Raw genomic sequence first — 121,297 nt, 5'->3', positions numbered from 1 at the left:
ATACTTGTGGAGATGGAGAAGTGAGCTGCTACGGGTGTATAAGACACAAATAGTCATCCGTACCTATCAGCATCTTAGATAACAATATGAAACTTAAGTATTGACTTAAAATATCAACTTATTCAGCATCTTAAGCAACATACCAGAAGGACACAAAGCAAAACCAAATGTTGTCTTTACAAAACGATGCAGTGTTTAAGTTTCAACTAGTCTGGGACAACTCATCAAATCTAATAGTTTCAAGAGGAATATCAACTGTTGTCATATACAACAAGAAGAACCATCGGCCTACTCTTTTGTCCTCGAAATACGAAAAACTTAAAGTTCGGCGCAGCACTGAGTGGATCATAAGACACGTGAAAATCCGGGGTAGAATAGGTCTTCAGCAACCCATGCTTGTCGTAAGAGGCGACTAACGGTATCGGGTGGTCATGCTCGCTTTCTTGGTTGATGCATGTCATTGTATCACAATTTAATTGATCGATGTTCATAATATCCATCACTGGATTGTCTGGTCCAGATTCGATTATTTACAGACCGCCGTCATATAGCTGGAATATTGCTGAGTGCGGAGTTAAACAACAAACAAACAAAACAAAGTAGATCCTGTAATCACAAAAGTAATACGCGGGGGAAGACTTAGAACCCTGGAACAGACGAGCAAGGGCTTTGTCATCTTGGCTATGCCGTCGCTTCAGGCTTGAGGAGAACCCTAACACTTGATTACACTTCTATATCACTATTATATTTCACAAAGTAGCATTATGAATGCGCAGATCTAGCGAGAAAAGAGTTGGTCCCGTTGTTTCCATGACGATGCATCAGCTTGAATAAGCCTGTGTATTCACTGTATTTAATTTACATGACTTATACATGACGCGAATAATACGGACCACAAACTACAGTAACACATCTCTGCAACAAACCGGCGACCTGTAGTTTTCTACCAACAACTCGACCTGGACAAGTCAGTGTGTGTTTAAGGCCCATAGTGCACATGTCGCTGCAACCTATACAAAATCTGACTTAACGTGAAAGCATCATACACAGCCTGTTACATGTGATCACCAGCTTTCGCCATTTTACTTGGCACTTACCACAATTGCAGGCTACTGTTTACTTATTCTACCGTGGAATCCCCCATAGACAGAATTAAAACTTAATTAGGGTAGCATGATTAGATCTACGATAAAACCTTGCCACAAAACAGTATTATTGACCGACATAAGTATCACTCTCTTCGACGCCATTTGACCATGTGACCGCGATAATGTATTCGCCCACATTGGCTTGTGCCATGCTGTATGTCATGTACTCTTACATGCAGTTCATTAATTCCCTGGTATGGACGTGTTCATGTCTTGTATTTATAATATTACAGGATACTATTACCTTCATCTATTTTATTATACACAGTAAAGGTTAGAACGACAATGCTACACTCCTAAAACTATCACAGCGAATCAGTCGCACTGATAAATATTTCTCAGACTTGCCATGACGCAAGACTGACGTTTTTACACTGCCTGTCTCACAAACAGAACTCGATGACCTTCCCGTAAAAAATATGTTTTTAGCAATTCATAACTGTCGGCTGGCATTTCCACGTATACACGAGATACAAATGTATTCAACAGGTGTTGGATAATATTTATGGAAAAAAATTAGGATAAAATTACTTTGATAACTTCGGTCATGGTGAACGTTATACTTGTCGAGCAGACATGCTTCGAGTTGATCAGGTCCACGTGATATCACAGACACGCTCTCTGACTCCATGTTCCAAGGGAGGTAACTCCACGTAATGTCTCAGCCGCTTCACTCCAGGCTGAGCGTTCTGGCGTCTGATTATCTCTCATATCCTTGAACGAAGGAAGACGATATGAATATACTTTTTCGGTAAAGTCATGCTCCTTATTGTGTTTATATGGGTTTAGTCAGGTTTAACGACGCGTTCCAAGTTTATCAGTTCACTCACGCACTGTCAGTTTGATAATGGGGCAAGGTGAAAGTTTGTTTGTTTGTTTGTTGTTTGATGCCGCACTCTGCAATATTCCAGCTACATGACGGCGGTCTGTAAATAATCGAGTCTTACCAGACAGTCCGGTGATTGACATCACGAGCATCGATCCACGCAACTGGGATACGATGGCATGCATCAACCAATTCATCGAGCCTGACCACCCGATCCCGTTAGTCGCCTTTAACGACAAGCATGGGTTGCTGAACACCTACTCTAACCCGGATCTTCACGGAGAGACAAGCATGGGTTGCTGAACACCTACTCTAACCCGGATCTTCACGGAGAGACAAGCATGGGTTGCTGAACACCTACTCTAACCCGGATCTTCACGGAGAGACAAGCATGGGTTGCTGAACACCTACTCTAACCCGGATCTTCACGGAGAGACAAGCATGGGTTGCTGAACACCTACTCTAACCCGGATCTTCACGGAGAGACAAGCATGGGTTGCTGAACACCTACTCTAACCCGGATCTTCACGGAGAGACAAGCATGGGTTGCTGAACACCTACTCTAACCCGGATCTTCACGGAGAGACAAGCATGGGTTGCTGAACACCTACTCTAACCCGGATCTTCACGGAGAGACAAGCATGGGTTGCTGAACACCTACTCTAACCCGGATCTTCACGGGTTCACTGGTGAGTGGCTGACAACACAAGCACAATACTCGGAGTCAATCTTTGATCGAATTCAAATGAATGACAACTGGACACGACTCTGGACCAATTAGCCTTGGAATGAAAACCATTCTATTGATTCGTGGTCGGACATATGATATTAATAGTTCATTTTGTAATATACATGTCCCAAACTTGTGTTTCCATACTGTTCCCGGAGCCATAACTCACCAAGTCAGCCTGATATGCTATTTACTGTCTTTGACCCTCCACTTCTTGTCTTCATGATGGCATCCAGCACCATTTGGCACAGATACTGTATCTTTGTTCAGTTTGCAGTAAGTGCAACAACACCACATGGTTCCACTGTCCACACTGGTTTCAGGAAATACATGATAATAATACTTTAAACGGGAATATATGTTCTATGGCTGATGACATATGCTTTCTGAAACGTGTGGTTCATGATTTAATGTAATTCTAAATGAAATAAATAATATCATATGCTGAAAGTGTCCACAGTGTTACCATATGACCAGTATGGGCAGTCTTTTCAGATAAAATAATGTGCTACGATTATGTGCTTATTTGCATAATTACATACTTGGGATATGTTAAATTCATATGCGTGTGTGTGTGTGTGGCTGCTTGTACTAGTCCGGACTAATGCCGATCTATAGTGCTAGCCCACTGAGATACCATGCCGCAGTGTAACATGAATACCCCACTCAGACACAGTATACTGACTCGAAGCCGACCAGACCTTGTTTTAGCCCATTAATGTCGAGCGCCGGGCAGGGCAACAAGTACCATCTTTTAACGTGGACACAATTTTATGGATAACAACTTCTTATCCATAAACTTGTGTCTACCTTGTCATCCGTCAACTTCTAAGTAATGCCAATCAAACAAATCATCTTTTAACGTCTTTTAGTATGATGCGGGCGGGAATGGGCGCTCTACCACTGAACCACGGAGGCAGTCGCTCAGACATTCTCTCGCATGTGGGTGTAGCGGTATTCGAATTGAACTCAAAACGAAGCAATGGCAGCACAGACCGAATACGAATTCTTATCTCGTTCATCTAGCCCGGTATACACCCTTGCTATGACATATACTGAGCTGGATAAACGAGAATTATGCTTCGTATTTGGTCAGTGCTGCATTGATCTCGTCTGAACTTTGTTTGGTTGCCTTATGTCACAAACATCTACACAATGAAAAGCTCTTTTGCTTAAAACAGATAGGGTATTATCATAGAACATACGCTGTGAATGATGTTGCTATGGCGAGAGCTGTCGTGAATATATCCATTGATTGGTTTCAGAATCTCTTTGCATGACATTAAGAGTACATGACATATTAATGAACATAGTTATTCGAGCATTATTACTATTCCTGGCTGAGCATAACGAAGCGACGACTCTCAGTGGGTTGCCACGATCGAATATCCACATACTCAGCAGTATGACTATATAGCTGTCATGTCATCAAATAGGTCAATGAGCGTGGAATAGGGCTGCTGATATGTACGTATACAATTACATTATTATCAACCATAGTCTCTGTATACGTAAATACGCCAGAATAAAATGAATCTAGTCTTTCACATAGTGATGCTTAAGGGTTGGATAAAATGAATATAGCTCCAGCGTTTTCAGTTGAGAGCTTTGGAGCTTACAATCCAAACACTTACATTTCCTTGAAATGACAGTAGGTTGTTTTACGCACCATTAGTTAGATTTATTGCTTGTTCTTTGGCGTTGCGAGATCACTGGTGGCTGAGTCATCGAAGGCGCCGCCATTTGCTGGCAAGAGTTGCGTCCCTCAGGTGTGTCAGGAACTTATGATTCGCCGGTTCAGCATGATTATGTTCGTCAGCGCCATACCCGTGCTCGTGGATTTTGCCAAAGTGATAAACACCCGTATCACCTGCATCACTTCGCGCTTTCCTCCCACAACAAACTGATACGCTGAGATATTACTGAAACAGTGTTGAAGCGGCGTTAACGCAAACCTGCTACCAGACACTCAGTCAGCAAACCTCAACATAAAGGTTTAGATATTATTACAGTGTGGCCAAATTAATATACACAAAGAAAAACGTTAAGCACACCCCTATTTCTGACAAATGGCAAAAATCATGGCATTGGATGACTGACCACAGGAGCTGGGCGATACCAATGAAATCGGATAGAATCGTATAACCGCCACGTGCCCGGATGACGCATTCCACCCAACGTCTCATGCCTCCAGTCAGACGTTGGATCTGTTGATGGGTCAACAACAACAACTCCTGATGCAATGCTGCTTGTACAGGTGGATCTCGTGCCTGTATGCGCCGCCCCAGAATATCCCAAACATGTTTAAGGGGGTTCAAATCTGGGCTCATTGCTGGCCAGGGTATAGTCGTTATTGCAACGGCCCTCGTGTAATCCACGACTGCATGCGAGGTCTGGCATTGTCATCCATGTACTGAGGTCGAGTAGCAAGAAGGTGGTTGTGAAAATTAGGAGGTGAGGTGAGGTGAAATGGGGTTTAACGTCGAGTCCAAGATTATAGCACTCATATAGCAACGTGCATGTACGTGTGCGTGTTTGTGTGGCTGCTTGTACTAGTCCGGATTGATGCCGATTTATAGTGCTAGCCCACTGAGATACCACGCCGCAGTGTAACATGAATACCCCACTCAGACACAGGATACTGACTTCGTGCCGACCAGTTCTTGTTTTAGCCCCTTAAAGCCGAGCGCCACACAGGGTAACAACAAGTACCATCTTTTAACGTCTTTTTGGTATGACGCGGCCGGGAATCAAACCCCGGACCTTCCGCTCTCCGGGCGGACGCTCTACCACTAGACTACGGAGGCGGCCCGTCAAAATGAGGAACGACGACCGACCTCAAAACGTTCCGGATGTACTGAGCCCCGGTTAAGTTGCCCCTAATGGTGACCAAATCCAACCTGCAATCATGAGATATACACCCCCAAACCATTACCCAGCCCAAGCCGCATGCAACAGTTAGTTTAATGTTCCTGGGGGTATAGGCCGTGTTCCGGTGCCTCCAAACTCTCGTCCTTTCATCAGTGACGTGGAGCAGAAATTCGCCAGACCAATGAATCCGTCTCCAAGGTCTCAGATTCCAGTTCGCGCAGTACACAATGCTAAACGAGCAGCTTTTGGTGATCTCTCAACAAGGGACGCTTTATGACTCGTCTAGCCCTCAGTCCTGCTGCTTTCAGCCGGTTACTGACGGTTCTGGTGCTGAAACGACGATTGGGCAACAACAGCTGTCTCAGACGAGTACTTGTTATAAAGGGCTCTCGGCGTATGGGACGGAGAAGGCCCCTGTCTTCACGATGTGTCGTCACAGGAGGTCTTCCGGATCTGGGACGATCCTGTACATCACCGGTCTGAGCATCTTGTGGCGTTTGATAATCGCCTTCGTGGCATGGTCACACAACGTCATGGAATAAGTGTTTAAAACCGAGCTTAAGAAAGCAATTTTAACGATTGGATATACTGCTTTTAGAGATACTCGAGGGTAGCATGCTGCACGGAAATACCATGCATGGCACGTGAGTTTTCGTTACGCATGACTGATTACATCATCTCGAAAAAACATAATTCTTCCCGTAATAATATCCTTTATGACTATTACAAATATTAGGACCAAACAATAATGAAATATAATGAACCAAATTAAAAACTTCACAATCTTAAAATTTTAACATTTTGACCAGTTATCATTGTGGGCCCTTATTGTGTATTTAGACAGTAATGGCCACGTATTGTCTTCAGATAACACCCGTTTTTGTGCAGGTAAATCGATCAAAATCATGTGCACAGCACTATAGTGGCAAAAGTGGTTTTTTACGTGCAACTGGTCACGTGGCCATAATACCGCACGTGTTTTCAGCCATATTTGTTAGCAGTCATTAAAAAAAAACACACACAAGAAAACAAAAGTCTTTACGGCCATTTGTCATGCCACGCCTTTCAAATGAGCAACGTGAACGTGCCATCGGCATCTTGCAGACGGGAACGTCCGTAGCTGAAGTCGCAAGGACGATGGGTTGTAGTCGACGGACTGTTTATGATTTACAGACGCGTCTACAGCAAACGGATACCACCGCTGATCGCCCTCGGCCAGGTCGACCACGTGTGACGTCACATGCAGAGGATCGTCAGATTGTCTTACGTCACCTCCGTAACCGATTTTTGACGGCTACATCAACCAGAAATGAACTGATTGGAGGTAGACTGAGTGCGCAAACTGTTCAAGCTTCAAGCACGACGGCCATACTGCGGGCCGATTCTGACTCAATTACACAAACGTCAACGTCAATTGTGGGCACAGCGACACTTACGATGGACTCAGAGGAATAGGAATCAAGTCGTCTTCAGTGATGAATTCCGATTTGCTGATGGTAGGACGAGCGTGTGGAGGCGCCGTCATGAACGTTACGCCCAGTGTTGTGTACAGGAAGTTGACAGATTTCGAGGCGGAAGTGTCATGGTGTGGGGTGCTTTCTGTGGCAATGCACGTTCCGGGCTTCTTGTAATCCGTGGCAACCTCAACGCTGCTGCTTACCGCGACCAGGTACTGGCACCAGAACTTCGGCCTTTTATGGCAGCACATGGACCCGGTTTGATCTTCCAACACGACAATGCCAGACCCCACACAGCAATTTTGACAAGGAATTTCCTTCAGAATGCGGGAGTCAACGTCATGGACTGGCCGTTAAGGTCTCCCGACCTCAATCCCATCGAACACGTCTGGGATGCTCTTGGCAGAAGTCTGCGCACTCTCCAGAACCAACCACAGAATTTGCAAGATCTTGGCACCATTTTGCAGCAACAATGGCGTCGTCTTCCCAATCATGAGTTCACAAGCATAACAAGGTCCATGCGGAGGCGTTGTGTGGCAGTTTTCAACGCACATGGTGGCCATACACGCTACTGAACTTGTGTGCCATCAGATTCTCGTGCTTGGGACTTATGATTTAAACTGTTGATGTTATTACCGAATACCGTAGGTGCTTGGAACAAATTATGGTTACCACCGTTAAGTAAAATCCTTCTCTGGACATTAATGATTAAAAATTACCTTCTCTGATACATTTGTCCGTTGTATATCATATATGGGATTACTTTTAAGAATGTGAAGTTTTTAATTTGACTCAGTATATGTAAGGGTGTGCTTAACTTATTTCTTTATGTATATTGTCTTTTATTAATGTTTCTTTAGAATCGTAACAACCCGCACGTTCAACACGTTTCACTTCACAGGCTTGTGAACAAAAGTATTGATGCTCATCTCCAGTGAACAGCTCGCCATAACCTACTACTCCCCCGATTAAAGCTGACACGGCGTGGGATGATTGTACAATGCGGTGTTAAGCAAACTCACTAACTCGTTGGACAAGACTTCTGCTGTGTAACCAGTAATGTTCCCTAGTGGTGTTCCTATGTCTATATAATACACAAACTGTGTATTCACTGAATTTGATTCGACAGTCACACGCACTCGACTTCACTGAAATCCACGATCACCACCCAGGTGTTGACAAACCAAGAGGGTCATAATTGTGGCAAACTGTCAGCACTGTATCTCGAAATACGGCGCCAGTTTGATTCAACATTTCACACTTCTATAAATGTTGAATCAAACTGGCGTCTTATTTCGAGGTACAGTGCTGACAGTTTGCCACAGTCCCCCCCACCACCACCATAACTCGCCATATATACGCCGTCAAGGGATTGCAAACGAAAAGGCACCATAGGCATACGATATTCATTCATTGGTGAATCGAGCCTGAAACGTAACCTGGTTGAAAGGAGATTCTAAAGTAAATTCAGACAAGAAATAGGAATACCGTCATCTATTTCTTCAGGTATTATTTACATAACTCTTAAAATCTACTTTCGTGTTTACATATTGTTTTTATTTATGTATGACATTGGAAAATAAATACTAAATTCGATCCGAAGCAAAACGATGGCATTTAATATATTCTTTAAAAAGTCATCGAAATAATTCAACTGTAACAGTGCTGAACAAAAACTAATTTCAAAGGCTTCAAGACAGCGCGTGACAATATTGTTATGTTCTACACGAAGAACGATATTATTACTGTGGGTAGCTTAAGATGTTCTCTCATAAAATAATGACATCACTATCAGTGGCGCGCACCAATGAATCCTGACGCATTTGCCTTTGTCCAATATGGGAAGGGACTTTCGCAATAGGTTATTTATTCCTGATATTTGGATGCTGACTGTCACGTTGGCTACAGCCAGACACAGTAGGCGGGTGTCGTGTCTAAATCTGCACTCAGAAATAACAGGAATAATCAAACCGTTTTTAGCTCACCTTGCTGGAGGGGTATGCAATAGGTTATCGCATTGCGCGTTCACGATGTCGGTCGTTTACACCACACAGTAGGAACCTTCCCATAAAAAAAAAAAAACATGTTCCTTTGTGTCATACATGTTGAATAACGATCAACACTGAATCCAAGAAACCATGTATATCACAAAATGTAATATATTTGATACCAACGATTAAGAATTAATGTATTTCTCTGGGTACGTTTTGAGGACTTTTGAAATCTATTAGAACTCTAACAGCTGTAGCAGAGGACACAGAACGAATGTATTTATATATATTTCACTGTCTAAGTAAGGATAAGATATATTGTTATATTAACACCATTATCAAGCAAGTGCTTGCTTGATAACGGTGTTAGAACCTACACCGAAACGTCGCTCCTAATTGTAATAAAGAAGTTGTTCATCCCTATATCTTATGCATACTTAGTACTCCAACTTGTAAATGCCTCTCATGGTCATTGTTATAGGCCAGAGTAAAGTCCTACCAGAGTAGGAAACGCGGAAACAAACTCACGTTTGTTGTGCATGTTCCACAAATCTTGCAAGTGAAATGGAGAAGATATTGATGGAAATTAAACAGAACAATAACATTTACAGACACAATAATTTGATGCATTGTTTCAAATATGTTGACAGATTTTGTTATCTATTTCCATAAATATATGTATGATTGTTTCATCTGCCCAGTGGGCACGCCAGAAACCTATGATTGTGGGTTCGAATCCTGGTTCGCCCCGATTATGTTTCTAGGTCTGTCAGCACCATACCCGTGCTCGTGGGTTTCGCCGAAGTGGTAAATGTCTGAGACCTGCATCACCTTGGGCTTTCCACATTAAGCTGACACGGCGTGACATAACTGGAATACTGTTAAAATCGGCGTTAAACCCAACTCACTCACTCACTTATCTGCCAACTATGCATATGATATGTATTTTTATTTTCATGTATGGACCAATTCAAATAGAGTGGGGTTGTTCAACGTACCTCAGAAACGAGTGAATTTACTCATTTTACGCTGCTTCTATCACTTTTCTTTCATTTCACCTCAACCTTTTTGTCTTTCAACCTCGCCTTTCATGAAGCGAAACACTCGCCACACTAAAAGATTGAGGTGAAGTACGCTGATATACATTGTGTATGACAGTATGTGCGTTATGCATCTCCATTTATTTAGCGTTGTGCGCCTCGAGTGAGTGAGTGAGTGAATCTGTGAGTTATAAAAAGTGTTCCCCCGGCATTATAAAAAATATGTCATCATAATTATACACAAAAATGGTCTTCTTGGTGGTGTCAGAGATGTCAAAAAATGGAGAAGCAGTTTATGGGATACGCGTTATAGTCAGAGGTCAGAGGTAAAGGTATGCCAAACAGAAGTATGAACATAACCTGTGTCATTGCGTACACCATACGTCGGATGAACTCTAAGACACCGTTATGAAAGTTATCAGCTCTCTTCATCGGAATGAGAACAAGACTGGTTTCTTTTCAACAAAAAATAAAGAACGAGGTTTCAAAGGTGTCAGCAAATTGCTGGCGGGTCTTGGTATTTTATATTTGAAGTATCCATGGGGACTCAACCGGAGACATGTTTCACAATACAAGCCCAAGAGAGACAGGGCATGTGTTTCTGTAGCCTGTCAATGAGTGAGTGAGTGGCTTGCGCCAGCTCTCGTTGAGAAACGTGTTGCAGCGAGTCAGGCCCCAGAAAATCCATACAAACAGGTGTGGTTTGACACACCAAGGACAATAATGACATCCTTACTTATTTTTATCTGCCGCCCTAAAAAAATGTGTTTGTGTTTAGTCCTGAATTATCCGCCGTCCGAGTGTATTTGTTTGCCGCTTCTTGAAAAAAGAATCAACTTTCCCAATGGCTTAAATACCACGCTCATCTTATAACTGATAGTAGGCGTATTTAAAGCGAACTGTTGAAACTTGGAATGGAAGCAGCTCGTTGCTACTTTGTTTGTGTGTTGCGATATAGGACTTGCCTCCACTATAATTCATATATTAAGCGTGGAACTGTGTTGATGTTTGAGAAAGTACATGGCATGAAAACCTGCGACAATTGCAATTACACGGACGGGCATCTCTCGTTTGATTTGTGAAGTACAGAGTTGGTGCAACCTTGGTCGTTAAAGTAGACATAAGTTACTACTACTACTACTACTACTTAAGAAAACCTCCTGACTACTACCTTCGGTGGTTCTCTCAGCGATAAGAGAGTTAAAGTGACTGTGTACCAAAACTAGCTTGACTCCCACCAACATAGCCTGTTCAAGCTTCCATACATCAACCTCACGCCTGGTTCACTTGCAGTGAGCCAATTTACAGTGATTCCATCTATTCGTACGTATATTTTGTCATTTCATACTTCATACAAATATATACGAAACCGACAGGGTAGCCAAAATATACCGGTCAGTTACCACTAGAAACAATACACACCAGTGTGATCTACGGTCTTATTTCAAGAAGATTCAAGACATTCTAATTCATAAGTTTAATCAATGCATAGATCTTTTTCCACAATGTGGGGTTCAGCTTGCTCTCAGTGTGTTTAAATTGTCAAATATTTGGTTTGTGTCGTCTAAACCTTGAATAGGTATTCTGTAATAAGACCTTATTTTCCGACCGACCGACCGCCCCCATAGGGGAAACCTTGTCCTCTGCACATTACTTGTCATAAAAAAAATACTGTGACGTCAAGTTTTGATCTGTTGTGATGTGGGTTTATGCCAAAATGTTTTTCGGATAAATCGGTAACTATATGATATTCACTGTGCCACAATGATATTCTGAAAGATTGACCATAATAAAAATTATAACATTATTACTATTATTATTATTATTATTATTATTATTATTATTATTATTATGTCAAATTAGTTGAAACAAGGCATCAGACGCTTAGGATATTTCCGGTAGGTCGGTTTTTGTGTAACATAAAATGTCATAGCATGGTCCTCATAGACATACTTAGATAACGAACAATGAATCAAGGTAGATGTGAAGAAACATTGTAAAGACGGCATTGAAAGATTACCCCGCCAGTACTGAGTTGTGAAGGTGCAATCAATGCAGTTGATGGGCTAAAGTACAGTTACTTCCCTTTGACCACAAATGGAATAGAATCGATTCAATTGTCTACCTTTGACCGTGACATAAACGTCGTCACGTCGCAGATTGTAGACCAACATCAGGTCCATCTGTCCTTCAAATTTAATAAATTGAAAACATATTTTAGAAACTATCTAGATCTAAACCTGATTCGAACCTGTGCTTTATGTTTTATGACTTGAAATAGGTCAATGGTAAGAATCTTAGTGAGTAGGGATAAGAATTTATGGATGAACAACTTCTTTATTTCAATTAAGAGCGACGTTTCGATGTAGGTTCAAACACCGTTATCAAGCGAGTTACACCGAAACGTCGCTCTTAATTGTAATAAAGAAGTTGTTCACCCATAAATTCGTATCCTTACTGAGTACTTCAACATCTAAATGCCTATCAAAGAAGGTAAGAATCTTGTTAATTACAATAAGATTTTATGGTGAAGATTTGTTTTTTATCCACATGTGCTTTCCTCCCAGCAACTATTCTACAATGTGTTTAAATTTCGGGTCAGCCTGCCCTCAATAGGCCACCACAGTCAACGGACATGTTTAAATTGTAAAATATTTGGTATTGATCGGCAATAAGGAGCCGTATTTTCCTTAAGTTTTTTTTTTCCCGCCCACTTTCCCAAGGTTAGTGTGTTAGACAAGTGAGGGCCCGGTTCGGCAATGGTGGACACTGTACTTTTACACCAGTCAGTTAACTCACTTGCCCGGGAAGATGTTTTCCAACCAAACTGTTGGCTGTGTTAAATAAAACAAACTTTTGAAATAGAACACAAATTAATGTAATAAATCCACTGTTATTAAACATCAGTCCAAATGTAAAAAAATGTTCACGCATTCATAAAGGGATTCCCATTCATCCAACAGCAAGTAAAGAAAATACAGGTTGGTTAAGTCATCTATAAATATTGAGAATTATCCTACATATTTTAAAAACAAAGCTCATAGGTCACATTTCTTAAAACTTCGTTTAAGTTATCACAAACTAAAAATTGAAACTGGTAGATATACAAAAATACCGACCCCACTGGAACAACGTCTCTGTGAAACATGTGATGTCTTAGAAGATGAGCAACACTTTGTACTGTCTTGTATAAAATACAACCAAGAAAGAGACTCTCTTCTACAAATAATCTTCAATCATGATAAAGAATTTGGTACACTCTGTTAAAAGGAACAATTCTTTTTAATTTTACAAACAGTCATCCAGAAACAATTTCCAATTTGAGTTTTGCCACATTCTCATATTGTTTCCATGTCATTATAATACATTTGTTTTACAATACAGTTATAATGTACCCCTTTGTATGTTGAATGTACCTTGTGTTTTGCACTTACTGTGCATATATTTTGTAGTTTGTGATTGTGTAATATTGCCACTGTTTCTTCATGGAATGTTACGCAATTAATATCTTTTCTAAAACATCTTTGTTGTTTGATAGTTTGTTACAGTTGTGTACGGGGGCACAGTTGGCCCAATTACCTGAGGCGCTGCAATTCGCAATGCAGAGTTGTGTCCCTTGGGGACGCCAGACGCCAGTGTGTCAGCACCATACCCGTGCTCGTGGGTTTCACCAAATTGGTGAACGTCTAAGACCTGCTTCACTTCGGGCTTTCCTCCCACATCAAGCTGACACGCCGTGATATAAATGGAATACTATTCAAAGCGGCCTTAAACCCAACTCACTCACTCACTCTTGTGTACGGTTCCGTTTAGTTAGCTGGATTTCTGTTGTGATTCCTGCCGGTGGTTTTGAACTGAAGTATGTTTAGAAGAATGGTACTATGTTCAACCCAGACATCGTGAAGATATCATGCCACCGAATTATGTTTTAGAAAAATAATTGCAAACTACAGACAAACCTGTTGATCTCCTATGTATCCAGAGGCAAAGAACTTATACGGGTGTATAATCTCTGCCGGAAGTTAAAACAACCGTCGAAACAATAAACCATGCAGAACCGTTAACCGCCGCATGAACGGTATGAATCATACATTACATACAGTGAACTACTTGAAACAATACTGCTCTCAACTATCCCCAGCAAGCACCATACATGTGATTATGAAGACAACTAATTATAAATTTCTCATATCAAACCTCTTGTTTTACATGTGTTGTTTATTGAGTCATACAAGATTGAGTGCGGGCTACACGCTTGTCGTAAGAGGCGACTAACGGGATCGGGTGGTCAGGCTCGCTGACTTGATTGATGCATGGATCGATGCTAATTATGTCAATCGCTGGATTGCCTGGTCCAGACTCGATTATTTACAGACCGCCGTCATATAGCTGGAATATTGCTGAGTGCGCGTTAAACAACAAACAAACAAATACATGCTTGACCTCAATACCCCATGGGGCCTTTGTCACTGGCTGCCTGAATAACATACAAAGATCCGGTTCGATTCCTTACGTAGGCCAAATATGTGTCTTGAGTCCGCCGCAGCGATATTACTGGAATATTGCTACATGCGCCGTAAAATCGTCCTCACCGGCTAACAAAACCGTGTCATTAAAAACCCAGAAAGACAGATATTGAAAATCGTTGTCAGAGAGTATCTAAGGGCAGTTGTTCCAATAAAGTCGATCATAAAGTTAACGCTTTCACAATGCAGGCACCGCTGAACAGGGTTAGGGGTATTCAACATTGGGGATAGGTCATGGCAGCGATTCACTGTCGTTCACCAATTCAGTAAATCATTTGCTCCAACAGTTTGACTTTCTCATTCGAGCTCCTTCTATCAGGGTATTAGCCAACACCTCTCAAGTCTGATACATTGAAATTGTACAGAAGCATTTCTTTGGTCATATTGACTCGAGTAGCACGTAGTTCGCATCACTGGAGTCGGTATCTGCGGCTTTACCACGCTCCAGTTGATTATGTCAACAGTATTGACAATTAGCAATGACATTTACATTATAGATAGAGGTAGCGCTTGGTCGGCCCTAGGCGATGCATGTACAAGTTGCAGTGTCCTGGTAGACCTATTCGATTAGGTGAGAGAGTGACATTATAACACGACTCCGTCACCAACATCCCAGCAGTAACACGGCGGCCTGGAAATAGTGGAATCTGAACTAGGCTCATTCGTCCATGAAACAGAAATAGACATTAAACATTAAACAAGCTGTAAACACAAGCCGGAAGCACATGCCCTACCATAAGCATTGATCTGGAAACAACAGTAGCTGCGTCATGTTTGTTTCAGTACTAATTTAAATGGCAGACTTTTATATTACGTTCAGGTCAAATGTAATTTCATTGACATGTTCTCCTGATCAAAACTAAACAATGGCAATGGCTTATCGAACTGGGTTCCGTCTTGTCGACGTGGAGTAGCCGCATCCAATGCTGCTCTTACGTCGAGTCTTAGAAAGACGGTTTACTCGGGACCTAAAGTCCCCACGTCATTGGATTGTGAATAGCTGTCAGCTGCTTCACTCCAATAATATCACTGGACCGTGACGAATAGACTCCTCGCATTATACCCATGTAGGAAATCGAACGCGGGTCTTTAGCATGGCGAGTGAATCACTAGAGCTTCAACCACTCTCGACTCGAGCCCCTATGGATATTACGCCTTAATTATTTCAGGGCCACATAAAGACCACATCTCAGTTATTTCTCAAGACATTTCCACCAGTAGACACAAGTACACAACATAATTCAGTATCACATATTTTGTTTATTATTTAATCTTTGATAGAATCCAAAATATATTTCCCTATGTCAGCAAACATTCCAGATCCATTTTTCAGTGTTGTCTCGTTGGCATACTCTTCCGGATCTGGGTGAGTAAAGTGTATTGCCAGGGCATCCGTTCTCCAATTGAAAGGTTGGGACTGTTGGAAGTCTTTGTACTGTGGGTGAAATATGGGATGGCACAGGAGTCTAAAGCACATCACCTGCAGTCGTGGTTCTATTTTAACCAAATTCGGATGCCTCTCATATATTTTATATGGAACTTCGATTGGATTATAATAAAAATCATTACTCCTGTACTTTCTGTAAGTCTTTCTCCATATGTCAATAAATTTTGATCTTGGTTTTGAGAGTACGACTCCCATATTGATCGAATCCGGAAACGGTTCACGAGGAAGGTGATCTATATCAACAACTACGTCATATCCGGCGGATATGATGTCATCGACAGGTCTCAACCACAAAGCATCCCAGTCAACATAGATGCCACCGTACTTGTATAAAATATCTCCTCTAAGAACGTCACTTTTGTGGTGTCGGAATAATACTTGGTTTCCGAAGATTTCCTTTGGGACTTCTCTGTAAACCGACCTTACCCTCGGATTGACCTTGACCTTGTCCCAATAAAAACCTTCTAGTGCATTGTTACCGTGAATGAAAACTTTGTCCGCTTTTACGACATATAGTGAACTCATGATGCTCAAGTACATAATAAAAGTCATATTTGCCTTGTTATACCAAACATAATGCACGATTTTTGGAATTGGTGACGAAGGGTCAGTAGATGGGTATATGGGTTCCCTCTGCCCATATGCAACATACCGTAGATCGGCACCAAAAGGACTCTCGAGTGATATTATATGTTTTGGGTATGATTTGCGAACAATGAAGGCACAGTGGGTGGGTTGAGGGAGTTCACTGTCAGAAATGAACAGGACTTTCTGACACGATTTGATAACATTGATGTCAAGTTCAGACTGTTTATAAAATATCGTACTTTTGAAACATGGCAGCCCATTTAACTTGTCATTCCCCGGCGAGCTGATCAGAACTTTTGGAACGTTATTGTCCGCTACATATGCTGATAAGTGTTCCTTTCTAAAATTTGGCAGTGGCTTCAATATAACTGTGTCTTCGGAGACAAAAACACCGCCAATGTCGTGCAACAATTCCCGGCCGAATTCATGCGAATTTTCACAATTCGCCCAATCAGGCATTTTTCTCAGAACAAGATTGGCAATGGAGGATTTAAGTGAATCAAGCCAGTCGTTATATTTATCTTGTTGAGGTGGGGTCTTATAATGAATCTCTAAAAGATCAGGTTCCATATGCGTCCAGACACTGCGTACACTTAAATAGTGAATATACTCGAATGTTCTGTTCCCACACCAAACGTAGAATACAGTATTGGGAACTACCTGTTGCCCGAGGTCGTTAAAACTGCGTGGTGGTAACTCACCAGGCAGATCTATTCTTCTTATTGACATCCTGTCCACTGGTCCACTTTCTTTAACAGATTCATGAAGGGTCGGCAGATTCATCTTTAGAAGCGATCGGTTTTCAATAAGTGATGAGAAGTCTCTGATTAGTGGTTGTTGCACCATCCGGTTGAGATCTCCACTGTGCCGGTGCAGGCGAGAGGCGGCCTCCTTCAGCAGATCGCTGTCGTTGAAATACTGCAGACCCACCACAATGCACAATATAATTGTTACAAACAACCCCACTGTCTTCTTCTTTAACCGAGGCATGTTGATAGGCTTGTCTGAGTGATCAAATACAGAGGTCTTCTAGTCAGCTACTGCAAAATTGATTCCAAATTAGGTACGATTCTTCTTCCATGGGAGGGTCGGTTACCGGACGCTCCACGAATAGACAATAGCAGACGCAGGGGATGGGTCCAAACCTGTGGGACAGAAGGCAATTAGTTAGAATCGGATAATTCCTGTCACGCAAGTCACTATTACAGTGTTGTACAGGACATGAGATCTACAATGTGTTGCCATTTGATGTGAGCTCGGTGAGGGGTGGGGTGGGGTGGGGTGTGGATGGGGGATGGGGTGGGGATGTGTAAGGATAGTGTTCCAGAATAATAAACAAAAAACATATGTTCGCGGGACTGAAATTCTGTTCTCAGCGGCGTCATAACCACTGTACTCACTCCCAAACTACTGATATCGAGATGTCTCAACCGAAGGACGTTGTCCACCAAGAAAAACAGCAGATCCTATTGCGTAATTAGAATATGAGACAGCAAATATATTAAGCGATGGTATGATGTTGAATAACCTGCTCCAACCTAAATTTCTTCGTTATCCAGCTGTTAGTTTGGAATGCGGTTCCTGTGTGTTCGGAATGTGCACCCCATTTGAAGTGTCCAATTACCTCCCTATTGTTAGCGTGGCGTCACGTGTGAGAGAGGCTTACTCCAGATGCGCAATCCACCTGCTGGTCACAGTGTGACACGTGGCAGTTTTCAGTCATATAAGACGTAAACAACTTACAAGCAGCAATGTAATGAATACAATTTTGAATATAATACTACATGGCAGTTTCAACAGACATGTATTTATGACATACTTCAGTTGCGAACAAGTAGCTTTCAAACATGACTCCCCAGCGGAACTTTTCTCAAATTGGAATGTCCTTTTTTTCTTGGCAGGACTGGAGCGGAAAGCGAAGACGTAAAACACATAGGACACACTGAAACCCAATACATCGCAGCTACAATACAGGCAAACAATCTAGGTTGTACGAGCCATTAAACGAAACCCCCGGCTCTATATTTACCACGCTTGGTTAGCCAAGACGATCACAAATGAAATGAACGTAATATCCTCTCACGACAGATCCAAATGTTCAAGCCGTTGTCTAGAGTCACCATCACAGCTCTCTCAAACCCATTGCCATTGACTCTAAAGGAGCAGCGGCTATATTCAGACACTTAGTCGCGTCTGTGGACCGTGTGCGGCGTTTACCGGACAATGCAAGTGACACATTGAGATACTTTACGATGTCCACGAAAGATGAGAAACCGACATATGACTAGGGGCCTGACACCAAACGTGTAACGATAGATGAACTGTTCTGTCCAGTAAACATCAAAACGAACTCCATCACTTCATTTCAGTCACGAGGCAATGTTTTCACAGATGTCAGTCAAAAAGAGTGAGTGAGTGAGTATGGTTTTACGCCGCTTTTAGCAATTTTCCAGCAATATCACGGCGGGGTACACCAGAAATGGGCTTCACACATTGTACCCATGTCGGGAATCGAACCCGAGTCGTCGGCGTGACGGGCGAACGCTTTAACCACTAGGCTACCCGACCGCCCTCAGTCAAAAAGAGAATTCTTAAAGATTATAATTATTTAGTTCGATGCATCACTGTAGGAAAGATAAACCCCATGATATTATATATGTATGTGATGATGAGATTAGAATACTATTCTTCGTAGTCCGGGTAAATATGGGTCAAGCCTATGAACAAACAATACGGCCTTGACAAAATCAACAAACGATCGCATGAATTGTGGTACGCAAATCATAATATATGTGTAAGTAAACAGGAGAGGAATCCTTTCTGCATACACAGTGACACTAATGCTGGACAATCACCATCACAGTGCCCACACCAGCACACTGCCAACCACTGCATGTCTCTAACGTCTCAACGGAGTGAATGTGAGTGATGTTGTTGATCGACATGTCAATGATCAAATCAGGGTCAGTCGAACCAGTGGTTGATAGCATGAGGGACGGGCCACTCCGCCAGGGTGTGATGACAACACGATACACTCACTGGGTTACGAGTATATCATATATATCAGAAGGGTTAGTTTTCTCGAGTTCTTATGTCATGTCAACGATCTGAATACTATTTTCATAACGCCCGCTTCCTTTGAAATTCTTCTATTTCAGAGTCCAGAGAACTAGTGTAACCCGTATTTCACTTGTCCTCGCAGTTTGGAGCTGTTTGTTACTATGTTTACATTTTCTATCTTTTCCAATTTGTAGCCACATACATTCTGGTTCAGGGTCCGTTCCACAAAGCGATGATAGCGAATGGGAGTTACATCACCTTAGCGCTGCGCGTTGTGGGACGGACACCTGAATCATAGCACTGAGGTGCTACTTGTTCGTGAGAACGATCGCCATTCGAGTTTTAGGTGTCCTCAGTACAATTTAGTTGTCTCGGGCTAGCGTCTGTGCACGACGATAAATTGTGAGTATATATATGACTATATACAGTATAGGGCGAAACAGTACTTATATCTGACTGTCAGTCCCAGTAGTCCCGTTAAGTTGCTGAAACCATGCAACGCACAAGTCAACATGAGTTAATCAACTCCAAGAATATCAGCCAATTACACAAACGATACATACATGATCAATAATGAAAACACTGGCTGTTGCCCTGTCGATTACCTGAAAGAAAGACTTACTTCGTCCCTAGTGTCCTCGCCTCACTGACCTGTACGCCCCATAGATTACTGTCGATAATATCCTGTTGAACCCACAACCTGAAACTAGTGAACCTCTAATGATACTGCGTTATCGTCTTAAGCGTCGGAAACCTGTCCGGCTGGTATATGCAATAAAACGTTATTGTATTAGTGTGATCAGTTCAAGGTAAAAGCCACAATGTAGAATGTATGAATTAGTACGCGCTGAGTATTGTTGGGGAAATATTTTCCCCATTGGCAAACGTTGGGCCTCCAATAGCACAGGTGATGTTTGTTCCACCGTGAGTGATTGTACTTTCTGACACATGTGTCAGAGTCTTCTGACACATGTGTCAGAGTCATATATAATGATTACAACCATCGTGGGTAACGCAATACCAATGGACGTTGTTAAAACAAGCAACTTAGAACTTGTGCTAGTAAACACGTCCTTTATCTTTAACACACGGCAATAGATCCAACGCTCGGCAGAACACACCGAGTCTCCAGGATAAACCCACAGAACACTGTACATCGATATTATTCCAAAATCGATAAAACCTCTTAAATCACATATACTAAGGAATGAAAGTAAATTGCGTGCATACACTGGCATACTGATGACGTGGTTGGATGGTGCGGAGATCCCTCTTTCAGGCATCTTACCTGTCAATTAGCACGTGCTTTTATTCACTACACGGCTTGTGTAAAATCTGAACCCCTAACTTTTTTTCAAGCTCGTGGATCCACCTCTGTCACACGTTATATAAACGTCCTTAGAGTGGGAAACTATCAATATAACCAGTGTCAAACTTCCAAACATTTAGTTGTTTAACATGAATATCGGATTACACATTCCGGGTGATAAAACACAAAAACATCGCATGACAACATTAACACGTGTGTAATTCATATTACATATTGTTATTGAACGCTATGGATAGTGCCCTTACCTCGCCTCCTTGTGTTCAGGGTGTGTCACTTCGTGTAGTCCCGGAGCAAGATCAGTGCCCAAAAGCCACTGGGAGAGTAACAGATACAATACGGTGGTATTCACGATTTTATCACCCTACCATTTAAGCTGGTTGGAGTTTCGCCTCTCGCACAAAGTCGGGCTAATACTCATGCGCATTCTTGTGTACTTGAGTGTGTCGGGGAAGTAGAAGCAGACGATCTGACTCGACAGGGCGTTGTATAATAGCCTTGCTTGGGCTTCGGTTTGCTTTTAAGCCAACGGTTACCAACTTTATTAAAAATATGAAAAGGCTCTAAAGATACATGTTCGTGTGTTTACTTACTGACTGGTATTAGCAATTTCAGTTGTTTGCGCTTCAGAAGAATGGTTAGGTTGCGGTGTCTTTTCCCATGTGCTATTTTAGAACGGAAGGAACACGTGATTTCAATTTGTTAGCTAACGCGTATGAGTAATGACCCTAGTTTCGAAACTTCAGCTTGAGCAAGAACCTCAACACATACACACACACCCCTACATCACTCCACCACTCCTTTTCTGTGATATAATTTCTTTTCATCCGTTGTATTCAAGTATGAATATACGATCAATGACTTCCCGCGACTTGGATAATGAATGACATCAAGGCATATTGTACTTATTCTGATATTAACGCCCGCTTCCCTGGGTAAATATATTAAATATAGCCTCCCGGTAGAACAAATGTCGCACAATGAGAGGGGCCTAACTCTGCCTTCAGCAGTATTTCTGTTATATCAGGGGTGACAGTTTGATGGGAGTGGCTTGGTACGGCTATTAGCAGGAGTATGTTTGTTGTTTAACGCCCCGCTCAGTAATATTACCTAAATATACGGCCTGTAAATGGTCGAGTTTGGAATAGACAATCCAGTGATTGATATTGTGAGCAAAGATCAGCGCCGCGGTTTAAGATGACGCACAATCAACCAAGTCACCGAGTCTGAGCGGTCGATTCTTTTGGTCACCTCTTACAACCAGCAGAGGCTGCTTGGGATCTTTCCTGACGCGGAGGCCTTTTCAGGTTTTGTTTTATAATATAATACAGCACTTACAAAGAAGCCCGGGGCTTTATCCGGGCCATTGCATACATCCCACTGAAGCCTAAGCCCTACAGTAGGTGAAGGCAATTTAAGCTGTTTAAGATGACCATCAAAGTTTCCGTTCACTAACTAGTGAGGTAAAGCATGAACACAATGCAGGTTGTGACGATTCTAAAGCACGTCCTCGTACACATGTCCATGAGTTGTTTGCTTTGCTCATATCACCTGCCTCTTAAAGTTTAAAAAACTTTAACACTCGGTGATTTAGTTCGTATGAACACGGTAATCATAACATTTTATGGATGAAAGACAAATATTAATTTTGCCACATTGAATTAATATTTAAACCTATTTGTGTTGAGGGTTCTTGACTGGGGATCTGAGGTCAGGTTTGCGTTACATTCGAAACCACTCATTGTGAGTGAGTGAGTTTGGTTTAACTCCGCCTTGAAGAGTATTTCAGCAATATCTCAGGTGTCAGCCTGATGGTAGAATGACATTTAGTCCCAGAAACAATGTTATCTTATTTAAAATGTATATATGTACAAAATAAAAAACTATAAAATCCAGAGCTAAGGCAAACTAAACATGCCAAATTATTATAGACTTGAGTTGGACCCTATTTTTTATTTATTCTCTAGGGTCTGGACGACAGACTAACTTGATATGGTATGAAATCCCTAAGTGTAGCAGGTCTTATACGAAATCCACGAACACGGGTATAAAGCTGAAAATCACAGAAGGATTATCAGGCCGAACCGGAAGTCGATCCCACCATGACAGATTTCTGGCATGCCTAAGGGACGCAACTCTGCACAGCGAATTTGGTCGCCTTAGAAGATTGGACCACCCGCACCCCACCATTAACGGCGAACAGATAGCAAGGCTATTAGTCGCCTCTGCACTGGTGAACCTATTCGATGTGATGCCCTTGTGATGTGGTGCACTTCTGTGTCATGTGGTCTCCCCTATGCGAGAAGAATGGTTTATAATACTGGTGGGTAACGCCTAAAGAGTGCAAATAAGATGCTACTACGTGCTTCTGCACAGTGAATATATAATGTTTAAAGGGCGTAAGCGCAAATAATTACAGTGACCTAGGATTTCATCCATTTTTTTTAACACACATTTTCCCAAATATTACGTTGCTGTCATCAGTTACAAAAACAAACTAATATGGGAATAGAAATGTCATGCCGAAGGACGTTCGCGGCTTTAAACAATACACTACCCACTATCTGACGTTATGTCCTCAACTTCACAGTCAATTGGCGGGTCAAGGCTTTAAGCAGCGAGTCTTTGTGACTTTTTATATACACCCTGAGGTAAGTACACTACATAAAATGTGTTTAGATCCTTAACACAAACCTAAACTATCCCCATGTCTTTAAGGGTCTAAACGTGTTTCGGATCTAAACATGTTTAGGATTGTGTTTAACCGCCAAACATGTTTAGGGACTAAACGTTGGAAAGACCCGGGGATAGAAGCATGGGGAGGTGGGGGTAACGTAAAAAGGTATCGCAGAACACAGATACACGTTCATTGTCAGCTACCGTGTCCTGCATTATAAAGACACTATGAGTCATACAGCAACAACACATTATGAACTCAACACTTTTAAAAACTCGGCGGGATACGAACCTGCCAACTCTTGATTTGTAGCTCTTCTCGCTACCACCTGCTCTTTTTCCATTTCCCTCCTTACCATTTACCTATCTCGGCTTGTCGCACATTGCTATTGCTACATTGTAAGTTCGCTGTAAGTCCTGGGCCAACTTGCGCAAAACGATCTTTGTGCTAAGACTATTGGAAGCCTATGTTAAAGTATGGGAGTTAAGATCATCTTAGCGCTAAGATCGCTTTGTGCAAGTGGACCCTGGTGGTATATGTGTTTCGCAAGTGCCTGTGAATTTGATTTGCTCATTAAATTTCAATATATATTATACGTCTTATCCATATTTTGCCTCAAACCCCAATGACATGCACTTTATTTAAACATGTTTATAATATTAGGATAATACACACCGGTGTGTATTTTGTCTAAACATGTTTAGATAATGGGGATGTTGTGTATAGGTGGTGTTTAGACTCATTTCGTGTGTTCAGACCCTAAACGTGTTTAGATAGAACACGCCAAATGTTTCCGTTTAGGATTTAAACACATTCCTAAACATATATTTACAATGTAAGTTTAAAATATCTATCTAAATAGCCACAGAGTAGTCAATTCAAACCAGGTAACATCAGCTGGGCTATTATACCATGGGTCAGCTGCCTGTTATTGATGTTAAAGGATGACATTATGGATGAGGTGCGGGATGCAGGTAGACCGATACCTGGCAGTCTGCACAGTGGCTGGCAGTTAAAGTTGTAGATCAGCATAACCCTCTACGAAAACATCCACACAGTCTACACAATACTTTTAACTCCTCTATGCTTTCATGATGCTGTATTCTGTTGGCGACAAGCTGGCTGAACTTGCCTTTTGGGGTTTTGTTTTATAATATAATACAGCACTTACAAAGGAACCCGCTGTTTTATCCCACATTGCATGCATCCCACTGAATCCTTTAAAATAGCCCTACAGTGCGAATCTTGCTTATTTGCATGCACGCAGTATGAAGATTACATAGTTAGAACCATTCATCCGTGTGAAGGGTGTGTTTTTCATACATGACTGCATCACTGTGTTATTGTAAAGGTCGTCTATGAAGTGCAGGTGTGTGTGTTTCGGAAAGAAAAACGACATGATATTTTTGTTACAAATTATTAGTCAGCGTCTCTAGACGTCCATTGTGTCTCCGGAAGAAGGAGCAACACCGCTTTGTATTTCACAGCACCAAGAGTGCCCGATTTTGGACCCACAACTATGTGTTTTTAGTTTCGGCAAATTCTTCGGTAATTATTTTCACCAACCACCACCCCCAAGGACGATAAACGGGTTAAAGTTACTTTAACATATAGACATCTTTCCAGCTTTAATGTAATGTATGCATGGTGTATAGTGTTATACTTTATAGACGAGGGGCGGCTGAAATGTTTTGACCCTAACTATGATTTACTGCAGTAATTGGTTGCTAATTGTGTTTCAACCTAATTCCCCGATTAGAATAATATTCGCCATTAAAGATCTGACACCAAGTAAAATTCTTTTCGATTCCCAGAATAAAAGAGAAGAAGAGACTTTGCTTTTTTCGGAGGAGGAGACGTCAGGTGTTTCTGCTGTTCTGACTGCTGTTTCGTCTCTGGTTGATCGTTGTGAATGAAGACGCATCCATGGTTACAAATCGCTCAACTAGATCAGATGTGTCTGCTTCCAAACGTCTCAAGAGAGATAATTAACCTAAAGCCTTTTTTTTATCAGGAGTACTTGTCATGCCAGTGTCACGTCGTGTCATGTCGTGTCACGCCCACTGTGTTGCAAAACCAACATATTTCTAAAACGTATTCTTCACTAACAACTTACTTACATGCTTACCGTTTTCGCGAACTCCTGGTGTCATCACTGACTGTAAGTGATCCATTCACATTTATTCCACTTCTGCTTTCCCTTATACAATCTGTGTCGGCGGATAACCGAGACTGGTTATTCTCTGGGATTGACGTTTTCCATTCCTCAAAGGACTGAGATATACAGAAATATTACCTATGTGACGTGTGGTGAGTCTTCGATCATCCATAGTCATATCATGTATTTTATCTACATTTTCCTTTGTGGTGACAGTTGAAGGTCTTCCTGGTCTTGGGTTGTCTTCGAGGCTGTTTCTTCCCCTGTTACCTCCGCTGCATACCTCTAAACAGTGACAAAGGAAGGAGCATCACCCCCTAAAGTTGACACTACGTCCGCATTCATGGCGTTTGGAGTAAGTCCTTTCATGGGATACTTGATGACAGCGCGGTACCCGTTTTCAAACAGGTGAGGTGAGGTGAAATTTGGTTTAACGTCGCGTCCAAGATTACTGCACTTATATAGCGACGTGCATGTACGTGTGTGTGTTTGTGTGGCTGCTTGTACTAGTCCGGACTGATGCCGATTTATAGTGCTAGCTCACTGAGATACCATGCCGCAGTTTAACATGAATATCCCACTCAGACACAGTATACTGACTCCGAGCCGACCAGTCCTTGTTTTAGCCCCTTTATGCCGAGCGCCACACAGGGTAACAACAAGTACCATCTTTTAACGTCTTTTGGTATGACGCGGCCGGGGATCCCCGGACCTTCTGCTCTCCGGGCGGACGCTCTACCATTAGACCACGGAGGCGGTCCGTTTTCACCAACAGAGAATACCCAGTCACTTTGCTGCCTTGTTGTGTCTTTGGTTCAGTGCAGCCTGTAAGCATGGTAAGTGTTCTACATAAAATATGTGTGAAGCTCTGGTCTTTACTTTGTAAAGCAAAATGTGAAGAACTTTTGAACTATACGAGGCACCAGAGAAAAGAAACTGATGATTTGTGTGCACAGTTTCGTTAGTTTAAAGTATATATGCATCATTAGGCACCGAAAGAAAATATCATAATGTACACAGTTACTTTTGGTGCTTAGTATATCACAATTTCAGTTTTTGTTTAGGATAATCATTAATATGTCACTGTCAAACATGAATAAACATTGCTTTTCACCACAAGGATTTGACATATTTAATATAGATGGTATTACTTATGCATAGGTAATTCATCTCAGAACAGCTAAATGTCACACCTCACTACACCCAGCCTCAACACCTGACACGTTTTGTTTATATGTAACTGCGTGTGGTGGCAGCATGCATTATATAATGGAAATCAATTTCTGGGCTGCGTTTTGGGAGTTGTGCGTTTTGGGAGTTGTGCGTTTCGGGGTTGAACTTGCGACGTCAAAACAAAATTAGATCCGCAAGATACAGACCAAACTCTTTAAATGGCTGTCGGGTATTTAAGAGAGATTTCAATCAAACAGGCAAAATAGCTTCGTTCAAAGATATACATACCTTACGTATCTTTCTGTTAGAGATAAGATACATCTTATGAATTGATAAATTTGATCTGTACATTTGATTGTACTCAGATTTACCAAGGTCATGTACTGCTTTTTGTTGTATACCAGTATCTGGATGAAGCGATAATATCAGAGATGGATTGAAAAACCTGTTGAAAAAGCTAAGTTTTGACGGACTGTTGATAAATTAATAAGGATCAGTGGGAAGTAGCAACAACATTATATACAGAATAGACACAGTACATTCGATTCATTGAGCGTTAACATTGAGAGGCAGACTTTCATTGCCGAACATCCAGCAAATATGATTAGCTTTCAGTGTGGCTGTGTGTTACTATTACGGGTATACGTCAAGCAAATATTTGTTTATATTGATTTCCGCTTGCTGTTTGTATATATTAACACAACTCAACCAAAATGTTGGGGTGACAGAACGCAGATGAACATATCGCGGGAGCGAGACTCTCGTGCTTGGCTGACTTCCAAATATGTCTGATGTGAATTTCACTACAGATTCAGATGGACGAAAGTCATTAATTTTCATAACCTGTCGAGCAAGTACCCTTGTATTTTTAGACCAGTCTCGCTGTTTTGGGATGAGAACAAGTGCATAAAGTTTACACGCACACACCTTAGGCTTGGGGTCATTGAAATAATGTACCCAATAATGATTCATGATGCAATATTTCAGTCACAGCCGCGAACAGCCGCAGTTTCGCTCCCTTTATGCACTCGGGTGGTTTTCTATTTAATTAATTAACTACAATATATATGAGCTTATTTCCATATTCGGAGAAGAAAACAATGTGAAAATATATTTAAAAAATATATAAATCGGCGGACCCCAAAGAAGTTAAGAAGAGTGACATGGGTTCGAAGCCTCATTTAGACCATTGTACACGTGCTAAATGTGACAAGCGTAGCCACCCAAGCTGCAACCTGTTTAACGTGTTTATTGAATGTGTATGGGTGTACAGTCAATACAGCCTTACTTCTAAGCTGTACACTAATAGATCCTAATAGGATTTGTTAAATAATAGTTTCCTGGCCTGAGCGGTGAAGATGACATTGGTCTATTCACCATGGCGAGGCTTGCCAGCGGGGTCACAATGTTTGTGAATTGGTCATGTCTTGGTGTTGGCACAATGGCTTTTCTTTGTTGAGAGTTCGTATTTCGAGCAGATTACAGTGGGTATTTGCATGCATTCGCCCTAACACTGAATGGCCCTGGTGGTCTCGTGTTTGTGTTTGGTGTGAATGTTCAACCTTTGATAATCCAATTCATGCATGACATCTGTGCCGTACAAACATCAAGTAGGTACAAAAGACGTGTATTATAGCGATGACATTAAATAAACAGTGGAAGGCTCCAGAACATAACGTCTGTGTGACACAGCACGATGTGCATCACCTTCAGCTCCATTCTTGTTAACGGCACTATTTCAATTCGCTGAGAGAAATTCGTTCCTCGCCATTTCTACGACAGCTTCTGTCGTCCTTTATACATGTTGGTATCTGCTAGTAACTGTTCAATGTGTAAATTTCATTCCCACTCCCCTCTGCCATCTGTCAGGATAAAACTGGTTTATAGTTGACATCTGTCAGGATAACACCGATGTATAGTTGACATCTGTCAGTATAACACTGATGTATAGTTGACATCTGTCAGGATAACACTGGTGTATAGTTGACATTTGTCAGTATAAAACTGGTCTATAGTTGACATCTGTCAGTATAAAACTGATGTATAGTTGACATCTGTCAGGATAACACTGGTGTATAGTTGACATCTGTCAGTATAAAACTGGTCTATAGTTGACATCTGTCAGTATAAAACTGGTCTATAGTTGACATCTGTCAGGATAACACTGGTGTATAGTTGACATTTGTCAGTATAAAACTGGTCTATAGTTGACATCTGTCAGTATAACACTGATGTATAGTTGACATCTGTCAGGATAACACTGGTGTATAGTTGACATCTGTCAGTATAAAACTGGTCTATAGATAACATCGGACAGTATAAAACTGGTCTATAGTTGACATCTGTCAGTATAACACTGATGTATAGTTGACATCTGTCAGGATAACACTGGTGTATAGTTGACATCTGTCAGTATAAAACTGGTCTATAGTTGACATCTGTCAGTATAACACCGATGTATAGTTGACATCTGTCAGTATAACACCGATGTATAGTTGACATCTGTCAGGATAACACTGGTGTATAGTTGAAATCTTTCAGTATAAAACTGGTCTATAGTTGACATCTGTCAGTATAAAACTGGTCTATAGTTGACATCTGTCAGTATAACACTGATGTATACTTGACATCTGTCAGTATAACACCGATGTATAGTTGACATCTGTCAGTATAACACCGATGTATAGTTGACATCTGTCAGTAAAAAACTGGTCTATAGATAACATCGGACAGTATAACACTGGTGTATAGTTGACATCTATCAGTATAAAACTGGTCTATAGTTGACATCTGTCAGTATAAAACTGGTCTATAGTTGACATCTGACAGTATAACACTGGTGTATAGTTGGCATCTATCAGTATAAAACTGGTGTATAGTTGACACCTATCAGTATAAAACTGGTGTATAGTTGACATCTGTGAGTATAACACTGGTCTATAGTTGACATCTGACAGTATAACACTTGTGTATAGTTTACATCTGTCAGTATAAAACTGGTCTATAGTTGACATCTGTCAGTATAACACTGATGTATAGTTGACATCTGTCAGGATAACACTGGTCTATAGTTGACATTTGTCAGTATAAAACTGGTCTGTAGTTGACATCTGTCAGTATAAAACTGGTCTTTAGTTGACATCTGTCAGGATAACACTGGTGTATAGTTGACATCTGTCAGTATAAAACTGGTCTATAGTTGACATCTGTCAGTATAAAACTGGTCTATAGCTGACATCTGTCAGTATAAAACTGGTCTATAGTTGACATCTGTCAGTATAAAACTGGTCTATAGTTGACATCTGTCAATATAAAACTGGTCTATAGTTGACATCTCTCAGGATAACACTGGTGTATAGTTGGCATCTGTAAGTATAAAACTGGTTTATAGTTGACATCTGTCAGTATAAAACTGATCTATAGTTGACATCTGTCAGTATGAAACTGATCTATAGTTGACATCTGTAAGTATAAAACTGGTCTATAGTTGCATACTGACAGATTATAGACCTTTTATTTTCTGACATAAGTATCACCCATTGACCTATTCCTCAAAGAAGCTAATTCTGAGTTAAAAACAATAGAACAAGTTTGTCTTGTGATTTTCCAGTTTATTGTCAATGTCATCAGGGTGAAATGCAACAGAGTAACAAATAAATTAAGTATTTATACAACATTGTACAGATTAAGCATTATCTATTTCATATCATGCTGATATCAGCATCAATCAGCTGAGTCACGTTATCTAGTGAATATATAGTGCCATAAATCATTTATTTTCAATTAGGGGCGTATAGCACAAGATTCCAGCATGATATGAACAACTGATATTGACAAGAATACATGCATTATTGATTTCACAGTAGAGTGGAAGTTCCCACCAGTGTAATATACAAGCTTGTGCTTGATATGTACATTATTACAAGTGTGTGTATCGAAGCATGGATATCGGATATAGCAGCAATACTGGGTGAAACAGGATCATCAACAAAGTGCACCAGTGTTACACATATTTTCATCAAATATGTTTCAGGACAGATATTGATCACATTTTCTGCAAACAGAAAAGGTAATTGAGGTTGTCAATAGCATAAGGATTATTTTCATAAGAAATGTCTTATTGGATGTCTATATATAACTGAACATGACAGCATTTGTATTTTTCTCTAGCCAAAAATAATAGTGTCAACTATCTGACATCTGGCATAACTGGAAGCTATGCAACTGTCTTGAGGATCATGTAGAATAAACACAAATACACTCTGAATATAAACACGTACTTCTTATCAAGTAAATGATAACTTACCAAACAAAATCATTAAAATAAATGATAATATATGTCATAGAAACAAACCAAATAAAATAATATGTGGAGCATAGTCCAACCACAAATCAAATGGCATGCATTTTTAGTTAGTCGCTGTTAAAAACCAGCAAGGCAAACAGTGTCCTTAGTTTCTTGTGAAGCTGATAACCCTCACTCAACAGGGTTAACGCTGAAATCATGACCTGGCTGAATGACATGAATCACAATCACTAAAGGAATTCTAAATGAGAAGAAAAAACATCTCAGGGAGCAGTTCAAAAGTTTGATGAAATATTGTAATACCTTAACTTTTGGAGGGAATATGGGAGTGTGGGGTTTTATAAGTTCAGCAAGTTTTCCATCTGACAAAATCAATTTTTCCTGGTTTCATACAGTATAAGTAAATAAATAACAGCTGTAATCATGATATATTTGCCCAGAAAATGAACAATATTACTATGAAAGCTACACAGAATGAAAGTCAATGATAATTGTTTCCATTGAAAAAACAACTTGCAAGATGTTTTAATGTTGGTGGTGCTCCCTAACTTCTGCAATGGTACTATTCTTTACTGTTAGATTGATACTACAGTATAGAGTTTATTGCAGTCTCATCCCTACATGTGAGGACAAGGATGTGCTTCTTGATGTTTTGTGTCATGTCTTAATAAAAGAACCATGCAATGGTACTATGACTTGTGTTTTGGGGTTGGAAAGGTTGGATGGGGGTTAGGTGGGTGCATGTCTAAGAACTATGTAACGGTTATATGACTTGTGTTTTGGGGATGGAAGGGTTGGATGGGGGTTAGGTGGGTGCATGTCTGAGAACTATGTAACGGTTATATGACTTGTGTTTTGGGGATGGAAGGGTTGGATGGGGGTTAGGTGGATGCATGTCTGAGAACTATGTAATGATTATATGACTTCTGTTTTTGGGATGGAAGGGTTGGATGGGGGTTAGGTGGGTGTATGTCTGAGAACTATGTAATTGTTATATGACTTGTGTTTTGGGGATGGAAGGGTTGGATGGGGGTTGGGTGGGTGAATGTCTGAAAACAAACATCAAACTTTCGAACTACTCCCTCAATGAAAGTTCTTTTATCCTGCTTACAGTAAGAGTACAATTGTATCCAACTAGGGTTTGAAGGCATCTCCCCAAGGACAGCATAATAAAAAGCATGCAAATATAAAACAGGTTCCTACCTGCTAAACTAATACATTACAACTTTCCTGTGTATGAGCTAGCATTTTGTTTTTAACAAGTGTTTGTAAGAATTAATTCATATCATTAACAATGGATAGTTACCTTGAAGTGAATTACTTCACATTAATGGAGGAAAGGTACATTTTTGAGAAACATATAGATATATCACCTGAAGTGACTTTCATCTGGCCAGTAATTACAAAAACTTCCTGCCATTACACAATACAGTAATATAAATGAAATGCATCCACATGTTGACCAGATTGAGCCAGTTAGATTCATTTTGAATGAAGACGATGTCTATAAATATCATCAAACTAAGATCATGTATATGAAGACAGTGTCTATTAATATAATCAAACTTAGTTTATGTAATGAGAATATTTCCCACACCTGTATGAATGACCAATGTTTCAGTTCTATCACAACAGGTCAGCTGAAGTGGGAGAAAACTCAAACTGATGCAGGTCCATGACGTTTACCACTTTGGTGAAACCCACAAGCACAGACATGGTGCTGACAAACCAAGGTTCATAATCAGGGGACTCCTGGATATGAATCCATGACCATAGGATCCTAGTGTGTCTAAGGGACATCGCTCTGCACAACAAACTGTGATGCTTAAGATGACCACTAGCGACCCGCTCCCTGGTAGAATAATTGTTTTGAAGAAAATCATCAAAAGAAAACAATAATGAAGATACACCATGCAAACCCATGACTTGCAATTCATATTTCTAACAATAAGAAATTATGCTATCAAGTCTTCGATCATAACATAAAGGAATATCATATCAATAACCAGCATACCATTTACAAACATGTTACACAACATACCATCCATATTTGATCCAGAGAAAGCGTGCATCATCCTGCAATTATCTGCACAGAGAATTCATTTATGCTGTGGAAGACAAACGCATCCAGCACAGGTCTTCCAAACCTTGTAAATTACAAATCCTGCTTACATGACGCTCTGTGAGAGAGACTGTGTTGCTGACATGACAATGTATGGGTGTCCCAAGCTTGTCCCATTGTGCACTATTTAACATTTCAAAGTATACTGCTCAAGCTTCACTGTGTGAGTTTACCCAAGTTTACATGTACACCAAACACATTTATGTGAACGACTTAAGCTTCTGAGTACATCATTTACATTTGTGTGCCATTACATAAGCTTGTGTGTGTACAAAAACATGTATGTGACTTACTAAGGCTTATACATATATCAAAAACATTTCTTCTATTACTCAAGCTTGGGTGTACACCAATGATATGAACAAATCACATACCTATAACAAAATATGTGATACTAATCCAGGCGTATCATTGATTTAAATAATAGTAATAATATTAGTATTGACATATTGACTCAACATAACAATATATCAATCAGTTATCAAACTAATTATTCTGTATGTGTATGGATAAAAATGACCTATGTAGAGCTGGAATTAATATGAACTAGGTTCATCCATGAAATGTTTAAATTTGAATTTTCCATCTTAAATCACAGTAATTGTAATAATTCAATGCCACAGAAATGTTTATATAGGTTAATTTAATATTAATATCAATATTTGTATCGTTACAGCATTGACATTAAAACATAGAGCGACATCACAATAAAAAGACATCCCTACCATGTACATAAGGTGTTGGTGGGATGATTCTCAGTAACAATTATTGGCTTCATATTTTGTAGGATTTCCTCAAACATTTGTCTCAACACTTTTGAAGCCTGCGTGATCTTCCAACATTTGCAGCTATTACCCTAGTACATGGTGTAACAAAGACACATTGTCCTGAGTGGTTGGAACGGTACACCACACTGTCATTATGTAGTACAGGGGGGAGGCTAATTTGTTTAAACCCTGGAATTCAATCAAACACGTTAAACTGTGATTTTCTGTGTTTGTAGTACATAATAAAATAAATTTGTTTCTGCAAAACGTATTCTAAAGTTTCACCCAGTTTTGAAAGATACAATCTGTACAATAGGTCTCTAAAATCAGGAGCAGGTTAGTCAAACAACGTTGTGTCGAAGTTGAAGGGACGTTAAATACTTCGAGTTATCTGAGGATTGACACAACTGAAAAAGATGAACAAAGAAGGAATATGTAGGGACCAATCTTTTACTTCAAGAAAACCTTAAGTTTGACACATCAAAGTTCGACACAACAGTGTTTAACTGCAGTTAGTAGGTTCAGTTGATATAATAATTCTAAAAACATTACAAACTCTCATCTGTTTTTACCCGACTTTGGCAAAACATTTGGTGGAAAGCTGAAACAAATAAGTTGTTGTATCCTTAATAAATGCTATCAGTCCTTGGGGTGGTAAGTATGGTGTGAGCATGTGGTTACACCCTCAAAGCTGATGATACATATCATAAAGGGTCAAGAGTCACAATGAAACACTATGTAATGAATAATATATTAAAGTGAATTCTTTACAATCATCAGAATCTATCAGATATAAGACCTCCACTTGATAGACAGTCCAAGAAGGGTTTAATGACTAGTGTAAAACCACTAAAACACAATCAGTCTAATGTTTATTTTAATGTACCATGAAGTACTGTTTAATGTGAAATAGAGATGTATTGCCTGTTGTAAAAATATGAAAAATAAAAACAGGTGTTTAAAACTGCATTGTTATTTATAACTTAGACACAGTAGTCCATTCAATCTGTTTGGTAAAACACAAATTCCATGAGACATAGCACCATTGAACCTGCACATTACTGCTTACTGATCAATGCCCAGCCCTTGAGGACACTACTGATGGCCAATTTACTCCTGATTTCTAAGCTCACAATTTAATTAACATTGATGACTAATCACAACACAGAAACATCAACTGTCATAGCTATGATGTTTGTTCTGAGATACTGTGGTAGACTTAAGTTTCATTTTTATAAGTAATTGGCCCTTAAAATGTTTATTTAATGTACAAACTCCTGATACAATACCAGATGTTTTCCCTGATGTGTCAAATGAATATTACTTGGCTGATTCCAGAAACAAATAAACTACTTGAGAAATAAAGTAAGTAAGAAAAGCTAAATGCTGAATGCAGATTACTAGGTGATGGAAGATCTGTTAACCATTTCTTAAATGTCTTAATAATACCACATATACCATGTATGCCAACTTGTAATATGACACCCTTTATTCTACCAACAACAAAGGTATTATTACTTTTTTATCAGTTTTTGTGAAAACTGACCCTAAAATTCCAATAATTAGGGATTGTACTTACAGAGCCTGGGTCGAGGTAAGGCTATTACTTATTAGTTTACACTAACAAAGGCACGTCCCACCTCATACAGTAAAGCATAATTCTACAACATCCTGATGTGACATTTTGACACAATGGTCAATCGTTTTACAACATTGACCTCCCTAACCAATCATAACCATTTGTCAAAACAGGACACTGACACAGAACATCACAAACGGATCACTTTCAGCAACTGTATCAAACATACTGACGCAGTTGTCAGAAAGATCTCACCAGACATTCACAAGTTCAGTCTGGGAAACTGTAAATACATGGGTCTGGAAATACATGGTTAGACACTGCCCTTGTCTGCCACTTTGACAAGTAAAAAGTTTGAACACTTGTTTTTCCCCATAAATCTAGTATGTTACATTAACCAAGCTCTGTAATAACCCACGGGCTAGTTCAATGTTAACATCGACATACTCTGAAAGACAGACCATAAAATATATGCCTTTCTAAGAGTCTGATACATCATCTGTAATAAGTCCTGCCACAACCATGATATATAGAATTTCTTTCTATTATAACAATAAATATTGACTATATTTAACGCACTTCAGACGTCTGACAAATCGTAATTACAGTCAGACACCAAACATGTTTTGGAGTAAGCATGGTAAGTACTTTTAGATTAGATATGAATATAATCAATTCAATGCTTAAAATATAAAGCAAAACCAAAGTTGCCAGAAATCTGTAGACAACTTTGAGGTCTGAGTAATACAGAATTTCAATTGTTATTGTTGATCTCCTCTTTGTGGTCGCCATGTTTACTGAATAACCCTTCAAGGTCACACGTCTGCCAAGCAACATTTCATGACATATTACACAATGCACAACGAACCTTCATTATTCCCACCTAAAGAGCCAGCATTAACCAGTGTATCATATCTCTATTCTATTATAATCCATTCCCTGGAAACAATCACCACCAAAGTTTGGTTCAGGAAGTGATGTCACTATCTCCAACTCTATAAGTAACTCAGCACAGAATTTGTCTCGCTCAAGAGTGTAATTTGATTGCATTGCTATTTTTAGTGTTGCATATATTTAGAGTCGAAAACAAAGATATGAGTACATATTTATCATAACAGAATGGAGAGATATAATGTTTGTTTGTTGTTTAATGCTGCACTCAGCAATATTCCAGCTATATGACGGCGGTCTGTAAATAATCGAGTCTGGACCAGACAATCCAGTGATTGACATCATGAGCATCAATCCACGCAATTGGGATTGATGACATGCATCAACCAAGTCAGCGAGCCTGACCACCCAATCCTGTTAGTCACCTCTTTCAAGATATCATGAAAAATGCAGACTCTCAAATGAAACAGCAATATTTGTCTAGCACCAGAAAGACTATGCACTAGTTTGCTTGCACCTTTTGACAAAGAAGGTCCTGATTTGCTTGTGAAGGCAGTAAAAGCATTATGTCAGTATATCCTTATAAAGATGACACCTCTTCTTCACACTCTGAAAAAATAGCCATAAATGCAAATCTCATGAAATGTTGCCATGACTACAGTGTCAGACACTTAGTGGGTCTTGTGTCCTTGAGGTGCTTTGATACAACATCCGAATCTAAGGAGCCATTCTAAACGTGATTAGGACACCTTAACTTTCATCCTTCATTTCAAACACTGGCCAATATCACGATGCATTCATCACAATGTCAAGGTCACACACGGACACTTCCAGTCCAGAACACATTATTTTTCTTTCGCAATTGTCCACAAGGGATCCAGTGAACTTAACGGATCATCAGGTCTGTTCAAATTTTCCTTTATTCCTGCTGGCTTTCCAGCAAAACTTGCCTTCGTTATTTTCTTCTTCTCTGGTGTTGCAGTCCCAAGGGTGAATGTGCTAGGGTTCTGTAAATCGACGAGAGAATTTGGAACAGGTTTGCCTTCGGCCTTATGCTGTGGGGAGCCCTTCAAAGATGTCGTACTGACAGAACTTCCGCTCTTGATGGATGTATTAGAACCTGATCGGCTTCGTACCTGCGGACTGCCACTTCCGCTCGAAATATCTGTCTGTGCCATGCTCTGACCTAGCCCCTGACCTGAAACGCCCACATTTTCATTTCTTGAAGGTTGTTGGATTAAGTCTGGCAAACATCCAATGGAGTTATCCTCCCTTGAAATACTTGCTTCAAAAATTGTCTGCCCTTGTTGTACGTCTCCATTTGAGGAAGCAACATGCACATCACTGCTGTGTTTTTCACCAAGTTTGCCAACATTTTTCTTGATAATTTCAAGATTGACAGATCCCAGAACAATGTCATCTTTGTCCGGGTGGTAGACATGGGAATCTGTTGACTTCTTCCGTCCACTGAAGTGTGGCGTTTTCACCAAAATGTCCTCTGAAAACAAACATTTCTTTATCAACACCAATCACATGACTTTTAACTGACACTGATGTATATGAAACTGCTACATAATATTATATTTGTCAGTATAATGTTAAGTTGCAAGTGTTTACAAACAGCAGCACAAGTTTCAGATTGATTTCATTGCTGCTGGATAAAGGAACCCATTACCAGATTGGTCAGGTATCACAAAAATATTATCGGTGATGAATCTATGTTGGATTTTCATGAGTCAATGGCCCTATGACTATCTCATTAGTTTGTTGTTTAATGCTGCACTCAGCAATATTCCAGGTATATGCCAGTGGCCTGTATGTAAATAAATGAGTCTGGACTAAACAGTAGTGATTGATATCATGAGCAATGATCTCCATTGCTGGGGTACAATAACAACCAGAATAGATACCTGGAGAACAAATTCTTCACTGGAATCTCCACGGAGGACCAATTCTATCCCAGAATCCCCATGGACGATCAATTCTATGACAGATTCCTAAGTGGGGACCAATTGTATCCCAGAATCCCAATGGACGATCAATTCTATGACAGAATCCTTATTGGGGACCAATTCTGTCCCAAAATCCCCACAGGGTACCACTTCTATCATGGAATTCCATGTGGGACTGACTATCAGAAGCTATTTGAAGTACTGCAGAAAGACATTGAACTTACTCTTTCTGAGAAATTCCTCTGCAAAGAAGAGGATGCTGTCATAGGCAAACTTGACCTGCTCCTTGTTTTGTATCATACTCTTACGCTTCTGCAACAGCCGACCTGCCATCACCAGAATGTCAAGTAAACCGTTGCCATGGAGAATCTCCTGCATGCCAGTGTATATAAGCAGGAAGGCACCACTCCGACCAATGCCGTTCCTGAATAGAAAACAATAAAACAGATCAAGAACTCACCAGTCCAAAATATTTGTTTGAGCCCATTACTTTTGGACAGATTATACAATAATTTTTTAATTTGAAGTTAACACGATATACGGCTTTTCCATTGGATGAGAGGTCGGTCACATGACAGCTAAATTGACGTTCATAAGTGTATGAACGACACAATTTGACGTTCATACGTTTTTCACGAGATCGTGTTCTTGAAATGACGTCAACTCTGACGAACTACTTCCACATTCCTGGGGAAACACCTGGGAATTCCCTACCACAAAAACATACATAAGAGTTCTTTCTTATCATTTAGAACCTTTATTCTTGGTCTCAGCGTTTCAGTATACAGTGAGAAATGTCAGAGAGTGTGACTGCATGATTGTTCACGAATATCCTCGCTGCGGCCTATCCTAATGAACAAACGAGGAAATGCATATCTAAACTATCGTAGTATCGACTCAATCTGTGCCTTGGCTGACATTGACCGTCTCCAGCAATCTATGAATTTACCTTAGTGTCTGTTTGACGCATCTTTATTCACCTTTCAATGATCGGCCAGTTGATCAATGATGACTAACACATGTAACCGCCACAGGTTCATTGACAACTTCGGAAATCTCTCCCGTCCAGTTATCGTTTCGGCCATTTTGACGTCTTGTACTTGATGTAAATGTATTACGACGCCCTGTCATTGTGACTGACTTACTGAGGTAGTTCTTTACAGACCTTTCTCATCTAATGAGGATATGATTTGAATACATGTGCTGCGTAAGATGTTTCTGAAGAGCAAGTTGTGCATCTATACGCCCATGTCACCTCTCTTTTTGAGGAACTATTTTACTCTGTGATATAGCTGGTTGTTGTATGGCTGTCAGTGTAAACATGAAGTCACACGTAATAAATAAAATTTTGTTTAGATCTTAGCCTACATCCTTAGAGCAAGCTCCGAGGTTCATACTGTTTGGCCCTCACTCTAAGAAGGTTCATACTCCAATGAACTCACACAAAGTGAAGGTCAACTCTTAAATAGAGACATCAACAGACAGTTAAATATTTCTTGGCAACATGTAACATGCACTAAAACAAATGACCACAATCAAGCACCAAGTTACCTAATCTCTACGAAGTGAAAGAACTTTCATGTCTCATGTTTACTATCTGTACAAAATAGCATATAGTTCTCTGACTGGTCCTTGCTACATCTCTTTTGCGAGATTTAGAAGGGAAACATATTGCGCAGGTTAGCTTTGCCTACAAACAATTGTTTATAATATCATCTGTATTACAAATTCTACTTGTGAAACTTGTAATACGGACATACATAATTGGGGACCAGTAAAGTTGCCTAAACTTACCCACAATGCACCATGACAGGTTTCATTAAGCTCCGTTGTTGTCGGTAGAAACTGTGGACTTCTTCGATGAACTTGACAATGTGTGACACATCATCAGGAAAGCCACTGTAAAACAGGCACAGATGAAGTAGTGACTGTTAAGTATGTGGAAATTGTGACCTGTGCAAAGTCAGAAACTATCACTGATGTGTCAATCATTCTCGACAAGAACAAGTTTTAACTCTGAAAAGTCCTAAGTTCACTCTTTTTCTCAACGTAAGGTGCATGGTAGACTCTCTTCTGATTTGAAAGGAAACCTGACATGAACATGTCTTCCCCTTATCACTGAGGTCCTTCTTTGTTTATGTTTACTTATCTCTAATTTTTAGCAAACATAATTTGGCAGAGACTGATACTACCACTGTGAAGATTGGGTCTAGTACACATATATGCCAGCACACTAATCTACTGAACATACCACCGAAAGACAAGTTGAGGCTAGGACTCCAAACTTTCAAACTGCTATACATTTTGTGATGTTTGAAAGGGTAAGTCTTGAATGGGAACACACACAACAGAAACTGGGACCTGAGAATTTTTTTGAAGTTTTTTAGAAAATCTGTTGCCAATATGTAATCATTATGATGTAATAAGCTGAGCAGTTTGTAGGCACTTCACTAATACACACCAGCACATCAGAGCTCCCAGAAATAACCTAGAACTGAGGCAGGTAGTACCTGGTTATATGCCAGGGCCTATGCATTAGCATTATGACTGTCACAAGTCGATGTGAATGCACAAGTGCTGAGACACTCGTAGCCTTACAATCACTTTCTGAAGTGCCTCAAAATTCACTGAAAACTTTAACTGGGGAGTCACCTTGAATTCTAGGACATTCGATACATTTCTGATTATCTTGAGCTGTTCTACATGATAACACACAGACATAGTACTGCCTCGAGTCACTCACCTGACCGGCCAGTTCTTGTATTGCAGGTGTACCACAGTGCGCCCTTGTTTAGTCTGTGGAGGAACAGCATGTCAGAATGAGATGTACAGTACACACATCATATATTACGTCAGTATGCACAGCACCAACTGTAGAATCACATGCCTATAGTAAGTATAATAATCATAACTGTCTTGTAAGAATTTCTTCACCTGACAACATTTCCCTAAATATTTCAACAAGTTCCTGAACATTTCCAGTGGTATTTTCTGTAATTCAACATTTTTGTTACCAGTGTTGGTTACTATGGTTACTATCATACTAACACCGGCATTTATTCATAGGCATTTATTCCAGGCTGATAATCTCTCACCAGTGTTTGGTGGGGCCTGAGGTCTTTCAGATCTGCTCCCATGGTATTTTCTATGGAAACTTCGATCTCTAACATTCAACATTAGAGGTGTGACAAGGACCCCTTCACTTTCATGTTACATTTCAAACACTGCTCACTCACTAGAACTGATACTCAGTTCAAAAACATGGTTGACACTCACTCTTCACTTAAAACCCATCCACTCGCCCACCTACCCATCCACCCAAACTCACTCACTGAGAACAACTATCCCTCTAAGATGTCGGTCCTACCTCGGAATGTTTGATGTGGATGATTCTCTCAGTCCAGAACTCCCTGTACTTGACGCTCTGCATGTTGAGTATCACATGGCCGTGTTCCACCTGCTTGCCTTTCTCCGTCGGCCAGTAGCAGGGGAATTTCTGAGAAGAGACATAATTCAATATATTCTAAAAGACCCATAGCTACATTCTGAGACATATTTCTTTAAAGTATTCTGGTATTGTGTCTGACACGTCCTATTGTGGTAAAATCTTCTCCTGAAGCAGCTTATAGACCCAAAGCTACATTCTGATATATAGATGTGTAAAGTATTCTGGTATTGTGTCTGACACGTCCTATTGTGGTATAATCTTCTCCTGAAGCAGCTTATAGACCCAAAGCTACATACTGATATATAGATGTGTAAAGTATTCTGGTATTGTGTCTGACACGTCCTATTGTGGTATAATCTTCTCCGAAACAAAGTGTATCAAATTCTACATCACAGCAAATATGGACCTTGGACATCTAATGAGCATACAGGTGATACAATATCCCCACGTGGATTACAGTATCACATGCCTTGTAAGAGCTGCCCGAGGTGTAATGGGGTTTAACGTTGAGTTCAAGATTATTACACTTATATAATGATGTGCATGCACGTACATGTGTGTGTGTGTGTGTGTGTGTGTGTGTGTGTGTGTGTGTGTGTGTGTGCGTATGAGAGAGAGACAGTATACAGACTCTGAGACAACCAGTCCTTGTTTTCGCCCCTTATGCTGAGCACCAGGCAGGGTAACAACAACTACCATCTTTTAACGTGGCCTCAGATGAAATCCTGGATCTTCTGCTCTCCAAGTGGACGCTCTACCACTAAACCACAGAGGTGTTCCAAGAGCTGCCCGAAAATGTTCATGTTGTCAGGCTCTATAGCATTAAGTAGGATAAAGAACAGTTTTGCATTTGTTAATAGCTGACTGAACAAAGGTCCAGTGGTCAGGATCAATGACATCAACTGTCCTGTAGAGTCAAGCATTACAATCAAACAGCTCTGAGCAGCTACCAGTAGGTTAGGACTTAATGACTCACTTTCCCAGTCTCATATTCACTGGTGATCATCACGACGACCTCGATGCCCTGCTCGTACACCATCACCCAGAAGTCATTGACAGTCACTGGAATCGGGGCCTGAGTGGCGATGAACTTGGGACAAGATGGAGCCAGGTCCTTAGAAAAGCCAAGTAAGTTTTGTAATAATGTTAACAATGTGTTCAACAAAAGCAAACACAAGTAGAGATTAACCTTCAAAATAATTTGCACAATGTGGACACCTTCTATGTGAACAACCCTCTGTGAACCACTTACATTAACTATGCAGAGTATTACTGGATACAAAATACACCATCCAATACACATAAAACTTGAGAATGGATGCATTCAATCTGCCCTTTGACCTTTTAGTGATGCGAAAAGGCATGGCTGTTGGAATCATTAAAAGTTATTCAAATGCTAAATTCAATCCATTATAAATTTCAACATTACAAATCTGATAAGAAATATAGCTGAAGTTTAAACTTCCCATTTTTGCTTATCTCCTCTCAATAATCAAGGTTTCTTTCCATCAAGAAAATCACCATGAATAATAAGAACAGGGCCTCGGAGCATGTCCCATGTTATGACATAAATAATTTCTGGAAGTGTACCGAGCCTATAGATGTGAAGTAGGTCACATGGTCATCCCCTGTTCCTGAGAGTCCCAGGACTTACAGATTGACCCAGGGAAATCCCTGGCTGAGTGAATTACAAATAGAATAATGTAAATCTTGAGATTAACGCAAGTGTGAATAAAATGTTAAAAGTGTGAGTGGTCTTTGTTCGCATAAATGAAACTTCACATTTATGTCTCCAAAATGACTATCAGCAATAAGACGGCCTCATTGCACACTTTTGATAGTGGAAATACCAACTTGAATATAAACACAAACACGGTTTATTGAGCAGCAGTTGTAACAAATACATAACAATGACCTTTAAAGAATAGGAATTACACAATAGGCATATGGTGAGTTATCACTGCTGGGGTCAAGAGTTCTACCCATTCATGTCAAATTAGGCATCATTGACCACTCCAATCAGTGAATCAGTTCAATTGTTTTATTGCCTATGAACTTCCATAATGCCAGTTAACAGAATAAACATATAAACTGTGTGTTGTTTTTAGGAAAACACTGTTTATTGTTATTACGGAAGCACTTTCCTCAGTGCTAATAAGCGGTGCTTGCTGTTTGATTGGATTAAGGTAAGGATATGTTTTATTCCACAGGGGATGGGGTTGGGGGAGTCGCATTGACTTGAGTCACATTTTTGTCTGGGGGTCTGCATTGGTATTAAATTGGAGACGCATTAATTTCCAGATTTACAGTATACCATAAAACACTGAAGACCATCGATAATACACAGAGTTATCAAGACTATCCAGTCCAACTCATGCCATTTATGGACTTGGGAGTTGGTACAGGCAGTGTTTTGAAACACAGCATAGAAACTTATTTATCAACAGAAGCAGGACGGGAATCCATGACACCAATGCAAGACTTGTTTGTACACTGTCCATTGTGGACTTACATTCAGCCAGCTGGCGTTTATGTAGTCATCCTTCAGGGTTGAGAGCATCACTCTTGTGTCATCATCTGAAATTAGTGATACTCGGTTACACAAACAGAAGACCCAGATTAAAAGATTAAAGTTTCATGGAAAAAAATCCATGTAAGAGCCCCAACCATTTCAATGTACCTTGATATACAATCAGGGCTCGACAGTAGAAAAAAATCAGATGTTCCCAAGGTCACTGGACTTGTTTTTCAGGTGTGCCTTGTTTATATTACCCAATAATTAAAACAAAAGGAAGGTAATCCATCAGATAAAAAATTTGAATGACATAAATGTTATGTTGTATAGTATGGAGATTCACCTGTTTTTGTGAAACGTGCATATCGAACACGTAAAGTATTTATATTTCACTAGTATTTAAATGTGTTTCAAGTATGGTTGAACTGGTTGACCATTCTCTTTGCAAATATTGCGAAAATCAAATGTTTATCCCTGTCACATATTAACCATGACTTGTACTTTGGAAGAGGCCAGTTATTGGGAATACCTCGCGTTGATGTATTGTTAGGTATTTTGTGGCTTTGGTTCACCTGTACTCTCACACATGTCAGTCATGTCTGCATTCAACTTTCACTCGTCGTCTGCAGTAACGTAAGAAAGCACTAGGCTTGCAGACATAAAAAATAGTGGAGTTTTTTTTTTAGACTGTTTCATTTCGACAAATAGCGATCATCTGTTAGGCTTTTCACAACAGTCATCACGAATAACCACTTCTGTTTTAAAGAAGAAGATGAAAAACACCTTCATGAAAACATTTATAACTGGCAAATTACAGATACAGATCCATGATCATCATCCCAATATAGCCATTTAATGAACGTTATGTTCATAATCTGGAAAATGGTAAAATAACCAATGTGCAGTCTACTGACAGGCCTCTACTTACATGGCATAATATCTGGGTCTCTATTTTTCATGGGGTAACATCGAGCTATTGCGATGGAATGTTTTTTGCCTTCTTGTTCCTGGTGGTCTGACAGCTCCTAAAACATGAGAACACAAAATAATAAATAGAATTCCAGCAGAATTGACAAGAACCTTGACATTGCATAAAGACAAAGCAAGTGTGCATGGCAAAGTGAATGAGAGATAAGGAACTGTCATACATTAAGGATTCACAGGATTATTAAATGATAATAATATACAGTATAAATAAATCAAAGAAACCCTAAACCCAATGACTAAACTATCTTTACAAACAATCAACATGCATAAATTCAGGAATACTGAATTTAATTGATTAATGTGGAGGAAAAGAAAACATTTTGATAAAACAAAATCAGTTACCTTCCATATGGAATCCAGTTTGGTTTGACCCATCACATTTGCCATCGTAAGTTCATCAACAAGTTTTCCAAATGCTTCCACATCCGACACAAACTTATTGAGTTCACAACCAGAAGAATAAGGCTCTTTAGGAGGCTCGAAAATGTCTTTATTTTTCCTAGCTTCTTCCTTCTGCTGCTGAATCTCCTGGGCAGTCAACACTTTGGGAGCAATCACAGGGGCAGGAATAGAGGAGTCTTTGGCACTCTCTGGACTGGACGAGAGGATCTCATCCAGAGATGAGCTCTGTCTGGACAGGTTTGGAGGATTGACTAGACCTTGGTTCTGTTGCTGACCAGGATGGAGGGAAGGAGTTTGAGCAGGAGCACCTTGAGGAGGTTGAGTAGGATGCAGGGGAACAGGATGAGACGTTACAGGAGACTGAGGAGCTGGCTGGGAACTGCCTGCTACTTGATTGGGCAGAACTGCTGCTTGTGTTGGTTGAAGAACAGGCTGGTATTGCATTGGCTGTTGTGGTTGTGCTCTGGACATTTGGTTGGTTTGTCCTGTCTGTGGAATAATCTGTTGGTTGAAGCCTTGAGGAGCTGGTGCTCCCTGGCCCACTGGGTAGGTCATTGGAGGCTGGGTAGCTGGTTGAGTGTAGCCTCCAGAAGGTCTCACTGGTTGTTGCTGAGGGTATGATCCTTGGCTCATCTGTGGAGCTTGTTGCCCAGGTACACCCTGCTGGGAGGAATATGTGTTGGGTAAAGTCTGTCCTTGTTGGTTATACTGATACTGACCAACAGAAGTCTGTGGCTGCTGGAAACGCATCTGTTGATTCATCTGTTGCTGGGGTTGCTGATTTACTGATGGCTGCATTCGGTAGCCTTGACTCTGAGGTTGGACTTGTCCTAATGCAGACTGAGCTGGTTGGACATTTGGGTAGTTGGCTTGAGGCCTAATAGGAACAGGTTGAGGACCTCTTGGTTGAGTTTGGTACTGCTGTGCGGCTTGATTTGTAGACTGAGGATACACCTGTGTCTGTGATGGCATTCTTGTCTGTTGGGTTTGCTGGGTTTGGAATGATGGATTATAAGTGTTCATAGGCTGCTTCTGCTGCTGCTGAGAGTAATACCCAGAAGTGGCTGCAACTCCAGGTTGCTGAGGTGGAACGAATGTTTGTGAACTGGCAATAGTTGGCTGTTGCTGTTGCATGTTGTACCCTGCCTGGGTATAAGGGGTAGAAGCCTGTCCTGGGTAATGTTGATAAATTTGCTGCTGGGCTGCAACAGGTTGCTGTTGCTGTTGCATCTGACCTTGACTCTGTGGCCATTTGGCTTGTGGAGTATTTGGCATCTGTCCAGCATAATTAACATTAGGCTGTGTCTGTGTCTGTGATACAGGTGGTTGGCCTGGTTGGCCCTGCCAAGATTGCACATTACTTTGACCAGGCTGTACATTTGATTGCTGTGGCACACTAGGCATTTGATACTGCTGTGCTAATACTGTTTGTGAAGGTCCAACATTTGCTGGACCTTGTGCCATGGGTGCCTGCATCCCGAGTTGAGAACCAGGCTGGGTTTGATTAACTGGGTATGTTTGGTTTGGAGGAAAGGACTGACCCCCAGGTGTTTGTGAAGTCTGACCACCACTGACTTGGGATCCATAATGAGCCTGGGATGAAGCAGGATACTGCTGACTACCATATCCAGTTTGTGATGGAGCAGCCTGGTTAGTAGGAATGGTCCCTGTTTGACTACGGTTGGCTGTTCCTTGTCCAGGTGTCTGATAGTATTGACTTGCAGCTGGCTGCTGGAACTGTTGATAGCCTTGTTGAAACTGGGTCCCAGGTAGCTGCTGATATTGATATTGTGATGGTGTTTGCAGTGGACCGCTCTGTGGAACTGAGGCTGAATACTGACTAGGCTGAGGAGTAGAGGCTGGGGGTGGCCTCTGTAAAACATTAGGCTGCTGTGGCTGCTGTTGAGGAGCCACAGGCTGTTGAGATTGTTGCTGTGGGAGGCCATGATGCTGTGCCTGATGCTGCATTCCTGGATGTGATTGGGAAACTGGTTGTGCTGTGTTCCTTGATTGACCCACCTGTCCAATATTGTGATGTGACATAGCACTTGGTTCACAGCCAACAGATGGCAACATCTGGTCTGCAGAATACTCACTTTGCAAGTTTCGATTTTGATAGTGTGCTATCATGTGATGGTGAGGCTGTCCTTGAGCTTGTCCTACAGAAAACTCTCCCCCTTGTCCACCATGATGGCTGTGTTGGTGAACATTGGGATCACCTTGTGGGCCTTTTGTAGGGGAGATAACTGGTGTTTCCACGGATGACACAGTGCTAGTGCTATCAAACCTTCTTGTTGGATGCTGGGGAAGCTGAGTCATGTTGGGCAAAGAACCATGATAATTCTGACCCATGTTTCCTGCTGCTCCATACCCAGACACCGGTAGGTGTGGGAGGGAAGAAGGCTGGTTATCACTAACACCTCCAGAACCATGACTGCCCTTCATCTGACTGAAGAACCCTTTAGGAAGCTTGGCCAACTGGGCCTGAATCTCAGGAGGGAGGTTGGGGTCTATGCCAGTATCAGGAACACTGGGGACACTAGGGACACTGGGTTGCTGCTGGCTTCGAAGACCATCAGAAGCATCAATACCACCTCCATCTTTCAGCTTGTTGAAGAAGCCTGCGGGAAGTTTCGATAGCTGGGCCGCCACTTCTGGATGAAGACTGGAGTAGTCTATTCCTGCTGGACCTCCACCAGTAGGAACTTGTCTTGCAGGACTACTCCGAGGAGATCCCCCTCTCTGGTGTACTGGAGATCCGGACAGGCTGGATGGTAGAGATCCACCTGGGACATGATCTCCTGGAGAGTCTGGAGGACCTCGGTCTGTAGATTTGGGTCCAAATGTTGCTGGTTTCATGAATGGGAGATAATCTCGGAGTTTGGGACCTTCAAATGAAGGCAAGGTTGTTTCACCAGGTATTGCTGGGATGGGAGCTGGGCCAGGAGCTTGAGCTGAAGCTGGTTTTGGTGCTGCTGGCCTTGAGGGTGCCTCTGGGAAAGACAACATAGTTTCAAGACACATAAAATATACATCCTAAAAAGAAATATACACTGAATCCTTGTTTTGTCATCAAATGTTGATTTAACTGTAGTTCTAGACAAGTTGAGTGCCAGTATTAGACCATATTGCCAATAACGACTGTAGCAGCTGTTAAATAATCTTTATTGATATATATAAGGGGTTGATACAATTCATAGATATAATGTAAACTCATTCTAAAGATTTATTGTTTCAAAGCCAAACATAATGACTTCTTAACATCTATTGATTCTATATCAATACATTTTCTTTTATATCTGAACCAGGCTACACTACATGCTCATGATCAAATAAAGTGGTCACATTATGAGCATGAATATATATGATAAGTGCACACAGTTGTACTCCACAGACAGCAATACTTCAGCTCCATCTGGGTCTGTGAAACCTTGAGCCAAAGATATGATCCACATCATTTGGGTATGAATACACACACTCCTCATTTGAATGGTTCTTTCAACAAAGACTCATACTACAGACCTTTGGCAGCAAACCTCTTAGTGATCTGATCTCTCTCCTCCTGCTGAACCTTGCACACAGATCGACACCGAGTCAGAATTCGACCGACTGTTTCCTCCAGTTTCTTGTAATACTCCAGACCTTTCTGAGACTTCCCCATCAGATCCTCATACACCTCATAGGACTTGATGAGTTCACTGATCCGGGCATCCCGTCTGTAGAGACAGCATAGGTCATTATGGCCTTAACTGAGGTGCTGGGATGAGTGACTGCCAGTCAGCAGTATGCAATTAGGTGGATTAGATGGAGCTGGGCCCAACACAGCCTTGAACATAATATTAACCATGTCATCACATGTCTGTGGGAAGGACACCCGAAACGATGCATGCTAAAGACAATGATCACTTCAGTGAATGGTGTCTACCAGACAAAGGATCACAACCAATGTTCAGTGGATTTTTGATGGTGGCTTATTTGGTGTCATGATAGACTTACCTGGCAATAGATTCACTAGTGGCCTTCCTGATAGTGGCGTATCTAGCGTTGGTATCGGTGAGGGCTCGGAGGATGTTGTCCTGGGCCCCGAGGTTCTGTTGCATAAGGATCACCAGCTTGTCATGTTTCTTCAACTGCTCCTCAAAGATGCTCTGCAGCAAGAAGCCAGTATTTGATTTTTGCCAGGTATGTATCAGTAGTTTCTTTTTATTCTTCACAATTCCAATCAAATTGTAAGTAGGGAAATAACTTACCCTCTCTTCACTCATTTATACATTATTCCCTTCAGAACTAACACACAGCTACACTGGATCCCTTGCAGTAATAAGAAATAGCACACAGCTACCCTGGAACATTTGTTGTAATCGGAAGTAAAACACAGCTACCCTGGAACCCTTGCAGTAATCAGAACTAACACACAGCTAACCAGGATCCCTTGCAGTAATCAGAACTAACACACAGCTACCCTGGAACACTTGTAGTAATCAGAACTAACACACAGCTAACCAGGATCCCTTGTAGTAATCAGAAATAACACACAGCTAGCCTGGAACACTTGTAGTAATCAGAACTAACATAAAACTACCCTGGAACCCTTGCAGTAATCAGAAATAACACACAGCTACCCTGGAACATTTGTTGTAATCGGAACTAATACACAGCTACCCTGGAACCCTTGCAGTAATCAGAACTAACACACAGCTAACCAGGATCCCTTGCAGTAATCAGAACTAACACACAGCTACCCTGGAACACTTGTAGTAATCAGAACTAACACACAGCTAACCAGGATCCCTTGTAGTAATCAGAAATAACACACAGCTAGCCTGGAACACTTGTAGTAATCAGAACTAACACACAGCTAACCAGGATCCCTTGTAGTAATCAGAAATAACACACAGCTACCCTGGAACACTTGCAGTAATCACAGAACTAACACAAAGCTACCCTGGAACACTTGATGTAATCAGAACTAACATAAAGCTACCCTGGAACACTTGCATCAATCAGAACTAACACAAAGCTACCCTGGAACACTTGATGTAATCAGAACTAACATATAGCTACCCTGGAACACTTGCAGTAATCAGAAATAACACAAAGCTACCCTGGAACACTTGATGTAATCAGAACTAACATAAAGCTACCCTCGAACACTTGCATCAATCAGAACTAACACAAAGCTACCCTGGAACACTTTATGTAATCAGAACTAAGATAAAGCTACCCTGGAACACTTGCAGTAATCAGAACTAACACAAAGCTACCCTGGAACACTTGATGTAATCAGAACTAAAATAAAGCTACCCTGGAACCCTTGCAGTAATCAGAACTAACACACCGCTACCCTGGAACACTTTATGTAATCAGAACTAAAACACAGCTACCCTGGAACACTTGCAGTAATCAGAAATAACATAAAGCTACCCTGGAACACTTGATGTAATCAGAACTAACATAAAGCTACCCTGGAACACTTGCAGCAATCAGAACTAACACACAGCTAACCAGGATCCCATGTAGTAATCAGAACTAACACACAGCTAACCAGGATCCCTTGTAGTAATCAGAAATAACACACAGCTACCCTGGAACACTTGTAGTAATCAGAACTAACACACAGCTAACCAGGATCCCTTGTAGTAATCAGAACTAACACACAGCTAACCAGGATCCCATGTAGTAATCAGAACTAACACACAGCTAACCAGGATCCCTTGTAGTAATCAGAAATAACACACAGCTACCCTGGAACACTTGTAGTAATCAGAACTAACACACAGCTAACCAGGATCCCTTGTAGTAATCAGAAATAACACACAGCTACCCTGGAACACTTGTTGTTATCAGAACTAACACACAGCTAACCAGGATCCCTTGCAGTAATCAGAACTAACACAAAGCTACCCTGGAACACTTGCAGTAATCAGAACTAAAACACAGCTACCCTGGAACACTTGCAGTAATCACAGAACTAACACAAAGCTACCCTGGAACACTTGATGTAATCAGAACTAACATAAAGCTACCCTGGAACACTTGCATCAATCAGAACTAACACAAAGCTACCCTGGAACACTTGATGTAATCAGAACTAACATATAGCTACCCTGGAACACTTGCAGTAATCAGAACTAACACAAAGCTACCCTGGAACACTTGATGTAATCAGAACTAACATAAAGCTACCCTCGAACACTTGCAGCAATCAGAACTAACACAAAGCTACCCTGGAACACTTTATGTAATCAGAACTAAGATAAAGCTACCCTGGAACACTTGCAGTAATCAGAACTAACACAAAGCTACCCTGGAACACTTGATGTAATCAGAACTAAAATAAAGCTACCCTGGAACCCTTGCAGTAATCAGAACTAACACACCGCTACCCTGGAACACTTTATGTAATCAGAACTAAAACACAGCTACCCTGGAACCCTTGCAGTAATCAGAACTAACATAAAGCTACCCTGGAACACTTGATGTAATCAGAACTAACATAAAGCTACCCTGGAACACTTGCAGCAATCAGAACTAACACACAGCTAACCAGGATCCCATGTAGTAATCAGAACTAACACACAGCTAACCAGGATCCCTTGTCGTAATCAGAACTAACACACAGCTAACCAGGATCCCCTGCAGTAATCAGCACCAACCATGTTAACCCATAGCTATCCTGGAGACCCAGAAGTAAAAAGAAGATCAGGCCAGAAAGTAACACATGGCTACCCTATGTTCAAAAACTTACATCTTTACTGCCACTATCTTGAGTGACCAGTACGTTTGTGATGTCATCATTCTGGACCTGTGTACGAAGCTCTTCCATCAAATTCTGACGTTGTTTTTTCATCTCATCAACCTTTGACAGAAGCCGCTGAAGTTCCTGTACAAGGGCTTCATCCTCTGGTGCTGAAACAGGTGATGGATGTTAAGGATGGTTAGCAGGTTTTCACTCATAAGCCATTATTATTAATTCCAACTTCGGATTCCTGTGCCTATGTCTGTTGATCCACATTCTGATCACATCCACAAGTCCAGAAAAGGTGATAAATATCCAAATGGATGAAGCATCGTACTACATCAATAATCCGTATTACGTGAGTGACTGAATATTGTCTTCTGCCACAGTCAGCAATACTTCATGGCGACATGAAATTGACACTTTCAAATGTTGAAATAATGACCCCAAACTAAACTGAATGTTTATGAGATTCCATTGTAACAGAAACATGTCACAGCCTCCATGGACTCACTGCACTTACAGTTGGTCAACTCTTGTTTGGGCAGTGTGGCCTGGAGGTCATCTGGTGCTCCGGCCAGCAGGCGGAGGTTGGCAATGTGGACATTCATGGCCTTGTGGAGGTTTTCATTCGACTGGCTGCCCTGTTTGTGTTTCTCACGCTGCATCTCCGTGTCTTTGCGGATCTCAGACAACACAATATTGGGGGCTCGGCTGCCAAATGTTTTCTGTAACAAAAAGATTATTCTCATCAGAAAACATCTATTTCAGGAAAAGTAATACATGCCTAATATCTAAACTTCTGTGGCATATGTATACAGCATCTTGGTCCCTTGATGCCATCACAACACTGACTGTTATTTAAAAACACTTGACCACAAGACCCGCCTTATCTCACTGATAATTGGAAATCCTGCACCATTTGATATTAATTTTATATTCATAAAGTTTGCAAAGTCATTCGCAAAGGCAATCTATAAAATTTAACAATTGATAGTTTCATGACAAATACTTGATACAGAGAGTAAAATGGTGTTGCCAATGAGAGTTCTAGCCATTAAGTCACATGCGGCTGTCTGTCCATTGATATTTATCGTTTAAAATTAATTCAATATTTCTATAGTAATGCAAACATCATTTGATCTGTAAGTGATTTCTGATTGGTTGTTGAATAGGCCACAGAACTGAGTGCTCACACTGGTTTTATTTCTCTTGCATGATTTGCAAACATTTCTCCATGTCATCCCCCAAGTGGCCACAGATTCTTGAACACTCACCTGGAAGTGTTCATCCTGTTTCCTCTCCTCATCCAACAAACCAAAGATTTCTTTCAAGTTGAGCTCCACCTCAGTAGCAGTACCAGCAACAGCTGCAACACAAGGCACACATCTACACAGTGTTTTATTGTGCTAACAAACTGAGTTACCATGCTGCAGTTTAACATGGACACCCCTCTCAAACACAGTATATGAACACCGAGCTGACCAGTCTTTGTTTTATACCTGTAATGCTAGCAGGGTAACAACAAGTACTATCTTTTAACCTATTTTGGTTTGACGCAGCCAGCGGATCAAACCACCACTCTCCGGGCAGATGTTGCATCCACTAGACCACAGAGGTGGTCCTATTTGTGAAGAGGAGATTATAGTTCACAGATTTCTGGACAAAGTATGACCTAGTCATCATCGTAGCCTGTTGTCTGGATTGCTGTTCATGCTATTGACCAGATGAGCTAATTTACAGACCACCGCGATATAGATTTAATAGTGTGGCATAACCTGACCTGCCATGGACTCTATCAGGCTTTGGATGGCGCCAGTTTTGACACTCATGGCTGCACATTTCTCCAGTAGTTCTTGTGGCAGGGGCTCCATCCTCGGCATCAACTTGTGGGGGTCAAGTTGCAGTGACGACATGTATTGTCTGCAAGAAACCAGCATGCTCATATTATCCTGCACTACCACTCTTAACATGATTAAGCGAGACATTAAAACAATATTTCTAAAAAATCAAATTATACACTAAACAAATAATTCCTGCATGATAATACCCTAAGGTGAGTGCTTGACCAATTAGAGTTTGCAATGTTTTCCAAAGTTTTCTTACTCAAGTTCCATGGATTTCTCCTCCACCTCTCCACTGACCTTCCTCAAAAGTTTCGCCTTCTCCTCACTGAAACACAACAACATGCACAGACTGTTACATCAACGTCAGCCATGTATACCATGTAAAGTATGTATACCAAGACACAACAGTTTAATTCAACATACACAATTACTTTTTCAACTTTCACATACTTATATTATGAGCATGGCGATTGAGTTTGCAAATGTACTTAAGATATAGCTAGTGACATCGGCTGGACTCACTAGGACCTTGGCCTCACAGGCAGGAATCCATAATGACACTGTGACAATCACATGACACAACAAAACCTGGTGGCAGTGGGCAATTTATATAAATATCCAAATTGTTTTCTTCTGTCTTCAAAACAAAGTTTACAGATAATTTCTGTTGAGCTCAGAATAACATGTATTTTAAAGCGGTCATCATATTATGCTATGTTAAAAGATGGTACTTGTTGTTACCCTGCCTGGCACTCGGCATTAAGGGGCTGAAAAAAGGACTGGTAGGCTTGGAGTCAGTATACTGTTCCTGAGTGGGGCATACAGTTAAACTGCAGCATGGTATCTCAGTGAGCTAGCACTATAAAATTGTCATAAGTCCAGACTAGTACCAGCAGACAGACACTGACAGACACAGACAGACACAGACACAGACACAGACACACCGCACCGCACCACACCACACCACACCACACCACACATCGCTACAGGAGTGCAATAATCTTGAATGCAACGTTAAACCCCATTTCATGACACAGACACATCACGCCACGCCACGCCACGCCACGCCACGCCACGCCACGCTACGCCATGCTACACACCACACCACACCACACCACACCACACCAGACATCGCTACTGGAGTGCAATAATCTTGAATGCAACGTTAAACCCCATTTCACCTCACATCACCTATCAAACCGGACTGATCAAAGCAATGGTTGTCACTGTTGTCATGAGGACAGCTGAGAGTTGGTGCTTGTGGCAGTGACACCAAACTACTTTCATACACCGCAGACAATTGTGACCATGCGGATCCCATTTGAGTCAACTCTCAGACTATCTGGGATCTGCTGCAGACACTATACAATTCCATCTGCATTACCTGTACACTGATGATGCTTCATGCGCTTCCATTGGCACAAGTTTTTGGAAAATATCCGGACCAGAAATCTCTGGATCTGTTGGGTTGAATGGGATCCCCTTCACCAGTGACGCCCCTGGAAATATGGAAATTTGGAAACTATGAAGTACCACTGTCTTGAAACTGTACCAAATGTCCTCAAGACAAACAATGCATAGAAACTGTACCAAATGTCCTCAAGACAAACAATGCATAGAAACTGTACCAAATGTCCTCAAGACAAACAATGCATAGAAACTGTACCAAATGTCCTCAAGACAAAAGGTGCATAGAAACTGAATCAAATGTCCTCAAGACAAACGATGCATAAAAACTGTACCAAATGTCCTCAAGACAAACAATGCATAGAAACTGTACCAAATGTCCTCAAGACAAACAATGCATAGAAACTGTACCAAATGTCCTCAAGACAAACAATGCATAGAAACTGTACCAAATGTCCTCTAGACAAAAGATGCATAGAAACTGAATCAAATGTCCTCAAGACAAACGATGCATAAAAACTGTACCAAATGTCCTCAAGACAAACAATGCATAGAAACTGTACCAAATGTCCTCAAGACAAACAATGCATAGAAACTGTACCAAATGTCCTCAAGACAAACAATGCATAGAAACTGTACCAAATGTCCTCAAGACAAAAGATGCATAGAAACTGAACCAAATGTCCTCAAGACAAACGATGCATAAAAACTGTACCAAATGTCCTCAAGACAAACAATGCATAGAAACTGTACCAAATGTCCTCAAGACAAACAATGCATAGAAACTGTACCAAATGTCCTCAAGACAAACAATGCATAGAAACTGTACCAAATGTCCTCAATACAAACAATGCATAGAAACTGTACCAAATGTCCTCAAGACAAACAATGCATAAAAACTGAATCAAATGTCCTCAAGACAAACAATGCATAGAAACTACCAAATGTCCTCAAGACAAACAATGCATAGAAACTGTACCAAATGTCCTCAAGACAAACGATGCATAGAAACTGAATCAAATGTCCTCAAGACAAATGATGCATAGAAACTGAATCAAATGTCCTCAAGACAAATGATGCATAGAAACTGAATCAAATATCCTCAAGACAAAAGATGCATAGAAACTGTACCAAATGTCCTCAAGACAAACAATGCATAGAAACTGTACCAAATGTCCTCAAGACAAACAATGCATAGAAACTGTACCAAATGTCCTCAAGACAAACAATGCATAGAAACTGAATCAAATGTCCTCAAGACAAACAATGCATAGAAACTGTACCAAATGTCCTCAAGACAAACAATGCATAGAAACTGTACCAAATGTCCTCAAGACAAATGATGCATAGAAACTGAATCAAATGTCCTCAAGACAAATGATGCATAGAAACTGAATCAAATGTCCTCAAGACAAATGATGCATAGAAACTGAATCAAATATCCTCAAGACAAATGATGCACAGAAACTGAATCAAATGTCCTCAAGACAAACAATGCATAGAAACTGTACCAAATGTCCTCAAGACAAAAGATGCATAGAAACTGAACCAAATGTCCTCAAGACAAACGATGCATAAAAACTGTACCAAATGTCCTCAAGACAAACAATGCATAGAAACTGTACCAAATGTCCTCAAGACAAACAATGCATAGAAACTGTACCAAATGTCCTCAAGACAAACAATGCATAGAAACTGTACCAAATGTCCTCAATACAAACAATGCATAGAAACTGTACCAAATGTCCTCAAGACAAACAATGCATAAAAACTGAATCAAATGTCCTCAAGACAAACAATGCATAGAAACTACCAAATGTCCTCAAGACAAACAATGCATAGAAACTGTACCAAATGTCCTCAAGACAAACAATGCATAGAAACTGAATCAAATGTCCTCAAGACAAATGATGCATAGAAACTGAATCAAATGTCCTCAAGACAAATGATGCATAGAAACTGAATCAAATATCCTCAAGACAAAAGATGCATAGAAACTGAATCAAATGTCCTCAAGACAAACGATGCATAAAAACTGTACCAAATGTCCTCAAGACAAACAATGCATAGAAACTGTACCAAATGTCCTCAAGACAAACAATGCATAGAAACTGTACCAAATGTCCTCAAGACAAACAATGCATAGAAACTGTACCAAATGTCCTCAAGACAAACAATGCATAGAAACTGAATCAAATGTCCTCAAGACAAACAATGCATAGAAACTGTACCAAATGTCCTCAAGACAAACAATGCATAGAAACTGTACCAAATGTCCTCAAGACAAATGATGCATAGAAACTGAATCAAATGTCCTCAAGACAAATGATGCATAGAAACTGAATCAAATGTCCTCAAGACAAATGATGCATAGAAACTGAATCAAATATCCTCAAGACAAATGATGCACAGAAACTGAATCAAATGTCCTCAAGACAAATGAAGCACAGAAACTGAATCAAATGTCTTAAAGACAAACAATGCATAATCTTGAAATGGAAAACTTTGGTTCTTGAAGCTAATTTTTCATAGCTAAAACAAAATACTTTCAACCATGTTCATTGTGTTGAGGAGCATGTTCCAAACAAAGCCTATTCAACATGTTTACAAACAAATTCACTTACCTTTTATTTCTGGCAGACTGTCTAATGCAGGAACTTTTTCATGGTACACAAAATCATTGTCTTTTTTGGCCGAGTTGAATCTGAAAAGTAGAACAACATCCAATTCACATGTAAATACAGATATATTTTTCTAAATTATGATTGCTTTCCTGATTGGTTTCCTGATCACTAACTGGTCAACTCCTACCCATCAATACATTAACACTGATTGACAAAATTAAAAAACATCCTTGGAACTTTGTTTTGATAATACAGTTCATATTAAATGTTACTCATGGTCAATCCTGTGAGATTGTCCCCATCTTCCAGTTTATAACACAAACCAAAGTCCTGAATCAATTTAATTAGTTGAAATTGGGTTTTAAACACAGCTTTAAACAGAATCTCAGTTATCATAGACAGTTATCACCAAGGTGAGGATGCCAAGCACTGATAAGATGTTTATAACGTTCATAGACAAAGAATTAGGGAAAGACTGTCAATCGTGATTCATCCTGTTGTGTATCCTGGGGCTACTTGGCCACCAAGACCCTCTCTGTGTAGACAATCTCTGTATGTTACTATTGTTACCGGTTACTTACTTTCCTCCAACTACATCTTGAGCAAATTTCAGAGCATCTTGGACTTCAGGAACCTCATTCTGTGAACACAAGGCATCGATATGTCAGCATTAGAAGGTAGTCTTACAAGTACAAGATCAGATATTATATTATAACTACACTATTATCATATACTTCTGATTAGTTTTCCAAGAATATAAACATATAAATAAAAAATAAAAAAGACCACATTCACACCATGTTTTCTAGACTTCAATCAGAGCCATTTACAGTACAAAGATCAAACATTTACACAAATACAGCAAACAGACAAACAATAACACCCAAAGCCAGGACAGAAGGAGTAAATATGATTACCCGTCTTATTTCAATATTTCCACAGCAACTCGTTACTTACACTCAAATGTCAATGTGATAGTGAACAGCTGATGATTGATTTTGTGAAATGAATGATATACGAAAGTATTGGATCTGTGTTGGTGGGCTTAACAACAAAAACATGATTTAATTAACAAACAGGCCGAAAAAAGGAAACTATCAAAAACAGTATGACTGTAACAAAAAAAGAAAACAAACTGTGCAAGATGCACGGTTGTGCGAGTTTGAATGAATGGAGATGAATGTAGATGGCGGGGATTTTGTACAGTTTGCCATAAGTTACAACTGAGAACATAAAACTTGATGAAATTTAACAGGGCAAGTGTAAATATTGCAGGACAAGTACAAATATCATCTACTTGCCCTGCAGGACAAGTTGGTTTTATGAAATTTTTGAAGCCCTCCCATTGTCTACTGACTGTTGTTGGAAGATTTTCAGAATCTTGAATGACCCTGACCTTGGCTAGTTTCATGCTCTCGTTGAGTTTGTCGTGACTGGCCTGGAAGTACGCCAGTCTCTCTCCCATTTTCTGCTGGTCCTCTGACTGCCGCCCCATGTAGTAGAACGTGATGCACTGGTAGAAACACACCTTTAACTCCATACGCTTCCTCCAGTCCTGACAGAGAAACATTCATGGTCAAGATCATCCCAGTCAGTCAGACACAACACACTACAACTCCATACACCAGTCCTGGGACAGAGAAACACTCATGGTCAAGATCATCCCAGTCAGTCAGACACAACACACTACAACTCCATACACCAGTCCTGGGACAGAGAAACACTCATGGTCAAGATCATCCCAGTCAGTCAGACACAACACACTACAACTCCATACACCAGTCCTGGGACAGAGAAACACTCATGGTCAAGATCATCCCAGTCAGCCAGACACAACACACTACAACTCCATACACCAGTCCTGGGACAGAGAAACATTCATGGTCAAGATCATCCCAGTCAGTCAGACACAACACACTACAACTCCATACACCAGTCCTGGGACAGAGAAACACTCATGGTCAAGATCATCCCAGTCAGTCAGACACAACACACTACAACTCCATACACCAGTCCTGGGACAGAGAAACACTCATGGTCAAGATCATCCCAGTCAGTCAGACACAACACACTACAACTCCATACACCAGTCCTGGGACAGAGAAACACTCATGGTCAAGATCATCCCAGTCAGTCAGACACAACACACTAAAACTCCATACACTTTCCCCAGTCCTGGGACAGAGAAACACTCATGGTCAAGATCATCCCAGTCAGTCAGACACAACACACACCAACTCTGATGGAGTATATATGATATACAGTACCCTGAGCCACTGATGGAGTAAACATGATGTACACTACCCTGTCAGACTGCAACTGAGGTCAGAGTAGAGAGATCAAAAGTTTCTTTCCCATCAGACAACTGTGCCCCTGAAGGTCAGCTTGTAACACCCTCAGCTCACCTTGTAGCACCTGGAGCTAACGATGCCCTCTTGGTTGCATGTCTCGAGATTCTTGATGGCTGTCCTGTAGAAGTCTACCACCTGGGCAGACACCTTGGCTGTGATGGTGTTCTTCCGACTGTCAATCATCGACTTCTCCAGAATACATTCTTGACCTTGAGCCTGTAGGTTTTTTAAGATTGTTTAATAAATATGTAAATTTAACTATAGCACAATCCAAAGCAAGGGTGACAACATATTTTGAAAACCTGAAAATTCTTAACTTAAAGAGTCATAAAGTAACACTTGAGAGTCAGACACTTTATCACGCACTGTGACAACGATTTAGCTACTTGTCTGATTGTAAGATTAAAATCAATTGTTTAACTTTCTGAGTTCTGTGAAAGGAGTGCTAGCATGGTTAGTACACAGTTTTGTCCTAATATTATGCACCATATCACAGAAGAAAGCCCTATTTGATTGTGTGTTTCCTAGCCTGGGTGCTAGCTGTGCAGATCCTGGTGTGTTCATCATGACAACTTACCAGCATGAGACTGACATGAAATGTAAGCAGCTCATGTGACATGTCTGTGCTCATTGCCGAACTCCCGAAATAGTCTCGAAGATGTTCAAATGCCCACGCTGCACACTGGAAATGTGTGCATGACACTTTCATACCCTGAAAAGATTTTGATTTGTAAACTTACAAAAAGAAAGCTTTGACAATAAACATGTTAAAAATGTTTCACGTGCTAACAAAAGTATAAAAAGACCACCTCAACATGCTCAAATTATCTGTTCACATAAAGGACTTAGGCATCTCAGTTAATTATATTGGTTTGGGAATGTGAAAGGTTGGTTATGGATCTGGTATGGAATGGGTGGGTTTGGGAATGTGAGGGGTGGGTTTGGGTATGTGACGGATGGGTTTGGGTATGTGAGAGATGGGTTAGGCATGTGAGGGAGGGTTTGGGGAATGTGAGGGAGGGTTTGGGAATGTGAGGGAGGGTTTGGGAATGTGAGAGATGGGTTAGGCATGTGAGGGAGGGTTTGGGAATGTGAGAGATGGGTTAGGCATGTGAGGGAGGGTTTGGGGAATGTGAGGGAGGGTTTGGGGAATGTGAGGGAGGGTTTGGGAATGTGAGAGATGGGTTAGGCATGTGAGGGAGGGTTTGGGAATGTGAGGGGTGGATTTGGGAATGTGAGAGATAGGTTAGGCATGTGAGGGAGGGTTTGGGAATGTGAGGGAGGGTTTGGGAATGTGAGGGAGGGTTGGGGAATGTGAGGGGTGGGTTTGGGTATGTGAGGGATGGGTTAGGCATGTGAGGGAGGGTTTGGGAATGTGAGGGAGGGTTGGGGAATGTGAGGGAGGGTTGGGGAATGTAAGGGGTGGGTTTGGAAATGTGAGGGGAGGGTTAGACATGTGAGGGAGGGTTTGGAAATCCGAGGGGGGGTGGGGTGGGTATGTGAGGGGGGGTTTGGGTATGTGAGGGGGGGTTTGGGAATGTGAGGGGGGGTTTGGGTATGTGAGGGAGGGTTTGGGTATGTGAGGGGGGGTTTGGGAATGTGAGGGGGGGTTTGGGTATGTGAGGGGGGGTTTGGGAATCCGAGGGGGGGTTTGGGTATGTGAGGGGGGTTTTGGGTATGTGAGGGGGTGTTTGGGAATGTGAGGGGGGGGTTGGGAATGTGAGGGGGGTTTGGGTATGTGAGGTGGGGTTTGGGTATGTGAGGGAGGGTTTGGGTATGTGAGGGGGGTTGGGGAATGTGAGGGAGGGTTGGGGAATGTAAGGGGTGGGTTTAGAAATGTGAGGGGAGGGCTAGACATGTGAGGGGGGGTTTGGGAATGTGAGGGGGGTTTGAGTATGTGAGGGGGGGTTTGGGTATGTGAGGGGGGGGTTGGGTATGTGAGGGGGGGTTTGGGTATGTGAGGGGGGGTTGGGGAATGTGAGGGGGGGTTTGGGTATGTGAGGGAGGGTTTGGGTATGTGAGGGGGGGTTTGGGTATGTGAGGGGGGGTTTGGGTATGTGAGGGGGGTTTTGGGTATGTGAGGGAGCTTGGGAATGTGAGGGGGGGTTTGGGAATGTGAGGGGGGGTTTGGGTATGTGAGGGGGGTTTGGGTATGTGAGGGGGGTTTTGGTATGTGAGGGGGGGTTTGGGAATGTGAGGGGGGGTTTGGGAATGTGAGGGGGGGTTTGGGAATGTGAGGGGGGGTTTGGGTATGTGAGGGGGGGGTTGGGTATGTGGGGGGGGGGGGGAATGTGAGGGGGGTTTGGGTATGTGAGGGGGGGTTTGGGTATGTGAGGGGAGGGTTAGAAATGTGAGGGAGGGTTTGGGAATGTGAGGGGTGAGTTTGGGTATGTGAGGGATGGGTTAGGCATGTGAGGGAGGGTCTGGGAATGTGAGGGGGGGTTCGGGAATGTGAGGGGGGGTTTGGGTATGTGAGGGGGGGTTTGGGTATGTGAGGGATGGGTTAGGCATGTGAGGGAGGGTTGGGGAATGTGAGGGAGGGTCTGGGAATGTGAGGGATGGGTTAGGCATGTGAGGGAGGGTTGGGGAATGTGAGGGAGGGTTTGGGAATGTGAGGGGTGGGTTTGGGAATGTGAGGGGGGATTTGGGTATGTGAGGGGGGGTTTGGGTATGTGAGGGGGGGGGTTGGGTATATGAGGGATGGGTTAGGCATGTGAGGGAGGGTTGGGGAATGTGAGGGGTGGGTTTTTTCTGATGAGTTTGCGGAACAATAAATATTAAGGAAATCGTGAAGTGTTGGGATTGTCATGTTATGAAGACATGTTGAAACACCAACCAAACCTTGATACCTTCTTTTCATGATATATATACACCCATGGTGAAAATCCAAATCAATTTCTAATTACAAGGCTGTGTTGTCATAGACTGTTATCGGACTGATCAGCTATTGTCACACGCAAGTAAATATTCAGAACCTCCCATGAGCAACGAAATCTTAGTTTTGAGGTATATTGCACATGCACTAACAAGCTAAGTTGTACACTTCTGTGTATGTTTTTTGGCAAAGTTTCACAAAAAGAACTTGTGCAATCACAAGGATATCCTTTTAACAGTCAACAGTTTTTCAACTTTCTTCGGCGCCATATTCCATATGTGTTGCACATGTTCCATAGCCGGAAGCCATCGCTATGCGGAGAAGCCAAGTTTGAACTATTTCCGAATCTATATAACACAGAGAAAACGACCACTAGCAAAGCCTTCAGAATGCCTTTTTATTCTTTCGGACTGTAGGAGCAGATAACCGAAGCTACCTCCTTTGTAAACAACTGTGAATTGAGATAAGCAAACCAAGTACAATTTATGAAGTTTGAAGACCCGGATTATAACATTTCTTGTGTCCTTCTGGGCAGCCAGATGGGCTGGTATTGCTAATTTGAATGTGCCACTTCATATTTCAGAGCATGTTTGGAGCAAGGGCATGGCCCAAAATGATCCCTGGGGATGGCTGGGTTTGGGTATTCGGTATTAGGGGTGTCTTTGTGTATTTGAGGGAGGTGCGGGTATGGGATGGGTGGGTCAAGTAATTGATGTTGATAGAATTATGAGAATTTTGGTCTCACTACCCAGGTGCAGCCAGATACTATAAAATTGTAGCTGTTAGTTGTGAAGTTTGGTTGTTGCATGATGAGAATGCCATGTGAGGAGAGGGTTTGGGTATGTGGGTTTGGGTATGGAACTGATTGGTTTGGGTATGTGAGGGGTGGGTATGCATTCTTATTAAAACAGATCTTAGTGATCACTACCTCTACATGGGATTGGAGGACATCCCATTACAGGTCGACCTTCGCAAACTTTGACTGATGAACAAAATGGCCAACAGGAAGTCGATATTAGCCAACAAGAAAGTGGCTTTCTCAAGCTTTATGTCAATAGTTTCAAAACAGAGATTTCCATTCCATATATTTTGACAAAGTTCTCGATTCAACTGAACAAAAGAAAATTCTGGAAAGTCTAATAGATGGTCGAGATTGTATGGCAGTAATTCCCAGAGGCTATCATTATGATCATGACTATTGAAAGTCTCTTCTGTTCCAAATGTTTAACCCATTGAAGTGAGAGATTGATGACAATTTTGATGAAATCAGTCGCACAGCCTGGAACTGTTGTTCAGAATGGACCATGTAAGGTTGCATGATCGTGATTTCAAAAGTGAAGCTCTGATTGGTCGGATGGAAGGTTGTTCTGGTGTGACCGAAAATGTGATGTCATCAGATCTTACCTCGGCACTATGCCTTGTATCAACTGCTCCCAGGATGGAATGCAGGGCGCCGATATTGTACAAGATGCAGGCTTGTTCGAACTTAATGTCACCGAGTATATACTCCCTTCCTGTCTGAATGTCCTCCCTGGAACACAGAGGAGGGTTGGAGTCAATCAGTTTGGTACAAGACAGCTACTCATCAAGTGAAGGCTATGGCCGCCTCTCCCCCTTCCCCCATGGGGAATCTACCCTGCAGGAGCTGGTGGTAGTACTACCTCCCCCCTCCATTATACAGACAGCTACTCACCAAGTGAAGGCTATGGCCGCCTCTCCCCCTTCCCCCATGGGGAATCTACCCTGCAGGAGCTGGTGGTAGTACTACCTCCCCCCTCCCCTATACAGACAGCTACTCACCAAGTGAAGGCTATGACTGCCTCTCCCCCTTCCCCCATGGGGAATCTTCCCTGCAGGAGCCGGGGGTAGTACTACCTCCCCCCTACCTAATACAGACAGCTACTCACCAAGTGAAGGCTATGACCGCCCCTCCCCTTTCCCTCATAGAGAATCTACCCTGCAGGAGCTGGGGGTAGTCGTACATCCCCCTCCCTAATACAGACAGCTACTCACCAAGTGAAGGCTATGACTGCCTCTCCCCCTTCCCCCATGGGGAATCTTCCCTGCAGGAGCCGGGGGTAGTACTACCTCCCCCCTACCTAATACAGACAGCTACTCACCAAGTGAAGGCTATGACCGCCCCTCCCCTTTCCCTCATAGAGAATCTACCCTGCAGGAGCTGGGGGTAGTCGTACATCCCCCTCCCTAATACAGACAGCTACTCACCAAGTGAAGGCTATGGCCGCCTCTCCCCCTTCCCCCATGGGGAATCTTCCCTGCAGGAACTGCAGCTGGGCATAGTATTTCTTCAGGGTGCTGCAGCCCATGAAGTCCCGTGTCACGTGGATGGCACCCTGAAATGACATCAAGGCACAAGGTAAACTTTTACAAACCTGTAGAGGTTATGAATTCTCTGATGAAATCCTCCTTGGGGCACTTATTTGCTTATTACATTTTCCTTGCTCAAGAAAATCTACATGACATAGTTGTAACCATTTTCCTTAATAAAAAATGTTACCACACAAAAAACTTCGTTTTTGTATGATATACGACCACCCTTACGGGGCCTCACCCTCCACGGCGCGTCACGCCAGGGGGAGCAACTCTCACCCATATCACTTTCCATATGTCTAATGCTGACGGAATGTGGGGAGGTGGGTGGCCGTGCCCCAAGGAGGATTTCATCAGAGAATTCATAACCTCTACAGGTTTGTAAAATTCTCTTTCTGATTAAATCCTCCTTGGGGCACTTATTGCATCAAGATAGACTCCCAAAGATAATCTAGGAAGTGGCATCCGTCAGAAACAAGCGTAAATAAATACATCGTATTTTGATTATTTCAATGAATAAAAAAGAGTTCAATAAATGGAACCAACCTTATCGTGAGGCACCACCGTCGAAAGGCGGGGGCTAGAGACCATATATTATGATAAAGCCTGTTTTTACGGCTTGTCATAAGTTGAGAACTCAACCCCTCCCCCCCACCCACCCCCCCCGACTGACCAAACCGAGCACGCTCACTTGAGTGTTTGTCGAGTTGGTAATGTTTGATGAACATGCTCAGTTGGATCCATGAGCATGTCTTGCAGTGGTCCCCGACGAAGAAGGCTGTGAAAGAGCAGGTAGCTCAATAGGAGCCGTCACGTGGAAGGCATGTGCGACCTTAGGATGGTAAGAGTCCGGCAGGCGAATACTGACCCTGTCCCGGTGGAAGACAGTAAGTTCGGGATCGGCTGACATTGCATGAATGACGCCTACCCATCTGCCGTCTGCCGGGCGTTACCGCCACAAGGAACGCCGTATGCCAGCTCAACAGCTGAAGAGAGCGAGACGACAGATCCCGAAAGGAAGGACCGGACAGCCAATCAAGAATGATCGACAAGTCCCAAGGGGGACTGATCCGTCAGACAGGCGGTCGGATCCTGTCCACACCTGCTAAAAAGCGCTGCACTAATGGGTGTGCACCCAGAAGTGCCCCGTCGACAGGGACGTGAAAAGCTGCGATAGCTGTAGAGTACCCCTGGACTGTCGATGCGGCCAGGCCGTCATCTAGTCGCGACTGGAGGAATTCAAGCACGGCTACGAGATCTGCAGAAAAGGGATCTGCAATGCCTCTATCGACACACCAGCGCGCATAGCAGGCCCATCTTTCCTCGTACCGAACATTTGTCGAATCCCTCCGCGAAGCCAATATTGTGTCTGCAACTTGTGCAGGAATACCACTCTTCTGGAGGCGATTCCTGACCATGTGGCCAAACCACCCACTGAATCCTGGGATAGGAGGTCCAGTCGTAAAGGTAATAGAACAGGAGGCTGAGCCAGAAACCTGAGTATTACTGGAAACCAACTCTGCACTGACCAAAGAGTCTCAGTTCTAGCACATTGATATGCAGTTTGATCTCATGCTGGGACCATAGTCCCGAGGCAGTGTGATCGTTCAGAACGCCTCCCCAGCCGGAGAGTGACGTGTCTGTTTGAACTGTGAGAGAAGTAACGGCAGTGTCAAGGGGGAGCCCCCGGGACAGATTCTCGACCTCAGTCCACCACTGAAGGTGTGTAATGAGCCACTACGGAGTCTCGAGAGCAGTCTCTAGATCTTCCGAGTTCGCCCAAAGTCGACGGAGTGCTTGTTGAATGGGTCTCATTCTCAAGCGCCAGACCACGTCCACTGTCGCCGCCATGTTGCCAAGTAACTGGAGTCATGTACGAGCAGTGTGACTTGCAGACAGAAGGAACTGGGAAGTAACACTTCTGACTTTGGTAATGCGATCTTGTGACAGAGATACAAGTCCGCTCACCGTGTTGAAATTCACCCCTAGGAAGACAAGATTCTGAGTAGGGCTCAGATCTGACTTCTTGAGATTGACTATCCACCCTAGACTGATCAGAATGTCTATCTTGTGTAGCTATCTGACTCGGGGATTGCGATAGAGCTCTTAGTAACCAGTCGTCGAGGTACGGATGGCAGAACCGACCTTTCGGCCTGGCCATTTGGGCAGGAATCAACATCAGCTTGGCGAACACCATCGGGGCCGAATGGTAGAACCCTGAACTGATAACACCTCCTGTCGAAAGAAAACCTCAGGTATTTCTTGAACTCGGGGTGTATGGGTAAGTGGAGATAGGCGTCTTTTAGGTCTATTGACGTTAGCCATTCTCCGGTCTCGACAGCTGAGATCACTGAGCTCAGTGTCTCCATCCTGAAGGACGGTACCTCTATAAGTTTGTTCAGCCATCTCAGATTGAGAATAGGTCTGAACCCTCCGTCTTTTTTGGTGACTAGGAAATATGTCGAGTAGAAGCCCTCGCTTTCCTGTCCCTCGGGAACCGGTGCGATCGCAGCTTTCATAAGAATTCCGCCTTCTCTCGGGTAGCAGGCACCGGAGTGTGCTTTATCCCGGAGAAGGGGGGCGGATGATGTTTCCACCGAGGCAAATGGCCCTTAGAGTGGACAGGGTCCAGGGATTGGATGTAACTGTCTCCCATTCCTTCAGGAATAGAGCCAGTCGGACGCCTACGGGGACATCCGGCTTGAGGCAGTGGCCCCCGGCTTTCGGCAGTTCGAGAACTTGCGACTGTGGGTTCACTCGGGGCTCTTCGGGCGCTTATGGGAACCCGATGGGTCCCTCGCCCCACGAAAAAGGCTGCTTGCCCCAGCCCCTGCCTCTCTTGCTCCTCCCGGCACCCTTACCTGAGGAGCGGCTACTTCCAAGCAGGTGTGGACTTCTGACCCGGCGCGTCAGCGTAGGAGGAGTCAAATGGAGAGGTCCGCTTACGCAGTTTTTTTTATTTAGATACCGACATCCACAGCCTGCGCATGCCCATAACAGCGCACATCATCTGCGAGGCACAGCTACGAATAGTGTCCCGCGCAAGATGACTGTGAACTTCCGTTAGTTGCGCGGCCAACTCCAAAGAGTCGGCCGGCCCCTCCCCCGCTAACTCCCTCTGTACAGCTGACAGATACGCGGAGTGTACGGACACACGGAGCTGTTGGCAAGCATTATGATATTGCTCCTCAAAGCATATGTAAGCAGCCTTCAACTCCGCACCTCACGCAGAAAGGGGGGCAACTGCCGGCCCTGCTTGACCTTAATCAAGTTGGGGGTCGAAGACCCCCCCAGGGTAACGGAAGTCCAAACGCATTCATCCACCACAGGTACCTCAGAGTCACTATCCTCTGCAAGCGGGTACCGCATAATAAGTTCGGGCAGGTCGAACTTCCTGCGGGCACCCGACAAAAGAGGGTTGATGACTTCATGCACCAGGGATTTGGATCCGACTCTGGCATTGGTGCAGCCACCTGAGGCAGTCCCTGGACAATCCTGTCCCGCACGTGCCTCAACGAGGAAGCAAAGGAAAACGTCCCCAAGGTCTCTGAGTCCTTCCCCTCCCCCCCCTCCTCTTCTCTCGATTCCGAGCCGAAGTTAATCGACTCTTCCCCGAGATATGAAGCAGACAAAGTCGGAAGGGGACGCCCGAAGACCTGGGCCCTCGCATCCTCGGGCTGCACCCGGCCTGAAGCCGAGTCCCGGTCCCGAGGGTTCAAGGGAACCCACCTGGCTCTGGGCTAGGAATCCACTAGAGGAAGCCTCGGCCTCGGAAGAGGTGTCTGGCTCCGCTAGGGAAAATTGTGTGTCGGTAGTGCACAGGCCAGTGCCTGCCACCCCTCCGCTGGGGAGCAACCTCAAGCCGGAGCTGAAGCCTGGTCTCGGATCGTCCCCGAGACCAAGTGGCCTGTCTCGGCCTGTCTCAAAGCCGCGTCCGGCGCCGACAACGGGGAAGGGTCAGCCCGCAGCTCCTGCCGGAGCTGAGACTTCACCTCCCCCATCATCCACTTAAGTAACGCAGAAATGTCTGCCAAAGACAGTGCAGGAGAGGGTGCAGTGCGTACTACGGGGACCCTCAAGCCTTCTCCCCCAGCCCCCGGGGAGGGAGCGGAGGAGACAGTCTCGGCAGCTTTTTTACCCTTTTTACCCTTTTTAGATGGGAGGGGTGGGGAGACTGGTCTTAGCAGATCTGATATCTACCCCCGCCTTTAAGAGACCTTTAAAGTGAAGCAAGTCAACTTGTCTCTTCTTTTGGGCCCGGGGGTAAAGGCAATGCATATCAGGCATGACCCATCGTCATGCCCGTCCTCCGCCAGACATTTCAGGCAGCTTTCGTGCCGGTCTTTGGGGGGAATGGAAGCAGAACAACCCGTACACAGTTTGAAAGTCTGTCAAAAAGACCGTAATTTTTTAGGTGGGTGGGAAGGGTATTAAAGTGTATCAGTGCAATATAAAGATCAGAAAGATACATGCATAAATTGTGAAACTAGAAGCAAAGGCGTAATGTAAAATGCGATTTGTAACGGGATACTAATAGCCAATGTCGTAGTATAATTATAACACCAAAGGGGCGTGTTACGCGCTAAGATGTAAAACCCGTAAAAAAGGTAAGTGTAGTTATAAATTAACGCACCACCTTGGGTTTATGTAAAGGAAAAAATTGTAGTCCAATGCTGTATGTTTCTAATGGCCTTGGTGTTACATGTATCAGACCGCAGGGGTGGAAATTTGCCATTTCCCGACTCCCGGGGCAAGTAGAAATACGAGGTCGGGCAACAAAATCACTTACTTTAACTTGTCCGGAGGAAAGTAATATTTGAAATTACTATCATTGTCTACAGGTCTAACTACTGGTAAATTGGTACAATAAATGAGTTGAGAGAAATTTCGTAATCGCGCTTTCGTAACATCGCCTGGTTTTTTTCCGTAGTTATAACAAGCGATTTCATTGGATTAAAATTGGTTTCTAATGACACTTTCTTGCGGAAATCTGCTACAAGTTTCGTGATTGGTCAATTTTGAGCACGTGACCTCAGGCAGCCAATCAAATTACAGGTGTGATACCAAGCTTGTGTTTGATAAATTTCAGAAGTTGGCGAAAGATTTTTGATAAATCGTGTTATTCTGAACGTTTTGAGCAGGAAATCATGATATACATTAAAAATATGGAACTTTGTGAATGTATCGTGCTAGGTTAGGAGCAGTGACAAAGATTTTTCATGCATATATTTTTGCATTAAACATCGTGTCCGAGCCGAGAATTCAAGGCAACGAAAGCCGAGATGTCATTTGACTTACATTACACGCGATCGCACGAAAAGATGGAAATAGTAACTTAGATGTAAGTTTGATTACTTTTAGATATTTTTTTTTGTTGATTTTATTTATTACTTTTTATAATATATTTAAAGATTTGTTTAAAACGTCTTTATTTTGCTCTTTGACATGTTCGATGTGGACCCGTTGTCGAAATGTGTGTCCGAGAATTTTATTTTCAATAACATTGCGGGAAATAGTGAATAATTTTTTAATTTGTATAAAAAATAATAAATTGAAATGGAATACGTATTTCAGACATTGTGAAATGTGATAGATTTAATAAATGAATGATATTACAGGTAGGTCCATAAAAATATATACTATTTTGACGTGACTACGGCTTGGCCGGAAAACCGGTCTACGGTGTCTTTGGACTCGATGCTTCTTGGCCGGAAAACCGGCCTATGGTGTTGAAAGAGATAAACACATATTGATGATTTGAAGTTTTATTTTGAAATTATTCAGGCAAGTGAAAATGAAATCAGGGCAAGTGAAAATTGTCTTTCAACTTGAAGTTTTTTTTTAAATTTCCACCCCTGGACCGTGGAACTACAATATGGACGCCATTACGGCCATTTGAATTCAAAAGTACCGTACACGTGGCGTATAATTACAACTCTATAACTTTACAATGCGAGGTATTAAGCCTTTGCAATGAAAGAAATGTACCATACATACAGTTTGGTCAGCCATGGTTCTTGTCGAACGATAGTTTTTTATACTCTTTTTGTCTCTTGAAAAAACAGCACGTCTGTCTTATACAGATGACATAAGGAAAGTGATTTGGGTGAGAGTTGCTCCCCCTGGTGTGACGCGCCATGGAGGTTGAGGCCCCGCAAGGGTGGTCGTATATCATACAAAAACGAAGGAAAATGGTTACAACTATGTCATGTAGATTTTCTTGAGCAAGGAAAATGCAATAAGCAATAAGTGACCCAAGTAGGATTTAATCTGAAAGAGAATTCACCAACAGTAAATCTCACTGTGTATATTTCATACAAGAAAACAAGACTCATCTTAAAAGATGCTAAGTTATTTAGGTACAATGGCTACATTATTAATTAATAATTAAAAGAACAATTAAACCAAGCCTTATCAAAAATCATTTGATAAAATTTTAAAAATCCTAATATACTTGTAAAACACATAAAATAATGACTGTTAATATTGTACTCACATGACTTGTATAAATTATCATATTTACTAATTCATAACAGCCAGAATGTTTTTCCAGCCCTTACTAAGGATAATACTCTGCCCCAGTCCTACCTGTCTGAGCTGTTCCAGGTCAGTGCAAGGCTTGTTGTACAGAGCTGGGTCCTCCCCATAGTGCTCTCGAATGTACTGAAAACATCAACATGATAAATATCAAAACTATGAAATGCATTTTAAGAGGGTTTGATTCTATGTAAGGTCAATTGGCCCTTTACCATGGAACCCCAGGTGCTATCACAAGTAACTAGTGCTCATCTACCTTGTGCTCTACACACATTTGTTTGACTCCATCATGTCCATGCGCATGCTCAGTCAGTGTTCCCATTTACTGGTAATTACCAGTTTTTTTACCAGTAACATTAGGCCTGGACTGGTAATTCATGTGATTGTCAGTCTCTATGGACCGACAAATAAAATACCCTATAAATCTTTGTTAAATATTTTTTTTCAATAATCAATGAAGTATATATTTCTAACAAAGTCAGCTTGTCTTAGATCTTCATGGTTTCCGGTTGTCTGGAAGAAAAAAACTTTCACTTTGCTTTGAGGTTAAATATTTATTTTTAGAGACTTAGTCCCAACCCAAAATGAAATGTTGCACATGATATTGAAAGAAATGAAACCTGGTAAATTTCATTTTTTTTAGTTGTTTGTTCAAAGACAAAAATTGGAGGGGACTGGAATTTTTAGAGTGTCAGTGCTATTCAAATGCCAGCAGGAACACTGATCAGTAGCCAACTTTCTCAGTGAAAATTGGAACTTGACCAAGATTACAAGAGTTCAGATAGCTAACTAAGACTCTCAACTAACCCAAAGGATTGTAAATGGGTGTCTAATCCTAAGGATAGAACAGGGGTGTTTGATTGGCAAGGGCTGCCCAACCCAAATTATCATTTAGGGGTGCTTGATCAGAAAGGACATGCAAGGGTTAAGGATAAAGTTGAAGATAACAAAACCAAACATACTCAAACATGAACACAACCAACTTTAAGGATCCAAGAGGCACACTCAGGGAAGAGGGGGCCACAATCGGCAGCCGGGATCCAATTAGCACTATAACCTGAAGTCTTAGCAACAATAGAACTAGGGAGGAGTGCACTTAACTGGGCTCACTCTTTTGCATTTCAATTTAGCGCCACATAGAGGATCATACTCACGTTGCTAGCTTGATGCTAAGCTGGACTAATGAGCATGATGAGTTAATCTATTTTGCCAACACATCACCACAGGTCTATGGGTGCTATCACAAATAATCAGTGTTATTTACCTAATGATCAGATCCTTATTGTTCATCACAATGCATAATGCAGTAGCCATTTCTTCCGCGAAACCAGAATCATGGTAAACGTTGTATGGATTTTCCTCAAATAACAATACATTGGATAAGCTACCCCACACCACACCTCAAAGGGGATCCAAGGGCTAAGGCTAGAGCTGGGGTAACCTTCCATAACCCTAACGAAACTAACTCTAAGGATAAAAAAGTGGTACCTAACCCTAATGATCATTTAGTGTTTGATCGGTAAGAGGATCCAAGGACTAAGAATAGAGTTGTCGGCAACTTACTCCAACCCTAACACAACCAACCCTATGGATTGAAGAGGCACGCACGATCTGTGAAGCAAAAGCCACATCCTGCAGTCTAGAATGCTGAATAATTGGCAGCCGCTGTATTCATGGTATGAGCGGCACCCTGTACCAAAATGTTACCGAGAACTATAGAAAGCATATCCTTGTGTAGGATGGTACGCTATATTATCGCGTTAGTTAATTTACAATGGCTCCTAATGGTGAACACTTACTGACCTATTAAATATTTCATACGCAAAATGGTCCTTGTTCTTTGTTCACCTTTTATGACACATCAGTTAGGATTGATCGATGATGATTTTCTTTACAGAGTTTGGTAGACAAAGTACCTCACTCAACATGCTCAAAGGCGGGCAACTCTTAATTATCGGGGTATCACTATTTTGTGGTGTGTTATACGTGTGGATTATGTGGTTTACATCACTTCCTGTTTTGGATTATGCATAATTGGTATGCACACAACCTAGGTTTCAGTCAAGGGACATCATCAAAATATACTGGTTCTTTACTAACCAATTTCAAATAGAGGTAGGAGTAATTCCACTTCAAAAACGTGTATACCACAACAAGTCCAGTATTCGATCAAGCTATGAAATATCATGCTTAGATTTCCCAAAGTCGACAGTCGACAGGGGTGTGTGGATTACGAGATATATCGATACCGTGATAATGTAGAGCCCGCAATAATATTGGGTCATACTTTACATATCGTCGGATCACAGATTTTTTTTACGTTATATGTTTTCGGACGGCCATGTTTATAGTGATTACTCGTCCATAACATCCATAACGGGTGAAGTAGCATCACATTGACATTTTTTTGTAAATACATGATGGCTTGTTTTTAAGAGAAAATGGTCTTTTAACATGTTTATACGTGAAAGAATCTTTTTACAGTTGTTAACGTGATTAAAGAGAAAACTATTAATGTGTCTTAATCGTCCGAAAACCCATAACACGGGAATACAATCATACTGACATGTGTCATCTACGGTTCTAAAGGTTATTTTATGTCACGTCATCTTCGGGGCCTAAAATAAGTGATCATCTAATCTTTTCAATCCTATTTCATAATGTAAGAACACAACATCACAATTATGTGTAACTAGTGTGGATCACACGATGTCCAAAGTTTCCATATCCAAACAAAAACAGTAACAAAACAAACGTGCGATTGTCAAAATGAATGCGGAAATGTCAATCAGTGTTTTGATTACCAATGCAGGCCGACTGATAAAGTGATCGTGGCACAAATGACAATACATCGAAAAGATATTGTATGCACTGTTTTTTCACAAATGGAAATTTACCTGTTTAAGTGATGGTCCAAATTCTACGTATTCTGGACTATGTTTTAACTCGAAGGATAACATCGGCAGTCTCGGCACTGCCTCCATCTTGATATTCGCTTATACTACTTCCCTTACGCAAACCTTTATATTCCATTCTGCCACTAATTTTTGGGGGTATGACGCTTAGGAAATCAACAACAATACATTTATCTCAAACTGTTCATGTGAGAATTTGTCAATTGAATTGTGATATAACACTGTTATTGTAACAGTTGTGCACTGGTAAATATATGAGTGCAAGTCTAATCAAGATATAGGGGTACACAAATTGATTGGGTGGTGCTGTAAACAGTCAATTTTGGGAGAATTACCTGACAAAAATATATAAAGATACTTATTTTTGGGGTGGATGTCAATAAAGATTTTACTTGTAATTATACACGTATATTTACCAGAGCCGTTATGCAGAATGTACTGTACGATTCTTTGTAATTCATATTTATCTTAATTTACTAGATGTGCCAAGTCATAGTTTCTGTTGATCTCAAATAGAAATCTTTACATGGCGTGCACTTCTCCCCGTTCTATATATACTATTTGTCCAATACTGACAGTTTTTCATATATTGTCAGCAGATGTCACCATGTACAAATTTGATTAGTTGTGTGGAAAATCATATATGAAATCAACAATTTACGAAAGCGCACGTGATTGTCTAACCCGGAAATGTTCTTGCCCAATAATAGGTCAAAGCGGGGAGCAACTCTAGTTTGTTTACATCAGGATCGATTCCTGATCAAATGAGCCAAAATGAAAACTCGAAAACCCGCCATGTATAACAAGCCATGACATCATCACCCATCATTGACCACCACGATATGGCCACGCGGCATATTTTACTGAGGCATAGATCTAGATCTATGACATATTACATGAAAAAAAACTTTGATACGAAATTCATGCACGTTGAAAACTTTCAATAAAACGCATAATCAGCAAATATCATAAATTGTATATTTTGGAGTATCTTAATTTGTCCCACTTCCAGTAATTCAAGTCGCAAAATAACCTAATTTAACCGTCTAGCCTCCGGGATGTGATCGTGTGTTGGAGTATCCACGACCGACGAACATGATGCTGACGTTGTACTCAAAGCGACGCGTTGTGCTTGATGGCTACGGAGAATCTCCCCTTTTCATATATTAATACCGATAACAGCCCTTTTTGCTTGAAGGATCTTAAAGAGTAACACTGAAATTTATGCGTTCGATGATCACATTGTGATTTATAGGACGCTTCGCTCAGTGCCCTGTCTTGGTATTTTTTAAGTTGTGCTTTTCTTGTCAGTTGCATCCATAATTTGTTACTCGAAGTGGTACAGTTTTCTGCATATCGACCTTTCAAACGTCTGACGAAGCCGTGCCATGATTGAGATGCTGATTCCCATACAGTTTTCATGGATGTCATGGCCTTATAAACTGTCGATGAGAACGAAATAACAATTGGGAGAGGATTTTGTTATTGGTTGTGTATAAAATGTGAAGCTTTGAATTGTACTTATCATTAAAAAAATACTACGAGATTTTTTAAATAGTATTATGTAGCCTGTATGATTTACAACACGATGGCCGAGAAAAATAGTGTGAAAATGTAAACTTAGCCCTGTTGTGAAATAGTCGGTTGGCAGGGGTCAAAAACAAGATTATCGTTCCCGCTTATTCCTGTATACCTACAACCTTTTCTATTGGAGGTACCAAAATTTCATTGGGTTGTAAGCTTGCAAGTGTGTGCGAGAGTTTTCATCAGGTCAAACTTGCATAGATAGAAGGACATAATTTGACACAATTCGCTGCAAGTCTTTTAATAGTCATTAAACCATCCAAATTATGTCTTGAATTGCAGGTAATATGTTAGGTTATATGAAATTGGCAACATTTTATTTCATTATTCTAAATCACAGATAATTAATAATATAAAGCGACAAAACCCATTGCGTATCCAATAGAAATCTCTGTTCGATTCCGACTATATCATGAGAATGTGTTTATGAATCACTATCAAATAGTCATGAAACCAGGCCCCGGGAACAGGAAAACAAACTGAGACCAAATTTGGTCTTAATCGGGGATCACGAAGCACAATCTATGAGAATATCTTAGCCTAAGACAAAATTTGATCGTCCTAAGACTGTCCCTGAGTAGACTTAGACAAAATTTGTAGCAAGAAAGATGGCGGAGGTTGTTCGCCTCATGCGTCGCCTGAGGCCTAAAAAGGACAAAATAGCAATTCATCGGACATTTCGAGACCGATTCAACCCTCTTGATCTGTACAACGACGAAGAGCTCTTTGAGAGATATAGATTTCGTCGTTCTTCCATTTTTTTCATCGTTGGTCTAACCGGTGATGAACTGGCATATATTCTACCCCACTCAGCGTTCCCACAGTCTCCCACCTATCATTCAAGTTTTGATATTCCTTCAGTTTGTTGCTACTGGGGCTTTTCACCTTCAGTTGCTCAGTCGTTTTGTGTCAGCCATATTGGATAGTGTTTACAAAATCACGTTATACGTACACCGGTAATGAGACGCAAATACCATCACGTATATTTCAAAATAAGCTGCGATACCTACATCCTTGAATTCCTCATACATTTTAGAATCAAATGCCAAACGGTCTTTGTCACCAATACAAATTGTCTAGATGTAATGAAGCAAAATAAATGAGGTGTGAAAACGAACGTTGAAAAAAGTGCACTTGTTGGAAATGTAAACAAAGCCATTCGTCTATTCGTTGAGTACATTGGCTCAGCATTTTCAGAATATACACGGGAAGAGAATCGTAGGGAGAATTAGGGAATTAACAATATATACATTGCAATGATTTGATATTTTCAACAGAACTTGACGAAGTTCCTGTCCCGTGTGACGCCATGACTGACGCAAAATCACGCACAACGACAACGGTGTTTATCGCAATTTCTGACTATTTCCGTTGGTTTCTATGAAAAATATAACAACAAATAACAGTACACAGATTGTCAGAATGGGTCTGATTACTTACATGTCACATTTATGTATATACGAACCCTGAATCAACGAAAGTCCCCTTGTAATATCCCGCGTACTGTTGACAGTCAACACGCCATTTTGTAAAAGTCGGTCACCGGCAGTGATGTCATACGTCAACATATGTTGTACATATTTGGTAATTTCTTTGAGGTGAAGGTCCTTGAATGAAAATACACACGATTATTGTGTCCTGCTATTTACAGTTTCATATGATGTAGATCGTGCATGTCTTGTGTACATTTTTTCACACATTTAATTTCACTTTGAATATTAATCAATGTTCAATAGGATATCATAAGTAGATATAGGCAACAACATGTATTAACCTTTAATAATATCCTGTTTGTTTGAACAATGTTTACATATGAAATTGATAAGTTTATAGTGTCGCATACGATATTTCTATATTTTGGACAAGTGATACTGCTAGTGATCCAATTATATAGGTGAAACATTAGTCAAATTACACTTGCACAATCAGGAGAATGTTGGAATCTAAGGACTAATTTATGGTTTACATAGGGCCATCCATTTCGCTATCACTCATTTTTTATGAAGTATAATTTCATCATTTCTGATGGGTTTTTTTATGCTTAAACGTATACAGTTTCAATATCGATATTTGTGTTAGAATAGTTTGGTTCCTCGTAAACAAAACACCACGAAAATACATTGTCCTTACCCACAGCTAATTCTCACCAAGTGACCTGAGTTACAATAAACTAGTGCTAAGCATAGCGGAGTTATGCCCCCTTTCCTTTGAACGTTTTCGTCATTTACGGCAGGCTATTTTTTCCATTGAATTTATGTCGTTATACAAATGTGACGCACCAGTAACAAAACTGATTCCAATGCAATTCCTTATTTTGACTTTTGACCATATGGCCCCATGTTTTTTTTCCAGGTGAACACTTGGCTTGCCTTTGTATGTGTTTGTGATGGATGCCACTGGAGGGGCATATGGTCAAAAGTCAAAATAGGGAATTGCATCGGTATCAGTTTTGTTACTGATGCGTCACATTTGGAAATGTCCTCCACATTTCTACCATAAAACGTTTTGAAAGCTTTACTGAGGCCTTGACTGTTGTAACCTTGATCAAACAACCTCTGAAATCTAGGTAGAAAGATTGTATCTCAAAAGTTGTGAAATGTACACCAACGGCTGGAGCTGCAGGAATATTGCTTGGCATGGAGGGAAATATGACTATTGGACAGTTGGAGTCACCCCTCTTGTCATACAGTCTTGTGGAGAGTGGTTTGTCACCCTGAATCCTTATGCATATGAAATATGAAATATGAGGCGGTCTCTCCGATCTTCTATATGTTTAGTTCAGGTGGGTAAATCAGTGGAAAGGTTATTTGATTGTTATTGAACGATATCAGACCAACGATATACCTGAAGCTTAAGTTAAACCTCTTCGCCAAATTACCTTCTTTTGACTTTGCCAATCCGAACAGAAATTCCGATTCCTATGCAGATCAGCAAGAAGGGAGCACAGCTGGTGCTCATGGGGATGTCTAGTTCTTGTCTAAATGTCTTACCCCTAAATTGTACGTAGATGTTATCAATGGGGAAGTCCATCATTTCTGTTTTCTCAGTTAACCTCAGATGGCATTTGCTTTAATTTGTCACAAATTGTCCTGAACCTCTGAATGTAGATACGTAACTGTATCTGTTTACACCACGATTTGTTACATATGCCCCATGGATCAAGGAGTGGAGTTTTTCCTTATGTTTGGAATAGTGGTATACAAAGTTGAAAAATCAGATGTTTTGACGGAATGGAACATGGTTGTTTACTAAATTTTCAAATCCTCTGAGTAGATTAAACAAGAATAATGAATCTGACAAAAACACCACTATAACTGTGTATCAAAGCTGGCCTGGACCATGGGGCTATCCTATACAGAAAACAAAATGTATGACATAGCGGCTGTGATATTGTATATTGACGACAATTTCTTGTTGAGTTATGGTAGTAGAATATGTCATGTTTTGGAAGGGTAGGGTAATTGCAACAATGCTTAAAAACAACAGAATAGTAACATCATAAAGACAAAAGTTTTTGTATGAGCATTTAAATTTCAAGATGGCCACCATTTCGACCTGTTTTCAAAATCAAGATGTAATAACGTTGTTCAACATGGTCATGCACTATATCATATGAAATCTTTTACATGGTCTTGTCAATGATGTACACTATTCACTGACGTCTTTGGAACATTTACCCCTAACAATAAAACAAATTATGTTTTGAAAGCTATTTTTACGGCGACACCAACCTTCCTCCAAAGTCAGATTTCATTACATACACACGCACACACGCACACACGCACGCACGCACGCACGCACACACACACACGCACGCACGCACGCACCCACACACACACATACATAGAGCATAAAATAACATAACTAGGACATGCTTACATTTATGCGAAACAGGATTAAGGGTACTTCAGTTTTACAAAATATCTAAGGTAAAGTTTAATTCCTTATTCTTTTGAGGGCTTCACATATGCGTGGGAGGGCTATTTTGTCATGTAATTCCCGGTCATCAATTTATAGTATCGATAACAATGTCTCCGTACTGTTCCTACATCCCACAAGAATGACTCGTGTATCTGAGATGTTTTTGATTAGCAGTTTATGAAGCAAGCTCAGGAACGAGTGCATGTACAGGTAGAACGCCATAACCGAGATTATTTATACCGGAAGCATGGTCCCTTTTCCGCGTATTGTCAACTCAACATATACACAAGGGTAACGTGTAGAAGGAGGAACATACTGACTCTCTGGACATATCATTAATATGTTGTTTTCAAGACTCTCGCTTAGAGTTTACTATACACCTTTTGTGTTTCCGATGGAACATGACGAGGCGAAGTGCATACACCGTTGATAGTGTGCATGTTATTGAGTTTCCTTAACGCCTGGTGTCGTCATTGTAAATACAATCATGTTTTGAAAGGTTTCATCATTTGTTTCTTCACCTCGGTCTTATGTTCTTCTCACCATTTTCTTCACCCACACAGTGTTTTCTTCTTCTCTACCGCATTCCCCGTCACCTGTTGTACACGTTTAGGACGCCGGGCGACTATCTGGTTCAGCTGAAGGTTTCACGACGACATGTATTCAGTAGTCACGCTTCACCTGCTCATTGAGCCAGTACACGGGGTTACCGCCCCAGAGAGAATCACACCTTGGAAGAGTCTAGTCCAGGGTATACTCGCCTGTCAGGTAATATTAGTTGTCTTTTTCATACTTGCTTATATTTCAGCCAAAATGTGTCCTGTTTAATAGGATTTAAGCTAAGGTGAACAGAAGTATTTCAGGAAACTAGATCAAGTGTCACTGGTTGGTATACCCAGTATACGCAATGGAGTGTGACCAAGGTATATGTGCTTCTCACCTGTTAACTACGCATTAAAGTGACGGGTGAACGTATCGAGCGAGGTGTGTTTCACATGTGTGTTCCGGATCACAGATATGTTATTCTCTTCTTCGTCCCCTCTTGACGTAATTTAGAAGGTATTAAATTGGTACTTAAGAACTAACAAATCGTACCTAGAGCTTACAAGGATTCCAAGGATTTCCTAGGATCGATTGTTTAGTGTACATATTCCTTACTGCCGCCGATCCTTTGTAAATGGATGTAAATGAAATAGTTTTCCAAATCATCAGTGCCCAAATTTATGTCCGATTCAATTCACTATTTTCACTTATATCATATGTTTCCAAGTTTGATCAAGTGAACATTTGACTTGCCTTTGCACGTGTTTGTGACGGTAGCATAGGGAGGGTCAGGATAAGCACGCCTTTTCGCGAACACCTGGTACCATCATTCTTTCATAATGATTCTTGCATAGTGAACACATGCTTACAATATAGTCAGAATAGTACACTGAACTGTACTTTTGGTAAATATGTCTTATGATATATTATTGAATGGGTTGTGTCGCTTTTATTTATTGATAGTTGTCACCAGACGTTATATTCATCCTCATGTAAAGAACAAAAGGACACACAACAATATGAGTATTGATTTTGCAAAATATTCAGGGAACATTGAATGCCATAGCGGTCCGCTGGCTTTTCCCTCTCCCTCGTGTTTACATTTTCGATCAAAACCTGGTGGGCGTGTTTTATGCTTTTCATGCCATCTGAATCATCACTGAAGGTTGCCAACTCGGGTGTGAACTGTTATAATGGCGCTTTGGTACCTGTGTGGCAATGTCCCTGCCTTATATGGAAGATATTCATGGTACAGTGTGACCTTAATGGCATCTATAGAAACATCTGTAAGCCAGTAAGCAATGCTCTCGGTAGTTAATATGTATGTCTTCAAAGCTTTGGTTGTACCTGATTCAGACGTATGAATAACAGTAACCATCAGGCCAGGGTTATAGTTTACTTTTCGAAATGCTAACACTGATTGTACTCATTAAGAGACAGGTGTTATAATACTCAGTTTTACGCTACTGTGTGAATGCTACGCCGAAATAATGGCGCTTTTTGTTCCGTTTACCTGTCACGGACGTTGGAAATCCCAGAAACATCAGTGGAAGGTACAACCTTTGTACTTTTCTGATATTCTGAGCAAATTGAGATGCTTGTTTGGTTTCAAGTCAACAATATGTTCTATGTTTCTATGTGGAAATTCCCGTTAATGCCCCGAAATTGTTGACCCAGTTACGTCCTTACAATCGCTCAGATCATAAGGTGTCCGAATAAACGGGTTTTGGTGTTATGCAGGTTTAAAAAATAACAATAGTTACATAAAAATGAGCCATTGTATTCGTTGATGCATTTGAAGCTTACGGATCTGAAATTAATCCGTAAATTAATTTCTCCCGGTTCTATCAGAGCTAATGATCTCTACAAAAAATAAACAAATATTTTGGCCGTCCAAAATCCATTTAAAAGAAACTACATCGCATATTTTATGAGACTGAACATTCTGCTGAAAATGAGATAAATATTCACCAGGAAGAGTAAATAATTGAAACCTTTACATGAACGTAACACTATGAGACAGGAATAACACGGAGTGCATTTCCTATTATCTTCAACACGATCGTATTCAAATGATCACTAAGGAAAAGCATCACTGATAGAATTATACAAGAACAGGATGTACTACAGTATTCCTAGAGTGTCATTTGAAACATCCATTTCTATACGTAGCAAGGTCAACATCCTGGTGCATACCGTGGGTAATAATGGAGAGCGTGTGAATAGTTGTCATAAATAGCCACCACGGGTTGTTCAGGGCCTTGTTTTGTAAAGAATGACTGTGCTCCCCGCTCTGATACGCGCTGCCACTGTCGGTGTTGTTATCACCGTGTCTCAGGGTGTCGGGCTGGATGATAGACAAACCGGTATCCAGGAATAGCGAATGGTCGACAAACAGCAAATTGCATGCAGTACCGGACGAGACACTGAGGTTATTCGTTACACTTGTCATAACCGCTTTAACTACATCATTTTATTAATTTGTTTATGCCAAAAGTAGGTCGTGAATAGGTTTTGTGTCTTAAATATTTATGTTTGTATCTGTGTTTCTTGTTTTGGCTTGTGTTTTACCAATAATTGCGGTTGACTTTCCTTTGTTGTGGCTTTGTGTTTCGGTAATATGGTTTAGATATCCAATTCAATTTATTTTAGGTATTTTAGATGGTACACTCACCTGTTGGTAAGATTGTCGGGCGGTTAAGGCTGGATTTTAGTCAAAATTGTGCACTTTGGGTTGAAAGCACCAAACTTGGCACACTTATACATTGAAACATTCCGAATATTTCTGGATATGGATCCACTTCAGCACCGCCACCTGGTTGTAGAAAATCGAAGATGGCCGCCAAAATGGTTAAAATCTCTTATGGCGTCAATTCATATTCAATATATCATCATTATTTTGTCAATTCTAGTCATTTATATAAAATTAATTGCGTCAATGTTGTATATAATTCAAATCTAATATGCAGCGCCCACTGGTGGCGAAAAAAATCCAAGATGGCCGTCAAAATGACTTAATCTTCAAAAAATGTCAAATGTTTGTCCACAATATCAGTATCATTTGCTCATTGCAATCATTTCAATCAAATATGGCTTTAAAACATTTCCAAGTAATGCTTTACTGAATGTATAAGCTTTTGGTACTAAAATTCATTCATTTGAAGCAAGATCTGTATTCCGTAAGGCAGATCTGGGGAATATATTTGACTGCATGAACTTGGTTAAAATTCGGTAACTGAACTTGGAATGTGATAAAGGTATTTGACCACCACTGAAACATGCCTTTTTGATTCGCAATCATTAAGGCTAACTAAACGAACAACACTTATCCACAGACGTGATTTAAGGTTGAAACAAACTTTCAGAGGAACATTTCCTTCTGACTGCCATAAACAGTATGTACCTGCCTCTTTGAAATCTCTAGTCAGTATGAAATTTGTAGGACCAGGTATGATAATAACTACGGTAAACTACGGTTATAACGAACTCAAAGGGACCACTTATTTTAGTTCGTTGTAACCGTAGTTATAAACATATATACAGCAAATGTCCTGGACCAAAAAACCAGTTCCGCCAGTTCGTTATAAGCGTCTTCGTTATAAACATAGTTTACTGTATCTCAGAACATCTTGTCTTCAAAGCGTGAAACCTCGGTGCACCAGCTCATCAACACAAAGACACCACTGAGACCGAGAAATACAAGTTCCAGTTTACTTGGTATTAAACAAAAATACGTGATCTTATTGACACATTTCAAAATATGGTGTATTTGTAAAGATATAGCACAGTTTGTGGTGTTTATGAAGACGAAGGTGTGGTATACCCACCAACATTCTCAAAAGATAAAATCTATCATAATTTCTGCTCAGCAACAAATCCACTTCATGGTACCAACATTTCACTATTGCGTTCAACAGCTGAAGAGGAAGGAACATCACATGTTCTTTTGGCTGAAGAAAGCACATAAACAAGGAAAACCATTTTCAAACAGCCCGGTATATACTAAAGTACCCCCATCCTGTTATGTGCCTCAATTAAAATTACCTTTCACCCAGGATGTAGATAGTGTTAACACAATGCCCGACCATGAGTAAAACTGGTCATATCACGTGAAGGAAGTATTGGGAAAACAAGACAAACATAGCCTCCAATAACAACTGCCCATATGCCAATGTTCTAGAATGCAGAATCTTGTAGTCAGGGGTTGGGAGAGGACATGCAGTAATATATAGATACCCAAGTGGACAACACTTGGTCAGGCACAAAGAAGTGTTATAAACTAACACTACACCTGCAAGATGTCTTGCAAACCTTTGTAAACTCTACACTGCCTGCCTGTACAGTGCTATGTGATACTTTGAAGGAAAGTGTCCACTGTAAGTGAATTATAGAACCGTAAACACATACATTGAACCGATATTCCTGGTCCTACTTAAGTAGGAAGTAAGTTAATTTCATAGGTTCATGGCAATAATGTCAATAATACTTTAACATACATTCTTGTTTTTAAGATATGAATCCATTCCTAGATGAATGATTTTGGGGTGATCTAATGTAAACTGGGTGGAACATTTCTCAGTAGACCATTTATAAATTAATATGCCGAGAATAGATCATAGACAATACATATTAATTGATACAATGTCATTTAAAATGTTTCATCATATCAAAACTTATCAACTTATCCTTAGTCCAAAGATATCAAATGATATCTATATCTGCTGTAGAAATAGACAATTTCTGAAAACTAAAACATTTTGCAACCATCTTGGATTTTCGTCATCACCAGGGGGCGCTGCATACCAGTTTGAATTATAGAAAGCATTGTTGCAATTGATCCTGAAAAAGATACTGTGATAAATTGAGTTGACCAGAAAATTTTGATAAATGAGTATAAACTAAAGTCATTAGAGATTTCAACCATGCCGGCGGCCATCTTGGACTTTCATCCCCACCAGGGGTTGCTGCATACTAGGTTTAAATTATATACGGGATTGTTGTGATTACTCCTAAATACATTACAATGATAATTTGTATAAATTGGCCAGATAACTATGATGTGTTGAGTATAGACTGATATCATTAGAGCTTTCAGCCATGCTGGCGGCCATCTTGGATTTTCTACCACCAGGGGGCGCTGCAAACTGTATTTGAATTATATACAGCTCTGCTGCAATTCATTCCGCATGCATTAGTATGGATATATGTATAAATTGATCAGATAAGTATGATATATTGAGTATATATTGATCCCATTAGAGAGTTCAGCCATGTTGGCGGCCATCTTGGATTGTCTACCACCAGGGGGCTCTGCTGAGGTGGATCCATATCCAAAAATGTTCGGAACGGTTCAATGTATAAGTGTGCCAAATTTGGTGCTTTTAACCCAAAGTGCACAATTTGAGCCTTAACTGCCCCACTAATAGAGTGGACCGCGATCATTATCAATCTATTTTATCGATGTTCAGAATACAAAGTGTCTGCAGTAACATGATAACACTGTTGTCGTTTAAGTCTTCACGGAGAAGCTACAGACAACTTGTGTGTAAACCAAATCTTTGCAATTGCTTGATTTTTTATACACCATCACATCTGAGTCGACATAAAAATGTTGTCTTGTACGACTAAATGGGGCACTGAGCCGAGTGATCTGATCACCTGGAATTTATACAAGCGTCGATGTTAAGGTATTTTTGTTTTTCAATTTTCTACGGTTCGTTAATTTCAGCTGACAATGGTTTTCTTTCCAAGCCCGCCAACGCTTCATCTGTTCCTGGTGATGTCTGTCTGCCTGGCTCTCGATGTGGACGGTATTGTTTAACTAAATATATAATATTTAGAAATTGTCTTGGAACAATTGAATTGATGCCAAGCAACCTAGTCTTGTCGTGAGAGGCGGCTTTAATGGCTCTGGCGGCCATGTTCGGGGAGTTGTTGATAGTATGACATACAGGCCACCGTCATACAGCAGGAATATTGATGACAGTGGCGTTAAACAAAAACAACAACAACAACAAACAAAAGACAAAACACTTTGGCAAATACTACACTTTTTCGGGGTAATGTACGGCTACATCGTGTTGTAGTCTCCATGCATGCTTTCCAGCCTCGGACGTCACAAAATGCGCTGTGCAGAGTGGCGTTCATTAAGTGTGCCGGACACCTATGACCGTTGGTTCCCCGAGTCGTCAACACAAACGTTTAATCCCAGCATAACGTCGGGTTTTCCTCTCACATCAAGCTGACACGCCTTGATAGAACTGAAATACTGTTAAAAATGGCGTTAAACCAAACCCACTGACACTCTCGTAAGGAGTGTGTTCGTAAGCGAAGCTAACTTCCGGACTTTCGTGTAGGCAAAACGTTGCTTTTGTCTTCTTCCCTACACCATTGTCATTCCCCATGGGACAACACTATCCAGGAATAATATTTTCTGAAAGAACATTCCAATGAAAAGTTCCACCCTGAAACATATTTTAGGATAAGGTGCAAGCAGATTTGGTTGGTTCGTTGCTGTTAACACCAGTGGAGTAGTATCACAGCGTACCATCTTAATGTGGAAGGAAAGCAGAGTGAAGTAGGTTGTAAACGGTTTAGTGAAACCCACAAGAACGTGTATGGTAATCAAGGCGAATGTTGGATTCTCGGATCCGGGTACAGCTAAGGGGCGCAAATCTACATAGCGTCTTGTGGCTTAAAACTATTTCTACCACACGTTCCACGCAATAAGAACCTACTTCTCCTGCACGCATTGTGACCTTCGACTATTCTTTCCCTATCCTTAGATGATAAGTGTCCCCCGGAATATATTCAGCTACCGCACTACGATAATCGCTGCTTCTACATCGGCACTCCGACTACGTGGACGGACGCCTGGACGAAATGTCATAGTGACCTTGGTGTTTTGTACAGCTTCAATGATCTGCACACGGGGAGACCTTGGGACGCGATATCTGCATACCTAAACACGAATGGTGAGTATGTTAATGTTATTTAAAGGGCCAAATCTTGTTTTTCTTAAAAGTTATGATGTGTTTTATTATGGCAGTAACTGGTTACTCTTAATTCACAAGGACGATGTCACACATGTCACAAAATACAACACCTTGACTTTGTCTGAAATGGGTACCAAAACTTAAAGAATAACACACATACCCTCGTTGACGATTTATGTTTCACTGACCTTCTCTTAACCGGGTACTAAATCCGGCCTTTTATTCAGTGCTAGGTTACACGAAGGCTGATTTAGATTGATGGACTAGGGCGTATTACAGACGGGTTAACCCAGACAGTGTTTGCTAAAAAGGCCAACCTGGACAGCGTGTCGAAGAACAGACTAATGTTGTCAGATGGTCGGGTTGCAGATAAGCTGGTTTAGACAATATCAAATGGATTAAATAAATGCCTAATCAGACATTGCATACATGTGCGACTTTGATAAAAGACATTGCCGATTTATACAGTGGTGTAATTGACATTATTAAAGAGGTTCTCGTTTATAGATGTGGTCTTTAATTAATACACATAGGTGAGGTGGAATGTGGTTTAACGTCGCGTCCAAGATTATTGCACTGATATAGCGACGTGCATGCACGTGTATGTGTGTGTGTGTGTATCTGTCTGCTTGTACTAGTCCGGACTGATGCCGATTTATAGTGCTAGCATACTGAGATACCATTTTTAACAGTTTAACATGAATACCCCACTCAGACACAGTATACTGACTCCGAGCCGACCAGTCCTTGTTTTAGCCCCTTAATGCCGAGCGCCAGACAGGGTAACAACAAGTACCATTTTTTAACGTCTTTTAGTATGACGCGGCTAGGGATCGAACCCCGGACCTTCCGCTCTCCGGGCGGACGCTCTACCATTAGACCACGGCGGCACAAAATTAATACACATAAAACTGAATTACATAAAATTCAATCAACAAATAATGCAGTTTGTTGTTTGCAGGTATCAATCGAACATGGACAGGCATATACATACGTGATGGACTCAGAATGGATACACTTGAGGACCCTTATTTCGTTGAAACGAGGTTTGTAGACGCAATTCATTTTTTTCGATTTGCCTGTAATTTTAACTTCAGAAAATGAAACTCCTTTAAGTAGAGAAACATTAACGTCAATAAATACAACTTGAAAAATGTAACTTTAGTGCTAACATAAATGAATATTAAACATTGTTGTCCCCCTTCTTTTGCATCAGTATACACTGGGCTGAAGGACAGCCGGACGAAGGACAGCCAGGAGACAGACTTCTCTGTTCATCAACACCTTTCCCTGGTACGGATATTCATAAGTCAGCCTCATCATTTGATTCATAATTGACCGATATATATGACCAGTTCATGACTATATAACACATAACATTAGAAGATAAAATCTTCATTTTATAATATTTATTGGAAGATTCAAAGAACAATCTATGAGCGGTTTAGGGACACTGGTAGCCCAGTTATCTAAGCCACTGCAATTCGCTTATGGAGTTGTGTCCCTTAGTGGTGCCAGGAGCCTGTGACCAGGAGTATATTTATGTAACACGAACATTCTGAGTCTAATACGCTCTATATGAAGCTAAATAGTCCAACTTATGCCGACGACGTCGACGCATCTACGGCATCTACACGAGACGCCCAGCCAGGAGCCAATCCTGACATCACAACATCATTGTCGACGTCTCCAGCAGTGCCGACAACAATTGCGGTGGACAACACGGCCCCAGGAAAAGGACTCAGATGTTGGTGATTGATGGAAATTTGAATGTTGCGTTAAAACCAGGAAGGGGTTTCACAAACGGTTGCTTTACCGCTTTTGCAGAGACATTGTAGAACGATAACGCCAGGCCACATGGTCCTGGAGCTGTGCAACACTATCTGACTCTGAACAAAGTTCACATGTGACCTAGATCTGTCACCAGTCGAACATGTTTGTGAGGAAATGGAACGCCATTTGCGACGTCTTTAAAATCCCCCAACAACGTCACAGGATCTCCGGCTTATCTTTCTCAGATAAATATAAATTGTCAATGCAAGAGACTATTCTAGATTACCCACCGAAACAGATTCCATTAGACACAAAAGGCAAATTAGCGGTGAAAATAATATGAATGGACCACTGAAAATGAGTGATGACACGTGGTGCTCGGTAAAAGTGTACGCATGTCCTACCCTACCGGAATGCCAACCCCCAGGCTCTTTTTCAATGTGTTGTGGACTTGGTGAAGCGAACGGGCCAGGCCTGCATCAGTGCACGAGGTGGACACACTCGCTGCGGCTTACCATTGTACCAACTACAGGAAACACTAACTACTACACGAAATAACTACACTGATTATGTAATCCCAACTCTATCTCATAATGGTCTGACTCTGGTGGAGCTACAGGCCATAAGAACTACACCCCAACCCAACTACACAGTACATGTACTTAGGATGGAAATACTATATGCTTAATCCGATTTATTTAGTTATTTATTTATTTCCTCGATGCAGACGTTGTGAATATTGCCTCTGAACTCAACCCCCCCCCCCCCCCCCCCCCCCCCATGGTGACATGACTCATATGCATATGGCAAGAGCGCTCTTCATTTGGAGTTTTGTTCTGCATATTACCTTCATACATTGTGTTTCCGTGTGATTTAATTTCATCCATGGCAGTAATATTATTTGACTAAATCTCTTTATTTTTGGTATGTAACAATTACTGTTTCTCAAAGAAAAAAGTCTGTTTTATCTAAGGGTCCGCAATTTCTTGTCGACGGTTGCGCCCCTTAGTCGTGCCAGGATCCGCTTATCGGATTTAAAATTCTCGGGATGATTTTTTTATATATTCTCTGGATGATGAAGTGTATGCATTGTCCTTATTTCAGGAACACCCAAGCGAGAGAATATTTTTCCTCAAGAATCGGATTATACACCAATATCGCTCACCGACTGTGACGCGGTGCGCCTACCATACGTCTGTGCAACCGAACAACTGTTAAAACCCAATCTTCAGAGAGGTACGGTTTATATGTTTCCACTGAGAGAATTGTGTTACAAATAATCGTCACAGTAAAACGTAAATCATCAATAAAACTAGGGATGTTGACTAGTGGGGTGGGTGGCTGGGTGGCTGGGTGGGGTAGCTTAGGGGTCCCAGTGTTCACTCGTCACGACGCAGGCCCGGGTTCGATTCTCCAGAATCTTTACAATGTGTGAAGCTCATTCTTGGTGTGCACTCAACATGATGATGTTGGAATAATGCTTTAAGCGGGGAAAATCGAACTCACTCATCACACCTGGTTTAGTTTACCGATTAACGTACAGTTGTAAAGTGCCAAAAACAATCGTGTGTCCCGTCTTTATATATTGCTTGAAAACTCACTACAATAAAAACTCAATAAGTATTTACATCCTAAATTTCATCCGAATATTTACCGGTGTATTGATCCGATTTCGATTTCTATCATACTACCTTCGCCTTGAATGAAGTAAAGAGCAACCAAACGAATTCATTCACTAAAAAACGCAGGAATATGGATCAGATATCGATAACGATATCTTGGAAGTATATATGAAAAAGAAAGTGGCAAACAGGTTGTTGATCATCAATAATCAGTGTGGCCATAATTTCCTCATTAAAAGTCACAACATCACTTTTGAGAATATGTTTTTATGTTTTCCGTTTTTTGTTAAAAGGGAAAAAACCCTTTCCCAAGTAATAGCATTGGGTAAGAATTGTGAGATGTCGACTGGTTACGAAAAGGGCAGTCTCGACAGAGCTATCGGTAAAAGAATCGAACTGAAGAAGTTAAACATGTGTAAATACATATTTATATTGCACCGTATCCATCTCCTAAGACACATGCTGCTACACTTTAGCACAATTCGTCATCGTCTCGGCTCGTTCGTAGCGCCACCAGTGGCTAGTACGTGTTATGTCCCGTCTCTTTCCGTCCTGTTGATCAGATTCCACCTATCATATCACTTGCATTTTGCTTCAACCAAAACGCGTCGCTCAGTCAACACTATGTGAGTGATAATAAAGATCTTTATTGTAATAAAACGGGTCTTACCTCGCGAAGTGCATCAATAACTTGAGCTACTTGTAAAATATTTGTTGATGCCCAGTTGACGGTACACAGGTTCTGCAAATCCTGCAATCGACCCAAATCTGTACCGGATGTCGATTTCGTTATACGATTTCGATTGGACTATCCATAGACTTTGTTAGTCCAGCCAAAATATAAGTGAACTCCCTTGCCACGGGAAGATGTTTGATGTAATGCATATAATGTATCTGTACTGTTAACGCTGCTATGTAATGTACGCATATGCTTTTGTTCATCCAGTTTCCACGTGTCCAAGTGGATATTTCGGCTCCCCACGACTTCAGCAATGCTACAAGGAGTCGGGTGTTGCTACGTTTGAGGACGCAGAGAATCTATGCACACAAGGAGGTGGAAAACTGGCCCGAGTAGACTTATTGTTCCATCTGAACGTGGTCTCCCAGGGACTCACACAACTTAGAACTTTCGGTAACACGGGTACCTTTCTTCCTTGTGTAGGGGTATTAACGTGAACGGTGTCTTCGACCATTTTATGTGACATTAAAGTTCCTGGCGTAGTTGGTATATGTTATAGAGCTCTGGCTGCCGGTGCCGCATTGCCAAAGTTCGATCTTGACAGCCAAGATGATCTGTGATCTGTGGCGATCCTGGTCAGGGAGTAGGACGTCCTTTATTAGGGTGCTAATGGCTCGGTTAAAATCATACCGAGAAATTTAAAAACACATACACCTATAAATGCTGTATATTACTAAACATATATTATGCATATATTACTGTATATTACCAGTGATAAATGTCAAGCAAAAGACCTCCGTTCAAATATTGAGAATGAATATACAAACATGCTTAATGCCTAGAATATGAATAAAGTAAACCTCGGTATTCAGAAACTGAATAGGATGTTATCATTCTCAAAGAAAGGACACGAAGCACACTTCCAGATTACACCCGCAACTTATCTAACTCTTGTTCATATGAAGATGGATCTTTCTGTTTTCTTGTTGGAACAAACAAATTCCAAAGGCCAATCTTAACATCATTGCGTGTGCCCCGTGGCACACTTTAAAACAAATACATTTATATCCCTGACGCTGTACCCTATCGCGAAGCCGCAAGACGTTAAGTTTCCCTTGACGAGACCAAGGTCGGTTCGACTTCCAAAAGAGATGCCAAACATTTATTCCACTCGTAAATTGTGGGATGAGGTTAACAAATGAAGTGAAATAGGATTTAACGTTGCGTACAAGATTATTGTACTTATATGACGCAGTTTAACATGAATATCCAACTCAGACACAGTATACTGAGCCAGCCAATGCCCCTTAATGCGCCAGGCAGGGTCACAACAAATACCTTTAACGTATTTTGGTATGACGCTGTCTGGGAACAAATCACGGACCTTCCTCTCACCGGGAAGAAGTGTTAGATCACGGAGGCTGTTCTTGAGTTTAATAGAGTATTTGTAACAATTCATCATCCACTGAATTTAGTACACGTAGTTCATTTTACAAATGTGTATGAATTCTTGTGTTGAAAAAATTAAATGGAAACAAAAAATCGTATACATCGTCTATAGGATATTGATCATCCATACTTACAGAACCGTTTGTTGGTTGATAAATTATTCCATCTTCCATTCTTTATTAGTAGTTGATGACACGAAGTTCTGAAGAATAAAGTCCGTTCCCCCAAATGCTCGAAAAATTCTGGAAGTTTAATTAATGTTTATTTTTTCATGTTTACAAAATGAAATCTCTCTACATGTGAGATAATCTGAAAGTAACGTGTTGGGTAAAAGAAAAAAGCATGTCCACAAAAATGACCACATAATACTACATTTACGGATGATCCTCACCGTGTAACTTTTTGCAGAAGAGACGGAAAACCCAATAAGTGGGCCAACATGGGTAGATGCTGGTACTTCATGCAACGTCATCGACAGCCGCTTGACCGACATGTCTTATCACTGGAACTGCAACGCAACACTGAACTATGTTTGTGAAAAACCGGCTTTATATGAAGGTAACTTACAGAGCACACATCACACACAAGTTTGACATCTTGTTGTCATGTTTTAACTCCTTCCACTACTAATCCCTAAACCGATCGACCACGTTTGGAATCATGACTGGTAGTAAGACAGAAAGAGTGACTATTGTATCACGTCGCCTTGTTCTAGCAGTATCACCACGGCGTGTAAATAAGCAAGTAGTGACCAGGCAGACCAGTGACGGAGAGTGTGACGAGAGATCCACGCAATCCGATCTAACTTCTAGTATGTGACGCGGGAGTTTGGGGGGTGGGGGCATTTCGATGTAAGAAAACGTCACTTTCAACGGCCACATGCAAAAAATATTGTATTTTCTCATTACCTTAAAAATGAGTCTAATCATGTCGAATTTTAAGTTATGATTTTTTTTCGACTTTCAAACAACTCCAAACTTAATTGACAATTTATATAAAATATAATGACATGAATAAGTTTTATAAGTGCAAAGCCCGTGACATCCTGGTTAGTATAGGTCTTCAGGAATCCATTCTTGCCAGGCGACCTGCTGACTTGGTTGATGCATGTCATCGTATCCCAATTGTGTGAATCGATGTTCATGATGTCAATGACTGGAATGTCTGGTCCAGACTCGGTTATTTACAGACCGCCGTCATATAGCTGGAATAATTCTGAGTGCGGCGTTAAGCAATAAACAAACAACAAATCAAATGTGCAAAATTACATGCGGTATTGCTGGTCGTCGGGATGGGTTACGCCAAGAAGTGCAACTACGGAGAGCAAATGAGCCTTTAAATACGGACCCGGGACTGTACTTAGCATTGCCCAACAATAAGAACTTCAGATGGAAAACAAAAACAGGCGGCGTTTTCTTATTTATTCATTACACTTATTGCTTCAGCGCACAAAACTGTATAAATATTGTCGTATTTCAGAAAAGATTGACATTACTGCAACGGCAATAACAAGGTTCCCTGCACGTCCGATTGGAAAGTCTGGCGATGTTGAGATTTCTCTACCCAAACCGTCTGAGTCTGGCCAATTCGCCCGATTGAACTGTAGTTTCAAGGGGTTTAATTCTGCAATTGATAAAGTGGCATGGTACCGCAATGGCCGTGTGATGCCCATATGGATGTATTCAACAAACAGAGACGGAGTTTATCTGAACGTAACGTTGGGAGTTCGAGAGGCGCCTATAACAATGGTGGGATACTACTGGTGTGAAACCAACAACAGGAACAAGAAGAGGTTGGAACGTTCAAACAGCATCTTTCTACGACTTATTGGTAAGAATCTCTTCTCACTTAATCATCTTCAAATCCACGTCATCTTTCATTCTATCTTTAGTGTGTATTCATGCAACCCTTTACACCACATACATTGATACATTTAACTAACATGGATACAATGTGTGAAGCCCATTTCTTGTGTTCCCCGCTGGAACATTACTTAAGGGTGTGTGTGTGTGTGTGTGTGTGTGTGGGGGGGGGGGGGGGGGGGGGGGGTCACACCCACACTGTCGCTTAATACAAATAAGGTATTTTTATTCGAAGTTTGCATATAAAAAAGGAGAAGCATTAGGCCTCGATGATTTTTTTTCAGTTTGTGTAACTGTCTCTCCACACCGAGTGAGAGAGTAAGATTGTATTGCTCCACAATCAGCAATATTTAACCTATACCACGGCGGCCTGGAAATATCGAGGCTGGACCAGGTCCACCATTGGTTGTTGAGCAATGAACCACGCCGTCGGGTTCAATGAAACACTAGCACACTGCGATCACGAACACGGCAAGAAAGCGTCGATAATGTGTCCTTAACATCAAGCCTGACATCGACATTTTACGGACGCTTTCCCTAAGCAAAATCCAACTCTAAGGACGAAAACATATTCCAGGGTATCTATCAAAATACATACATGGCTTTGTACTGTTGAACAAAAAAGTGGATACATTTCATTAACAAATGCAAAAGGTTGTCACTGGCCTAAGCTTTTTGTTATTTATTCAATCTATGTTTTCAGACTCGTTTATTTACAGACCGCCGTCTAATAGATGGAATACTGAGTGAGACAAAAATCAACAACAAATCTTAAATAAAGCAAATCAAAGTGACAAAAACATTTCCTTATGGAAATGAAATACATGCTAAAAGCAGAGAACGTTGTACGATTCCGACTGCAACATAAGCATGAGTTTATGAAATTAGTGACGATATCAAAGTTAATGTTCCCGAAAAGTTGAGCGTATCCTGCACCCATCACAAACACATGCAAAGCTAAGTCAAGTTTTCACATCAACAGCCAGCAACATAATGTAACCTGTCCTGCTAAGGCTTTAAATGTTTGTAACCCTGATCAAACAACATTTGAGCAAGAAGGAATGGTGTAGGCGTGCGGGATAGTGGTGCTCAAAGTTGGCGTATCAAAGCTTATGACAGAATTGAACATTGATATGAACACGAAACTGGTTTTAATTTGTTTTCAAGTTCTGTTCTTGTCTATTGTGTGTAACTGACAAAAAGACCAATACTACAGAGATCGGTGTTTCAGTTCAACAAACATTTCTTCTGCATACATGCTTTTGTTAACACACTACTTCGACCTTCACTCGTAATTGCGTGGACACTACTGACGAGCTCCGAGTCAGATATGCAAATCACCTTTTCGGTTCTTTTGTGTATTTCTTGCAGATGAGGAACTGCATGCCGGAAGTATTGAGCTCGAGCAGCCGCAAAAGATCTTGACAAGCACTTATAGCAGGTTCAACCTCTTCGGGACCGTCACTGTGGCTATAGACACGATTGTGAAAGCTTATAATAGCACCACAAAGGGCATTCTCCCTACCTTCATACATCCACTGAGGTTTAGGTAAGAGAAACCAGTTTTTGTACATTTTTATATGGACTGGGATTCAGAAGAAGAATCAAGGATCCTACGTTTATATATCTGCTGAGATATGGTTTTGTGAATAAGACGAATGAAATTCCAGAGACGGTTACTGGTGTGAGGTTAAGTGAAATGGAGTTCATCGTCCCCCTTTATAATATTGTACTTGCGCAGGGACGTGTTTGCACGAGTTTGTGTGTGGCTGCTTATGCTAGTCCACACTAATGTCGGTCTTATAGTGAGTGGTCACTGAGATAAAATGCCGCAGTTTAATATGGATACTCCACGCAGACACCTGATATTGACACGCTGTCAATCAGTCCTAGTTTTATCCCCTAAATGCCAAACATCAGGCAGGGTAACAACATGTAGCATCTTTAATGTCTTTTCCTTAACGCGTTCTAGGGATCTAACGCGGCCCTAGCCACCAGTCCAGTGAGGCGGCCTTCCTCGTTCATATGCAGGCTCAGATTCAGATAAGAGGTGCAAGGTTTCCACATTGCATAACCAAGTCAAGGAACCAGATTCCTAATTACGTTTACATCTGCTCAGTCTCAATGTTGATATACGTGTGTGAGATTCAGGGTCCATTTTCAAAAACACATCAATAAGACCTAACATCACGTACAGTGGTTGTTGCATTGTTTACAAGTGGAACCATGTAGGTTATTTTAGCTTTATTACAATACTTGTAATACTACTCAGTTGTGCAAATGTCGATGAATTTGAAGCCGCACTTGTACAAAGCAGTTTATTAAAAAAACACTCTCACTGACTCAAAGTTTCATTGCAGCGCACAGAGCACTTATGTACAGTGAATGCCTCGCTATACAAATGCATATATTATTATTCCCAAACCAGTATGCCAGCATAATGTACTGGGTACTGTATTGTAGAATGTACAGTGCATGTAGTCTGTTACGATACTGGCTATTTACATATACAAACATAATACATCGGGAAACTGATTAACATTATGTGTACCTGCCGTAAGGTGATACCTTGAACTATACTGCTAATGAGAATTATTAATTTTCTCTTTTACTTTTCAGAAATAGAGGTGCAATCATGGATTTCATGTCATACCACTCTTCAATCATGACAGACGACTTCATTGATCCGAAAGATGTTTTGAAAATGACGAAAGAGTACTTACAGACCGGATTTAGAATTAATAACGCCATGAAGTATTTCCAGCCCAACACTCTCCAACTCAGAAGTATTGGTAATACATTAATTCATTTACCTGTTGTTTCAACCCAACTCAACTTAATGGTATTCACCACGGGTCTATTGTTATCAAATAATGACAACCGCAGTCATTTCAATGTTTAATACGGCGTACGGATGGCCAAATAGCGGTGCAGAGTTGCGTAACTTTGGCGTGCAAGGAATCAATGATTGCATTCGCCTTGATTATGTTTCTTCGTTTCTCAAACACCATGTTAATTGGTTTCACAAAAGTTGCAACCGTCTAAGACCACTTCATCCGTTCAGTTGTTCCCCCTACATTAAACTGGCACGCCTTAAATACTGTTCAAACCGACGTTATACCAAACGCACTCAGTCACCCAATGGATAAAGTTCACGAGTGACACATGGAGCATCATACCAGTCCCCTGAGAATAAGTTTGCAGCAAAACCATACACCATTGAGAAAATACTGGTACAACCATAAGCACGTAAAACAATATTCTTAATAGGGATCTCCTGTGGATTTCCTATCCCTATATGGGTAAGCAATGAATATGGGTAAGCGACGTCATGATCTGTGTCCTCAGATTACTGTTTTGACTTCAAACATGTCGTGGAGGAGACAGGCCGGGAGTTCCTGATCCCACGGATAAAGCTGGGCCAGACATTCTACTCTCCACAGCGCTGTCTTGTCAGTATGTATACTCGCCAGGGTATACAGAGATACCTCCCAATCATATTTGATTAACATTAAACAAGTAGTAGTAGTAGTAGTAGTAGTAGTAGTAGTAGTAATTAATACATTTTTCGGACGACCTTTTCTCGCCGTCAGGTAGTTTTCCACAAGCACAGAAAACATTGTCTGAACGGGGTAAATTATTCATCTTAACATTATAAATATCCTGCAATGTGTGCGTGGCATTACTAGTTCCATTCTTTTGTTGACTCTTCATTTGCCTACACAATATACATTCATAAATATCATTTATTAAAAAGTCGTAATGATATTATGAACATTATATAAGAAACCTACGCGTTAAATCATAAAGAACATTGAAAAACGAAGCAGGAATACTATTATACTTAACCCAACCTCTCACTCGATCGACGTTATTCATTTCATTTGAACAAAAGGAATTTTTCCCCGAAGCTTAGGGTCCAACTTCAGCAACATTTAACATCACTTATCGAACAGATAATCGGCCGTTTGGTGTAATGGAGTGCAAGGGGGACAAACTGTACGGTGCCTATTGGGGAGAGTTTCAGCTCAACGCCCCCTGTGACGTCCCGGATCTACCTGACTCAGCAATATCACCTTCACTGAAGACAGTGTCAGAGGTATTCCAAATGTGATGCCTCATCTACAGGGACCAAAAGGCATCCAGCATTCCATTTACTTTCATATAAGAGGGATGGGATGGCCGATTTCGTTTCATTGTACCCTGATAGCGTTTAATTTTTTATTCAGTCTTAATAGTTCTTTAAATCAATTTTATTTAAATAATACTTTCCCCACATGTTTTAAACTAACCAGATTGGTGATCAAGTATTTTTGTGTTGTTTATTTCGTTATTATTTTTCAATCTTGATTCTGTCTTGCTTTGACCCAGGTTGCGGTTAATGATGGTAATGTCGAAGAAGTCCTTCGGAATGCTTCCACCATAATCCAGAATGCGACCTTAACCGTGATTGACTTGTTGTATGTCACAAACATCATGGAGAACAGTGTGCAAGTATCGGACATCACCACAAATGTAGGTGAACCTACAGCTGTAAGACGAGTATCAGCTGTAATCATGTTTTGGGTTGAGAAACGTTGGTAAATTGGATTTGAAATCCAGATAATATTTTATCCGTGCTGGCGAAATTGATGCCACCTTACTTACTTACCGTACTCATTAAGTATGAAATATATATATACAAGTATATACTTTAAAGAGACTGTGACCGCACTATGCTGTGTTAAACACGCGGGGTTCATACGTAATTCCCGGGCATCAAACACTTCATAACTGAAAATATTAAAACACCTGATGGTAGTTATCCTCTTAAAATGAAAACAACTCTTCTCTTAATGGTTCCACAAAATTGGAACCAATGTGATTTGAAATATTATTACTGACTGATGAAGATATTGTGCTGATTTCAGGCTGCTAAAAACTTTCTCGAAGTATACGAGAAAGTTTTGGAAACAACTGACAAGGTCCTGGTGGATTCACAAACAATAGGCAAAGTTGCAAACAGGTTTGATTACTCGACACATTAAACACAGTATGATCAGGTACCTTTTTCTATACGAAGATTTTTTCTTTTACCATACAGTTCTGAGTATTTCTCATTTACTCTAGTTTTGCCGCACTCATCAATATACTCTGGGTTTGATATACCCCCTCAACTGATTTGTAAGTGGGATAGAAATTGACCTGTTGAAGCCGCAACAATCAACCTTAAATGATGTTTCACCAGGGTTTTAAAGGCAACAGACTTGGCGACGGCGAAATTGAAGATCCAACAGGCGGGCCACCAAAAAGTTGTTTCAGACACTTTTGGTACAGAGGCATGGGATATAACACGAGTACCTGAACTGTATCTAAGAATTGGTCAGCAGCTCGTAGACAATGCCACAACGCTGAAGGATGATAGCCTGGAACCCATGTTCGCAAGTTCCGAGTTGAATCCCAACACATACGCCAGTATCTTTTTCAAGAAAGAATTCCTGAGATCTTTCCAAGGTGATATTGCTATCGACACAAATCAATGCTTATATCAACTTAAATTCAAGATGAAACAATAATGAATTACATAATTCTAGATGATATAATGACAGCCCGTGAGGACGTCTGGTCAGAATTGGTCACCGGCCACCTGTGCTTGTCCTAAGTAGGCAAATAGAGAATCGGTTGGTCAGGCTCAGTGACTTGTTGATTGCGTGTCACATCGTACCGGAACGCGTGGGACGTTGTTCAGACTCCATTATTTACAGGCCGCTGACATATTACTTTGGTTAATTTCAAGGCGTCACACGCGGTAATATGACAATGGTTGTTGAAAAATGTGATTTGGTGCTGTCGCGGTATGTGATAAAGCAGACCCTATGGAACAATGTAAACGAAAGTTGTCGGAGGGATACACGATTTCCCCTGAGCTCATGTAAACGTGATTAAAGGAAATTTTTAATAAAATTAACGTGAAAGATTACTAGCATAAGTACAAATGTACAATGAAATTTTTTTATTACCATGTTGTAACGGCAAGATTAACTTGCGTAATTCAATACGGATTTCTTGATATTCTTTTTCCGATGACGGATCATGACAAGAAGATGTAGGTAGGTTGGTGGTCCGGGTTATGTATCGAATATACCATTTTGATACAGATTTCAAGGATCAAGTTGATGTCTCGGCTTCACTGAGAACGGCTTATGTACGGTCACATCAGTGCGTGCAACAAACAAGATCTTTGAGTAGCATGAGCCATTTAGAATTGGATATGTAACTGATGACGAGATAGTGACGATCAGCTTCATTATTACAATTGTAGCTCCCTGACTGTGTTTCTACTGAGTGAGTGAGTATGTTTTTACGCCGCATTTAGCAATATTTCAGCATTATCACTTCGGGGGACACCAGAAATGGGCTTCACACATTGTACCCATGTCGGGAATCGAAGCCGGGCCTTCGGCGTGACGAGCGAACGCTTTTACCACTGAGCTACCTCACTGTGTTTACCCAACTTTGTTTCGAGGATTGTTAGCACCACATTGGACTACAAAAAGGCATCACTTCGCAAATAATAAGCCGACACACCGTGATAACTGAAATACTGTTCAAATCGACATCGAGGCGCATACTGACACTGGCACTCACCTACTCCGTGTATTCCATTGTTTAGTGGTAGAGCGTCTGCGATTCGTGTCCCTTGGGCACACTAGAAACCTATGATTGTGGGTTCGAATCCCGGTTCACTCCGATTTTGTTGCTAGGTTTGTCAGCACCATACCCGTGCTCGTGGGTTTCACCGAAGTGGTAAACGTCTGAGACCTGCATCACTTCGGGCTTTTCTCACACATTAAGCTGACACGCCGTGATATACCTGGAATATTGTTAAAAGTGGCGTTAAACCCAACTCACTCACTCACTATAATACAACATACACTTTATGGATATCACTGGAGTGGATAACGGTGTAAGAATCCGATGACACTTCGCTGACTGCAATAAACCAGAAGCTGTTACACATAAGTTCTGGTTTCTCATTCACTCGCCAACTTTACAATGGAATCTAACACTAAGTTGATTTATAATTGTTCATTGTCGTCAATTTTACAAATAAAGTGTTTATTGTTATTTTCAGCTTCCGAGGGCGTTCGCGTTTCAGTGAATGTATATCAAAACACTAGATTGTTTGGAGTCAGCGAATCATCATCTGGTGACGAACGTCAGTATCAACTCAACAGCAAGATCATCGCAGCGAAAATACTCGTTGACGGGCGTCCCATCACGGATCTGACAGACTCACAGGTCACCGCTGTGTTCCTGCCCAATAAGGTATGGCTGAGTGAATGAGATGGGTTTCACAGTATTTCAGTTCTACCACGGCGTGCCAGCTTCACGTTGGCGGAAATACCAAAGTGACGCAGGTCATAGATCTTTACTAGTTTGATGGATGCCTTGATCAGAAGTGTATTCAAACAGAGAAGTATGATCGGGACGAAACCGCGATTCGAACTCTCGATCAGTGGATCCTGTTACTGATAAGGCACAATAGTCACCTGGTCACCGCTGGCAAAGGTACATGTCAATCAATCTTTATTTCACGTACTGAAGAGGCCAGAGGCCTATAGTATAATTTGAAGAATATACAATTTTATACAATTTATGTTCATATCTCACCAAATCACCTCACGTCAATACCATACCCTGTAATTTCATAATTTCTATTTTACCATATCACAACTTGTTATATCATACAAAGGTACATGTATGGGAATATTAAGCTCCAAATGTAACTACATTGACACAATAATAACAACTTTAACTGATTATTGATTTCATATTTTAATTTATTGTTTTGATATTTAATGGATACATTGTTTTCTGATATTTTTCTTCACAATGGTACAGATCCTCCCAACAGACAAACGCAGTAATCTAACTACCTGTGGATATTGGAATTTCACCGGAAATGACGACCGCGGATCCTGGTCGACAGACGGTTGTCGTTATGTGCGAGAAGAATATGGCCGTGACGTCTGTGTTTGTGAACATCTTACGAACTTTGCAGTGTTGCTGGTAGGTTTCTTTGTTGTTCATTTCTGTAACATACCTGACCAAGTGTATCGGTATAAGGTCAACCATGTTGGTATATTCAATGTAACATACCTGACCAAGTGTATCGGTATAAGGTCAACCATGTTAGTATATTCCATGTAACATACCTGTCGTGACCAAGTGTATCCATATAAGGTCAACCATGTTAGTATATTCCATGCAATGAGGCGAGATATATAATAACACGACATATGACATAGTCTTTTAAAGTGACCTCGTGGTTCTCATTTCGCAGTGCTAGCCCACTAGCTGAGATACTATGCAGTTTACTGTATACTGACTACGAGGTAGCCATGCTTTCATTTTGAATGGAGATCAGATATTGATTTAATTAAAACTATGAGCAGTCCAATCAATGGCCTTGAAACCACCATTCGCTTTGCAGAGTTGCGTCCCTCTTTTGATCCAAGCTCCTCCTCCTGGTTGTGGGTTTGAATCCCAGATTCATACTTTTTATGATCCTTCGTTCAGAGCTGCAGCGTCACTAGAAAATATGCCATATTGATATATAATATCAGGGTATGTCGATGTGTTTGCTTGTGAACACATTAGTTTTAAAGACCGACTCACTAGTTGTCGCAGACTACTTTACGTTCAACTCTAATACATTTACACCACAATAGCATAATAAATACCTACGATTACCTTTGTAGCAAAGAAGCAATGTATGATGTCAGTTATAGTTCCTCTGTGTACAATTCCAGGACTTCTACGGACAAGACACCCTCACACACTCCCTGGCTCTCAGCATCATCACAATCATTGGACTCAGTCTCTCAATACTTGGCCTGTCGTTGACAGTCCTCACATTTATAATATTCAGGTGAGCGTCATAGTTTGAGTGTTTTTGAAAATTTAAACTTCAATTTGAATGTTCGTGATTGATAACTATATATTTTTGAACAATGTACTAATGTACTTACGTTTTGGGTCCAACAGGAAGTTACGTCGCAACCGTGTACAACAGACGCTGTTCAACCTGGCTCTGGCCGAACTCTTCTCGTGGATTGTGTTCCTGGCCGGAATAAATCAGACCCAGGACTATATTGGGTGCATCGCGGTCGCCGTGCTGCTGCACTATCTGATACTTGTGTCGTTCATGTGGATGCTGATGGAGGCTGTGCTTCACTACTTTCAATTTGTCAAAGTGCTTGGCACCTATATCTCCAAGTACATGCTGAAGACAGCCCTGCCTGCGTGGGGTAAGTATGGGCAAAGTGATTTGATTTGTGAAATTTCCAAACTGATCTTAACAACACAAATATATACCCTTGACACTACACGCTATTAGGTGCAGATGCCAGAAATGGCAGGGTGTTAACATATCCACATCAATGTAAAAGCGCGGCCATTATTAGTTTGGATTCAGACAACCCTTTCATGCTCGTTTTCGCGATACAAATTCAGATGTAGTTTTCTGATCACTTCACTCTCTCTCGTAACAAGAATTAACCTCGATGTTGATTGGCTGATTAGAAAGGTCACCTGACGCTAACTCATACGCCGAGTTTGTTAGGTCTTAACGCATAGAAGTATCGCATCATAGTAATATCTGATTTTAATGCGTAAGGGTCCACATTAATTTTTTTTACTCTTTACCACATCTCCTTATGATGACGTGGTTTATATTCCAGCTCCTTAAATGGAACTCATTTACCTCGACATGTCGTTCAAGATTTAGCAAACTGACATGTCTGTTCCCAGAAGAATATTTATCCGCTCAGGGGTCAAAATACATCGCTTGTCGCGAACTTCATCTTATTCGATACACGTTCCATATCCCTAAGACTTCGAGTTAATGAGTTTTAATTGTTTGCGAGAAAGGTGCGAGCACGGTATATCTTGACAGCCGTCACCGTATGAACTAAAGAAAAACATTTCTTGTATACTAGTTCAAAGTTACGTAAGCATCCATATGTTGACGGACAAAGAAGAGTGAAAACTGCACACACATGTCCGGATAATCTGACATTTTCCAGAGATCCTTGCTAGTATCAAATGGACGATTCACAATGCTTGACGACTGGAGCTGTCACACCTGACATAAGCATGATTGTAATCTTGCTTCTAGGTATACCACTTCTCCCCCCTGTTATCATCCTGGCCATTGATCCTAGTCTGTACAGAGGAGGCGAAAACTAGTGAGTAATTTCGTCGGTTGCTTAAAAAGAGTATTCTATCAACTGAGAAAAACTCAACTACGGTCCTGCATAATATCATTTCACAGGCAGATTGCTTGAGATGCCTGGACTATGGGTGAAAACTCTGAGTTGTGTTCCTTTGGCGTGCCAGGATCCGCTGGTCGTGGTTCGAATCTAAGATTTGCAACAACCGTGATTATTTACCCATCACTGGAACTGGAAAACTTCATTGCACCCAACTTCACTCACTTAACATAAGTGTATTCCCAATAGATGTCCAATATGTACAGAATATGTAACATACTGAACGACCATTGTTCAAATGAATGCTTTTACAAAACGAGTGAAATATAAATGTAAATTTATTTTCAGTTGCTGGATGTCTTTAACTCCTTTCTACTACGGCTTCTCCCTCCCCGTTGGCCTCATCATCATCAGCAACATCGTCCTCTACATCATGGTGGTGGTCAACATCTGCAGGAAGTCGTCAGCCGCTGTCAGAAGCACCCAAGCAGATCGTGACAGAATGATAGTGAACGTCCGAGCTTCGTGCCTTTGTTTTGTACTTCTAGGTAAGTAAACTGCACCTCAAAGACTAAGCAGATACACCCCAACCAGATGTGGTATGTGCATCATGTCAAGTTTTGTTCTTATTTAAAGCCCCGTATTTGTGCCATATATAGAAACTGAATTCCACTTTTGTCTCGAGTGCCCCTTCTACTCTTATTTGAGGGAACATGTACTTCCTAAATTTTATTACATATGTCTAACTCTTAATAAACTAAAACAATTATATAGCGGCAACCTCTATGTTATAAGAAGATTTGCAAAGTATATATTTCTTTCTCTCAAGATGTGCCAGTTCTATGCCACTGTAACAATATCAGACTGATTGTAGTACTATGCCACTGTAACAATGTGAGACTGATTGTAGTACTATGCCATTGTAACAATGTGAGACTGATAGTAGTACTATGCCACTGTAGCAGTGTGAGACTGATTGTAGTACTATGCCATTGTAACAATGTGAGACTGATTGTAGTACTATGCCACTGTAACAATGTGAGACTGATTGTAGTACTATGCCATTGTAACAATGTGAGACTGATAGTAGTACTATGCCACTGTGACAATGTGAGACTGATTGTAGTACTATGCCACTGTAGCAGTGTGAGACTGATTGTAGTACTATGCCATTGTAACAATGTGAGACTGATTGTAGTACTATGCCACTGTAGCAGTGTGAGACTGATTGTAGTACTATGCCATTGTAACAATGTGAGACTGATTGTAGTACTATGCCACTGTAGCAGTGTGAGACTGATTGTAGTACTATGCCACTGTAACAGTATGATACTGATTGTAGTACTATGCCACTGTAACAAGGTGAGACCGATTGTAGTACTATGCCATTGTAACAATGTGAGACTGATTGTAGTACTATGCCACTGCAACAATGTGAGATTGATTGTAGTACTATGCCACTGTAACAGTATGATACTGATTGTAGTACTATGCCATTGTAACAATGTGAGACTGATTGTAGTACTATGCCACTGTAACAGTCTGATACTGATTGTAGTACTATGCCACTGTAACAAGGTGAGACTGATTGTAGTACTATGCCACTGTAACAAGGTGAGACTGATTGTAGTACTATGCCACTGTAACAATGTGAGACTGATTGTAGTACTATGCCACTGTAACAATGTGAGACTGATTGTAGTACTATGCCATTGTAACAATGTGAGACTGATAGTAGTACTATGCCACTGTAACAATGTGAGACTGATTGCAGTACTATGTCACTGTAACAATGTGAGACTGATTGTAGTACTATGCCACTGTAACAGTATGATACTGATTGTAGTACTATGCCACTGTAACAATGTGGGACTGATTGTAGTACTATGCCATTGTCACAATGTGAGACTGATTGTAGTACTATGCCATTGTAACAATGTGAGACTGATTGTAGTACTATGCCATTGTAACAATGTGAGACTGATTGTTGTCAGTGTGTGTAACATGTGTTGGGACCCGTTCCACGGGCCATTCGTTGGTTATGATCGGCCTCAGTGACATTTTGTGCATCCGATGAGTGTTGACCACTTGTTCATGGCTTGCGGGCGCTTTGTGACTCGGTCGTCTAATGTAATAGTCAGCGCTCTGTATAGGTGAACTGATCAATCCAATGTACCTTGTATAATGGGCCGGTCGCCCCTTTACGGAATAAACTCTTTCATTCACCTTTAAAGCCCCGCAGAGAAATATTGCAACTATGTGACTGCTGTCTGGGCCAAACAATCCAGTGATTAACATCCTGAGTATTGATCCACGCAAATCAAAAACATGCAATCAGCCAAGTCCCCGCGTAGGAAAACCATGTTGTTTAAATCTCTTAATGTTACCGGGCTTTGAAGGGTTGAATACACAGCACGGAATTTCAAACACGTATACTGTTTCAGTGTCATCTACAAATGTATTCACTGTAAACCATTTAGATGTGTGTTATGAGTCTCCTTATAGTTACCTCTGTTGCAACGGGCCTATGGCCTTTAATGTATTGGAATAACATATATCAGCATATCCATTCCTCAGAATAACCTGATCAATTTAGCCGCCTCTTACGACAAGCATAGGTTGCTCGGGGCCTAATAGTATTACTCGTTATTGCCCCGAGTATATATAAGTGAGTGAGTGATAGAGTGAGTGGGGTTTTACGCCGCTTTTAGCAATATTCCAGCAATATCACGGCGGGGGACACCAGAAATGGACTTCACACATTGTACCCATGTCGGGAATCGAACCTGGGCCTTCGGCGTGACGAGCGAACGCTTTAACCACTAGGCTACCCGACCGCCCCTCCGAGTATATATAAAGTGATATACAGATCTAATATATGTATGTGGTATAAGATGACGTTAGATGCTGCATATTGGGTGGTAATGTTATTGTTCACCTTCCAGACATCGTGTATGTGTTTATAGCAAGGAAACTGGTATTCGTTTTAAAGCAACTGTGGTGACATGCCATACACACCAACTCCTAACGGCTAACAAAGTCGGATATTGGCAATTATCGGATGTAATGAAGTCAACATTTATCACTGACCTCTAAACACATGTCACTGTCCATGTCAAAAATAAACTGAACAGAACGAGGTATTCTTCTAGTCTTCTGATTCTTTCATCAATGAACTGTTCACCCATTGCTATTTCACAATTTCAGGTTTGAGCTGGGTGTTCGGCTACATGGCCATTGCGGATGCCAGGGTGGTGTTCCAGTACATCTTCACCATCACAAACTCCATACAGGGCTTCCTCATCTTCATCCTCTTCATAGCTCGTAACAAGGAGGTTCGAGACAGCTGGAGGAAGATGTGCTGCAAGAAGAAAGTAACTAAAGACAGTAAATCGAACCTATACAGTGTCGCAGGAACAGCGAATACCAAACAATCTACTCTCAACACCGACAGTAGTACTGACGGTCAGTGCGACACAGCTGTCAACTAAGTATCTAACGATGCGTTTCTTACTGCGAAGGAAGCTGGGAATAGTAACAATTCTCTGCGCGACACTACAACAAATGTATAAACAATGATACTCGTAGCTTGGAAACTGAAACCAACCAGTATGTATAATTAACAACATGAACAACACCGATCTATGTGAACACTGGAAATATTACCGATAAGTGTAAAATTAATGTTCGAGATGTTGAGCCGAATCATCATCATATTGCTGCTTTGTTGTAAAGGATAGTTTACGATTTAACTTTATGTCTTATTTATGATGTCACCAATCTATACATTACTTCTTTATAACAACATACTAACTACAGTGAAGTGTTTTCTCAGGATGTAATAAATAAACTTAGAAGTGCTTTGGTCCGTTTTATATATCGTTCTTACCAACATAGGATTGCATCAGGTAGAAATGACAAGGAGCCCAGAGAGGAAAAAAGTGGTAGAGTTTGTAACCATGGTCAAATTGAAGACGAGAACCTTTTTATGTTCACGTCACCAGGTTTCGAAGGGTTGAATACCAGTACATAACACGGGGTTTTCAACGAGACAGAAGTATAACGTTTTAAGATTGACATTTTCATATGGTTTGTTATAGACAATAGCTGCGTATGAATGTGTGATTCATGACGACTAGAGTTTGTGACATTTTGCAATTATAGGTAAATTCGAAGTAAATTGTATCAATGTGTTCTTCAATATCTGCTTGTGAGACAAAATGTGATGAGTTAACTGCGTATTTCAAGTGTATCACTCAAAGTTACTTTTTAAGCCCAGTAATATTTCTGAATTTCATTAACCATTTAGCCACATTATTTGAACAGAATGGTATATGTATTTCCCCGAGTGTCCCAATATTGTAGCACTATTTTATGCTGAGGATGAAACAGGTGTATCTGATACCTTATACAAATACGAGGAAGATAAGCAGTTTTGTGCTAACACATGAATGAAAGTAAATTTTAAAAAACACATTAAAATAATGGTTTGTTGCAGAGGGGTTCGACTTGGTCATTATGAAAAGTGGTACTGTCGGGGATAGAGAATTGATGGTGTAAAGTCTAATAGATATCTGGATATTCTTTATACTTCAACCCTGCCATGGTTAGAGGGCCATTTGTCTGCACAGACCCTTACGGCTGTAGTGTTAGTCATAAAAAACCTAAGTATAGTTATTTTTCTTGTTTAATTCAATTTATATGTAAAAATTTGGACAAGAAGTGGGCATCCCTATAGGCACCAATTGCGCTCCCCTTCTTGCTGATCTGTTTCTTTATTCATATGAAACAGACTTTCTGCTCGGATTGGCAAAGTCGAAACAAAGTAATTTGGCCAAGAAGTTCAACTTACGCTTCAGGTATATCGATGATCTGATATCGTTTAAAACTATCAAATAGCTAATTGCCTTCCACTGATTTACCCACCTGAAGTAGAAAATAAAGGAGACCTGTGACACCGCTTCATATTGAGATCTATGCAAAAGACTCAACTTCAACTTTCCAATATTCAACATACCCTTTATGTCGAGCAATATACCTGCAGCTCCAGCCTATGGTGTTTACATTCACAACCTTCGAGGTACAATCGAGCATGCTCTTTCTACCAGAATTTCAAAGAGCGTTATACAACTCTTGCTCAGAAGTTGTATGTTCAAGGTACCAATGTTACAAGGTTCAACATTCAAGGCCTCAGTAAGGCTTTCAAAAGCTTTTATGTTAGACATATGGATGACATTTCCAAATTTGTCGCATCAGTGACAAAAATTATGTCCGTCCGATGCAATTCCCTATTTTGACTTTTACCATATGTTCCCGGGGTTTTTTTCAGTTGACTTTCCTGTGTATGTGCCCCGATGGTTCAGGATACGCTCACCTTTTAGCCAACTCCTGGTATCATCACTATTTGATAGTGATTCATAAACACATGCTTATGGTCTAGTCGGAATCGTTCAACCGTTTTTGGCAGAGATTTCTTATGAATATGGAAAGGGTTTTTCTCGCTTTTATTGTACAGATGCATGTGAGATATTCGAACTAGGATTACCTTAATACCACGGTATGCTGCAGAGCTATGGGGCACCAAACATTGTACGATCATCGAAAGGGTACAGAATAATCTTCAACATTTGTTAAGTTCAATAAATATCTTAGTAATGTGAGGGCACTGGCTAAATGTGAAAGCGTTCCCTTACAATGCTCATGTGTTAAAACCTATAATTGGTTTAGAATAATGGATTATATGTACATAGATTGCCCTATCGGTGCTATGTCATGCGTATGTCACTTGATGAGCCTGGTCAAACAATATGGGTATCTTGTATTATTAGACATATCTTAGGCCAATATGGTTTTGGAGTGTTAAAACGAACATGCCACTCGCTGTGTGAACCGCTTTTATAGTTTTGTTGGTATCACAACTAAGCCTTAATTGTTTTGAAATTTTGTATACAGCTTGTTGATAAATCCATAACATATGATATTGTGACATTGGCCGTTGGTCTCGAATACTGAATTAGAAATGTGTCTGTCGGTATGTATTCTTGAACGCGATGTTAAAACCTATTTCACCTCACCTCACCTTGTTATAGTACTAGTCTTCTCAAACCTCCAAATACCAAAATCCCTACACCGCAATTCCCAAACACTTAGATAAAACAACAAAGGAAATTTACCTTTTGTAACAGTACCCTTGAGAGTAAGGATACACTGAGAAAGAATGAGTCGAGGTTAACAATCGTAGTATCTGTTGGATGTGTATGACAATAACCATTCATTGTGATAAGGAAATGATATACTGAGCAGAAGTGGAAACCATGCTTATTTTAAATAAGGATTTGTTATAATTGACATGAAACAATTACGTTGAGAGGATTGGGACACCTATCTAATCAAACTCAGATAGGGGCTTGACAAAATATACTGTGGATATTTATGTGTTTACTCAGAAACAATTAGTCGAATCTGATGATTAACATGTGCCATATAGTTTGTCATTAATGTACCTCAATAGGTTAATCTATATAGTTGAGAATGTTGATTGGTTGGTTGGTTTGTTGTTTAACGCCGCACTCAGCAATATTCCAGCTATATGACGGCGGTCTGTAAATAATCGAGTCTGGACCAGACAATCCAGTGACCGTTTTCATGAGCATCAATCCACGCAATTGGGATCGATGACATGCATCAAACAAGTCAGCGAGCCTGACCACCCGATCCCGTTAGTCGCCTTTTACGGCTAGCATGGGTTGCTGAAGACCTATTCTACCCTGGATCTTCACGGGTCTAATTGAGAATGTAACAGCAAGGGCATTAGATGTGCACTCAACTGTAAACTATAAGCTGTTGTTGTGTTGGGAGGATTCCATAGTACGACGCACAGTACTAGTAGCAGCAATAAAGTAACATTAATGAATACCAAAGTAATACCAGTAGCAAACATTTAAACTAGTGGCGGTATTGTCGAGCTACCAAACTCTTGTGTACAGACTTTATAAACTGATCGATCTGTGAACGATATGCATCGCCGCATTCACAACTGATAAGTTGAGAACATCGGTATTGTCACACGGATCCTGAACTACCTATCTCAAGGGGAATATGCCACTTAAGATGATCATTAAACTGTTACCTGTTTCTCCTGAAGTGTGAAGGATGTTGTTGTTGTTGTTGTTGTTGTTGTTTCAAGCATCGCGTTTAACATGGAATCTCTCGCCTCGAGATACGTGAAACCAAGAAACAAGGAGTAAGTGCAAACTTGTTTGTATTAACTTATCACGGAATACCACTGTTCCCCCGAGGCGCTGTAGACTGTTCCGCTAAGTCAGATGCTCTCGTTATCTATACGCCTACATGAAACATAGGATTACGGGGTAAAAACTAGTATGGTGATGTGATATACAACCGAACTTAAGAACAAGCTTTAAGTCACGTTCGGTATGTTATTATAAATACTTGTTAAATACACACATTTAATGTATTATTTTCCCAATTGAACAGATGCAGTACATCCCTAATAATCCGGGCAGTCATGTTCTCTGTTAAATCAATCATCCGCAGTATCAAATGTTCGGATTGACAAATTCGTGTCCGGATTAATGTCTATCTTTATTCATATAGACGGCCACAATAGATGTCCAGAATACAAGGTGCCCGGTTTAAACGGGTTCGAACTAACGAAACTTTGGCAAGGTACTCATATGTATACTTTGCGTGATCTTAAACTAGATAATCATACGTATTGCATATACACAAAACATATGAATCTTATATAACATCAACATAACAATATTTACATAATTAACTTTTGCTGTTTATGTGAATATTTTCTGTTCAAATTCAAACTTGAAAACATGCAATCTTCTTGATTTTTGGTGTGAACATTGTAAAGGTGAACCGTTTACAAAGAGTCAGTTTGATAAATTCTTCTGCGTTCCCTTTGAAACATCTGGATAAATGTGTTTCGTAATGATTTTTTAAACCGGTGACAATAAAATGTTGTTGTTTTTCGCAAGGAAATACTTGCCATAGGGAACATAACACACATTACACAAGTTATTCGAAAGGTGTTATCAACTTGTTGTTTAGGTACATGGGTCATTGTTCATGTCAATGTCTTGTTTCCACATACAAATAACTTTAAACCATACTGACACTGAAGCGGACATTTGCCAAACGTTTCGCTTGACTGACCGCAGCATCTGACCCGGACTTCCCGGACGGGGTTATTAATAATCTGATGATAAATAAAAACGGGAGCCGTGAAAGGTTGGTATATATCCTGAGGGTTGTGCATAACTACCAGGTGAGTGTATTGTACATAGTTGTACATTTCATGTCAATTTCAGTCCAAAAGGACGTAACACATACCTGTGTATGGATATCAACAGTCATACAACAGTGATGGGCAGGTTAGTGGCAGTGGTATTGCGTCGTTCATAAAGCTTTATACATATGAAATATTTACACGGTCGTGCATAGCCCAGGTGTGTTTCGGAGGTTTATTTCGAAATGGAATGAGGATGAACGTTAAACCTATCCGGGAAAATGTCGAAGGAATATAGAGTTACATATTTAACAATATATGTTCATGTTCACGCTACTGTCAGTGTTATCCATTGTGTACATATCACAGAATGTTACCAGTGTTATTGACAGAGACAGATATGTTATCATTTCTATTTGGGGCTGTAACAGACTTGACCCACTATTATCCTACAATTCGCCTCACATCTGTATAAACTCAAGCATCATTTGATGTATATCCTTTAGACTCCTACCCGACCAAGGGTATGTGATAGTCATGAGTCATCTTTACGTTAATAAGCCATCTTGAAATGTCTACCTCGTCAATCAACCTCCGAGTGTGTGTTTCCTGTAAAGTATTCACATACAGGGAAATGAGGGTTAATACCGTTCCCATCATCATAAGAAACATCTGCTAGCAGAGTCCATTGTACGATACCGACTTTTACCAGGTGTTGGCTGCAGTTATTACTCTTTCAGCCTGAATCCAGACGACCACACGCAAAGGTATTTAAGTAAGGATTTGATATCAGATATCAGAGTCTCAGTCTTACAGATACATTAAACGTGTTTCTGCCGTCCTTCGAAATGTTACCATGAAAATGTTGTAGAAAACACGTCTCTGCGACAAAATATGTTTAAACGTAACCTTAATAGCTCTAATCATCATACCGTAATATTATTTCATAAATGAACTTATTTCAGGTAACAATGGTCCTTTCAAGAGCATGGTTCCTGCTGATATTCCTATTGGGATGCCAAGCTATTTATGAAGAAGGTATTGTCTGCAACATAATCATTTAACTCAGGTCCAACTCCTTGTATGGTCGACAGTTATAGTCTAGTATGTTTTATGACGACAACAGATAAGAACCACCTCCAGTTTATCAAAAAATCCCGCGGGTTCTTCATCTTCCGATCCTGTTTCTCATTTACACATTTATCATATCACATCCATACCCCTCCTGCAACACCTGTTGGTATCTTCTATGGCCAGGTGCGCTTTGCCCTCCGGGGTACCTGCTCCTGTCTTCTATACCAGATGGTAACTACGTCTGTTTCTACATCGGCAAAGCGACATCGTGGGCAACGGCATGGAGACGGTGTCACAGGGACTTGGGAATACTGTTCAGTCACGAGGATCTGTTCGAGTTTGCAAATGGCACTGCCTTCTCTGACCAACTTATAAAGGCCGGTAGGTACATTAGATGTGGATATTTTTGTCTTGTGAATTTATTTGTTTTACAATATTATTCAAATAGACATTTTTCGCATATAATGTCGTTATATGTTGTTCCTGACAAAACGACACTGTACATTTTGCTCCTTAAAGTATCAAACCCCAAAAAATGATGCATCGATACATGTCCGAGGTATGTTCTACATTGCATTCAATAAATCGAAGCACACAATTTCGAAAGAAAATGCACAATGGATCGGGGATGTGGAGATGTGGTGATGATTGTTGTGTATATTGCTGTCAAACTTACCTGCTTATTTATAGTCTGCTCGTTTTTATATAAATGTGTTGTATCGGGACCACGAGACTCGATTAATGCGTATAAACCCTATTACGGATGCATATTGCCAGAATGATTTATTCAGGACGATTCCCAGGGTATTTCATACGACCCGACTCGACAAGTACCCAGATTTGTACGATTCTTACACCCATTATGAGCTATGGATTACATATGCAAATGCATGCACAGGGGTAGGACATATTTGTAAAGATGTCCTCATTTATCACTAATAAAGATAACGGATGGTTACACCGATATTTCTGTGTATCGTGGCGATGCTTGAATTCTGAGTGATATTGATTTGAATTGATGATTCGCTTCCGTAATGTCTATTTGGTTGTCTCGAAAATGCCTATTTCTTTAAAGCCTAATGGTACTAACAATGTGTTAAGAGATTTTGTTTTTGCATCGGTAAAGGTATTCGACACACATGGGGTGGAGTTTATGTTCGAGATGGCAAGCTTAGGAAGGACACTTTAGACCGCCCAGGCATAACAACAGACGGGTAGGTGTATATTCACCTTTGAACAGAGCTGTGATAAATACATGTCTACTGGAGGTTACCCCGCCATATTTTATGTTATTTATCTAAAATAGGTTTAATAGTACAAAATCGGCAATACAGTCATTACAATGTTTTTATGACTTTTTTATATCACCTAATTGCCAATTTTATTGGGAACTTTATCACATTCACAATATGATCATCGACAAAATTTGACTATCACAGAATTTTAAAGTGACCGCAACCCTAGTGGCTACCAGGACTTATTCATCTAATCATTGTAATTCACAATAATTTCGTTGATTTTTATTTTTAATTTGTCCCATACATTGTTAGTGACGGTTCCGATTGATGCTCTGACGTTTTAATATACACGTGCATGTATGAATGTTCTAAATCATTTGGCGGCTAATCATCCTAATACTGATTTACGATCATGTGTTCAAGGCCGTGGTTTTGGGATGCTGGGCAACCGACAAACGAACGACAATGTGGTTCCCTTATGTTGAACAAAATACCAGTCAATTTCCGTCCAAGAACTACTCTCCCCGGAGTCGTCACGGCAATGACTGAATCCGGTTTTGGATCTGGATCTGGATCGGGCTCAGGTTCAGGTTCTGGTTCTGGATCTGGATCTGGTTCTGGTTCTGCTTCTGGATCTGGTCCTGGGCAGGAATCAATCCCTTCCACTACGTTTTATCCAGTCCTAGCGTCTCCTACTCCTCTTGGTTTCCTCTCTAGTTTTACAGGTATCAATTACATTGCAAAAGATAAAATATTTATTCTACAAACTATAATGCCAAGAGATTGTCAGATGACGATAAACGCTAGTTGTTGTTTTTGCAGTGTCTTTACTAGACCAAGTATATACTTCAATCCTTGATAGGATATGTTTTTTCATCCTGTACTTATCGGAAACACCACTCCATATTCATTATACACTGTGCATAAGACGTAAAGTCATGTGTTATAATGTTTCCAATCAAGAGTCTGACTTGGGGAGTGGACCAGAAGGTGGCTTCATGGGGCAGGAATTTGAGCCAAAAGAAGAACTTCCTGACTCAGGCGGAGTATCAACACTATCCCTCACCAGATGTGATACCACCCTCCCTTATATATGTGCTGTCAAACCTCTGACGGAATTGTATGTAAAACCTGGTAGGTATCGTTGCACAACCATGGTGCTAAGCTATATTGAATCAAACTTCATACTTTGATTATTTTAATATTAATCTCAATAGAAGTTCTTCTGGATATGGATGTTGAGTAATATGTCATGAAGTCTTAACATGTGAAATCATGTTTCGCCACATAGTACGAATTCCTTCTAACCGGTATAAATAAATTGATGTTTTGTAATCATCATTGGTTGTGCATGACCACAGGGGCCATATCCTATACATAAGATTTCATGGAAGACACCAGGCATAATGGGTAACAAAACACATATCCTGAAACTGTAACATAATTTAGATTTTAATAAAATAAATCTTGTGTTTATCTTATGCCTCTTTATGTGTTCCCATCTTTATTTCAGTTCCCGTTTGTTTAAATGGAACTGTCGGGTCGTTCCTAATAAAGACTTGCTACGAGATGCCCGAAGACATTGCTACATTCCCCGAAGCAAGGTATAGGTGCAAGGCAAAAGGCGGACAACTGGCCAGATCCAAGACACTGTACGACAAGAGGATGGTTACTGAAGCCTTGAACTACTTCAGATGTGAGCAGTTCAACGCCTCTTGGTCTTTTGTTTAAGTTATACCCTACGGTAATTAATTAATTAATTTAAAACCAGCCCTGTCCTATTTGAAATATAAATGTAAATGGTTGTGTTACAGTAGACAGTAACGGTACGTCAAAGTTTGTCAGGACATGGGTAGCTAATGGCAGTAGCTGCAAAGTCATTGACGACGTCCCCTCCAACATGCCACATCAATGGGACTGCAACGCAAGGCTGCCTTACCTGTGTGAAACTCCAGTCACATATGAAAGTAAGCGAATTCACCTAAAATCTTTCCCAAACTTAAACATGTGGTTTAAGTAGGACCTTTTCTTATTTCATATTTACTAAGTTACATTTTCTACACTTATGATATATACTACACATCTGTTGATATGGTCCTAGATGGAGATTGACTGTGACAGCTTGCTTGGATATGTTGTCAAACAACTAGTAGTCGATATTCCAGCGTGGAGATTCCTTGTAAGATCCCAACCAGTCATTTTCCTCCGAGGCGCCTAAATACAGCGGATGGCCATACTTGATGGCGTACGGCGTTTCTCGTGACATCAAATTCTGTTTTCTTCAGACCCAGACTGCGGCATAGCACAAAAATATGAATAGTACATATATACCACTGAAATTTAGTTCCGTAGTGTGTTGATGGTTCACAGTATATTAATAGTTTTTTATGTGAATTAATTACACAGTCTTGTGAAATGAGCGTTTAATGAATTTGTGAAATGAGTTTAAAACTAAAACACATTTACAGAAAAAATAAAAAAAGATGTTCGTGCTTCAGATAAAATCGAACTAACCGCCAGCGCACTGTGGGCTGATTCGGTTAGGCGGCTGGGAAACTCTGGAGATGTGGAGGCGTATATATCAACGGGCAAAACTTCTGGTCCTGCTCCACATCTGATATGCAATGTAAAGGGTCTGAGTACGCCAATAGAGCGGGTCACGTGGTACAGGAACGGGCGTCTAGTCCCCCCGAGGCGGTATGAAGCAAGCGAAGAACAAGTGTCTATTACCTTCCCAGAACACATGTACAGAGAAAATGAGCGGAAGATAAACAATGTCGGATACTACTGGTGCGAGGCAATGAACATGAACACGACGCGACTTCACCGCTCGAACCTCATATTTGTACGGCATGACGGTAAGAGCTGTTTTTGTGATACTGGGTAGCTGGTCACTGTAGTTTGGGGACGTGTTTGTAAAAAACGTTTTTGCTTTTTGAGATAGTCCTTTGCCCAATGGGAGATAGGCTAGCCTTGCGGTTACATCTTTCACTTTTTATGACACTCTTATGACTCTTATTTTATTCCCACAATCGAAATAGTAGTAGTAGTAGTAGTAGTTATAGCAGTAGTAGTAATAGGAGTCGCAGTAGCTGTAGTAGTAGAAGACGAAGTAGCAGAAGTTATCACGGTTGTAGTAGTAGTCGTAGCAGCAGTAGTAATTGTACCAAAAGCCGCAGAAGCATGTCTGTCGTAGGGTGTGACTGGTACACAGAAGCATATTGTGAGGTATACATATTTGTATCCTGTATAGACTTGGCGCTGCATGCGGGGAGCATTGAAACCCTGGAACAAAGTAGAAGCCCAGCCAGGATCTACACCAAGTTCAACCTCCTTGATGCCTTAACCCCAGACATAGAGACACTCGTCGCAGCATATGACAACCATCCCCAGAATCAATTCCCAACCAACATATATCCGCTGAGATTCAGGTATGTCTAACACAGCTTTCTATGTCAGCATTTTCTCTTTAACAACTTCACACCTTGTCGTTAGTTTCAAATATAATAATGCAAGATTATTAAATTGTATATGGCCACATAAGGTGCTGTGCAAACTAACGCTTAGTCTCTTAAAATTTATAATTTTGATAGACTTCATTTAAATTCAAAAGAAGACCCAGTGAGATGGGAGTTTCAGAACATGGGGAACCATTTAGACTTGCTGTATTTCGTCTTTACATTACAGTAAGGGCTGGGAAATTTAAAAGGGAAAGGGAATTTAATATGGTTCAGGGGCTGTGAGACAGATTACGGTGAGACCTACAAGTGCAAGTATGACAGATTAAGGACTATGATCAGGTTAACTTTGAATTTGAAACCCAAAGTTGGGAATCCTGTTTTCAGATGAACACAAAATGACGTATAATGGAATAGAATTTCATTGCACCTTTCCAGCACTGTTATGTTTGTGCAAATAAAATTGTGCAATCGCGTTTAGTTATCAATGACGCGTATATGGATCTTACCGAAACATAGTTCTCCCCCATCTTCGTTTCCAGAAAACAGGGTTCCATTATGGATTTCCTATCCTACCAGTTTACACCCAACTCATTGAGGAGAGTGGATACTGCTGACGATTTATACAATAGAGCACGGAATGACCTGAAGATAGGGTTTCACTCTGACGCTGCCAAGAAATATTTTAAACCAGACACATTGATACTGATGAGTATTGGTAAGCAGTGGTCGAGTTTGGATTGGATTCTTGGACCACTAAACCTTCCTTCATTCTGTCGAAGGACTTTGACAATATATTTTCTGGAATCCGTAGCATTGGTGGTCAGCCTCGTGACTTGGTTCATAGCGTGTCATCGTACCCCCCAAGGTGTAGATCGTTGGTCACAAAATCAATCACTGGTTTGTCTCGAGTGTATCCAGGCCACTGCCATGTAGCTGGAATATTGCTGAATAAGTGTAAAACAA

The 121,297-nt window shown here is 40.9% G+C and overlaps 4 protein-coding genes across 12 annotated transcripts in view; 2 read left to right on the top strand and 2 right to left on the bottom strand.

Annotated features, from left to right (window-relative positions):
• Positions 1 to 15,829: 15,829 nt before the first annotated feature.
• LOC124132159 lies at positions 15,830 to 21,544 on the bottom strand. Of its 6 annotated transcripts, XM_046495903.2 has the most exons (3): positions 21,260 to 21,544; positions 20,307 to 20,390; positions 15,830 to 17,769 (listed from the first exon to the last, which is right to left on the bottom strand). In XM_046495903.2, exon 3 carries the CDS (start codon positions 17,612 to 17,614, stop codon positions 15,857 to 15,859), a length of 1,758 nt encoding a protein of 585 aa, XP_046351859.2. In that variant the 5' UTR covers positions 17,615 to 17,769; positions 20,307 to 20,390; positions 21,260 to 21,544; the 3' UTR covers positions 15,830 to 15,856. The 6 variants fall into 6 exon arrangements, with proteins under 6 accessions (XP_046351859.2, XP_046351858.2, XP_046351861.2 ...); XM_046495902.2 differs by lacking the exon at positions 20,307 to 20,390; XM_046495905.2 differs by lacking the exon at positions 21,260 to 21,544 and having other exon boundaries at positions 20,290 to 20,390.
• Positions 21,545 to 30,613: 9,069 nt separating this feature from the next.
• LOC124132158 (tyrosine-protein phosphatase non-receptor type 23-like) lies at positions 30,614 to 75,717 on the bottom strand. 2 transcript variants are annotated; one of them, XM_046495899.2, is made up of 26 exons: positions 75,597 to 75,717; positions 72,751 to 72,825; positions 66,058 to 66,185; positions 65,236 to 65,362; positions 61,534 to 61,668; positions 61,011 to 61,172; positions 60,002 to 60,160; positions 59,187 to 59,245; positions 58,606 to 58,685; positions 55,959 to 56,073; positions 54,834 to 54,899; positions 54,511 to 54,650; positions 54,005 to 54,096; positions 53,251 to 53,455; positions 52,737 to 52,897; positions 49,985 to 50,136; positions 49,511 to 49,704; positions 45,929 to 48,981; positions 45,528 to 45,624; positions 44,597 to 44,661; positions 43,061 to 43,198; positions 42,004 to 42,132; positions 41,380 to 41,432; positions 40,431 to 40,535; positions 38,861 to 39,060; positions 30,614 to 38,182 (listed from the first exon to the last, which is right to left on the bottom strand). In XM_046495899.2, the coding sequence occupies exons 1-26, from the start codon at positions 75,681 to 75,683 to the stop codon at positions 37,530 to 37,532; spliced, it is 6,630 nt and encodes a 2,209-aa protein (XP_046351855.2). In that variant the 5' UTR covers positions 75,684 to 75,717; the 3' UTR covers positions 30,614 to 37,529. The 2 variants fall into 2 exon arrangements, with proteins under 2 accessions (XP_046351855.2, XP_046351856.2); XM_046495900.2 differs by lacking the exons at positions 66,058 to 66,185; positions 72,751 to 72,825; positions 75,597 to 75,717 and adding an exon at positions 65,418 to 65,473.
• A 5,705-nt stretch (positions 75,718 to 81,422) lies between these two features.
• On the top strand, positions 81,423 to 110,158 carry LOC124132157. 3 transcript variants are annotated; one of them, XM_046495896.2, is made up of 23 exons: positions 81,428 to 81,887; positions 87,391 to 87,472; positions 88,448 to 88,636; positions 89,619 to 89,703; positions 89,874 to 89,950; positions 91,535 to 91,666; positions 92,999 to 93,184; positions 94,589 to 94,738; positions 95,660 to 96,010; positions 97,414 to 97,591; positions 98,662 to 98,834; positions 99,391 to 99,498; positions 99,999 to 100,141; positions 100,414 to 100,557; positions 100,953 to 101,047; positions 101,270 to 101,535; positions 103,157 to 103,350; positions 103,927 to 104,094; positions 104,838 to 104,956; positions 105,073 to 105,335; positions 106,205 to 106,274; positions 106,647 to 106,846; positions 109,506 to 110,158. In XM_046495896.2, exons 1-23 carry the CDS (start codon positions 81,777 to 81,779, stop codon positions 109,787 to 109,789), a joined length of 3,768 nt encoding a protein of 1,255 aa, XP_046351852.2. In that variant the 5' UTR covers positions 81,428 to 81,776; the 3' UTR covers positions 109,790 to 110,158. The 3 variants fall into 3 exon arrangements, with proteins under 3 accessions (XP_046351854.2, XP_046351852.2, XP_046351853.2); XM_046495897.2 differs by lacking the exon at positions 81,428 to 81,887 and adding an exon at positions 83,924 to 84,093; XM_046495898.2 differs by lacking the exons at positions 106,205 to 106,274; positions 109,506 to 110,158 and having other exon boundaries at positions 81,423 to 81,887; positions 106,647 to 106,810.
• A 4,467-nt stretch (positions 110,159 to 114,625) lies between these two features.
• Positions 114,626 to 121,297, top strand: part of LOC124132156 — a 19,062-nt gene continuing 12,390 nt past the window's right edge. The window contains exons 1-11 of the mRNA XM_046495895.2: positions 114,626 to 114,706; positions 115,527 to 115,599; positions 115,819 to 116,016; positions 116,762 to 116,849; positions 117,297 to 117,598; positions 117,837 to 118,007; positions 118,387 to 118,569; positions 118,688 to 118,840; positions 119,372 to 119,731; positions 120,127 to 120,304; positions 120,874 to 121,049. Of these exons, the coding sequence (XP_046351851.2) occupies positions 115,533 to 115,599; positions 115,819 to 116,016; positions 116,762 to 116,849; positions 117,297 to 117,598; positions 117,837 to 118,007; positions 118,387 to 118,569; positions 118,688 to 118,840; positions 119,372 to 119,731; positions 120,127 to 120,304; positions 120,874 to 121,049 (1,876 nt within the window). The 5' untranslated portion in view covers positions 114,626 to 114,706; positions 115,527 to 115,532. The remainder of the gene's footprint in view (positions 114,707 to 115,526; positions 115,600 to 115,818; positions 116,017 to 116,761; positions 116,850 to 117,296; positions 117,599 to 117,836; positions 118,008 to 118,386; positions 118,570 to 118,687; positions 118,841 to 119,371; positions 119,732 to 120,126; positions 120,305 to 120,873; positions 121,050 to 121,297) is intronic.

This window comes from Haliotis rufescens, unplaced genomic scaffold, assembly GCF_023055435.1.
Source record: "Haliotis rufescens isolate VD_foot unplaced genomic scaffold, xgHalRufe1.0.p SCAF_4, whole genome shotgun sequence".
Classification (NCBI taxonomy): Eukaryota; Metazoa; Mollusca; class Gastropoda; order Lepetellida; family Haliotidae; genus Haliotis; species Haliotis rufescens.
Note: the sequence above shows the minus strand (reverse complement) of the source record. Positions and strands in the feature narration are given on the sequence as shown.

Excerpts from the sequence above, each read along its gene's own strand:
- LOC124132159 (XM_046495903.2), bottom strand. The coding sequence starts at position 17,614 with ATGCCTCGGTTAAAGAAGAAGACAGTGGGGTTGTTTGTAACAATTATA.
- LOC124132158 (XM_046495899.2), bottom strand. The coding sequence starts at position 75,683 with ATGGAGGCAGTGCCGAGACTGCCGATGTTATCCTTCGAGTTAAAACAT. Across the intron at positions 54,900-55,958 it reads GAAGCATCATCAGTGTACAG|TGAGGAGAAGGCGAAACTTT; the intron begins GTAATGCAGATG and ends GTTGTGTTTCAG. Across the intron at positions 42,133-43,060 it reads GTGAATATGAGACTGGGAAA|AAATTCCCCTGCTACTGGCC; the intron begins GTGAGTCATTAA and ends GTCTCTTCTCAG.
- LOC124132157 (XM_046495896.2), top strand. The coding sequence starts at position 81,777 with ATGTATTCAGTAGTCACGCTTCACCTGCTCATTGAGCCAGTACACGGG. Across the intron at positions 101,048-101,269 it reads ATAGGCAAAGTTGCAAACAG|GGTTTTAAAGGCAACAGACT; the intron begins GTTTGATTACTC and ends ATGTTTCACCAG. Across the intron at positions 104,957-105,072 it reads CTCACATTTATAATATTCAG|GAAGTTACGTCGCAACCGTG; the intron begins GTGAGCGTCATA and ends TGGGTCCAACAG.